General features: G+C 35.9%; 1 protein-coding gene and 1 non-coding gene across 3 annotated transcripts; one reads left to right on the forward strand and one right to left on the reverse strand.

The window, feature by feature from the left end:
• Positions 1-4,460: 4,460 nt before the first annotated feature.
• On the reverse strand, positions 4,461-119,099 carry PUX1 (plant UBX domain-containing protein 1). Of its 2 annotated transcripts, XM_089800052.1 has the most exons (8): positions 118,828-119,099; positions 75,751-75,813; positions 73,389-73,485; positions 35,495-35,563; positions 35,190-35,257; positions 34,795-34,924; positions 20,355-20,459; positions 4,461-4,875 (listed from the first exon to the last, which is right to left on the reverse strand). In XM_089800052.1, exons 1-8 carry the CDS (start codon positions 118,837-118,839, stop codon positions 4,691-4,693), a joined length of 729 nt encoding a protein of 242 aa, XP_089656178.1. In that variant the 5' UTR covers positions 118,840-119,099; the 3' UTR covers positions 4,461-4,690. The 2 variants fall into 2 exon arrangements, with proteins under 2 accessions (XP_089656178.1, XP_089656180.1); XM_089800054.1 differs by lacking the exon at positions 75,751-75,813.
• Positions 18,672-18,743, forward strand: TRNAD-GUC (transfer RNA aspartic acid (anticodon GUC)). The gene has a single exon. It is a non-coding gene; the product is annotated as a tRNA-Asp (tRNA).
• Positions 119,100-144,179: the final 25,080 nt, after the last annotated feature.

A 144,179-nucleotide genomic window follows, 5' to 3' on the forward strand; every position in this document is an offset into this window, starting at 1 on the left:
TTTGATTGTGTTGTTTATTGTGCAGGACTTATATCCCTAGCAGTGGCACGTGGAGTCAATGGTTTGGTCGTTCATACCTAGCTAATGTCATCCTTGTATGGACAATATATCATGTTTAATTAAAATAATAAAGCCTCTAATTAATTGGTAAATCCAAATTCATAGTGCATTTGTGATTAGACCGAGGAGCGTGTATGTGCACCTTTAGGAATCAACAATGGTCGTGGAAGTTATTAAAATATTGCGATTTAATTATTTAAGAAAAAATTATACTTGATTTAAATTTTATATTAACAACAAACTTGTCGTTGAATTCTATTTAATTGGAGCTCCCTTATTTATCTAGGTTGAAAAGGGGTTTAATTTATTTATGCTATTCTTGTCCTTTTTATGTCACTTTGTTTAAAAGTGCATATATGGCCAAAAAGTAAAATAATACTCACGTCTCGCATTTGAATTAAGAATTTTGGAGCAAACTCTCCAAACCCTTTGTGAGCAATTTAGAGATTTGTCCGTTGTGAAAGCTATGCTCGTGGGATCGATGCAAAAGGAGGCTCATAGGATTCAAAGCGAAAAACTCTTCCTTTATTGAGCATTTCATCGCTATTGGCGTCTTCATTATTTTTTGGTGCTTGTTTCTATTTTAACCCAATTGGTTGTGAGGTACAATCTTTCTATTTTAATAGTTTTGGCTCATTTTTGTTTTAAGGATGAGAACTAGTGTTCCCCTTCATTTTCATAAGTTATAATTTGGCCTAGTTCAAGAAGAATGAGTAATTAGGGCTCTTTATATGTTTTAATTTGGAGTTTGTACTAGTATGTTGGTTGTTTATACCTAGGAACTTGGAATTTTCTTTTTATTTGATTTTTTAAATGTCTTATCCCCATTTGTGAAAAAGGTTTTGATTTCGTCAATTTTTGACAACCTTCATTTTTGGATGATTTTTGCATTGCCTTGTTTTGGGTGTTGCCTAGTTTTCATGGGTATTTCTTGGCACTATTTTTTGTGGTGAATTTGAAATTAATGCTAGGTTTCCAATCTGACCATGGTTTTACTTTGTTTGTAGTGAGATTCGTGTTGAATTTATACTCCTGACAATATGCTCAATTGAGTGAATTTTTACACTTGGTGTTTCTTGTTTCTCCATCCAACCCTTGTTTAGCATTGATTTAGTGTTGATGGTTGTGCCCACATATGAACATGTGTGCATGAAAATGATGGGATCTTGCGAGACCCAAACTCCCAAATTTAGGACAGTTGAGCATTTAGTCATTTGGGTTTGGGTTAGGAAAATGCATTGCCTACAGGTGCTCATCTCTTGCGTACTCCAACTTGGAAGGGTTTTAAGAAAATGATAATCAATTAATAACTTAGATAATAAAACCAACAATTATAAGATAAGTGTCAAGCCTCCTCAGGGAGCGTGTTATCACACTAGGTGATGGATCTCCTAAAGGAGCGTGTTACCACACCAAGTAGTGGGCCTCCCAAGGCAAGCATGAACCATGCCACATATAGATTGGGATTTTTGATGCCAAGCGACTACACCTCACTAGAGTCCCTACATAGTTATCCCACAAAGTGTCTGACCAGGACCTATTGTATTGCATTGTTTCATTATCTTGGTTTCACTCTCTTGTTCTGTGTCGCATAAGTGTTAGCCTTGGATGATTGTACTTTGTGTTTGGGGTCGAATTACTATCTCCATCAATACGACGGGAGAGGGCCTACGGGTTCCACGTGGTTGGGAGGCATAGCTACCCATACCGTGATTGGGGACTGGCGAACAAAGTTGGTCTTCTTCTAGTTATGTTCAAAGCTTTATGCTTCACTGGCATTTTATGTGGTTTTCGGAGTATGTTTCTTTGTGATTTATGTTCTTTGATATCATGTTTAGAGATAGCATCTTATGGTTCCTCATTGCAATGTTGCTTATGTTCATGTTTTTCTTATGATGGTATGGTTTAGATGGATAGGGAAGACCTGCTCGACCAAACGATAGGCATTTTTTGATATGTTCTAAAAGGTGATTTGGCCACCCTTTTGAGAGTTCTTGCTCACGATACCTTGACCACTCAATTTGGGATGTATAAAGTATATCATTTAAGTATAAGTGGCATACTCTTATACTTAAGATATATTTTACATATACGACGATTCATTTAAGATTGGTTCCAACCCTCTAGGAGTTAAGATAAAGATTTCAAGTTTTCTAAAGTTGATAGAATTTCAGACTTACCCAAATTTTAGGGTTCAGCATTTGTCTTTTAGCATTGTGTACAATGGATGAGTGGTTGTAACCTTGAGCCCTTGTCTTCTCCATGATTGTTTGAGGGTCTCTGCTTACTATTCTTGATTATGCTATGGTTAATTGGAAATGGACATGTAGGTTAAACCATGCTAGGAACTCTTACTTTGGGCTTTAAAAAAACATCTTGTTTGGGATTGATAGTTCAAATTCCCCTCTTGGGATCAATGGACATTATCCGAGTCTCCTTTGAGTATTCTCATGATTCATGTGATCTAAGATTCTGAGTTGGTAAGTAATAACGCTTGGAGACCTTTGGTGTTTGGTTTGTGTTAGTCTTTCGTTGCTTTCTGGTGTAAGTTGTTGCATCTTACTTTTATTATATAAAAAATAGCCTTTGTTTATCCTTGTTCCAAAGATCTCTAGGCAGGGCATTACATGCAAAAGTAACATCTTCGCCAATAGTCTAGGAGCCATCAGAGGACTCCAAGAGGGAGACATCAACACGAACAGTCAAATGGTTGGAACAAGCAGCCTCCCACCAAGTAGCAACAAAGGGCACAATCCAAAGCCAAGTGACCCGTAGCAAAGCAACACCGATAATTGAGAGGGACGTCCTCATAGTCCAGCCCTTGTATTCACGGTCAGTCCCCAACCACGAGCACTATGTCACCAAGGGTGGCTGAGACAAGTCCAAGTCAGCCAAAATACAAGTGAAAGTAACAAGGCCCAAGGATAATAACAAGCCCATCCAACACGTAGGAAAACAATTTAATGTGAGTTTTCAAAATCATGAATGTAAAGAATATTCACATCCCATACAATTGCTTAGTCATACATCTACAAATGTAACAAATCCCAAAAAGTTGATCATAGCTAGAATTCATTTCATAAGACATGAAACAAGCATCACTACTTTTTCATAAATTATCATGGTGGCAGTTTCTTTTCTCAACCTATGGATCTCATATTTTAGTATTAGCAGCAATAGGATACTAAAGAGTCTAAAGAGGTGAAGAATGTGTAATTTCTATCTGATCAACCATCAGACATCTCATTTACGTATCCCACAATCAAAAACAATCATTGTTCTAGCATGTAAAATAAAACAATCAAGGCATTCATCCGGTGCAATACATATGCAATTCATCTCTGTTCATCTGACCACCCAAGGGAGTTCCCAACAGCCTCATAGCAAGACATCTCCAAAAAGCGCATTATGTTGATTATTGTAATTAGATCAAATAATTTTACTTTGTATATTATAGATTTATTGACCTATATCAATAATATATTATCTGTAATCTATAAGCCATATAAATTTTAATTGAAGTAATATATTATAATATACTTAAATTTATTGATTAAAAACAAAGACTTGCATAATTAGAACTTCAGAAAAGGTATATGCATGAAAGTATGTACTGTACACACATCAATTAGAGCTCATAACACATGTAATACACAAATGTTTTCTTACATATTGTAGACTAAGGCAAGACTGATAGTTATATCCATATTTGCAAGTTGTAATCATAAATTCCTTTCTATTCTGACAAATTTATCAAGGTCGTCGCTTATATGCTTAACAAAGCAAGTGCTATTAAAGCACCAATGCCATTTCACTATATGTGACAATTAATACCTCACCAATGCTCCCTTTATTGCACAACATATATATAACTAGCATTAGCAGTCAGTTATTTTAACTTACAAAACTTCCCTCCAAAAGAAACGATTTTGGCATTGTCCATAGAGTTTGTGCTAGCAATTTGAAAATCCTACATAATTCCCTTATGGAATACTTAGCCACAAGCCCACAACCAATATATTGTAGATTAATTACATATGGCAATTCCAGGAAAAAGGGCCCCAACTGTTACAGAGCATATAATGCTGAATCACTATAAAAAACAATGTGGTAAACTTCCTACTTACGTCCACAATAATTTGGACTTGTGACTGACATACCACTCACCATGTGCAGAAAACATTTTGTGCACGGTTGCAGAGCAGCTGCTAAATTGACCAACTTGTCCAAGCAATGCCTATGTTCAATTCTCACATCACCCTTGTGGATGCTGAGCATAATGCAGCATCAATATCCCAAGTTCCCAACTAATAAAGAACTATTAAATTGATTTTGTCAATTTCTAATAGAGTATTTCATACAATTGGCAACCACGTCCACCTTGGTTTAAAAATATGAGATTAATATCAAGAAACTAATTATTTTATTTAAAAGTTTAAAACATGCCTTCTCATATAAGAAAAATAAATTCATGGCATGACAAATATTTGGAGTCCTTGTGCTGTATAACTTAAATATTTTGTTCTATCTAGAACTGTCTGGTCTATACATTATAATTATACAAGTCAAAAGAAATTTGTCAAATTTTTTTTTATTGCAAAATACTAATAGAATAAAGAGTTTCATTAAGCTACATTCTCAACCACTTTGGCTTTACAGCTTTTTTATCAGCAGGCTTGTTATCCAAAACTTGTGCTGGAGGCTCCACGGGCAGGGAAGGCTCAGCTGGTTTTTTTTCTTCCTTTTGTCCACTGAACAAATGCAGATCACACAAAGCTGCAATATCATCACGGAGAAATGGGCCCTTGTCCTCCTCTGCCAGTTGCATAATGAAAGCTTCATCAGTATTTCACAATTAATTAAATATTAGAGTTGGCAAACATGGAAAAGTGTTTGTTGATGTGTAATCATTTAAATTAATTAGACCATATAAGGAAATCACATCTAGAAGATTATCATACATAATAGTAGTTTCCTATGCAAGACACAATTCCTCTGTTTTATTCCCCAATTAAAGCAATACCCTTCTGCGACCATTAGGAGAAAAATAATAATAATAAATAGTTGAGTCTGTTGCAACCAACAATAGCTGTAAACAACTTGTCAATAGCAATGTATCCGACTTTTAATTAAAGTCTGCCAATTTCAAAGATGATTTGTTGCAATTTGACTTCTCCCAGTGAACAAAGCAAACTACTGAGCTCATGATTTATGTGATGATCTCACTGCATATAATACTAGCTGTGCTGATGATGTCATAGCTCGCAGACTCGGACACGAGCTTGGACTCGATAGCCAAAAAAATTGATTCTGACTCAAGACAGCACAAGCTTGGCAAGAGACTTTGCATAACATTGGCACAAAAACCCCCATAATTACTCCAAAAGATACAGAAGAAACTAATGAATTTAGAGAATATAAAAGTTTAATTTGACGATCAATCTGTCATTATTCAAACACTACATGTCATATGAACCTCAAACTCCAAAGATTTGAAATTTCATAGTTTCTAAGATAAGAAAAACAATACTCTGTAATTCAACAAAATTATATATAATAAATGTATTCCAGAAATGTTAATGTTTACCTATGATGATATGTCAGAATGAGAAAACAACCACATACTGGTGTAAATTTTTCATGAATTGAGCTAAAAGGTAAGTCGGTATCAAACGATGATCAATATTTTCTTCAAAAGTGTCTTTCTTTTCCGCCATTGCAACCAATTCTGATCATTTGATCAAATTTGAATACTTAAAATTCTCTTCTCAAATCGTAAAAGTGACCCAAAAAAGTTGTGATTTCACTATAAAAAATAGGGCTGTTTGTTTAAACATCAAACAAAGTAGTCAGAGAGCCTTCTACCAATGAATGATACAACCAAATAATCATAAGGAGCACGTCAACCAAGCCAAGAACTGCAGATATAACAAATTTTTTTATTCTCTCAACACAAGATCCACAAAAGCTGTGAACTAAGATAAGAAGAACCTTATTTGAATCCTTAAAACATTGCCCACCTTACTAAATTAGAGTATATCCTCCTCTACAAAGGTCTGGCATAACTGTCAATGTTAAAGGTCCACAAATATTTATAGTAGGTCAATGTGACTCGAGAGCAACAAGTAAGAAATGTTGAAGAGTCTGAGCAGTTAAAATAGAAAAGTAAAACAAAGACTAGACATAGAGATAACCAATCAAGTAGATCCTAGATCAAATAATTAAATAATAAAACATCAAGATGAATCTCTAGATCCTGAAGTGGCATCTCCAGTTGGCAAAAAAGCACAATAGTGTCTCCTGTGCATGGAGACATTTCTTCAAGTCTCATAATGATCACATCCTCCTTCCTGCAAAAGGAACCCCCTATAAAAAGCACACAACAGAAAAAAGTGTAGAGATGACATTGTGGGAGTATCAGATCCCAAGGATTTGAATTTTAACAAAGAAATGCAGGGTGTCCAGCACAAAGTAAACACCACTTACATTTCTGTTTTTAGAATAGATGATATTAGTTATTCTACTTTCTATTCAAAATGGTTTTAAAAAATGCATAGTTATTCTACTTTCTATTCAAAATGGTTTTAAAAAATGCATAGAAATGCATTTCTATGCAATAAAATGTCAGGTGCGCCCCACAGGATAATGATCTATAGTCTCACTTCTCTCCTCATTTTTTGGACTGCAATTACCCATATTTTGATCCATAGCTAAAGCTTAAAGAATATTTTTTTACAGTGCCTGGCCTTTTTAGCTTGTAAATTTTCATTGTTTAATAGTTTTAGCCTTTAGGTATGCTTATGAATAAATTTAACTTGCTAACCCTTAATACCAATGTGTGTGTCTTGACATTTGTTTTTATTTTATAAATATGATTGCATAGATTTCGAATTAGCCTTACATGGGAGCATGTCCCCGAGGTTTTGATCCATCGAAATATTTAGGATGGTCTGTGGATGGAGGATTAAGATAAAAAAATCTGCTTCCTGCCATTTCCTTCCCCTCTCTCTTGTAAAGTTAATAAGAAAATGTAGGATATTCTACAGAAAAATTAAATGTAACAAGCTTCGTGGCTCGCCTATGAATTTTTAATAGAGCAGTAATCATTATCAAAGGATTTTTCCTCCAAATGCATTAAAATCATCAAAAACACTTCAGATACTTAAGGCAATATTTAATTTATTATCAACATTACCATCCACAGCTACCCTAACACTTGGCCATGGTTCATTTTATTATTCAAATCCTGATTTATGTCACCAACTTTTCCATTCCAACCAAAAAATTGCTCTATTTATTTAACTTATGTTTCTTTTATTTTTGTATCTCAATATTCAGAAATTAGGTCGATATATTTTAAATAGCTGCCCCTCAGCCATGCCCCTACATTGTCAAAATTCAAAAATTACTTTTCCCATTCTAGAAGAGGCCCAGACTTGGGAAGAAAGAAGATAACACCAATTCTTAAGATAAGGAGGCTAGACATCAAATTCAACCATACAATGTCAACGGTCAGCTAACATATAGCACAAAGCATGATAATATTTAGAATTACAATGCATGCAAATTTAACAGTTTCTAAATTAGGTACCCAAATCTCAAGACCATATACAATGCTAGGTTCAATGTTTGCATTAGAGAGATGCACCTTCAAAGGAATATCCTAGAAATATATTTGAAAAAATCTAAGTTGCCCATTCAGATTTTGGTACGGATGCGGGTTCGAGATTCGAGTTCGAAATTCGTCCAAATATTTTTTGGGTTGGGTTTGGATTCGTTTTGGGTTTTTCCATGCCAAAACGTATTGTTTTTAAAAAAAATGTGTGAGTGTGTATGCAACAACAAATAAGTCCATACACCACTCTGCTAATAGTAAAGCAACATAGGAAAATACACCACCATATCTATGTTTCAATATTATAGGATATTAATTGCACCATTTAGCCATACATACAACATCATACACTTGCTCGATCGCATGCATGGGACATATTTCCACATCAAGGGATGGTTTGAGAATGAAAGAAATCATCAAAAGATAAGTGTAGTTATCTGATTTTTTTATTATTGGTTAGAGGATTTCTAACCAAGCTAGATTTTATGCCCTAGATTCAAAGCATATATCATAGTCTTTTTAAAGGAATTCCTCTATAATCGTCAATTTAGACTTCACCAATTGTCAATTTGGATTTCCTATATAAGCAAGTTTTCATTTTCACTCGCAAATGCATAAATGACATATAAACCATATTGTTGGCCTTTTTAGTGGTCACTTTTAGGGTTGGGAGGATCGAATAGACCAAATTAGGCAAAAAAAACTTTTAAAAAGTAAAAACAATTTGATTTGAGACGAAATTCAGCTCGGGTTCGGCTGCTGGGCAGCAAATTCTTCAAATTCGCTCCGAATTCTGCCCAGATTCCTCTGACAGAGTTTGCAGAAAATCTGTGGCTCTCTAGGAGAATTTGGGGAGAATCTGACAAGGACCAGACTTTGGACAGAATTGAATCAGACTTTGAGGGTTGCTGGAGAGAATTTGGTAACATCGGAAAAAATTAACACTCCAAAACAAAAATGGAGGCATTATGTTTACTAATTCATTATTACAGAGCAAAAATCAGGTTTGCCAAACTGAACCACTAGGCAGTTGGATTGCCACTGTAGAAAATGGAAACTTCGGGAGATAGAATCTAAAATTGAAGACCATAGTTTTAGTTTCATTAAGGTTAAATTATATTAGAGAAAGGTTTCAAAAGAAAGAAAGAGCAACCAATACTACACCACAATTCACACAGAGAAATAGATAGCAAGAAGTGGAACAGAAATCAAGATTTTATGTCTAATAAAATAGTCTTCAGCCTGGATGTTTTCTCCACAAAATTCTCCAAGTCAGGTATATAGAACCTAAAGAAAGCATGTAAAAGATGGTACCCATATTTTAATCCAATTGTGCTTCAAAAAATGTCAGAGGCAGTTCAAGATGCCTTCATTTGTCTTACAAAACCCAAAAAATAGTGCATAGAAAGAAGGACTTGAACCTTCAAAATAACAGAACCAAAACTTGCTTCCTTACAGCTTCGCCACGCCCCTTGATTGTTTTACTTTAATTAATTAATAAAGAAACAAGTATAAACATTCATTGTTTCACTCTCTATCAGAATATATAAAATATTATATAAATAAATTATCCCTTCCAACTCAAAGACGCAAAGTCTAATCATGCAAAAAACAATCAATTGATTGTCCAAATACTTTTGGACCTTTACATCATTATTTTTCATCAAAGAAAGCCTTAACCATAGGTGCTTGGTTTGATTTCTTTCCGTAAACAAGTAAACTATTGCATACAAAAATAGATAATAACCAAGCAAAATAGTAAACATAAAACATATCTAAGGATAAATTCTCGAGTCTTAATTAGCTGAAACTTTTGCATAGAAAGTACCTCCAGGGCTTAGAAACGATCATGAATGATATGATCAATAATTGTTTATAACTTGTCATTTGCAATACAACACAAAGGAGAGTAGTGTGTGAAGTGAAACCTCTCTACAAATCAAAAGGGGAAGAACCTTAAGATTAAACTAAACCTAAAACTAGCCCTAGACTGAAACTATAAACAAGATATACAAAGATACACACTCTAGAAGAATTCACTTAGTGCATCTGTATATGGAAACTAGGATACATACATTGGACTCTTAATAGCTGTACCTTGCAAATGAAATATCAAGGATAAAAAAAGAAAACACTCAAGGACCCTATCTGATGGTAAACAAGGAGGAATTTTGCTACACACCTTGCTATGTTTATCCAAGATGGACTAAATATCAACATTGTAGGGCCTCCCTTCCTTGGATGGATCTGTATCTGTAATTAAGAACTCTTCTACCCAAGCTACTTCTTCTCTATAAAAAGCCCTCTCCATCCTCTTACCTAACAAGCATGGGACAAACTTGTAAAATTTGAAGTAGAAGTCTCAAATTCTCAATGATTCAGTTCATCCCATGAAGAGGAAACATCGCCAACTACAATTGAAGAGCATTTATTACAACTCATCAACACAAATAATTTGTAAAAAGTCACACTTGTCGACCCTCTTTAAGACTCAAGACCAAATTTCATACCATGATGGTGCAACTCAAAGCAATTACCAACAAATTATGAATTTAAAATTGAAATCATCAAATTGCATGGCCAAGTTAACCTCCAATTCCTCAAGTAGTGAATAATGATGATGCCTTTTAGTGTCGTATCCCCCCAGATGCATTCTTCTTTGTCTCCTCATGTGTATGTTTAATATCTGGTGGTCCTAGGAGGATAACCACTCCCCTCATAAAGTGAAATCTGATCATTAGCAGGCTGAAAACCATATTCCCATTCAAGTTTTGAATCTCATCACCAAGTGCAACACTACAACTAGAAATTGGTGTCCCATCATCCAACTAAAAAAAACGGTAAATTGTCACATTTCATATCATCACCCATCCCAAGCAATGTGTTGTCAGCAATCATCACAAATCGATTCTTCCAATCATGTTTACACAACAACATGAACTGATACTAAAATCAGAACTTCCATACCTATTAGTAACTCAATAGATGTCCTAAATCACATGTACCTGTACCTCTCTATTATGAAGATGCTCAACAACATAATATGGATAAACAATCTGGGAAGAATTTTCTCAAAATCAGCTGCAAGCAATGATAAAAAGCGATTTTGTTTCAATATCATCATTAAATTCATCAATGCCATCTTTCATGTATGCATTGCGCTCAAAAATCAGAACATCGTCACAGTCAAAATGAAGTTTATCTTGTGTAGAATCTACATTGCACTAAATCAGACCACATGTGTCACCTTCAGAAATTAATGCCTTTACCCTCCTTAGTGCAGTTACCTATGTGAGTGAATCACTCCTCAACTCACTAGCATTGATGTCTTCAAAAACATACTTCTCCAAAGGTTGTACCAAACCTATATCCTAAGTCACAAGGTCCGAATTCAAATTCGAGTTCGTTGATCATAAAATTAGGATGAACTTCACAGCAAGGGTAAAAATTTGGGAAAATCCTGACATTAAATTAGACTTATATAAATTTATTTATTTTCAAAATATAACTAATATATCTACAAAATTGTCAAAATGGTTTGGCATTGCTAAATAATTAAACTAAATATCTCAATATTATTTTAGAATAAAATAATTTGATTACAAATAACAATATTATATCAAATATCATAAAATTCAGATGAAGTTCGGAAAGGGAAAAAATCGCTGAAATTCGAACTTCATGGATGAAATTCGGCGTATCGTGTGACTTAACTTGTATCTATCTGGACATCGTCACTGGAAATATCTAAAGTTTTAACTGTAACCCAAGGTTTCTGTTTAATCTTTCCCTTAATAGACAAACTTATCAACAGTAACTTTATATGTGTCCAATGAGCCTTTGTAAAACTTTGTCACATGGTCTTTATGCATTGAGACACTATATATATTGGAATTGATCTGCTCTGAGACTCGTTTCATTTTCATGTTTATCATTATTTCTTGCAACAGAAGAAAACTTTTTATTTTCTTGCAGTCTCTTTTTTAATATGGATTTTAACTGCTCTACATGCTCACACAAGTACTTTAAAATTTCGCAACTCTCTATAATTTTGAAAACTCTCACTTTGTCTTTGATAATTGTGCTTCAATTCTTCTTCTTGTTTCTCTTCAAAACTCTTTATCTTCTTACTAAACTCTTCTAGATGGCAAGATACACTGCTATGATACCACTGTAATATGTGGACCTATTTTTCCGTTATTTTTGTTTCTTTTGTGCTTGTTTTGCAATGGTTTTGAAATGATAAACAAAGTCAGGTAATAAAGTAACTTGAAGCAAATGAAAAACCCAAAAAATAGACAAAACTCAGAAATATATGAAGCTGACAATCCTAGATTTTATTTAAATACATTTTTTTCTACAAACTAGAGCAACCATTGAAATTTTAATAATCAGATCTTATATCAGCAAATAAATATCAGAACCACAGTCTATTGATTGCAAGCAAACTGTTTGATAAAATTACTGAGAGTAACAATCGGTCAAAAATTATCAGATTAAAGAGGGATCTTACAGTTAGATAGAGACACTTTGCAAACAAAAAGGAAGAACATTCCATCTGCACACTGAAACACAAATCAGAACTTAGTGCTCCAACCTTCATGACAACTGTCTGACAAAATTCTTGTGAGCTGAAAGGGTGAAATTTTTCTTAGAACCGGGGCAACATATTACATGTGCACTGTTTTTGTCGAGGCAGTCCACGTTTCATTCCTTCACCACCACAGGAATTTCTCAGTGTGATCCTTTTCAAATCTGTTTTGGCTGACAGGTTTGAGGGCAACAAGCTGTATAAAAAGAGCTAAGATTTCAGTTGGTGAGTAAACATGACACTTGTGGCCAGGTATATGTGATGTAAGTGCAAATCTGTTGAGACAGTTTGTTGGCTTAACTTTTTGTAGTTACTGTGTCCATGACTTGCAAAAACTGTGACTTAAGGCAATGTCTTATGATTTCTCTCCTCTCTCCGCAATAGGGGAGGTTTGCTTCTTACAACAGGTTGCTTCGACAAGAACTTAACTGAAATTACAAAAAGGGCAGTTCTCTTAATCAATTCCTCTTTTTTACAGGAATGATTTGCAAACAACTACAACATTCAAACTTGAGAAAAAGTGTCTATTACTATGATAATATCGATGGCTCAGGGGTTGACGTAAGAACACCAAAGACACCAATCTATTTTATATAGGTGGAGTAATTGCAAAAACCCAAACTTTCCTGCACTTATCCCGAATGAAGATTTAATAATCTGAACAAACAAAAAGGCACGAGGTCTCCGACTGAGTATTCATTAATTTTAACAAAAGTAATTATAATTGAAGCACAAAATCTTTCAGTTCTAAGTATTTGTAGCCACTATCAACTATAACAATTTGTTCTTCTATACCACCAAGTCTCAAAGCGCTCAAATTGAATGATACCTCCAAACGCAATATGCAACTCAAAGTCTGCAAGATTGACTTCAAATCTCTCTTGAACAAAGTATAAAACTCACAATCAATATTCAAAAAATGTCATCACATAACACCTTGAATCAACACAAAGTTTCAAAGCAAGTTGTCTCTTTTATTGAAAGCAATTTAATCAACATCTAAGCACAAAGTCTTAAGAGTGCATACACAAACTGGCAGAGTTTTCTTGTGTTGCCTAAGGATAAAAATTACAATGAGCATAGATTAGTAGTTAAGAGAGAAAAGTGGGAGAAACCCAACAAACATTGACCTATTCGCTAACTGTAGGTCATAACTAACTCGACCTGCAATTGGATTATCTGCAATTACTTTACAGGTAAAAGTCCCCTATAACTACAACATGTTTCCCAATTACATGTAAGTTGTCGATTACAAAATGCATGAAGAAAATGGACTCATTGTCTGACAAGACATGACTTCTACTAAATCATCATTTGTCAGTCTTCATGCTGCAACAGGGTGCTCCACGATTGATGTGTTCAAATTTGGTGAAAGCATCTCAAACTAAATTGTGAATCCGCATCCTTGAATGTTTTGTTTCATAATGGTTGTTACTAGGAGAGCATCGTTGTTTCTTTCCATCTTTGTCTTGAAAGCATTCTATGCTCTCATAATTTCAGCACATTTTCCCCTCCTTTAATTACCAAAAAAATCCATAACACAATCTTTCAAGCTAGATATTTGCAAATCTAGAAGAGTTATGCTTATAAGATATGATGGAAGGCGTTGAGAAACAAAAAGGTGGAAAAAGTAAATGAAATCAGCTTTTTGAATGGGAGGAAAGTTGAAAACGAGGTTTTTTCAGAGGATTGGAAGTGAATGGAATGTAAGTGTTTGCTACGGCAATGAGATGCACAAGCATATATATACAAATGGGAAGAAATTTTACTTACCATTGGGGTTTTTATATTCTCAGTACTAGTCATTTGGAAGGAGCTTGCTGCCTGCAAACGGGTTTCTTAAGTCCACTTGCAGAATGGAGACTTTAAATGTGCTTGGAAAACACTTGCAAGTGGACTTTTTAGTTTCAATTACAAGTACGGAATAAACATAACTCATTCTTCGCAAACAAGCTCACAGACGGGGTTTTTAATTCCGTTTGCAAGTGGGAAAAATATGCATTCATGAAGTTCTTTATTGAGGGGCAGATCTTTGCATTATGAATTGAAATTAAAAAAGAGGTCTTGAAAATTTGAAGAAAATCCCCCAAATCTTGATGATTTCAGATCTAGGAAAAGATCTCCAAATTGCAACTATGTGGGAAAATAATCTTGACCAAATCGTCACAAAAATGAATGGAATTCTCAATCCTCCATGAATCCTTGACAAATGGCCATGAATGAAAGAAGAAATGCTTGAGAATAGCACTCCAAAGACTGATTCAAACTTGCAAAACATTGTTTTTTCTTGGGAATGCAAGCCACAATGTAATGAATGTCAAAAATGGCACCTATTGGTAGAAGCACACTGTTTTTAGTGATGAAAACAAGCTGCAAATCATATGTATTAGTCTTGAATGGCCTTCTATACTGGAAACTAGGAATGCTTTTTAAATGAATAGCGACAGGTTTATGCCCTAGACAGGCTTTACAGAAGACGCTCCAAACTGAGAATGCTTGTGAATGAATAGCAACAGGTTTTCAACAAGAGTTTGCATGCCAAAACAGTGATTGCAAGCTTCATAATGTGACATGGAATTACTGTTATATTAAATGGGCTTTAACATCTTGAACACAACCATATAAATGCCAAGGAAGGCAGCAAAAGGCTTTTAATAGCCACATGCAAATCAAAAATGCCCCTTTGATAATGATGATGGACTTTTGTATGTCGCCACTTTTTCTCTTATATGGTCATCAATAGGGTTTTGCATCGATTTAGCATGTCAAAAATATGTTAAAAGTGCAGGGGAAGACTTTTATAATGTGTTTACAAGTCCTTTTGAACATATACAGGGATTTTAGAAAGCGCAATGAGAATATAAATCACCCCATACCTTTCTAAAGTCGATTATGGGCTTTATATGAGCCTTCGCAACTCATTTGAAAATTTGAAACACATGTAAATCCTTCAAAACTCATCGCCTTGCCTTTGGGCAAGCTTTCGGATTCAAAATGCAAATTCATTGTGTTAAAATGAAAATCTAGTTTAAACACTAAAGATGTGCTTTTGGAACACCACTACAAATAAAACATGCTTCCATTTAGCACAAATATAGCACTTGCAAATAAGGTTAAAAAGCCCACTAGACAAGTATAACTTTAATTAAAAACATTCTTTTGTTCTAAACATACGTTTCTCATGATTATTTACAAGCATTTCAACTTCAAAAATAAGGCATGTAATGAATCTTTAAAATCCCACCTGTGCAAAACAATTTCATTTAAGTTCACATATTCCCTTACGAATATGTAATGGAATCTTAATTAAATTTTGCAAGCAAATGACACCCAGGAGCACATGTAATGACTAACAAAAAGTCCATTTTGCATGACTTAAGAGAGAACTCGGTCGACATTTTATTCCCCATCACAAGATTTTAAACAAAAAAAGAAGACTTGCAATTAGACCTAAAAAAACCCCACCTGCAGGTTAATTCCTCGTTATTTCTTGATGTATAGCTTGTTTACCGCATAGATTAATTGATTAATGCATACAGACAAAGAACAAGAACAGCGACACTCCTTTTATTATTCGCATATGCCAAGAGATTACATACAGAGCATGAGATAAGATAAAATGATTTACAATGATCCTAGACAGGGTATAAATACTTCCCGCCAAACCTTCCCGAAGGGGTCCGTCGGCTACATAACAATCCTAATCTACCCGTCGGCTACAAAATACAAAATCTCTGACAGCATAACCAAGTCGGCTACAAAATGCAAAATCTACCGACGACATCATCCCCCCCAAAAAGAAAAGTTGTCTCCTGACGACTAACAAAATAGGAGACAACCCACATACAACAAAACAAAAAATACTAGAGAGCAAGTGGTGCCCCTGAAGAATGTTGTTGCTGACGCAACTCATAGACCTGATCTATCCTGATGCGCAAATCCTTCTGCATCTGTGTATTAACCTCTACGGCCTCCTTTAGAAGAAGTGCCGCATCCATAGCCTGTGTCTTTGCTAATTGCAACTCATGTTCAGCTGCTTCCTTATCCCGCAATAGTGCAGCCCGCTCAGCTGCCCACGTTGCCTATTGGCTGGCCAAGTCTGCATTTACCTTTTCCCTAGCTGCCTCCTCTGTTGCTAGAGACCACTCCGCTATGACCCTGTTCGCCTCCACACGCCTATGAGCATAGTAGACTTCCTTGTACAGTCCTACTATCTCGTGCACTAGCTTCTGCATAGAAGTATTGCACGGACCCAACTCCAGCTCGATAGCCCAATCTGCCAACATCTCCAGTGTCTCAACTGTTGGCCATCCTCTGTCCTCAAAACATGAACGGAACCGTTACGAACAAATCCCCCTAATATAAGCTTGAACCAAATGCCACTCTCTCTGCCAAGTCATAGCATGCAATGCCACATTGTGTCCCTTCTTTAGCGCAACCTTCATAGCCCTGAGGTAGTCCCGCACCTGTCCTTATCCAACCCATAATCCTCCTTCGCCACACACTCCATCGTCCATTTCTCATCACTATTTTTTGCCTTGTCTGCGGTGGCCATGCCTACATTCGATGCGGCCTCCTCTGCTCTCGGCGCATCCTCGGCCTGTGGCACTCCCACCTCCTGAGGCTCTGCTACTGTAGCTGATACCCCTAGATGCCTCAGGGACTGAACAGATGGACCAACCTCGGCAGGGATGAGTCGAAACTGCTGTCTGAGGAAAGCGCTCGCTCTATCCATCACCTTCGGCTGCTTTGACTATGCGGGCTCCAAGCTCTCCTCCTGCTGTGTTGGCTGGGCTGACTGGACTGGCTCGGTGTCTGCTAACAAGGAGGACAAAATAGTGACCACTGCATCATAATCAATCACATCCAACCGAACCTGGGGCTTAGGGTCTGGCGCTGGCAACTCCACCCCCTGTGAGACTGGCTCTGCTGGTGTAACTGGAACAACATCCGCCACGGCCATGGAGAAAGCAACACCTAGAGTGGTCGCCGGTGCAACAACATTTGTCATCAGTGGGACACCCTCAGCCACTGCCCGTGGGACATCTACTACTGTTGATGGGGTCATCACGACCGGTGCATAATGCTAACCAAAGGAGGAATGTGTGAAGTGGGGGCGGACAAGTGCGCTGAAGTTGACAGCTACGGCGGAGTGAAAAATGTGGGCTCACTATCTGCTGGTTTGCTGTCAACTTCCGCGAAAGTACTCTCTTCCTCATACTCAGCCCCGCTGCTCTCCGAAGTCTCCTCCCACCCGCTGTCGGTGTCCCCGTGAGCCTACAATCCCTAAAATACCTTCTTCTGCCCCGCTGCTGTCCCATCTGTGTCCAAATGTCTCCAATAAAATATCAGAGGCTCTCCCTATGCCAACTTTCCCCGAGGTGGTGCCTCAAAATCATCCATTGGTATCTGATTAACCGCTACCTCTAGAAACAAGCCAAATGCATGGTAAGGAATAAAGAATGTGTGGTGCTTCAGTGTCATGAACTCCTCCATCCTAACGACAGGAACTGTAGCCCAATCATACACCGTGCCGTTCATGATGCCATTCATGAATACAATCTGTGGCAATGCCATATCCGAAGCCCGAGTTGCCCCTGTCAGCTTGCTCTTGATGACATCCATAATGCACCTCCAGTGGCCCTCCTGAATAAGACCTCACCGAAGCCCTCTGCATTTGGACCCTTTTATCACTGACTCCATCTCCTCAAGCATAAGATCGCGGCCCACTAATCGTATCCAATGTTCTTTCCGTTCCTGAGAGAGCTTATGGTTCTTGATTTCCACCTTCTTACCTCTAGGGCCAAGGATGCCGAAAACCCTAGTGAAATCCCTAGGTTTAAAAGAAACCGTCATTCGATGCTTTTTGTACAAGAATGTGTTGGTTCTACTATTTCGATTATATGCTTCTATCATAGTTCGCAAAACTGATTCAAACAATCGGATGGAAAAAATTGGAAGCTGGATGGCCCAATGCACCTGTGCTCATATCAAAATCTGCTTAATTACCTCTGAGTCCGGAGTCTCCTGCCACCATTTCCGGCATTCGCTGCCATTGATAGTGGTGAGTATTCCCGCCTGTCACGCAGGTGACCCAGGTTCGATCTCCGGCAATGGCGCCAAATGTTTACCGCATAGATTAATTGATTAATGCATACAAACAAAGAACAAGAACAGCAACACTCCTTTTATTATTAGCATATGCCAAGAGATTACATACAGAGCATAAGATAAGATAAGATGATTTACAATGATCCCAGACGGGGTATAAATACTTCCCGCCGAACCTTCCCAAAGGAGTCCGTCAGCTACATAACAATCCTAATCTACCCGTTAGCTACAAAATACAAAATCTCCAACGGCATAACCAAGTTGGCTACAAAATTGCAAAATCTACCGACGAAAGTCGTCATAGTATAGTGGTGAGTATTCTCGCCTGTCACGCGGGTGACCCGGGTTCGATCCCCGGTAACGGCACCAAATAATTACCGCATAGATTAATTGATTAATGCATACAGACAAAAAACAAGAACAGCGACACTCTTTTTGTTATTCGCATATGCCAAGAGATTACATATAGAGCATAAGATAAGATGATTTACAATGATCCCAGACGGGGTATAAATACTTCCCGCCGAACCTTCCCGAAGGGGTCTGTTGACTACATTACAATCCTAATCTACCCGTCGGCTACAAAATACAAAATCTCGGACGGCATAACCAAGTCGGCTACAAAATGCAAAATCTACCAATGACATAGCTCTGATTTAGGCCTAAGATATTTGTGTTCAACAGTAGATTTGGCTTAACTTTATCAATCCTAACTTTGATAATAGACTTAAAATTCCAGACAAATTGATATAAGAATTGTTTTCCGACAAGAATAGAAAATAAGGCACCTTCTAAAGGAAACTATGAATTTCTATACAGCAATAAAAGAAGCAATAAGAATTAACAGCTACTTACATACAAATACGGCCAATAAATAAAGTGGTAGCAGCAAGAGAATACTAAATGTAAGGAATTGGCAGTGATAAAAATGAAAATGTATTCTTCTGAAACACACAAGAGAAAACATTGTCAGAACCATATGGGACCACAATAAAGAAACAAGGCTACAAATTGGATAAAGGCTCATGGGATTATATAAAGAATAGGAGATCCTTTCAGGATACACTTAAGTCTGATATCTTTGCTGGTGACTGCCATAGTGGCTTACAAAACTAATGGCAAATGACAATGGCACAACCTAGAAACTGATTTCTAATACACAAGAATAGAGTTGATGTAACAGATGATACAAAGGAAACCTCTCTCTCTCTCTCTCTCTCTCTCTCTCTCTCTCTCTCTCTCACACACACACACACACACACATACACAATTAGAATTACCCTAGGCAGTTTAAATAGATAATTTAAATTAATATTTATGCAACTATGGATGAAAATTAATTAATATACTAAATGTGAAAATGTCACACTATGTCAAGACCATGACACACTAGAGAAAACTTTGTCAAAATTAGATGTGGCCACAATAAAGAAACAAGGCTAATAACCCTAGGCAGTTTAAATAGAAAATTAAAATTAATATCTATGCAATGAAATACAACTACGGATGCTAATTAATTAATATACAAAATGTGAAAATGCACTGTTGTCAAGACCATGACAAACTCAGGCAAACATTGTCATAATCAGATGGGGGCACAATAAAGAAACAAGGCTACAAATTGGATAGAGGCTTATGGGTTTATATAGAGAATGGGAGGCCCTGTAGTCTAAAGAGGACCAATGTACTGAATTGTCAGGATACACTGTTATCTTTGTTGGTGATTGTCAAAGTCTCTTACAAAAGTAACAGCAAATAACAATGGAACAATCTAGAAACTGATCTATAATACACAAGAATAGAGTTGATGTAAACTGGTGGTACAAAGGGTCTCTATATCTAGATTCTATACATTGAAATACAGCCATGGATGCTAAGCAATATACAAAATATGTAAACATAGCCACAACATGCCTTGATGAGAAACAACTTCTATGAAAACAAGTCATGTTCGGCAATGGAAACACACAAAACTACCTTCTGGTGTGTCATATTGAAAACGCACGAGTGCACGAGGTACAAGATTAGCAGAATAGAAATCCTTTGTCAAATCACTGATTCTTTTCTTTGGAGGGGTGGTGTCTACACAAAAGACGCAATGATTAGCATTCAGAATGCTAATTTAAAAATTTGATAAGAAACAATTTCAAAGTAAAGAAAAGGCAGCTTTAGTGGAGATTTTATAATATATTGATGATTTAGTCCTAAATAAAGATATTCAGGTCTATGAGATATTGAAGTGTTTCACATAAATATCTTAAAATGGCACTAGCACTATACTATGACATTTCAGATGCAAATCAAAACAACTACTGAAAGGAAATAATGATAATGCTTGAAACAATTACCATTTCCTTGATAAACTTTTCTAAGAGAAGCTATACTAACATAATTTGAAATGCAATGGAAAGTAAATAATGGCTCTCTTAAATATGACACAAGATCTACACTAGGAAACTCTTTCAAGAAAAATCCATCAAAATAGCACCACTCACTACTTAACAAATAATGATCTCTGCTCATTCAAGAGGTAAGAAAAAATTATTCAGTAAATTACAAGCATTGAGGAAGAAGCACAAATAGAGAGCAGAGAAAGTTGGTGTCCCGCTCTGGATGGGTTTATAAAGCTAAGTTTTGATGAAGCCTCCAAAGGCTTCCTGAGTAAAGCTGGACAGAGGCTTCTCCTCACGGATGCCCAAGATCATTTTTTATGTGGGGGGATCATTGTTGTTTGGCTTGATAACTGACAATGAAGCAATGTGGGAGACATTGACTGTTGGAATAGTTATTGCAATAGATCATCAACACAACAAAGTGATGGTAGGACATTCCTTGTTAGTTACAGATGTCCTCCTAAAAGGAAACCTTTAGAAACTTGTACTTTGAACAGTGTGCAGAAGACTTCAAAGCCTGAAGAATATTTTTTCATATATTAGCTTCAATCATTGCTACTGAGTGGCGAATGGAGGTGCAGATTATCTGCCCAATATTAGCTGGGATAAAGACTCAATCACAACAATTATGCCTCTCATGTTGGCTCGAGGCATTTCTTTTGATTGACAATGCAGGATATTATTGCCACATTAATCTCATAGGTTGTTAGGTTGAAAGTATGCAGCATGTGAAGGTGTTGCAAACATGCCAAAAAGGTTTCGCATAGTAGATTGGTGTAGGTTTTCATGGTGGCTATGGAGCCCATGGAAATAAGTCCAGTGCTTGAAATTTTATTTTTTTGTATTTCATGGGGAATTCATTCTTTGGAAATGTGGCTCTGCACATTAGTTTCTCTAGTTGTGGATATTGGAGGGATTTAATTTTCAATAGTAATGGCGACCAATACAGCCAATGCCAATTGCAAAGGTATCAGTTATGATGATTCAGTCTTGGCCCATCACCTCAATCACATATTTCAATGCAAATATAATGTTGACTTAGGGCTTGTCCAAAAAATCTTTGGTCAAAATTGCTAATTGGCGCAAAATAAAATGAACATGGTTTTGCACAGATAATGTCACCTATTTGATTTTTACATCAGTGATTGAAAGGCTGGGATGAGTACATCACAAATGTTTTTACCAGTAAATTATGGTGATATGGAAATGGTCAGACTTGTAGCAGTGTGAAGATACAAGATAGGTTCGAAGGAAGAAGGAATTTGGGTTGGCTCGACCAAAGTCTGTGAATTCTGTAGATAATATTCCACATAGATTTCACGAGTTGGATGCCCTCCAAAGGGAGAAGGTCGAGGGCCCATTTCTACAATACAAGGAAGCTCCTGATTGTTGTTCAAGTTACACATAGGAATGGCTTGACAAAATAGAATAGACATCATTCACTCAAATTTTTTTGTGGCTCATGCTTACTTTCATGCATGTCACAGGAAGGATATTTGATTTGGCCTCCAATTCCCACATATACCACAGCAAACACAAGTTGTAGTACAACTGGGTGTCTTCCTTGGTCTATCTAGCATGGCAGCTTCGGTCTTTTCATGCTTGCATGTGAGAAGCTAGAGGCCAGATCTGCAAAATGGGACATGGTTTGACTCTAAAATTTTGTTCTATGTTTATGTTCTTGAGTTGTTTATGCTAGCTTTTATATATCTTGATGCAAGGCCATAGTTTATGCAACAGAAATTATGTAATCTGTGCTACTTACAGTTTAAGCATATAATCAGTTTCTAGTGTTTCCATCTGCTTAACATGCTTTATATATCTTTGAAGGGTAACCCTGGCTAGGTTATCTATTAAAAATTAAATAATAATCGCAATACAATAAGAATTCTCATGTGCTAGTCCTTTAATGTTTAGATGTCCTCCCTAGCAAGCCTATTACTCTAGGACTTCCTTGTTTAATTACACCATACCTGTAAACCTTTCTTATATTTTTTATGTCCTGAACTTGTATTTACAGGCACAAAGATCATAAGAAATCACTAAAGAGTTTTACAATACAATGAGTACAAAAACTTGGGCCATGACACTTCAAATTCTGCTACACGAGCCCACCCCACAAATATGACTCTTAGTGTTGCATATGTGATTCCTTATGCCACACGCATGCCTCTTCATGTTCCATACAAGGGTTCACATGCCCCACGAAGGAATCCTCATATTCCGTAGCTAGGACACCACTAGAAATGATTATGGGCAACACATATCAAACATGAGATACATGCAAAGTACACAGAACAAACCTAATATTCTCCTGCTTGTTGAGTACTTTGTATGGGGGTAATGCATACAAAAATCAGATATTAAAGAAAGTCATCCGTTAGATTTCCTAGACCAGAAAATTTTCTTAGTACTCACTGGTTTTGCCATGTATGAAATCAAATTTTCACTGCATGAGCAAAGCCTAGTCTGGTAAACACCAAGGCAGCATTGTTCATGTCCTCAATCCTCAAAACTTTCCAATTTGAAATTCTTCTAGGAAACTGATTTGTAGCCAAGAAGTTTTGTTCAGGCAAGAAACTTATTTTTTCAGCCTCAAGAACCATGCAACTATTGCATCCATCCCTTATGAATCTTGCATCCAGCTAACTAGAGCCCCAATACAGAACCCTCTATAGGGCCAACACACTTGCTGTTCTAATTGTCTTGCAACCATCTTTGTAGAAGACTAATATTGCGCCACATCATCCATCTTACTCACAAAATCAGACTTGTTACTAGACCTAGGACATATAAAACTCTGAGGAAGGACTTAGTTCTTTAACTTTAAACATCATTTGGGCATACTGCAGCCAATGATCTTATCAATCAAACTATCATCAACAAATCATATTATAAAAAGCACTGCTCCTGAGGAATTAAATGATAAAAAGAGCCTACATAAATCAACCGATAATTTGTGGCATGTATGGGTACTTGAAGATTCCGAGTAAACATCTCCAACTAATCCAATGAGGGAATTTATATTTGTGGAAGAGGTAGCACTTGCCTTTATGAAGTCTCCCTAAAGTTAGCTTACATTTTTAGATGTCCAAATCTACCACAATTCCAATATTTTTTTATAGTATCTTCCAAGAGATTCAGACTTTGATTGTTTCTCTTCTATCTTATACTAACATTCCTTGAGAGAACAAGTATTATTTGTAAAACCCTCAAGAATCTTGTTTTATTTCTTCTAATAACAAGGCTGCAACTACATCATCTTTTAGCTTAATCCAAGAACATAGCAAAGTAACACATTTGTATTCTTCATACATCTTACTGTAGAAATTTGCAATGTCAAACAACAATGTGTTGATTAAGTTAAATTGAAAAACTTTACAAATGTAGACAAAGTTGGCAGAAGTTAATGACTAACTAATGTTGTTGAACAGTTGTGACTGAAGATATTTTAATTGTTATTAAAGATGGCGGTCAGATTCTGACAAAGATGACAACAGTAGTTGAAGATATGTTTATGCATTTAGACCCACAATAGAAATTCGAGAGCAGACAAAAATAGTATATTATTTTTTACACTCTTTTCCAGCTGCGTAAGATCTGTACTATCCCTGATTTAGTAGTTCCAGTAGTTTGGTGATGTCAATTCATCGTCACAACCCTCGTTTGAGGGCCTCTATTGGAGTTACTTGGTATTGATAGTAAGTCACATGGGTAGAGTTTCTATTTTTGCCGGTGCAATTGTGGCACCCCAAGTCCAGGCTCCATGAGTACTTTGATCGGGCTTCATTAATGAGTTGCATATTGCAAGTTATTTATTAAGTTTAAATTAATGAATAACTTAATAAGTCTTTTATTCTAATTTGATGGTGTAATGGTGAAGCTTATTAGTGAAAGGTGCGGTGTTTATGTATGGGAGAAGCTTTGAGCTTTAATATGTTATTAGAGGACTCCTCATCATGGATCGAACATCTTATTATGTTTGTTTATTTTCTTGAATTTGATGAACATGAGTTTTCCATGAACTTTGAGAAAATCTGAATATTCCTCTGATTTGATTTAACTTTGATTTGGCTCAAATTGCCAATGAATTGTGTGTTGTTTCTCCGATCGATAATCTGCAACCGATCCTTGTCTGGGTGGTAATTAGCTGAGGAATATTTATTATCTTGTCTGCAAACTGGAAGAAAAGGGTACAATCTCAGCTGGTGTGTTTACTTCTGCCATTTCTAGCAGTGCTGGAGCATATATTTGGGTGTAACTGTGGTCTGCAATCCATATTTCATGCCCTGCATTCTTCTTTATAGAGAAGCGTTGGGGTTTATAGGCAGCGTTTGATTCTAGTATTAAAGTTAGGAGTTGGAGGAGCTGTTATTGGCATGGGGTGCATTTCAGTATTTTTCATGGTTGTTCATCACCAAACTTGCAACGTCAATCTTCTAATATTTGTTTCTCCAATTAAGTTAAGTTTGCATATATGTTAATGCATTGTAAATATTAGCAATTTGAAATAATAGCAATAAGCTTGGAGTGAAATGTTGTCTATTTCTTGCATTCAACTTCAGCATCCATCTATTTAAAAATTTCAAAAAACGTATATATTCAAAAAGCAAAAAAAATTGCAAAACTACAAAAAGAAAATATAATTCTTCAGCATAACTACAGAGTGAGCCAGCAGGGCTGTTTACAGTGGTATCAGAGTGGTTTCCTGCCACCCTGCAGGGAACTGGGCTTATTATGGCGCATCGATTATTCCTAGAATTCATTACACTCGCAAGGGTAGGACTTCACCACCAAGTGAGGGTGATTAGGATATGCAGTTTGGTACTATAGGTGGCAAACATGTTGGAGATTCTGGTGGTTCAGGTAATTTCAGGGATGTTGGTACAAGTTCTGACAATTGATATGGTGGCTAGGGAGACACTAAGAGATCTTGCACATGGCAACCACCATGTTTTTATGTTCTACAGTAGTTATCTGAGACCTTGCAGCACATTTCTTTCCCAAGAGGAGATATGAGGGATAGGGGTCTCACAGGTCTAGAATCGATGACAAGGTTGAACATATAGGTACATATGATAACCTACATTTCTAAGACCTAAGTTGCATGTGGCAAGTACTTCGACTGAGGCTGCACCATTTGCTAATAATGTGGTGGCCCATTATGTTGAGTGGGATTGTTTACCATAGGCAATTAAAGAGAATTTGAATTTTGATAGATTCCTGACACAAAACAGAGTGTAATGTTCCCAATCCCGTAGTAGAGGTCACTAAGTTCATACGGAGCTCAAAGATGTCGTACGGTGTGACGGAGCTCAAAATTTTGCATTTAAGAAATAATGTTGAGAATTAGATAAAAGACTGGCAATGTATGAATAAAATGAAGACTGGAAAGAATGTGCAAGATTTCAGGCACATATCAATTTGGCAAGAGCCTAGAATAATAAATTGTGAGCAGCTGGGCGCACAGAGAGATTGCAATACACTAATCATAACAGGATGGATATGACTGATATTGCAAATAGAAATTTAATTGATATTTCTACAGAACCAGCCCAGGAATTACAAGAAGACAGTGAAGCTGCTGGAGATCATGAAATGTTTGCAACCAATGAACTTCCCAAGAGTATTGTAACACCACAAAATGTGCATGATTCCGAGGGAGGTGTGGATTTCACTACTGGCAACAAGCAGATGGTCCTGAGACTGCCTATGTGAAAAATACTGTCAGTGTTTTGGATGAAGACAATGTTTATCCAAAAGCTGCTGCTCCTCTTACAGATGCTGCACACCAAAAAGGAGAAATGAATTCCCACTCGGCAATAAGAACCAGGAAGGATAGCAAACACGTCATCTAGGGAGTTCTTTCAAACAAAAATAAAACATATCGTATTCATGCTTATCACCGTAGGAGGACACAATTACTAAAGGTGGAAGACAGAACTATATGAAGGGAAACGATGATATATATCAGTGTTTGGAAGAAGTTTGTTTGCCGCTGGTGTCGTTGGATCACAATTGGGCACCCACAAAATACTATCTGCATACGCATATGAGGAACGGAGTCATGATGGGTTAATTTCAAGCGACAACGAACAGGCAGTGATGGTTAAAATTTGAAGTGGTGACGTCTAAGGATGAAGGCCCGATAAAATTTAATTAAAGGCAATGTTTTGGAAATTCGCAGCAGAACTGTGACGGAAGGCTGTGAAGATTGGCAACAATATCTCCTACGTGATGCCATTGGATGATGACGCTGCCATCTGAAGTTTGTGTGGAAGTTTTTCAAACTCTTCTTATATCTCCTCTTTGCCTTCAGCATTGAAATTGGACATGGTCTGAACTAAATAAAGACCAGAACTCGCCCATGAACCATAAGCACGCCAAATTTATACGGGAGACTATATTTCGCGTTTGCCAGAGATTATACCTTGGCGAGAATAATTTAGGAAGCCGTATTTAACACGCACGCCCCAGAGAAGCCAATTATCATTGATAATTCAGAAATTAAAACCTTCAATGGTTTTATTATTAATGATCAACTATTAAGTGGCGCTAGAATATAATTTTTAAAATATATATATAAAGATGTCCGATGAGTGAATATAATAATTTGTAAAGGAATGTGATTAATAATGGTAGCCCTTAAAACTAAGGAGAGGTGTATTTTATTTTTGAAAAGAAACAACTTTTTGGTTTAAAAGGTCACATTCCTTTAGTATTAGAGATATAAAAGGTGTATCATTTGAACAATAAAAAAGATTCAAGAAGACACATTCGACATTCAGATATTAAGAAGAAGCATTTTTATATTCATATATTTTTGTAAGGAGGAATAAGGGCTAAATATGGCTTCATAATGTAAATTATATTATTTTATTTTTAAATAAAATAAAATGTCTTTTGTTTATTTTTATGGCGTGGAGATTTAAAACTACAGGCGAATCGTCCTTCATAATTATATTTTAGAATTCTATATATAATTTTGATATAAGATAAGTAGACATGGTCAATTAGCATTTTAGATTCGATCATCATAGATGTCGTGAAATATTAAATTGTTTCTGCATCTATGTCTAGTTTGTCTCCCAGCCAGAGGAGTTAAAATTCAATCTGGACTAATTTAAGATTGCATTATAATTGATCTGTCGCATCTAGATTATTAAAATTGTTGGCAGTATAAGTGCATTGAACATTATAAAGTTGTATGTAAAAATTCTCTGAAGATGACTCTATCGCCCTGATGAACAAAGGCACTGGTCTTTTTATTGAAGTCAGCAAATCAATATATTCCTTCTGCAAGCATCAATTCCATTATTTACAAAATTTATACAAAACATTTAATTATCAAATATTCAGCATTCATTTTTAGTTTCATTGAGTTCGAGGACCTTGCTAGTCGAAGAAATCTAAGTTTAAATTCGCTATAGAAAACCTTGAAATCGGACAATCAGCATTTGAGGTAAAGTTTAACCCGCCTGGGTGTAGCGGAGCCCAAAGTGCAGGGGAATCTAAGAGATTTCCGTTCGTTGGCCAAAATTTGATTGAGAGATCCTATCGGAGAAGTGGCAGGCTCTTGGATTTCTAATCTGCAGTTTTGGGAACCAACACGGTGGAGGCAAGGATGTTAGACGTGCAAACTAGAGTAGGGGAAGGCATACAAGCTAGAGAAGAGATTTGTGTACAAACTGGAGGAGAGGTTGGTGTACAGATTGAAAGGAGAGGTTGGCGTACAGATTAGAGAGGATAGGCATACAAGCTGGAGAAGAGGATGGAACGGACTGGAGGAGAGGTAGGCATATGGACTAGAAGTTGTGTGATTCCCACCTGCAAGTTGTTTGGTTCCTATCAGGAAGTTGCCTAGTTCCTGTCAGGAAGTTGCCGACTAACCACCAACGTTCCCCTTCGAGATTCGTGACACGGCTTAATCACCTCCTATGTTCTATAAGTCTAGTGGTTGTACTGGGCATTAACAGGCCAATCTTTTGGTGGAACGGCAACCCTAGCTTGTAACAAGTGGTATCAAAGCTTGGTCACGGGTTCGAATCTCCTCAGATAACGCTGAGGGGGGGATTGTTGGACTAACCGCCAACGTTCCCCTTCGAGATTCGTGACATGGCTTAACCACCTAGTGGTTGTATCGGGAATTAACAGGTCGCTCTTTTGGTGCAACGGCAAACCTAGCTTGTAACAACCTAGTTCTTTTATCTGACGTGGAGGTAGTTTGTGTGGGGTATTTGCATCGTAGGGATCATATCAATATGGAGTTAATATCCCCCAATAATGAACCAAAAAAGACATCTAATTGCCAACACATAGATGTACACCATATAGTAGATACATGAGCGAGTCACAATTTATAGAGAGAATATAATTGCAAACAATGATGGTACTTAGATTTGCCTAAACTATTACAGAGAACAAAATAGAGAGAGGGAATCCCACCAAAACCGTGATAGCCAAGTAGGGAAGGACTTGCACTTCCAAAATGATGGACAGTATTGAAATCCAACAAGAATTTGCAGCACAAAGAAATAATCCAAATCGCACACCTACAACAACTAATCTAAGGGACATATATACCTGTCAAAGGAGAACTCTTGAGGGAGAAACATGGAAAACACCTAGGCCTAAGGAAAACTAAAAATGGGCCCAAGATATTCATAAATCAATCAGGACTCCAAACAAAGTTATTATTTTATTTTATTTAATAATAGGGATATTACAATCCTCCCATCCCAAAAATTGCTTGCCCTCAAGCAATTGCAAATCTGATTTTGGAAAATCTTTTGTAATCAGCTTCTTCAATTTGGAGTTAGGCACCAAGTGGATCTTATTGTTGTAGTAAATGATATCATCAATCACTTTGTATCTTTCATCCTGTATAAAGCCATCCATCAAGTGACATTGAAAAGTGTACTTGGAGTGATCAATTAACAAGACCCACCAGTCATCCAAGGAATGGGGTAAAGAGTTGACTATCACATTTTTAGTTGTCTTGCCAATGTCAAAGTTACATTCCGAGATCATATTTTGTTTAAAAATCGCCCACATCTTCTTCATTGTGACTTCCCCCGGTCCTTTATTTGACATTCCCCTTAGCAGCACCTTCTTGTCATCTGTCTCAAATGAAAAGTTCATCCTCTTGAAGCTTTGGATATACCAATCAAGGGTCTCCATCCACAGGATGCCCAATATGATGGCCAGTGTCAACCAAATCTATGATAAAGAAGTCATCTGTCAAGGTATACTTGCCCATGGTAATGTTGAGTCATGGAATCATATGAGAGCAGGGAAACAAGGTCCCTCCGACAACTTTAACCTCAAATCCTCCATGCTCTACTGCGTGCAAGGCCTTGCTAGCGACCAATGATGAATTGATGAAATTAAGGGTAGTGCCACTATCAATCATTATTGTGACACATTTTCCATGTAGTGTGCCATAGACGCTAAAAATATTACTTACAATTGTCGTAGTGAATTGGCAATAAAATCCCCTCTTTATACGAGTGCATTTATTCTCTCTACCTAATTAGTTTCTTTACCAGGTATTGTGGATACTAGATCTTCCTCATCATCAAGTAACATCTCAATGTAATGATTCTTCCCTTTCCCAAGATAGTGGTGACCCAATCCCCACAACTCTTTGTAAGTGAAACAAAGAGTTCTCCTTTGAAGCCTCTTGGCATGAGTCTTCATCCAGGGGAGGCTTTTTCTAAATCAACTCCTTGTCTTTGTCTTCCTATGAGAAAGGTGTTGGAGTAGCTATGTAGGGGTCTTGGAAGAAGATGCGGCCATGTCACACATTTTCTTAGTAGCTTTGTTGAGCATGCACGGGTTGAACCCTTTGATCCAACCTCTCAAGGGTTCCCTCAAATCATCCATAAAGACAATATAGTTGTAAACAATGATGGTACTCGAATTTGCTAGATCCAAGTAAAGTATTAAGGAAAACAGAATAGGGTGAGGGAATCCCACCAAAACTGTGATAGGCAAGTAGGGAAGGTCTTGCACTTCCAAAATGGCGAACAATACTAAACTCCAACAGGAACTTGCAATACAAAGAAATAATCCAAATTGCAAACCTACAACTAATTCGACAGACATATATACTCGTCAAAGGAAAACTCTTGAGGAGAAACAATGTGTCAACACATGACATGACAAACGCCTACGCCTAAGGAAAACTAAAAATGGACCCGAGATATGGTAATATCAATCGGGACCCCAAATAAAGTTATTATTTTATTTTATTTAATGACGGAGATATTACAGAGAGCACACTAAAGGTAGGCTTGGACCTAACATGAGATAGAGTGACTTGAAGCAGGCAACCAACAAGACCTTTACTCACTTTGATGGCAGTAGGAAGGTTACAACGAGAGCATGGGTACATAAGCTCAACACTTTCTTTCTTTGTATCCCATGACTAAAGAGGACGCCATTTTCTTTGTTATGTTTCATTTGGATGGGATAGCCCATGCCTGGTGATACTGTGGGTTAGTATCATTGCACTATGATCAAATTGTATCCTACTAGGAGTTCGTTGATAAACTCATAGAGAGATTTGACAAGAAGGATCCTAAGACTTATTTCCATGAGTTGGCACAATTGAGACAAATTGGAGGTCTTAAGGCATTCATCAACAAGTTTCAGCACTTATTTGTGATGGTGTATGAAATTTTAGAGAGAAAGGTGATGCTATTTGTTGAAGGACTAGTTGAGCCTCAAAGAGGGTTGGTTAAGTCCCTAGATCCACCTACCTTGCAAGAAGCTATGAAAAAAGACAAAGAACTTGGAGAAGTCTACCCCACAAAAGCAAGTTTGTTTCCAAACCTTTCACTTCATCATATGACAATAAGGGAGCTCCTAAGAACAATAAATCTGATTCTAAGAGACCTATGGCAGCCCATTCAGATCAGGAGACACTTAATGATCTACGAGGGAGACTTTGGTTTTCTCGTAGGGGTCCTTCTGATGAAAAATATGATTGTCCTTTAAAGCCTAAGGGTAAAAAGAGGATGATAGAGTGGTTTTATAATGATGAGTAGAGTTCTGATTTTTCAGAACAGCTAATGGTGCTGAAGTTATTGATGATTATAATCTTAATGTAGTATAACTTTCTACCATAAGAAAGGAAGGACCATATAGGCTACAACATCTCTTGGCAGGGCTCGAGTCATTGCTATTCTTGATACAGGTGACACTCACTATTTTATTGATTCATGATTAGTGTTCAAGAGGGGTATTCAGACAAAAGAGTTTGAAGGCATTATAGTACAGGTGGTTGATGGTTACACTCTTAAGTGTAACAGGATGAATACTGAACTTCCCATGAAGCTAAATAACTATGCAATTAAGGCAGATTTTTATCTTGTTAACATGGAAGGTACTGATGCTGTTCTTAGTATGAGCTGGTTACACACCATAAAGGAGATTTATCTCAGCACCAAGAAGATGGAGATGAGGTTCATTAAGGATGGTCAAACTTGCATCCTTAAGGCTATCACGAATAGCAATATGAAGCTAGTTTCTTTAAGACATATTCAATGTCTCATGGATCATGAAATTATTGACTGGGCAGCAGAGTGTAGGATGTTACCTACACTTGATGGGACAAATAAAAGAGTCTCCCATTCTACTATACAACAGCTTAGAACTAAACACTCTAAAATGTTTAGTGATTTACTGCTAGGCAGGCCACCTAATAGAGGCATAGAGCACATCACTGAGTTAGAAGAGGGCACTAACCCCGTTATGATTGCTCCTTACTGACACCCTAAGCTCATGAATGATGAGATAGAGAAGATTATTCAGGAGTTGCTCGCTATGGGACATATTAGGCCCAGTAAATCCCCTTTTGCTTCATCATTTGTTTTAGTGAAGAAAAAGGATGGTCACTCGGGATATGCATTGATTACCAGATGTTGAGCAAAAGGACTATTAAGCACTGGTATCCCATTCCACGCATTGATGAGTTGATTGATGAGCTACTAGGGGTTTGCTACTTCTCCAAGATTGATTTAAGGTTCAGGTATCACCCAATCAAAGTCAAAGAGCATGACGTGGAAAGGACAGCATTCACATGTCAATGTGGTCACTTTGAGTTCTTAGTCATACCTTTCAATTTGACTAATGCCCCAGCAATATTTCAGTCTACTATGAACAGAGTCTTCCACAGCTAACTGAGGAGATTTGTAATAGTTTTCTTTGATGACATACTTGTATATAGTAAGACATGGGATGATTATGTGGCTGTCATACCTTCTTACAAAATATGCAAGACTGAACCATTGTCAAGATATTAACAAAATTTAAATGATAAATAAAGTTTGCTATGACACTTTATCTCAGTCGACCTATTTGGGAAGGAAAGCATGTGTAAGCCAAAAAAGACCTTTCAATTTGACTAATGCCCCAGCGATATTTCAGTCTACTATGAACAAAGTCTTCCACAGTTAACAGGGGAGATTTTTACTAGTTTTCTTTGATGACATTCTTGTATATACTAAGACATGGGATGATCATGTGGCCCTCATACCATAATACAAAATACAAACTATGCAAGACATTGAACAATTGTCAGGATAATAAGAAAATTTAAATGACAAATAAAGTTTTCTATGCCACTTTATCTCAGTCAACCTATTTGGCGAGGAAAGCATTTGCAAAAAAGAGCCTATCCATTAAATTATTTATTTCCTCTTTGCAATCGATGGGCATTATGATTGATTCAAAGCAAGAATTTATTGAATAATTTTCTTATTTTTCCCTTTGAAGCTTCTCCTAGTATGTTTATATACAAAAGCCTGGATAACATAGATTGCAATGAGATGTTATCCTAGATTTATGTTGTAGACGTTTAATTCAAAGTAACTAGTTCTCTTGCTATGTTGTAGCAGTGAGAGTTTGACGAATTTGTGATACAGAAGCTCCATATCTAACTTTGACAAACATTTGTCTTCTATACTTTGAAAGATCTTTGTATGCTTCAAAGTTACTGCTACTTTTGAATCTCATGCTTCATTTGTTGTTGTTATTCGGGTTGTTTTCTATGTTCAAAGTTCAAGTCGATCTAACTATCTGTCAATCTTTGTATTTATGAAGTGGAGTGCATGTGTTTAACCCAAGACATAGTTTAGCTACATAAAGAAGAAAAAACCTCATGGTGAGATCTCAGAACTTTACAAATCTTGTGCTCCAACCTCCAAGATCAAAAGGATGGGAAAACTGAGCTTTCAAGTTGTTTTGCTTTCATGTGAAACCTCGAGGATAAATTGTATAGAGTACATAAGTAGTGCGGCTATTTATTGGTTTAGATTTTAGGAGTAAATTAATTCAAGAAATATCCCCATGAATTTGAAATGAGGCTTTCCTCACATACTGTCCCAAATTAAGTCATCCTGAAGAGAACACAGACACACTCATTGAGTGGAATAACATGAGCAAACCCAAATTTGCTGGCGCTTTATGTAAACATGAGTTATGTAAACATTGTCTCTAAACTGGCAAATATATTGCTTTCTGCACCTTATGGAAAGGTCATCAAGAATACCCACATGTTATTGCTTATACATAGATATAGGAGCATGAAAAGGACATCAAGAGTACTGCTTTAAAATTTATCCCAAAGAGTTTTATAATCTGCACCTAATACTTTTCTTTGAGTTGCAGACATTTCCTCTGGATGTTTTTTCCCTGGTTTGCTTGTATTCAGTACAGCCCACATCTGTGCTGAGCTATTGTATATGCTCAAGTATTGGATGGTTACTCTTTCATTTCTGACCTCACCTTTTTGAATTATTTTCTGTATAAATTGTTCGTTAAAACCTAACATGAGAGATGCTTATCAATCCAAACAAATTGTTTAATACAAGAAAGATTTTATCACAATAAAAATTTATCATAAAAATGTAGTAAACATGTAACCACTTTTAATAAACTTCAAATAGAAAATAATAACCAACTGCACATAGTGCAAATCATTTTTTCCATGAAGGAGTCAAAAGGCAAAAAGAACTCACAGATATAAAATGGTAACTCCGGTCGTGCAACCACCTTTTTCAATAAATCTATCAATGATGAAATGGTTTCTGATGGCTCAAAATCAGCCTCTATTATATAATTGTCGGGAAATTGAACCCTTATTACTGCCTGTTTCACAGGCAAGGGTTCAAACAACAGGTTAATATGAAGAATAAGTGGCAAAACAATTCAGAGCATAGATGTAATTAAAAAAATCTCAAACATGTAGGGAATAATTTTCATGCTTCAACCATCAGAAGACTTTCAAAAAACTACTAGACTGAATGAAAAAAAGCCTAATGTGAGCTAAGATAATTGGAAGTTAATCCTTCCATCTTATCAAATCATATGCTTATTTCTTGTGTTAATTTTATGTTAAGGAATCACACCCTACCTTACTAAAATTTGGCCTGCGAGCAGCCTTTTCCGCATCTCGCAACTTTTTTGTCTTCAAAGTGTTATCTGTTACACTGACAATCATTTAGCTTAAAAAGAAAAAGCATCTATCTCATAGAAATTACATGTATGTTGGCTTTCAAGCAGTACTTTTCTAAACTGCAGAAACCAACAGAAAGAACATACTAACCATCTCTTAATCATGCATGAAATCACAAAAATCTTGGCAGTTTCAAAATAATAGAAAATTTGAATTCAAGCAAACCGTGAACTCAAGAGAATGTGAACCAACTAAAGACTCACCTTCTTTCTTGGTTGCCATCAAACGAAAATAGTCCTCATTAGTTAACTCATAAAATTCATCTGGCTCGTCTGCAAGAAAGGCTTGTAAGTATTTCAAGGACATGATTTGAACAAAACAACAATTGGTCTATGCATGAATTGATATGGGATGTAAAACAGATATTCAGATATTTTCTAGGAAATGGCATTACTAAAGGATGAAGAGACATTATGTTTCGTGAAGATAGGTAACTACAAAGGAATGTGTGTGAGTTTAGTCAAATTTACGGTTGCTATTAGTGATTACATATATGCCTTTGCCTTCAACAGGGTGTGATAAGCACCCTTGCTCTGATCTTATTTTGATTGTTTGTTATGGATATAATTAAATGTTTATGATATTGAAGTACATTCAACAGTGCCACAACTAGAGATTAAGGACCAAAATGATGATAGAATCAGCTACATAACAAATTCCACAACCAAACAATATCTTGTTCCACCCACCTTGATAAGTTTTGCACATTACATAGAAATATGATCATTCAAATGAAGCATTACTTATAGTCTGATCATACAAACATACCCTTTAATCATAACCCCAACTTCTGATAATGCAATACAGATCTGAGCTATTGATACCCTATGAGCTTTCCCAGATTGAATACACAATGGCGTCCAACACCGAACTCAATTTCTTCACTCCAATGATCGAGGAAAACACCAAGATGCCCCTATTATTCTCTGCCATAGTGACACCTCTCTGTGTTGACAGCAAGAATGCTCTCCAACAATATATTTATAACTGTAGAATCAATGGTGGCAGCCAGTGAAAGAATAGACAGCTTCAGCTATAATGCAGACCCAGCTATGAATAACCTTTAGCAGCAGTGGAAATCAAGCAATTAACTCCACTGGAACTCAACTATGCCACTATGAATGACACCCACCTCAACCCTTGTCTGTGAACTGTCATGAACAGCAGATAGCCTGCAAATGGCAATGAACAGCATATTGACTGCAAAATGCAATGAACATCATATAGACTGCAATTTCAGTCTTCAACCCACTGCTCATACCCTCCTCTGTGTCATCCAAGCATAGATATGGTCTTCTTATGCACAAATAATATTCTTTGAGAGTCGCAAACAGATTAATCTCCAGACTGTCATGCAATAGCATAGAGATTGTTAGCTATGAGTGTTTTTGTCCTTAAAAGCTCTTGTAATAAACTACCTAAAGAGCTCACAATGACTCCAAGTTCTCCAGCCAAAATAGCATTTAGCTATAAGGGTTTTTGTCATGAAAAGCCCTTGAAACAAACTCTCCAAAGACCTTACAATATCTCTAAATAACATACCAAATGAGCTCCAGAAGTTTTCTTTTATAACATTCTCAAGAGGTTCCACTATCTTTACCAATCCATGTGGGATTGAATAAATCACCTTTTTAGTCTCTGAAAAATTATGCTCTGTTGTTCTTAATTGTGTTACTAACTACGTTATTATCGGAAGACATGTAGAAGCAATTTTCCAGTACCCTTTGAGGCACCAAAATTCTAAAGAAGCAATTCCATTATTTGTTCCTAAATAACTAATCATTGAGATTGAAAACATCCTGCTTCTAAATAATCTTTATTCTTCAAGCCCTATCGAATTTGTGCATGATATCCCTGTGGTGTTAGTATCTGACCATCGAGTCAATTAGAGTAGTCAGGGTGGATGCTATAATAGACAACCACCTATATCTGGATAACATTTTCTTTTAGATGAGATTTAACCAAAATCACCTTTGGTATTCTTCGCACTGATGATACAAATGTTCAAAAACTCTAAATCCCCATTTAATGCACGACCCCCTCATCCACGTAGTTAAATAACAGTATTGCTGCTGAACATCCTGAAGTGTAATTCTGAGAAAACCTGAAGCCCCGCACCCTAAAGTATCTAAAATAAAAAATGACAAAATCAACAATAAACAGAGATTAAATGCAGGTTTCTCCTTCACAGCAGTTGAAAACAAACACTAAGCATCTTTATTTGACACTAAAATTTCTGGAAAGCAGCTAGAGGGAACCTCCACTAAGGATCACCCAAATCTTGATTCCCTTCCACAATCTTATGACAGAGCACAGACTGTACCTATGTTAGCTGAACAAGTTTTCAGCCAGATTCAGGGATTCAAACTTGGACATTTGCTGAGAACAAAAATTAAAGTGAGCAATAAGAGGCAGATGATAGAAAAAATTGTTTCCAAGTTGCATACCAGAAATTCTCCAACAAGTAAAGTTCATGATTCAGACATGTTAGTGAGGTTTTCACACCATTGCCACAGTGCAAATAGGCACCTCTTTTCGCCTAAGCAGTAGAGTAGATCTCTTATTAGTCTTAGTTTGGTGGTAGCATCAAGGTCTTAAAGTTCATAGGCTAACTTTGACCAATCTATAGGTGTGAGTCTCGTCCGTTGGGAGTCGTGACAATTGAGTTTCAGATTTCACCCTTGAGAATGAAAGCCGATTAAAACCAAATCTTATAACAGAAATCTGAGCAAGGAAGATAAGTTTGAGTTGGAAAAAGAGAAGTTAAGTTGTAAGCCTCAAGTTCGCAGTACAAGTGTAAGAATGAAGAAAATAGGTCACGAGTGATAGACAAATTGTAAATGAAAAGATCAAGTTGAAAGCAAAAGACACTTAGAAAACCTTGACTCTTAATTAAGTCCAAGAGAAGGTCCAAATTGCAACCTCTCTTGGAGTTAAAGAAGCCCAAGAGAAGGTCGGATTCTGACCTGCTGTGGGGCTCCATATCTTAGCCCTTCTTTCACTTTGATAATCCACCAGCACTTGCTTGCTATTCAAACATGAGCAAGTCAGGAACTTATACCAAGGCATGATACAAGTTTGGGGGTAAAACAAAAAACCCATTAAGAATTAGAGAGAAGAATTTAAAACCAGCTTGCTAATTTATTGATGAGAATTAGATGGACAGATTAAGTGAAATCAAATTAGAATATGGAATCCAACTTGGGTGAGCCCAAGAGAAGGTCTGATTCCGAACTCTCTTGGGACTCTTTGTCAAGTCCCTTCCACACTTTGTCCAAAACTTGGATCCAAATGCTGCTAAGTGTAATAATGCAAAGGAAAAGCCATATCAAGGAATTGAAACGTGAATACCTTAGCCCTTCTTTCTTGCACTTTGATAATCCACCAGCACTTGCTATTCAAACATGAGCAAGTCGGTAACTTATGCCAAGGCATGATACAAGTTTGGTGGTGAAACAAAAAAGTTAAAAACCCATCAAGTATTAGAGAGAATAAATTTAAACCAGCTTGCTAATGACACAATTTAGGAAAATGGTCAATTTGTTGATAAGATTTTGATGGACAGATTAAGTGAAAACGGATTAACATAAGGAAAGTTTCAACAACACTAAGTCAACTTTCTGTGAGTGACCAACTTGGGTGGGCCCAAAAGAAGGTCCGATTCTGAACTCTCTTGGGCCTCTTTGTCAAGTCCGATGATGCATTGTGACCATCATTCTCTCATCTCCGCAATCTTGAGAGTCATTGAATAGAGTAACTAAAGAAAGAAACTCACAGTGAGCCTCTCAAGCCTCTGCTAACTCGATAATGAACAGGATCACATCGTGATCCAAAGCAATGACAAAAGATTTCCATATGCACATTTGCAGCTCCTTAAAAATAAAATAGTTTCAAAACTTCCACCAAATTCCATTTAGAAATTCTATGTTATTCCCTCCTGACCACTTTGCATGCTAAATTTCTCAGACAGAAATGGTGAACAGGTCACCTCAAAATGCAATCTACATTTGGACTAGCATGGACTGCATTCCAACCCTGTGTGAGAACGTCTCGACATCCTTCTCCATCGCATCACTTAGCCTCGGAATTGCCATAAGAAAACGTTGTGGGTTTTTTTATGGCACTCGTATGTCCAATGACGAAGAATGCCACAAATAGCTTCTTGATACCCCTCACAAAAATAACACACATGATTTTGACTTGCGAGTGGAGAATGGACACCTCTTGAATCAACTTGACATAGTGACGGGTTCAAATCCTTTCCTCTCCTCTTGAGTCTGATCCAAATGGGCTTGACAGTTCTGGGCTTAATGCTGACAATAAACAATGAGTAACAATCTGAAACAGATACACAGACTAAAGAAGGATTATCTTATTGCTGTTAATAAACTTGGCTCTATTACCATGCTGGTTTTAGTTCAGAAAACAAAGATAAACAGCAATAAGGAATTGTTGAAACAGAAAACATGAACACCAAAAATACCCTGAGAAAAACCCTTCTAGAGTGGAGGGAAAAACCCAGCCACACAACAGAATAATCATTTTGTTGATCATTAAAATTCAAGTGTGCAATGCCCATCGCTTGTTGCAATATATATAACTTAAAGAGACTCTTCACATTCCAATCGAAACAGAAAACATGAACACCAAAAATACCCTAGGAAAAACCCAGCCACACAACAGAATAATCTTTTTGTTGATCATTAAGATTCAAGTGTGCAATGCCCATCGCTTGGTGCAATATATATAACTTAAAGAGAGACTCTTCACATTCCAACCAAAGGTCTCTTCAATTTCTCAAAACGTGACTCTTTATTACAATTACAACTCTTCGTATTTCCATGCCTTAATGCATGTTACCTGACACGTCTTTATTTAATATTACAATTTATCATAAACTTCCTTTTCAGCTGCAGGGGACCATAACGGAATTAACGCCCATAGATAAAGATTTCTATCACAGCTATAAAATCCAACATGGTTCAGGGTAAGCAGTTCTTGGATGATTTGAATAAGGGGAAAATGTGTTATGCTTTGATTCCTAGGAAACCTGAGTTGGGAATAGTTGAAGGAAACTCAAGGAGATTGGATACACTAACAAAGTATGAAGACATCATTTCAGATGATGTGCCTAATGGACAACCACCTGTTAGAAGTACTAGTCATTGCATGGACCTAATTCTTGAAGGAATTTTACCTAACAAAACACCTCACTGAATGACACTAGCGGAGAATGAAGAATTGAATAAACAAGTGCAAGAATTATTAAGGAAAGGTCTGATTAGAGAAAGTTTGTGTACTTGGGCAATGATTTTAGTATTAACACCTAAAGAGAATGGAGAATGGAAATGTGTGCTAAGTCTAGAGCAATCAACAAGATGATGGTGAAGTATATTTTTTCTCTGTTGGTAATGGATGACATCATGGATTGTTTGAGTGTATCGAAGTACTTTACAAAGATTGATTTGAAGAGTAGTTATCATCAGATTGAATTAGAGAAGGTGATGAATGGAATACAACATTCAAGATAAATGAAGGATTGTATGAGTGACCAGTTATGCCTTTGGGTCTAACTAATGCACCTAGTACTTTCATGAGAGTAATGAATGAGGTATTAAAGGAATTCTTCAGTAAATTTGTGAGTGTTTATCTAAATGATATTCTGATTTTTCGTAATGTAAAAGAGGATCATTTGTTGCACCTAAGGCATGTATTGCAGAGTTTACGGGAGGAAAAGTTGTTTATTAATATTAAGAAATGTAGTTTCATGAAAGAAGAGATAATATCTTTGGTTTGTGATTTTAGCAAATGGTTTGTAAATGGATCCTGATTTTAGCAAATGGTTTGTAAATGGATCCTGAAAAATTGAAAGCAATTATTGATTGGCCTACACTAGTAAGTGTAGGAGAAGTTAGATCATTTCATGGATTAGCTAGTTTTTACATCAAGTTAATTACAAATTTCAATTCAGTTTACAGCCCTATGAATGAAACAATGAGATAGAAAGGAATTCAAATGAACAGATGGAGTACAAAAGAGTTTTGAGTTGGTGAAGCAAAAAGTGACAAACAACCAATGTCCACCTTATCAGATTTCAAAATTTGAGTAGTCAAGTCAATTAGAAATGAAATGGATTAAATTCTTGCAAAGTTATAAGTTTGTGTTGAAACATATGAGTAGATATTCAAACAAGGTAGCTGATGCATTGAGTAGAAGAAGGAATTTGTTGACAGAGATGGGGCGTGGAAGTGCTTAGATTTTGAAGAATTGAAGAGTTTGTATTAAGCAGACCTTAAATTTGCAAAACCATAGAAAGCTTGTAAGGAACCTCTTGTGGCTAACCAAACCAAGTGGCTAGATTATTTCATACAAGCTGATATGTTGTTCAAGGGAATTCAATTGTACATACCTAGAAGTTCAATGAGGGGGAATCTGATTAAGAAAAAGCATAGAAGACTATCTGAACACTTGTTGATAAAACAGTAAGTTTGGTAAGTGAAAGGTATTATTGGCCTCAAATTTATAAGGATGTACCTAAGTTTGTTCAAGGTTGCAAAGTTTGTCTAGCTAAAGGTAGTAGTCAGAATGTGGGTTTGTAAACATCTTTACCTATGCCTAGAAAACCTTGGGAGGACAATAGAAGGGATTTTGTTTGGAGGTTGTCTAAGACATTAAGACATAATGATTTTATATTCCTGTGGTGGTAGATAGATTTTCTAAAATGTTGCATTTAATAACTTGTAAAGATTTCAGATGCAATGCATGTAGCTGAATTTTTTTTCAGGGGAACTGTGAGATTTCATGGGTTTCCAAGGAGAATAGTTTTGAACAGAGGCAGTGAGTTATTGGCTATTTATGGAGGGAACTCTGGACAAAAATGAAAACAGACTTGAAGTTTAGTTCTACTTTTCATCCACTAATTGAAGCACGAGATTGTCATGGGCATGAATCCTAAGGAATTTGTAGAATTAAGGGATCTTAGTCATGAAGAGAGGAGTGGTGAAGCAAGGGAATCTGCTATATGAAGTCATTACATAAGGAGGTTAAAAATCATTTGCAGTAGATGAATCATAAATATAAGGAGAAGGCAGATAGGAAAATGAGACATAATAATTATCAAGTGGGAGATGAAGTTATGGTTCATTTGAAGAAAGGACGATTTCCTTATTTAACCTATAGCAAGTTTAGGATGAGAAAGTTTGGACCATCTAAGATCTTGAGGAAATTTGACTCAAGAATGCTTATGAAGTTAAATTACCAGAACATATGGGCATATCTATTATGATAATAGATAATCGTCTATTATTAGTTAATGGTAATCTATTGTAAATATCTAGTTAGCTTTAGTTAGTTGTAGCTTTTTTAACTTTCTCTGCTAGAATAGAATGTTTCTATTCTTTACGATCTTTTCCTAAGGGAACATCATTTTATTATTTTGTATATATTGACCTTTCGGTCTCTGTTAATAATAAGCAAATATTTTCCAATTACTTCGTAATATAGTATCAAATTGTTGATGTTTGTACCATCAATCAGATGTCATATGAGTTGACATTCAAGAAACCATTATTTACTGTTAAATCCCAATTTTTGCCCTAAAATTTTAAACCAATTATAGCTGTTGAACCAAATTATTTCTTCATGTTCATGTGAAATGAAATTAGTTAATTATAGCCGCCGTTGTTATAACATGTTAGTTATAGCCGTTGCTTATTCCTTCATGATCATGTGAAATTGAATCAGTTAATTATAGTCGTTGTATCGATTTAATTATCATATGAAAGTGAGTTAGTTAATTATAGCCATTGTATCAATTTATTCATGATCATGTGAAATTCAGTCAATTAATTATAGCCGTTGTACATACATAATGAACAAGTTAGTAAATTTGTCATTGATGAAATTCCTAATGGTTACTTGATGATTTTTAATTAGCAATTTATAAATCTTGAATTAAGGTCTTCGCGAGAATGTTGTTCTAAATGATTGCAGGATGAAGACTGAAGAGAGAGGGGAAGCATTGCAAAATGTGGTCATCGGAAGGGGATGGTTGAATGGTCCAATCATTAGAATCGACAAGTTTGACCTAAAAACCATCTTGGCAAGGTTACTAGGACTTGCCAACATAGTTCATGGTGGAACCGCATGAGCTACAAGTAGAACATCATAATAAATAATATAAAATAAACGTCAATTCTTACCTTTAAAGAATTATCAAAGATAATTATTATTTTACTTTCTCAAATATGATTAAAAATAAATAATAATAAGATGGCACCATTACATTATAAAATTAATAATCCAATGGTGTCGCCCTATCAATACGTACATTTAAGCATAGTTAAAAATAAATAAAAACAATAATAAAATAATATTTTTTCTTTTTAAAAGAAACCTTTCATCTTCTTTCTTTTTCCTCATTTCTTTCTTTTCTTTTAGGTCAATTTGAGAGAACTCGAAATGAATCTTGTAACTGTAGGTAGCCGTAGAGACAGGCTCCTCTATAATATGAATCTCTTTAGTCATCTGTCATTAGTCCTTTCTTTATTTTTCTTCTTCTCTCTTTCGGCTTCTACAACTTTTGGAAATCGAGTTCTTTCTGAACCATCACTGTGTTGTCTGAACCTCATCCTGATTATATTTTGAATTCCAATTCGAATCCATATCATTCACTGCGAATTGCAGAGCAAGACTAGCGGGTTACATCAAGCACAGACCCATCTCATTATTTGGAGAGCCACGTAAGATATTGTCAACTCATATAACCATTTCTTTTCCTATATATGTTAAGAATGTAGGATATAATCCGTGAGTCAGCAGTATTGAAAATGTTCTTCTTGGCATTAGTAAGTGGTAATAAAAACCCGTTGCATATAAGTCTGTCGCTTACCATTATGAAGTCTGTTGTTTCCTATTATCAAGTCTACCGTAATCATTCTTTTAAAAAGGTTATTCGATTTACTTGCAGTCTGTCATAGTCAGAGGAGAAATGTTTTTTTTTTTTTCTATAAACATACATTGCATAATATAAGTTTGATGATCTTTCTTTATCCATGTACATATCCGAATATGAATACTCTAAATCACTTAAGTTCAATGACTAGAAGATTGTCATCCTATTGGATATTAATCACAACTTGATATAAATTCAAGCAACTGATATTGAGCAACTAATCACAGTACACTAAGGAATTCACCTTGCTAAAATACCAAAATATGGTGAAGAAGGTGTAAAATATCATGAGAAATTAATCTGAAGGCGCCAAGGAATGACCGGCTTGATGGCCTGAAATTGGTGAGGAGGTGTGGAGGTAACTGCAAAAACAAAAATGATATCAAAATTAAAAATGAATAATAAAATAAATAATGCATTAGCTCATGCATGTTCCACTCATGAAGTTGTCAAGCTGAGTGGTGGAGATTGAGTTGTAAACCCACATTTGAAATCCTTGGCCAGGGTGGAATTAGGCAGATTTGCCAAAACAAGTGATCTATGTTGTTGTCCAGACGCTTCAGTTATTTTGTCGAATAACTGTTGGGACCTCAACCCACCTGGATACTGTGATAGCTAGATTAGTGAACATCCCAAGCTCGACCTCAGGGTAGGGAGGCCATTCTATTAATTAGAACATGTGGGGATAAGTAATGGTCCGCAGTTGAGAGGTTAAGCCTATGTAAATGCTTCTCCTCTCGCCAATGCCAGGGCTTGGACAACGAATAAAAGAAGTCTCACAATTTTCATCGTATGTTCTTTTCACCTTAAATGTATGGTATTTTACTTCAATTTGAAAGTTATTTACCTGACAAGTAGTTTCTTATTAAGATAGTTAAATGATCATTTAAGTATCTCCAATATATTGTCATTTCTTTTCATAGAGTATTTGCTATTTAAATTTCGGGAATGGAATATTAGAATTTGTTAAATGAATACATCTAATATTTTCTTCTGCTGGTTAAGTTAGTCACTTGATAACATCTCATTTTGTATTCTTGATATTTCAATTGATAATAGATTTCTTTTCAGTTTAAAAATAGTTATTGGAAATCTTAGTCATGTGAATAGAGATAGAAATCAGTTAGTTTAAACTAAAAATTGGTTAGTGAAAAAACGTATGTTACATTTACATTGAGGTGATATGTTATTCATATTGTGTATGAATCTTTTTTATCCTCTCTAAGCTAAGAGGGAGTGTTAATATTTGATAGCTTTAGTTGGATAAACTATAGGGCAAATATATATATATATTAAATATATGAGATATTTATTTGTCATTATATTAATTACATTCTAATAAATAGACATGTCTATCCATGCTTTATCCTATATTAGAGAAATGGCTGCCATTTGGAAAACACACACCAAACATTATGGCAGTGTTATTACATTTGCAGCAAATCTGGAAAACCTTAAAAACCTTAACATGATACCAAAGACAAGTTGCAAATGTAAGAGAGAATGAGGAGATATTCGACATATAAAAGCAATTAAACAAAAGATGGCAGCGATATACAATGGTCTGATGTGATTGAAAGTCACATGTACAAAAGCGTTCATTAAAAGGCACCTGCGGGAAAGATTGTCGATATTGGGTGAAGATTTTCCTAGATCAATATACGAAAGTTGAATCAGGGATATGTAAGTACAATCTGTCTAGTCTATATGAGTCTGAGTAAATTAGACAGGGGACCATTCCTTCAAATTACTTGGCTTGCATGCTTGAGATGTCTATTGTTGTGGATGAATCTTGGATGCCAGTCTCTATTCTCGTTGATTTATCTCCTTGGCCCAATTGGATGCTGAAAAGTGTTGTGCTAAGTTGAGATGTCAATGTTGTTATTGGAGAGAGGCTTGCATGGGAGGTTGTTTCCTGCATGGAAAAGGATCCGCTGCCATGTTGATTGAAGGGCAGAGAGGAATAACATTAGGGGACTAAATCTGATATAGAATCTTGGTTCAAGGAAGCCCTAAACAAATTAAGATGATGTCATCAATGTCATTGATTCCTTAATTTTGGAATGAATGTCGATACAGATATTATAATTTCCTACGCAGGGGTGTGCCTGTTGATACACATAGTAGAGTAAATCTTGCTCACTAAGAGGCAGGGGGATCAAACAATACATTATCACCGCAAATAAATATTTGGCATGAATATTGTCAATACATCCTATATATGGCTTGAATATTTCTTTAGTGTTGACCTGGCTTGAAACGATTTGGACAGGACTTGCAACCCTAGTCAGAAGGTCACCAAACTGAGAAAATTAGAATCTCCCTCCACAATCTCGTTACATTGTTTGGTGGGCTCACGATGGGGTCTTCTCACTACTCTTTACTTTCGAGTAGACTTCACATGTTCAAAGCGATGCATACTGTGGATCCCATGCAACCATACTTTGCACAGAGGGTGCATAAGGAAGATTAGAAGGTCTTGGCACAGTTCATTGGTGGCCATGCAAAAGATGAATCCGCACAATCCCTATGTGGCCACGTAGAAGGTGGATCCATCAAGGAAATCACAGCTCGCACTTAGGTTCGTATATAAGAAGGAATTAAAAGGAAGTATGGATCAAACTTAAACAAGTATTGACCACTTCCATATAGTAATCAACCAACTTCTAAGGGATTTAGTCTAAGCATAAAGACCATGACTATACAAGGTAAAATGAGGTATGCAAAATTATTATTTGAAAGTAGCTTTACTTTATGAAAAGGTTAAGTGTATATATATATATATATATATATATATATATATATATATATATATATATATATATATATATATATATAAATATATATATATATAGCTTTAATAAATTGATCGCATTAAATTTTTGTGGTAATATTATATTAAAAATATAAAGATATATACATAGAGAATGTATATATGCATATATGTTCAATGTGAATATATATATATATAAACAAGATATGTTTCATGATTAAACATTATTTTTAGTTATATTATATGAGATAGTATAGCTGGAAAAATATATGGGGATTATATAAATATATAAAGTAATAATATGTGAAGCCATAGATTAAAGATATATACTTCGTATATTGAATACATGCATATATGCATTCAATATTCAAAGTATATAGTTAAATTACATCTTTATCTATGTTATTGAAATGATTTTATGTCATTATGCAAACTATTTATTATTGTAGTCTCTCTCTCTCTCTCTCTCTCTCTCTCTCTCTCTCTCTCTCTCTCTTATTTCTATAAAACCCATGTGCCTTGATCTTTTCCTCCGAGAATGTTCTTGCAATGAAAAGAGGGAGATTGAGATTTAGAGGGAGCTTGACATTTTATTATGAGTAACCTTGAAAGAAAGGAAGCGAGACAGAGGATGTGATTTGGTCATTTTTTGGTGATCTTGTTCTTATTTGATTCAGAGGGATTAAACCATGAAAATGATATGAGATCGGAATACAAGAAACAAGTTAAAAGGACGCAGGTCCTATGAGCATAAGAAGCATCAGGTCCCACACATGTATTTAAGGTGGAACGAAGGATGAAAATTGATTCATGCGTTATATTTCCTATATGGGCTCACCTTATAAATCAAAATATTAGAAACACAAGGACAAAAGCATATGGAATTCAGATTCAAAGGGAGTCTCTTCAGAGGTCTAAATGTCGATTAACTCGAGCTTCAGAGGGAGCAGATGGGTTCAGTCATCTTGTGACATCTCAATCATAGTGATTGAGAGGAGTTTCACTATTGAAGGTGAAACACTTATGAGGTAAACTTGATTTAATTAATTTAATTGATTATTATACTAATGATATAATTTTAATGCCTTATGGGCCCTGTGTAAATCATGAGGAAGTGGTGACTTAAAAATGATTATCACTTGTATTTGTTGATGTTATTGAAAGATGAAAATCTTACAATAACTTATTCTTCTATCATGATAGACATCGTATGATGGCTGAAGAGGATCACTATAGATTATGAATGTTCCTATAGTAAGTGCACATTGCCTTTGAACAATTTTGATTTATGGTGAATATCATGAGGCTTGATATTCTTGGTCAAACCATATCTCTGATATCATATGAGATGATATCTAAAACTAGGTATTGTTGGTTCCCAAAACCGCAGATTGGAATCCTACGAGCCTTGCCCGCTCGATGTTGGGATATCCAATTGGTTAAGGCCAACTTGACGAAACTGAACAACACGGTCCGAGTTCCCTACACTTTAGGCTCTGCAAAACTGAGGCGGGTGTACCTAATCCTGGATGAAACACTTAGATCCAAGACACTTAAAACAGATCAATTAGAACGAGAATGCAATAAAAGTTTTCCAAATGGCAAGAAATATAGGAAAACTTTAAACTTGCAATAGATTAATGCAATAGATGAATATATCATTTCTTCAATGGAAAGAAATGAAACATTTGCCAGCATATGGATTATGGATCAGGAGTAAAAGACCAGTGCCTACGGGCAATCAGAGTCAACATTATCAGTTGAAACCAGTGTAACGGGACTCGCCGAGTCAACCTCGAACTCGGCGAGTCAGAGGCAGAGTCCACCTTTCTGAGGCAGACTGCCTCCTGACTCGAACTCTGCCAAGTCCTGTCCGAGTCCACTCTAAGTCGGCGAGTCCCGATGCCATGACTCTTGCCAGCGGGTAACAAGTAAAAAGGCAAAAAAAACATAAAATGCTTTGTTTAATTGGATTTTTTTGGTTTGTATAACATGTTATTGACCTAAAAAGGTCATTCCACCATTTGCTTGTGCTCACAAGAGAGAGGAAAGAGTTAGAGAAGAATATTGGAGTTTTGAGAGAGAAATCAACAAACCGGTTTGCTCTCCCGTATTGATTGCTAATGGTTTGTGCATCTTTCTAGCTTGCATTAAAGCATTGAGAGGAACTTGAGGGAGCATTTGGAAGAGGTTTCTAGAAACTTGCATTTCCATTGTTTGTGCAAATTTGAAGAGGTAAGCTACAAGTTGTTGTTGCATTTCTTTGTGTTATTTTATACTATGTTTTAAACTTTTACATTCATATTTTCTAAGTATTTTCACTTCTCATTTTGTTTAAATTTGTTTGGTCTCTACTCTCTACTACTAGTCTACTATTTTTTTACTTCTCATTTTGTTTACATTCATATTGCAGCAGGCTGACAGCGAACAGTAACTTATTGAAATTTGATATAATGTCTCAACAACAAGGTGAGGGAAGTGGAAATAGGCCTCCATTTAACCCTAATGCAAACTCAAGTGCAATAGCAAGGGATAGGGCTTGGAAACATGCCATCCCGGGGCACAAAAAGGGAGTTGTTACATGTTGGCATTGTGGTCTGGTATATAATGGGGGAAGAATAAATAGATTGAAGTATCACTTAGCACATATACCTAGACATGATACTTAAAAATGCAAAGATGTACCCCAAGATGTTATGCGAGACATCCAAACTCTTCTAGAGGAAAAAATGGAGCAAAAAGAATTGAAAAAGAAGCAACATGAAGAAATGGCACAACTAGCCGGAGCCCAACAGGGGTCTTCTAGTTTTCGCTCTCCATTATCCACTGCTCCACCTACGGATACCACTGCTTCTACGAGTGTGAGCATTGGGCCTCGCATTCGTAAGCAAAAATCGACACTTGATTCTATGTTTGCTCCACGCACAGCTCCAGGTTCACAGCCATCGCTTGAGGGCATGGGTTGTAACAAGGATAAACATAATTATGTAAAATTGGCACTTGGGGACTTTTTCATCTACAACAACATTTCATTCAATGCAGCAACGTAATTATTTATGTAAATTTAAATTTAAGTCTTCTCTTGCTTTCAAAGTTACAAGTTTCAACTTTCAACTTTCAGCTTTCAATAATATGTTTATTTTGTTTATTTTAATTTGTATTTTGTTTTCAAATTTATTCATAATATACTAATTTGTTTAACTTTAAATTTTATTCTATTTGTTTTAGGTCCCCTTATTGGCAAATTGGAATCAATGCTGTTGCTGTTTGTGGTCCGAGGTTCAAAGCCCTTAGTGCTGAAGAGCTAGGAGGCCCTATTTTGAACCAAAGGGTGGCTGATGTACAAGTTGAAATCACGGAGCAGCGTGGGGTGTGGAAGAAAAAAGGTTGCACCATCATGACTGATGGTTGGACTAATAGGAGTAGAGCACTCCTCAACTTTCTTGTTTCTTCATCTGGTAAATTGTAATTGTACTTAGAGTCTTAGACATTAAAAATTTAGAAGTAGAACTTGTACTTAAGTGATTAAGTTTATAAATTTTGAATTTATAAATTATGATTCGTCATTAATCATTATACTAATTTGTTTCTTTTTCTTTAGGTGCCACGGTTTTTTTGAAATCCATTGATGCCTCGGGAAAAACAAAGAATGCTGAATATCTTTGTGGAATAATGGATGAAGTGATAAAGGATGTAAGTGAGGAGAATGTGATGCAAATAGTTACTGATAATGCAACAAATTATGTTGCTGCAGGAAAGCTTCTTATGGAGAGACACCCTCACCTATTTTGGACCCCTTGTGTCGCTCATTGCATTGACCTCATGTTAGAGGATCTTGGTAAACTCCCTTGGATCAAAAGAGTTATAGAGCGAGGAAGGAGTGTATGCAAATTCATATATAATCATACATGGGTCCTCAACCTCATGAGAAAACACAATGAGCAAAGGGAGTTGTCTCGTCCAGGGGTCACTAGATTTGCAACCAACTTCCTCACATTGAAATCCTTGCTTGATTCAAAGGGAGGTTTGAGACGTATGTTTGTTAGTGAAAGTGGCTTGCATCCTCATATGCAAAGACCACTGCAGGGATTGCTGCAACTGATCATATTTTTGACGAGCCCTCTTTTTGGACACCTATTGCTAATATTGTGACGGTAATTTTCCTTTTTGTCCTCATTTCAACTTTATTTTGTTTATGAAATTATGTTATAAATTATTGTTCATTTTTTAAAGAAAAAACTTAAAGCTGATTATTTTTTTTCCAACTTTCATAATGATTGCAGTTTGTAAAGCCGCTTATTGTTCTCCTACGAACAACTGATGGAGAGAAGCCCTCAATGGGCTACATTTATGAGGGCATGGATAGGGTGAAGGAGGCCATTCACACTTTTTTTGCAGGGAATCGAGATAGGTATGGGCCTATATGGGATGTCATTGATAGACGATGGCACAATCTACTTCACAAGCCTATACATGCAGCGGCCTACTTCCTTGATCCAGCATACCAGTTCAGCCCACATTTCAAGGCTAATGATGAGGTGTGGAGTGGCCTCTACGATGTTATAGAGAGAATGTCACCTAATTCAGCAGTTAGCACAGATATAGTCCGTGAGATTGAGCTATTTAAGAAAGCTCAAGGGGACTTATTTGCACGAGAGTTGTGCAAAAGAAATAGGACAGCATTGTTGCCTAGTAAACACTAAAAATCTTTGATTCTACATCCTAATTTCTAATAGTAATTCTATTACAATCTTAATTTGATAAATTCAAAGCTATTGATATGATTCAAAAATTTCTTGTTTCAGATGCATGGTGGGAGATGTTTGGCACAAAGGTGCCAAATTTACAGAGGATTGCGATTCGCATCTTGAGCCAACCATCTAGTGCATCAGGATGCGAACGTAATTGGAGTCTTTTTAAGCACATACACTCAAAGAAGCACAATAGGTTGGCAGTGCAAAAATTAAATGATCTTGTCTTTGTTCACTACAACCTTCGCCTTCGCCATAGACAGATCCTTGGCACCGATACAACTCCAATTGTATTAGAGAATGTTGATCCTCATGCAGAGTGGAACACAGAGGTGGATGATCCTATCTTCAGTGATGAAGATGTGGAGTGGGTAGATCAGGTGGATCGAGAGGCTGAGGCAGTAGCAATGGTAGTTGAGGAGGCTAGAGCACGAGGACACAGAGTGGACCCTGAGGCTAGGAGTGATGGATCCCAAGCTGATGACGAGGATTATGTGCGTGAGGAGGATGATGATGATGAGGATGAGGAGGAGGTTCAGGGTCAGCCTCAGACATAGGCAGAGAGGATGGCTCTAGAGTCTTCCATGACTTATCTTAGGTGCACTCATAGGAGGACATAGAGGATGGCTCTAGTTGTTATTTCGATAAATGTTTTGAACCTTTGAATTTGATACCATGGATTTTGTAATCCATAAATGTTGTAGACATTTGAGTCTTTGATATTGGAGTGACACTATGTTTATTACTTTATAGTTTATAACTTTATATTGTGGTTATTCAGTTTTTTTCTTTCAAAAATTCGCTTTTATACTTATCTGATCTATGCAAAATTGTGTATGTGTATTAAGTAAGTTCTATTTATATCAATTATTGTGTATTTGATGTTAATTGACTAAAAGATGCAAGAAACAATCTTAAAATCCTTAAAAATCTTTGGATTTCATGAGTTTTTCAATTTTCCGAGTCCTTGCCGAGTCCGGTCGTCAAGTCCGAGTCCAAGTCGGATTTTGACCTTTCTGAGTCAGAGGCGAGTCCGAGTCTCGTAACACTGGTTGAAACGTACAACTTTATAAAGTTCAATATATTAAACTATAAACAATTTTAATAATTCAAATGTGACAGATCAATTATATAAACGCAATTTAAATTAGTCTAAAATGAACCTTAACTCCTGCGGAGACAAATTAGACATAAATACGAAAACAACAAAATATTTCACAATATTTACGTTTATCAAAATTAAAGTGCAATAATGATCCAGTCCACTTATCCAAATATTAAAGTATTTATAGAAAGTAATAAAAAACACTTATAAAGGACACAACTTAATAATAATTAAAACTCTAACGCAAAAAAAATTAAATAAATACTTCTTACAAATTGTGCCGGAAATAAAAATTATACGTAGAGAGTCTAGAGACACTCCTCATGGATGATCAATCTACTACAAATTTTCAATCCTGGACTCGCATATAAATTTGCTCGATAATCCAAAACCCAGAAGCTTTGTTCAATTGCTCATTTCTCCGCCAAATAAATAATATAATATATCATTGTACATAGGATAGATAAAAAATTTAAAAAATAAGAATGAATATATTGTCTATATCCTCCTTTGTTTTTTACATCTATATTTATAGGGCAACAAGGGGTATCATTAACCATCACAGCCTTTTGCAACAAATAACCGATCATGTAATTTTAACATAATTATGATTTAATAATGATCGGTTTTTTCATGCTTTCCACTTACTATATGATAGCCAATTCAAATTTAATAATTGTTAAAGAAACCAAATCACTAAAGCTCATATCTGCGTAGGCTTTACTGCACGTTGTAGCTTCTTCCGGATGATGACAGGTATACTTCTGGGCACTTGAGTGCGGGAATACACAGACAAGGTGACTTGCGCCAAGCTCTTCTTTGTCACTCGAGGCCTCCTGCCCACGCAAATAATCCTGCACCAAAAAAACCAGAAGTTTAATCAGATATAAAATAATCAAAACTACATCCCTTCTCCTTGCGTTTTCCTTTCTTTCGACTTCATTCCAAACAATATCAAGGTGCAGGTATTTTGATGTCATGAATGACAATGAATCGCAATGGTGGAAGCTTTCTTTACGCGGGTCTTTCTCCATCACGTGAAGCTTCATCATTTTATGTCCACGTAGATTCTTCCTCCAAGCGTGTACTCCTTGTCTGGGTTGATTGATATGCGGATACATCTCTCATTAGGTACTGGACTTTTGACACCTTGAATAACAGTAACCTTCAGCGTGGTTTGCACAACAATTTTTATGATGCCTTCTCCTTCCGCACAGGCTTCACTCCGTTCCAACACTCTCTGTAATTTGATTTTCTTTCTCCCACGTGCTCCTCAGATATCATTCAGACTTTGTCTAGATGTTGCCGAACGCATATGTCTAGACCTTTGAAGTTTATCAGACCTTCCTGTATGTCTATATCCAACTTCTTTGGTGTTCTCTGAGTGTGATTATAACCCATTGTCTTCCGTTTTGTGACTACAGACACCACTGCATCATTTTGTAGAGGCTGGACATAAAGCATTTGATTTGTTTCTCGACATTTTAGTTATTTCTGCAGATTCATTGCTTTATTTTGAGACCACTTCACTGACCATATCACATTGAACTTAGTCCTTGAGACTGTAAAGCACACTCAATTGCAGATACCTGATGCTTTTAATCTCTTCGAAATGCTTGATATTACTAAAGTATTTATTTCCCCTTTCTAATATCCTTTTAATACTGTTGCTCTTATTTCATTAACTGATGCTTGCATATCTTTAGTATTCAAAACTCTATATCATAGCTTCAAGAAGGGGCCTTACTGAGGATTCATAGACCAGTATATACAACTGTACCTACTAGCATTGATGGCAGATGCTTCAATTTGAAATATTTCACTTGGCACAATTGACTGATACAGCCAATTCCTTGGCAAATTCTGCCCAATCATTATCTGATGTTTCTTTATGACACAAAATATCATGCTGCAGTAATGCTTCAACTCATCATTGATGGACACGTATACTGCTCCATGATTAAGCCCAAGTATGTTAATTAGAATTCACTGCAAGGATATATGAAATCAGTAATATTTGGCTATTAAACTATCTATGTCAAGCGAGGCCTGCATACAAACATAAATATCTGAATCCCCTTTTTCTCGAGATTCATATTTGTTCATTCTTCATGATAAAAAATGGAGACTATAATTTTGGTCTCCATCAGGTATCACTTGTTAAGTGATTCCTTGTATAACGAGTTAGGTGATATGTAAAACTATCACTTGTTAAGTGATTCCTCGTATCATGAGTTAGGTGATATGTAAAAATGGGTATCATGTGTTAGGTGATTCCTCATATCACGAGTTAGGTGATATGTAAAACTAGTTATTATATGTTATATGATACTTCATATCTTGTGTTATGTAATCACAAGATACGTAATATGATTATACCGTTTGTCTTCCCTAGCTAAGAGGGAGTGTTGATGTTTGTAGCATTGATCAGATGTTAAATGAGTTGACATTCTAGAAACCATTATTTACGTTGAGGTAATACGTTATTCATATTGTGTATGAATCTTGTTTATCCTCTCTAAGCTAAGAGGGATTGTTAAAATTTGATAGCTTTAGTTGGATAAACTATAGGGCAAATATATTTTCTATATGTGTGTGTGTAAGAAATATTATATATATATATATATATATATATATATATATATTTGAGATATTTATTTGCCATTATATTAATTACATTCTAATGAATAGACATGTCCCGTGAAGAGACATGTCTATCCATAGTTTATCCTATATTAGAGAGATGGTTGCCATTTGGAAATCACATACCAAATATTATGGTAGTGCTATTACATTTGTAGCAGATCTGGAAAAACCTTAACACAGAGCCAATGCTTCAAAAAAAATTCAAAATTTTCATAATTTCTCTTGAAATTATCTGCTCTCAATTTTTGAAATTATTTCTAATTACGGTATAGGGTTTCCAGACCTTTGAGAAACTCCTCTAATCTCACCTAGTTCTTGGCTAGGGTTTGAGAATCTGAAAATCGCAAATTTGTAGGTCATTTTTTCTACAACTCGTATTGGCAAATGACGACTAGATATTTTTTGCAAAACAATTCGGGATTTCCTTTGGTCGTCTGCAAATCGCGACTGGATGTTGTTGCAAAGCAAAACGAGATTTTTGTTAGTCGTTTGCAAATCGCAACCTAAAACTCGCGAGCCTAGTCTGGTCAGATGAGATTTGGTGACATTTTTGCTTGGTGACATTTTGTCTCTACCCTTTGCAATTCCACACATGCAACTAGCTACCTCTAATCAAGGTGTGATCACAGAGCTCACGCCCAAGCAGAGTTGTTTCTCCTTGTCTTTGATCACTGCTCGTGCCTCCAAACACTCTTTGTGGTGTCGTTTTTGCTCCCCTTAGCCATTGACAACCTCAGACTAGTTGTGTGTGACCACAAATTGGGCATCTTTCTGCCTCCAAAACACCATTTTTCTACAAATTCAACCATTAATGGCTGCCAACTATGGTTTTCTTTGAAACCCTAATTTTTTAGCTTGAGAAAATATTTTGATTTCAAATTCTTGGTGGGTTTTTCAAGAGCTCAACTAGGTTGTCGTCCAACTTTTCTAGGTGCCTCGATTTTCATGCCTCAATTTTCGAGCAAGCGGATCCAGAGGACGACACCATATTCCTTTTGAGTTTTTCAAGCCCTCTTTTGGATCACTCTACAAAGTTTTTGGGTCTTCTATATTTTGCCTCGAAGAACGTGCCTTCACAGATTTTCATGTCTTTTCATTGAAAAAAATGCTATGGCATCTCTGACAAACATTCTGCTTGAGCACAACTCCAAATTCAATGGTCGAAATTATGGCACTTGGAAGCAATGAATCATCACAATTTTTGAATATTGAAACACCGATCAACTTGTTCTGGGTGTTATGAAGCGTCCGACTACTTGTCCTGATCAAGATACATGGGATCTGAATAATCGAGATGCAGTGATGCTTCTCAAATTATCCATGGCTGATAATTATCTTTCTCAAATTCCATCCGACAAGACAACTGCCAAGATCAGGACACATCTCAAAGGTCTTCATTAGACTTCTAACAAAAGCAGAGCTTTCTTTCCGAAGAACACTCTATTTTCTATTGTCATGGATGAGCGTGATGGAACTCTAAAATTTTGGCAAATTTACAATCCCAGATATCATGCCAAAGGGAAAATCTTTAGATCTTACCCACTACTTATATTCAAAAAGTATGCTTCAAAGCATTAAAAGTCATCAGCAGGGCAGTTATAAGTGGTTCACAGAGAATTAAAGAAAGAACAAAAAGACAAACAACAACAATCCATTAATGGCAAGAAGGATAATACAATGGTTTGAGAGATAGTGCAGTTGGAACAAATTGATCATGTACAATAAACATATTTATATAAACATAGAAAGATTGGATTCCAAATTACAAAAATCAGTGACAGTTAGATGAAGATTAAACAGAATACCTCATAAAGCAACTCCAATATGGAAGACTAATACAATGCAAGCAGAAAGGGATAATGATAGTGAGCAAACGCCACTAATTAGCAGTAATCAATAGATATGCTTATACAATGATTATTCATATATTGCTTGATATGTTTCAGGAAGAGCTTGCAAATATAAGAACATGATATAGTGATCAAAATGGGAACTTATTGTGTTGTTAAGAACAGTTTAGTTCTCCAGAGACTCCTAATTCAAAAAAATTAAGTAGCAGTAGTATAAATGGTATCTTAGCATCCATAGCTGACAGTTATATAGCAACACATATTTCTGCTACCTACAGAATGCTTCTCCTAATCCAGAAACGAATGTAAATCTGACACATAATAGGTGGTAAATGATGCACATATGGAGGTTACCAGATACAGTTCTATATTGAAGCAAAAGAAGGAAGATTGTCCCAAGTATAGACTGCTGTATGCATCCCTCATTTTATAAGGAGATATTGCTCAATTTGAGACCTTTATGAGTATGCTCCACAGTGAAATAATATTCAGACATTTTATCAGACAGGTTGGACGCAATTATCATGTAGTCATCTTTGCACATATGTAATTGGTACACAACCAAACTGGCTGAGGATTTTTAACTTCAGAGAATAAATATTAATTACTATGAAGATGTCTGGTGTGATTATAGTGGTTATAATGTTTCTGAGTATGGAATCATGCCTGAATTAGGATTAATTATTACCACCATAGTGATAAAGGATGAGTGCTTCGATCAGGATGGTAAAGATATATATATCCCACTCACAGTACCAAGTGTGGAAGAATTTTTAAGTGCACAGGTGCCATTAGAAGATACAGATGTGGGATCTTCAGTGTCACAAGTCATGTTACAGGCAGAATCGGAAGTTCTGAATTATTTAGAGGCAATCTATTATTATTTCAAACCTTGAGAGCCGTCTAAGCATAAAATTTGTATTGTTGTTGTCATTCATCTCATATCTAACAATAATGTGTTCCTCCGCAGGTCTGAAGATGCTCGCAGAAGAAAAATCTATGTAGAAGCAGAATTTGGAATTCATGGCAAAAACCAGATATGAAGTGAAGTATTGATGTTTGTAGATGGAAAATGCCAAAGCCCCGATAACAAAGGTTAAAGATTCTTTTGTGAAAACAAGGAGTTGCAACAATATCAAAGAGGTCAATTTGCCCATTTAGAGAAGCGTTGTGTTATAAATCGCAAGATGAAGGATTTCTTGCGGACCTGGAGTATGGAATATTGCGAGCATGTTATGATCGTTCCTTAATCCAAATCTTGATCAACGTTTATGCGTTCCAATAACTGGAGAGATTTGAAGGCCACCTATATCATTGCCCGTGAAATTTTTTTCATTTCAGATTATATGAAAATGGTCATGTAGTGTTGGCTTTAATCCCTTAGAATAATACCAAATCATAAATTAAAAGCTCATGCTATATAAACAAGTATTTAGTTATTTGTTTTGAAGCGGTGTGTCATTTGGAAATAACCATGTGACCCATCATTCTCTATAAATAGGAGATTGAAAGCAAATGAAGACATATAATTCATACATATACAAATTTTTACATACCCAAGTCATATATGCTCTATGATATATTTTATTCTTTCATTGGTAAAGAAATGAAGTTTTGAACTATGCTTTTGAATTCCAGACTATTGAATAAATATATTCATATGCAATTCTAGAGTCAAACTGTATCGGATGGATCATCCATAAGGAGTGTCTCTAGTACAATTTTATTTCTGGCATGATCAGTAAGAAATATTTATTTTATTTTATTTGCATGAAGCTTTAGAGTTAAAATATTATATAGTTTCGTCCTTTATAATTATTATTTTTTATTTTATAAATAATTTATATGATAGATAAGTGGATAGGATCGATTGTAGCATTTTAAAATCAAAAGATATTGAGAAATATTTAATTGTTTCCGAATCTATGCCTAGTTTGTCTCCCTACCACAGGAGTTAAAATACATTCTAGACTATTTTAAAATTGTGTCCATATATTTGATCTATCACATCTTGATTACTAAATTGTTTATAATTGATGTGCGTAGAATTTTATAAAGTTGTACGTTTTAAACTTATAATACTGACTCTATCGCCCTTAACACTGGTCTTTATATTTTTAATAATTCACACTCCATACGCTGGCATTCATTTGTTGCAATCATCTGTAATAATTACTTTTATTTAAAACATTCATATATTCATTTTTTATTATTAATTCATTATTTGCAAGTTTAAAGTTTTCTATAATTCTTGTTAGGAAAACTTTCATCGCATTCGCATTCGCATTCTAATCAATCTGCTATAAGCATCTTGGGCTTAAGTGTTTTGTTCAGGAATAGGTACACCCGCCTTGGTTTTGCAAAGCCAAAAGCGCAAAGGATTTAGATCACAACGATTAGTCCCGTCAAGTTGGCCATAACCGGTTGGATATCCTAGCATTGAATTGGCAAGACTCGTAGGATTCCAATCTGCGGTTTTGGGAACCAACAAAGTGCACCTCGCTCCAAGCCCACCTGAATTAGATTCAGAAAATCTGTGATCAATTACTTGCCATTGGTCGCAAGATGGAGGAAGAGGATATTGTGGTTATCACTCTTCGGAGTTTACCAAATTCCCATGAGCATTTTATCAAGACTCTCGACATCACATCTTTTGGTGTTGATTTGATGTTCACTGATCTCTACACACTTCTGCTTCAGCAAGACCAGTGGAAACAACAGTTCGGTAGCAGGTCCACCTCCACCTCCACAAAGCAAGCCTTTGCTACAAAATCCTTTAAAAAAGATAAAGGCAAGTTTCAGCAGCCATCTCAGCAAAAGTCTTATGCTCCAGCATCAAATGGTTCCCAAAAGAAGAACATTCAATGCAACTACTGCCACAAGTTTGGACACATGAAGGTTGAATGTCGAAAACGCTTAGCTACAAAATCTAAGCAAACAAGTTCGCAGCCCAAAGTGAACAGTGCAGAGCACACCGAGCAAACAGAGCCTACCTTTTATGCCTTCATGGCTAAAAGACTTGTAGATCATGTGAAGTCATCTGCCTGGTACATTGATTAAGGTACCTCTCATCATTTCACTCACCGCAGAGACTGGTTTACTAACTACCAGCCTTATTTAGACACTGTTATTTTTGGTGGCAAAGAAGAATATACGATTATCGGCAAAGGAAACATTCAAATTCAGTCTGTTGGGAGGAATCTCATTTTCCTTGATGTGTACTACATTCTAAGGATGGAACTAAATCTACTCTCCGTCAGTCAATTGCTGCAACATTCTTCACACTTGGATGTCACTTTCAGTTCACATCAATGCAACATCACTGATCGGGCGACTCAGTCTACTGTTGCAATGGGTTTTGAGAATTATGGTCTTTTTAGACTTACTGATTCTGGTGATTCTCGGGACTTAGCTATGGCTACTCGGCGGTCTTCTACTAGCACACTTTGGCATCAGCGATATGGGCACTTAAATGTGCATTATCTCTCATAGCTTGCTCGGGATGAGCTTGTTCTTGGATTGCCAGAGATTCAGACTCAACAGCTTGGAGCTTGTGATGCATGTCAAGCTAGGAAGCAACATCACACACCTTTCACCAGTGGCGATTCATGGCGAGCTTCTCAAGTACTTCAACTTGTTCATGTCGATATCTGCAACCCTATGGCCACTCCTTTTGTTCTTGGGTCCAAGTATTTTCTATTGTTTGTTGATGAATTCAATAGAAAAATGTGGGTGTATTTCCTTGAAAAGAAATCAGATGCATTTCCTGTATTTCAGAAGTTTAAACCTTTAGTTGAAAAAGAGTCTGAGAATTCTATTATTACTCTTAGATCAGACAATGGGGGGGAATTTTGTTCTACTACTTTCTCTAGCTTCTTCGATACACATAGCATCAAACGCCAGCCAACCATACCCCATACGCCACAACTAAATAGTGTAGTTGAACCTCAAAATCGGACAATCACCAAGATGGCTCGATCTATGCTTGAACACAAACAAGTTTCGAAAAAGTTTTAAGCAGAAGCAATTAACACTGCAGTTTATCTGTTGAATTGGTCACCCATAGTGGCAATCAAAGGTAAAACTCTAGAAGAGGCCTGGTCAAGTCGCAACCCCAGAATCAGTCACCTAAAGGTTTTTGGCTCCCTTGCTTTTGTTTAGATCCCTGATGCATCACGCACCAAGCTGGATGCCAAGAGTTAGAAACTCGTGCTTGCTGGATACAGCAGTCTTCACAAAGCCTACCGCCCGATCGATGTTGAAACATCTCGTCTCATCTATAGTCATGATGTAGTCTTTGATGAGCAGCGAGGACCATTCATGCTTGTTTCACTTGTTACAAATCCAGTAGACCAGCCTATGAAGGCTCATGATTTGGGAGTCAGGCTTCCATTAGGTCCATCTGATGGGAGGGCTTCAATAGCTCCTGCAGCTCCAGTTATACCAGTGCTACCTATACAAACACCTCCAACTTCTCTTGCAGGATCACGTCACTTTGTCGATGCTTCACCTGAGTTTGATCCAAATTCTTCTGATGAGGAACCTGATCATCACGCATCTCTTGATTCTAATGTTGGTCATTCTCCTCTCCAGCCTAAGTGGTGGGCTAAGACACTTGCTGATCTTTGTGATGTGAGCTCATTGATGGGAGAACTGTTCGAAAAAAGAGCAAACCTACAGAGTCTGTTAACTTTGCTCTCATGGCCAACATTCACAATATGTTTGAACCTCAAACATATCCCAAGGCTAAAGGAATTCCAGAGTGGGAACAGGCCATGACATCTGAACACCAAAGCCTATTGAAGAACAACACCTTGGTCCTTTCTAATCTTTCACTAGGGAAGAAACCCATTGGCTGCAAATGGGTTTACAAAATCATTAAACAAATCAGATGGTAGTTTGGATAAGTACAAAGCTTGTTTAGTTGTGAAGGGCTTCTCTCAGTGTCAAGGCATTGATTATGAGGAGACCTTTTCTCCTACTTCAAAGATGAGCACCATCAGATTAGTTCTAGCTATGGCAACACAATTTGGCTGGAAGGTCCGTCAGATGGATGTCAAGAGTGCCTTCTTGAATGGTGATCTCCATGAAGAGGTCTACATGACACAACCTCTTGGTTTTAGGGTTGCTAGTAAAGATCATTAGGTTCTCAGATTGGTAAAAGCTCTCTATGGCTTGAAGAAGGCCCCTCACGCATGGTACATAAAAATTGATAAGTACCTCAATGATCAAGGCTTCAAGAGGAGTTCTTCAGACTTAAATCTATACATCAAGACTATTGATGGTGACATCATCCTTCTGGTTATTTATGTGGATGATTTGATCCTCACTGGCAGTTCGGCATCTTTGATTTAGGGAATCAAACAAAATTTATGCCAGTCTTTTGATATGACTGACCTTGCGCTCATGCATTATTGCCTAGGTGTTGAGGTTTGGCAACAGTCTTCAGGCATATTCATCTCTCAATCCAAATATGCTAAGGCCCTATTAGACAAATTTCGTATGCAAGATTGCAAGCCTACATCTACCACCTATGGAGAAAGATCTCAAGTTATCCATAAAGTCTGATTTTCCTTTCATTGATGATATTACATACAAGCAACTAGTAAGTAGCAGCATCTAGCTCTCTACTTCTAGGCCAGATATCAACTTCACACTCAGTTATATTTCATGCTTTATGAGAGCTCCTAAGGCTGGTCATTGGATGACAGCAAAGCCCGTGCTTCGTTATGTGAAGGGCACTTCAGATTATGGACTTTTGAACTCTCGGAGTTCTAATTCTAAACTGAGTGGGTTCATAGGTTCTGATTGGGCAGGCTCTGTTAATGATGAAAAGACAACTTCTGGATATGTGTTCAATTTGGGATCCGGTGCAGTCACATGTACCAATAAGAAGTAGCAAGCAGTTTCTCTCTCCTCTTCAGAGGTTGAATACAGAGGGACTCTCAAGGCAGGATGTGAAGTTGTTTGGCTTGGTCGGATGCTTGGGGATATGCAGATGTCACCAGCAGGACCGACTACTCTATTTGTTGTGTTATCAAGTTAGCCCGAAATCCAGTCTTCCATGAACGAACCAAGCATGTGGATGTTCACTATCACTACATACGTCAGCTAGTTGAAGACGGGACGATAGCCTTGTAGTATGTTCCTACCATAGACCAGACTGGAGACATTCTCACCAAGCCTCTTGGTCTTGATAAGTTTGTCAAATTCAAAGGACAGCTTGGTTTTCTAGTTAGATTGACCATTAAGGGAGGGTATTACGATAATAGATAATCGTCTATTATTAGTTAATAGTAATCTATTGTAAATATCTAGTTAGCTTTAGTTAGCTGTAGCTTTTTTAGCTCTCTCTGCTAGAATAGAATGTTTCTATTATTTATGATTGTTTCCTAAGGAAACATCATTTTATTCTTTTGTATATATTGACCTTTCTGTCTTTGTTAATAATAAGCAAATATTTTCCAATTACTTTGTAATAATATCAAACATACTCAATGTTACAGATTTGTATGAGTATCATGAACTTGATGTCAATTTAGAGGATGGATCAAATGTGGAGCAGCAATATCCTAAAAAGTCAATGGAAAAGAAAGAAAGGAGTGTGAACCAGAGGTAAGGAATATATGGAGAATTTGGTGAAATGGAAGAACAAAATAGTTGAGGATTCTTCATGGATTTCTCAGCTTCAGTTGGATTGTTCTGATTCTTCTCAAGTATCAAAGTGACAGACTCACTTTTCAATAACCCTAGGCATCTAATGCAAGAGCATCTTGGGTTCTTAGTAATCTTGCATCAACCAAAAACTTTACGTTCCAATTTGTTCTTAGTTTGCCAATTTCATATAGTCAGTGTGATCAATCAGATGACCCATCAATTATGTGAGTTTCATCTTCAGCAGCTGGCTACTTATTTAGGACCTAGATGTGGATCGTTTCCCAGGACTACAGCTCATTTGGTCAAGTATTGCTCGCATTATGTCGGATTCTCATCACATTACTGTGTTCTTGCCAGTTTCTCAACCTTTTCATGAATTCTGATCTTGCGATGGAAATCTCTGATCTGTGATGATCAATGGTGCATATTTCTATGTTCTTGGATCACGTGTGGACCTGAACCCTCAACTATGAGCTCTGAAACGGTCTATGTAAAGATTTCTATTTGACTTAGGATCTGACCTATTTGTGATAGCATGTTCCCTGTTCTTGGGGAATGTAATTCATTTCAGTCAACGGATGTGTCATGTGGCCTATATATTGTGTTGTAATTGATCTCATAAAACAGTAGTGCTATGATAAATGATAAATGAAGGCATGTTACAAACTGATTGTAATTGAATTTCCAGTTGAATAAAAGCTGATTTGTGCTTGTTATCTCATCTTCCTTGTTATTTCAGTTGTGTTTACTCTCGCTGCATGCATGAATGGATACAGATCTCTTTGATGTCCCTCCATTGGTGACTGTACCATAAATAATGTTCACAACTCAGCTATCAAACATATTTTTTCATAAGTAAATTAATGATAAATACATGTGATGGGATTGAGATCTAAGGCAACGTGAAGTAGCAAAGGTGATGCCTGTAATACATCAGATGTGCTAGAAATACTGTAGACAATTAGCACTCAAAAAAATTTCAAGAGTAGTCACATATAGGAAAAATGTCACAAAAAAATGCCGCTGATTTACCAACTAGTTTACTGTTTAAAACTCATCTTCTGTTGTGGCAACTGAAGAGAAGATGTCTAAAGCCAACCAGAAAATCAGGTCAGCAAGCCTTTAAAAAGTATTCTTTGCTGTATTTTCTGTGCAGATTGTAGTTTTTTTGCATCAACATTTCGGATCACACTCTGTGATTCATCATCAAAATGAGAGAGCTACAGGACAAATATGGTAAGATTGCAGACCTAGTGTGGATAACAAGGAGGAAGGAAAGGGGGCTGGGTGTGTTGGTTCCCAAAACCACAAATTGGAAATCCAAGAGCCTGCCACTTCTTCGAAAGGATTTCACAATCAGTTTTGGCCAATGAACAGGAATACTTCTCGATTCCCCTGCACTTCAGGCTCTACTACACCCAGACGGGTAAACCTTCACCTCAAACACTAACCGTTTGGTTCAAGGCTTTTCTATAGCGAATTTAAACTTTTGGAGTTCTCCGGCTGGCAAGGTCCTCGAACTCAATTAAAATGAAAATTGGATGCTGAATAATGGATAATGGTTGGATGTTTTCTATAATTGAATAATAATTAATTTGATGCTTGTAGGAAGGAAGTTCCAGATTTTCTGACTTCAATAATAAAAAGACCAATGCTTCTGCTCATCCGAGCAATAGAGTCAACTTCAGTGGATGTTCATGTACAACTTTATAATGTTCCACGCACTTGAACTGCCAACAACTAAATAATCAAGATGCAACAGATCAAATATTAATGCAACCTTAAATTAGTCCTGACTAAACTTTAACTCCTCTGGTAGGGAGAAAAACTGGACACAGATATAGAAACAACTTAATATTCACAAATCTGTGATGATCAAATTTAAAATGCTAAATGACCATGTCCACTTATCCGACATTTAAATTGTATATAGATTCCAAACAATAATTACAAAGGACAATTCATTTGTAGTTTATATCTCCATGCCTTCAATAATAATAAACAAAGAACATTTTATTTTATTATTAAAATAAAATAATAGAATTTATATTACAAAATCATATTAAACTCCTTATCCCTCCGTACAAGTAATATAAAATAATTTCTCCTGTAAATGAATCTAAATGTTTTCGAATATGTCTTATTACAAATAACTTGTCCCTTATTTATATCTTAGATATAAGGACACGTGACTTTTAAATATGAAAGGGTGTTCCCCTTTTAATGATAAACAATACTTTCTATTCAATTATAATCCCACCTCTTCATTTTCTTTTAAAATAATCATTGCGTAATCTTTAATCAAAGACCCTTAATAAGTTAAATTGCATATATCATTGACAGATATTTTATGCCTTTTATTTTTGGGAGCATATGGAAGGCTATAGTTTAAATTTTAATATTTCAACAACGCTACTATACAAGTAATACGGTCAGTTCCGTCTGCCTGTCACGCATGAGACTTCTGGAAATCCTTCCTAGTGTATCAATGACATACATATTGGTGAATACAAACTCTATATGTACTCATTTTTCCTTAAATTTTGTTCGACTATTCCATTTGATAGCATTTATGTCTATTTTGTTGACGCCTTACCTTGACCTTTTCATTCTTTGATTCTGGCATCTCTTCCTTCAAACTCTTTGCTTCTACAGGCATGATCTGACAAGATTTGTTCAACACCATCCATCGTTTTGTGCTAATGAAATTGCTCCTCTAATTTTTGGATATGAAACAGATATCCCGTAACTGTGCTTCTAGTGCAGTTGATCAATATCGAAAGTGTATATGAAGTTTATGTTTTATTGCAAAATCAATATTCCTCTAAACTACTCTACACGTTTCTTGCGGTACATTGAGTGTTGTTAATCCTTTTACTTGTTGGGCTCCATTCTCTCACACAAACATGTTACAGTTGGCATAACCATATGTATGGTATTTAGACGGGCCTTCCATTCACTGGTGATGTATCTAGTGAGGCTTATTTTTGGTGTGCTCTACTCATTTTATTTGTTCACGCTAATATTCTGAATCTCAATCTTGTGAAGTTTTCGATGTCCCTTACGAATTTGAAGATTCATGGTGAAGATGTGTATTGGATTCCAACATCATCGTAATCTTTTATTTTTTAAAAATATCTTTCACTATGTATTGTTGATAGCTTGATGATAATAAAGTCTAGGTTGTTGATACTGGTGGGTTCTTGAGCATTAAACAGGGTATGAACAACATGGAGAAGATTCAGAATTAACATAAGTAGCTAGGGTAAAGTTGAACGTCCTTCAATGTGTTGCTGCTTAGTTATGGCCCCTCAATATATCAAATCCTTGATGATTTATGGCCTTTGCTGTAGACAGTATGCCATCTATATCACCTCTGATCAATGCCAAACTAGAAGCCCAATCTGGAGTTTGTGGATGACTGTAAAATTTTTTGGGTGAGCTCATGGTATTTGCAACGCTACAGACTTGTGATTTTTAATGATTGGAACCACTTCTGCTTTGTCGTCAACCATCCCAAGCACCACTTTCCTGTTTAAACATCTCTTTCTACTACCAGTTCTTGAGACTATGTTCTATACTTGGTATTCATGTTTTGCTTTATCAGATTTGTACATTCTTCCATAAATTGGTTTGAATCTACGGGTCACTGTACACCTAGCATAGGCAAATCATTGAAACATGTAAATATAATATTATTTGTGGGATAAAAAGGTCAGATAAGGTGCCTAAATGGAGGCCCAAATTCGCCAAAAATTTTAGGCTCCATCAGTAGCTCTCGTTGGGGACATATGCTCCTTGCAAGCATAATGAGATTCCAGCTATCTATGGAGGAGCAGACCGAGCATCCATGCTTAGCATGATGCAAGGTGAAATTGGGTGGCCCCCGGCCCCCCAAAAATGAACATAGATTCTTCCCTCTATCAAACACTTGAATTTGATCATGTAACACCTTGGATCTCCTAATCATGATATCATATTGTTCTTTAGTAGAATCGGATCCATTAGAAAATTTAGAAAACAACTATCATCTGACATATGCCTTTCTTTCATCTCCTTGGTTTTTTGTCCATCTTCCAAATCTGCATTAGGTTAATCATCCTTATAGACAATACATATTGGCTTTCCCTCATGAACATGGTCTTTTCTGAATGGAAGATCTTTTAAGTAACAACATTGAGCCATTGTACAAGCATCTTCTTGGACGTTTATCTCCACACGATCTACCTCATCACCGTGCTCAAGAAATTGTTTCTCCTTATAAACAAGTTTTGAAAATAACTCAAATTTAGGAACTTCTTTATGATCAGCTAGGACACATGGAAAATTTTTACAAACTGTTCTTCACTCTATCTTCCTTATCATGCTTTGCTGATTCCATCTTATTTTCACATATTTGATGCAAACCCTGCTCATAGGATGAATTAAAAGAAGTCTCATCTTCAAATCTATCATCAAGCCTTCTATCTTCATCATAGTGCTGATGGATTTGATTGCACAAGAACTCCTCTCCAAACAATAGACTTGAGAATATAGTGAATTCAGATGTATCTTCTATTACTTCATCTTTGAACAATGGGTTCAAGAATATAGAAAATTCAGCTATACTATCATGAGAGCTTTCATTCGGATCAGCAAATGTGTCATCAACAAGACTAATGTCTTCATCAACATTATCTTCTAAAATTTTCTCTTGTTCATACACCATATGCGGTTCTACTTCATCCTCACTTTATGATTCCTCAGAATGATCATCTCTTTCATCCAATACCTCTTGAGAATGCACTAATCCATCGCCTTTCTCACCATGGTGATTCGAGAAAAGATCTAAGCCATTTTTCTCAACATACTTCTGATATTCCAGATCTAACAAGGCTGAAATCTCCTCCACACCAAGAGAATCCTCTTCCCCATTTCCATTTTCTTCACAATCTAATTCCTTACTAGTCTCATCATGATCAAATTCTTCTTCAAACTGTCCACGAATTTCTTCTCCATTTAATTCTGAAATATCATTAGACTCATATGTTACTTCAGTCTCCCATTCATTTTCCTTTGCCACTAGTTCATTATCCGTTAGTTTGAGAAAGTTAAGAAATTGATGATCATACAAGAGACCTAATTCCTGCATCCTATAGAGAAGATTAGATGATGCAAGTCTATATTCTAAAGGTATTTCTTGATAAGCATTAACCATCCTCATGAAGAATTGTGTTGTAGATTCATCTTCTTACTTTTAAGGCATGATGTCTAAAGGTACCTCCTAAAAAAATATCCACCATCCTTATAAACAAATGTGTCGATGTCTCACCTTCATATCTTTCTAGATTGAAAAAGGCATTAAGTGGGTGTATGTCTACATCCTTCATGGTGTAACATAGATCCGCTTCCTGATCATAGTACATATTCTCCATAGTACACGGTCAAATCACTTCCTTCTGAGTCTTCTCCCTCAACAAAGTTACCAACTGAACCTTTAATGAATAGAGTCGCCACCTCTTTCGAGGAATGTATTAATTTGTTGATCTTTCGGGTTCTTACTTCCAGCAGAGTACGTTTCCAATCAAACTGATAAAACTACCTTCTAATTCTGGTCTTAAGAAATCTAAAACTTTGGGTAACTGCACAACACTTGTTGTGAGCAACTCTCCCCAATAGAGTCGCCAATCTGTTGGCTCCGAAAACCGCAGATTGGAAATCCAAGAGCCTGCTACTTCTTCGATAGGATTCCGCAATCAGTTTTGGCCAACAAATGGGAATACTTCTCGATTCCCTTGCACTTCAAGCTCCGCTACACCTAGGGGGATAAACCTTCACCTCAAACGCTGACCATCTAGTTCAAGGCTTTTCTATAGCGAATTTAAACTTCTAGAGTTCTCCGACTAGCAAGTTCCTCGAACTCAATTAAAATGAAAACTGGATGCTGGATAATGGTTGAAAGTTTTGTATAATTGAATAATAATTAATTTGATGCTTGTAGTAAGGAAGTTACAAATTTTCAGACTTCAATAATAAAAAGACCAGTGCCTCTTCTCATCCGGGCAATAGAGTCAACTTCAATGGATTTTCATGTACAACTTCATAATGTTCCATGCACTTGAACTGCCAACAACTAAATAATCAAGATGCGATAGATCAAATATTTATGCAACCTTAAATTAGTCCAAACTGAACTTTAACTCCTCTGGTAGGGAGACAAAATGGACACAGATACAGAAACAACTTAATATTCACAATATCTGTGATAATCAAATTTAAAATGCTAAATGACCATGTCCACTTATCCAACATTTAAATTGTATACAGATTCCAAAAAATAATTACAAAGGACGATTCATCTGTAGTTTAAATCTCCACGCCTTTAATAATAATAAACAAAGAGCATTTTATTTTATTAATAAAATAAAATAAAGGAATTTATATTACAAAATCAAATTTTACTCATTATCCCTTCATACAAGTAATATGAAATAATTTCCCCTGAATATGAATCTGAATGTTTTCGAATATGTCTTATTACAAATAACTTGTCCCTTATTTATATCTTAGATATAAGGAGATGTGACTTTTAAATATGAAAGGGTGTTCCCCTTATAATAATAAACAATACTTTTTATTCAATTTTAATCCCACCTCTTCATTTTCTTTTAAAATAATCATTGTGTAATCTTTAATCAAAGACCCTTAATACGTTAAATTGCATATATCATTGACAGATAGTTTATGCCTTTTATTTTTGGGAGCATATGGAAGGCTATAGTTCAAATTTTAATATTTCAACAACGCTACTATACAAGTAATACAGTCAGTTCCGTCTGCTTGGCACACACGATAACTTCTAGAAATCCTTCCTGGTGTATCAATGACATACGTATTTAGTGAATACAAACTCTGTAGGCACTCATTTTTCCTTAAATTTTGTTCAACTATTCTATTCGATAGCATTTATGTCTATTTTGTTGACGCCATACCTTGACCTTTTCATTCTTTGATTCCTGCATCTCTTCCTTCAAACTCTTTGCTTCTGCAGGCATGATCTGACAAGATTTGTTCAACACCATCCATAGTTTTGTGCTAATGAAATTGCTCCTCTGATTTTTCGATATGAAATAGATATCCTGTAACTGTGCTTCTAGCGCAGTTGATCAATATCGAAAGTGTATATGAAGTTTATGTTTTATTGCAAAATCAATATTCCTCTAAACTACTCTGCACGTTTCTTGCGGCACATTGAGTGGCATTAATCCTTTTACTTGTCGGGCTCCATTCTCTCATGCAAACATGTTACAGTTGGCATAACCGTATGTATGGTATCTAAACGGGCCTTCCATTCACCGGTGATGTATCTAGTGAGGCTTATTTCTGGTGTGCTCTATTCATTGTATTTGTTCACTCTAATATTCTGAATCTTAATCTTGTGAAGTTTTCAATGTCCCTTGTGAGTTTGGAGATTCATGGTGAAGATGTGTATTGGATTCCAACATCATCGTAATCTTTTATTTTTTCAAATATCGTTCACTGTGTATTGTTGATAGCTTGATGATAAATGAAGTCCAGGTTGTTGATACTGGTGGGTTCTTGAGAATTAAACAGGGTATGAACAACATGGAGAAGATTCAGAATTAACATAAGTAGCTAGGGTAAAGTTGAACGTCCTTCAATGTGTTGCTGCTTAGTTATGGCCCCTCAATATATCAAATCCTTGATGATTTATGGCCTCTGCTGTAGTCAATATGCCATCTATATCACCTCTGATCAGTGCCAAACTAGAAGCCCAATCTGGAGTTTGTGGATAATCGTAGAGTTTTCTGGGTGAGCTCATGGTATTTGCAGCGCTACAGACCTGTGATTTTTAATGATTGGAACCACTTCTGCTTTTTCGTCAACCATCCCAAGCACCAATTTTCTGATCAAACATCTCTTTCTACTGCCAGTTCTTGAGACTATGTTCTATACTTGCTGTTCAACTTTTGCTTTATCAGATCTGTACATTCTTCCATAAATTGGTTTGAATCTGTGGGTCACTGTACACCTAGCATAGGGATATCATTGAAACATGTAAATATAATATTATTTGTGGGATAAAAAGGTCAGATAAGGTGCCTAAATGGAGGCCCAAATTTGCCAAAAATTTTAGGCTCCATCAGGTTGCACAACAATCGAGAAGAGTTTGAGGTACAACAATAAGGTAATTGACTCAGATAATAAGAGCATTGTACAAGTAAAAATATACTTGTCCAAGATCTTCTCTTAGCTTTAGCAGTAGGAGTCTCTAGAGCAGTAGTTCTATAGAGCAAGAAGACACAACATCAAAAATGCCCATGCCATAAGTATCCAAGGCTGCACCTATATATTTCCAAGCCAACTCTTACGTCTGATTTTCATCCTATTTCTTGAGGATTGTTGAAAGAGTTAATGGCCAATTCTAGAAGGGTAATAGGTTTAGAAAATATTTGGACATCTTTTAGACAATAATAATTGAATAAGAAAAGGAATATGTTTCACATGAATAAATTAATACAAAGTGATGAAAGTAGACTTAATTACATTTATAAATATCTTGTTTACTGTTCAGTCTCTCCAGTGTCTCCATGGGTTGCCTCAGCTAATACAAATAACGAAGATATCCTTGTTTCTATATCATACATCTCACTTATTATCATGCTCTTTTGTTCTGAAAAATGTTTCTGGAAAGTGAAATGTTTTGTATACAGTTTAAATTGCCCTTTGCATAAAATAGCTGTTTTGTTGATTTATTATTGAAATTTGACAACAATGGACTAGGTAAGAGACAGAACCAAGAGCCCCCATGGGTTTCTTTTTGTCTTTTACCACTGATACTGAAACCGTAAAATATTGTATAAAATAGTACACAATTCAATTCAAAAGCACTCTTACACCACCTTTCATAAATTAGATCAACAAATCTGTGGGGAATGGTACCCAGAAGTTTTAGTGATTGTCTTTCGTGGAGAGCCCCACACAGTTTCACTCATTCACAAATGGTGTTATTATAAAGATTAATAACAAAAATCCAACTTTGATTCAATATCCATTCCAGCAATGTCGGAATCCAGAAAGTGTTCATTATTACACCTATCAGGTACTAGAGCAATAAGAGTTGATTGAAACAATTAGTGTTATCTAATATCTGCAAAACAATTATGCCCCCAACCATAAAATGCATTGATTTATTCATAATTCAAGTTATACATGACAGATAAGAGGCAAGGCATTGTGATCTAAAGACTTGAAATATAAAACTTGGATTCTCAATACCATGACTGAATGAACCATTCTACAACTAAGCAGGCAGAAAAGATAAGAAAATTGTACATATTACTAGAAGAAGAGTTGCGTACCAGGAATGTGTTTTGGGCCATTCCAATTTCCAGCCACTGGACTAACAAAAACATGTACTTCTCGCCCCAGCTGCCCAGCCACTGATGAAAGCTTATCCTGAAAAGCATAATTGACAAAGATATCTCACTGCTCTTGAAAGCATTCCTCTAACTTAACCAAAATATCCTGAAAAGCAGAATTGACAAAGATACCTCACTACTCTTGAAAGCATTCCTCTAACTTAACCAAACTCATATCAAAAAGTGAAGAACATCAACATAAGGATTAGGGTTCACATGACTGTGAAAACACAATTTGGCTTTTTTGAATCATAAAAGGCAAATTGTTAGAAACATATTTTGCAATATGAAAGTCAGTTTGGCAAGACAAGTGATAGCAAAAAAGGCACCCGAAAACCTACAGGAAAAATGCTCACAGCTATATGAATGGATGCTGTGACACATTGGAGAAGCCCTAACATAACACATTAAATTAAAATAATGAAGAATCGACTCTTAACAAACATTTAAATGTTGACGAAAAAAGTAAAGCATATGCTATGCATCCAACCACAACTGTTGAACTCTTATTTGCATAGATATGTATCTTCTAATTAAATGATGACCAAAACACTACATGTATTGCCTAAAGGAAAAGTTGGCAAGAGTTATCTTCAATTAGAAAGGTTCTCTTCAAACAGAGGAGCTAATTGTAAATGGGACCCTTCTACTAGTTGTATGATCTATATTTACATGCATATCTTGCTACTTTGATTCTTCATTATTTGGGATTATTGATTCTAGTATGCAAATCCTACAGTCCAGTTTTACTTGTCAATATCATTTTTCTGCCCTATTAGGTTTATCTATATACATTTCCAGATCATGATGTCACAAGATTTGAATACTTTAACAAGAATTTCAATAAATTTAAGCTACAAAATAAAAATGGCTTATGAAAATTCAAGCAAAATTTTGAAGATCAACACATAAACCAGTATTTATCGATGTAATATCTCAACTGTAAAAGCAGTTCAAGGCTATGAAGATGCATTGCCCTAAGAATTCACTTCTCACTAAATCCAATTTCTTTGATCATTGTAATTACCATGTTCTGTTTTTGTCAGACTTGCCAGAAACTCCTTTGTACCTCCTTGGCTGCACGTATCCCCGTATCCAATTTGGAAACGTATCCAATACTACCCGGATACACATTAAATATTGTACCCATGTCTGTCTAAAAAAACTTGATTTTCCAACTGTGCCAAATACTATAGGATTTGATTTTCTAAAAGATTTGACGTAAATCTTCCCAAATTAAATATTAAAAAAACTTTATTAATGCAATTTTTTTTTTTAAATGGTATAAACAAAAGCTGCACCAAATGAGAAAGACAAATAAAATGTTCTTCTATTTCAGCAACCCATTTTTTGGGTTATCTTCTAATGCAACTCTACTACGTTTATGTATTGTGAAGTGTTAAATTAACTTACAAATACTTATGTAGCATTTATGTGTCAATATTGCTTTTGAAGTAATGAAAATCTCCTGTAATAACTTAGAAAACTGTGTTTAATATATGTGTATGTATTATTTATTAATGTCGTGTCCAGCCGTATCCATATTGGGGTGTTAAAAATTGGTTGTATCCGTACCCAATACCGAATCCATATTTGTGTCCGTATCCCTATCCATGCAACTTTGGTTTTTGTTCTTGTGACCTGATATTTAGATGGCAATTAAGGTCTATACAAATGTCATTAACACAAATTACATCATGTATCAGATGTGTACTGAAGGCTATTACTGAGGTGTGTATAAATATGCCAGTAACAGAAGTTACAACAGATGTATACCAAAGGATATTGATCAGGTGTGTATAATATGTCAATAACATAAGTTGCATCAGATGTGTACCACGGGATTTAACGAGGTCTGTACAAATATGTCAGTAACACAAGTCAGATTATGTATCAGATGTGTACCAAATGGAATATTATAAAAACCAGAATAATCTTCTATGGATCTATAGGTGCCTCATTATAAAGCATAAGAGCTCGTTTAAGAGAGTTATCTTTCCTATAATTAAAATCAACCTCTTCCAACACTCAATACTTATTAAATTAAATTATAACATTTATTTGGTTAGTGTGATGGGCCAACTACTGCCTTGGTTATCTGAACATAAATTTGTCTGCAGTGCATATCTCTCCACTGTGGAAAAAGTAAACTCAGGATTATCCTGAATAAACCCAGAGGGATAATATTATATTAAGATATTATTATACTATTTATGAACCAAGCATCATAATCATCGACCTATAAAATACAGGTTCATATTTCAATGACCAAGAATATACTCAAAACGATCCACTCAGGCACCTTGAGTAGATCTTTGTCCACATCTAATCTTCTTCTTTTAGCACATTTATACTCAGCTCCAACCTGCAAAGAAACATGTAGAGGGTTGAATCATCACATGCCTATGTTTTCCATGCATTTTTTTAGAATGTGAATTAATCAGAAGCAAACCTTTGTGATGGAAACTAAGTAATTGTATTATGAGGCAAACAGTCTAATGGCATATGGTTTCTGGCTGAAATATGACAGAAAACCCAAAATAAAAAGGCATCTGAGGCACAAAACTAAACAATCAATAGAAGTCACCTATATGAGGTGCTGTTACAATATATTAATCAACTAAAATAAATCTAATTGAAAAGATTTTTCAGAGACCTAAACAGCCAGGGCTAGAACACGAGATGCATGGATAAATAAGGTTGAGACAAATCTAGGGGCTTACATTTAAAATATATTACCTAGGGCCCTAATGGCATTCAATTTACTAATTTGTATAGAATTAATAGGGCACTTAATGTTCTAGACTCATTGGGGAAGACAAGGTTGTTAGTAAGACAAACTGAGCTACACAATAAAGTAATCAAATGAAAAAGAACTTAATTTTTGTTGGCTTAAGGCTTCCAGCTTTAAGTACTTTTTAGAGAACAAAAAAAAATCAGGTGACTGGTTACACTGCCTTTGTCAATCAAGGACTTCGGATTCTGTTTTTAAAGACTAATTACACAGAAATATTACAACAAATTCTCAGGGCATTTAAAACACTTTTTCCATTCTCAAAGGATACACTCGGAAGCACTTCCCTCGTGTCCCTAGTTGCTGAAGCCAGCATTGCTTATACACAATATTCTTCTCTTACCCATTAATGGAAGGCCTTTCTCTTCCAAACAGAGAATAGCTGCTGAGTTTAATTATTTTACTTTTCATGATATATCTCATTTCCTATCAATGACTAAGAATAATATGAAGAACATAAATAGCACAGTTGCTATAATTTTCTAACCCCTAGAGCCAAAGATAGGAGCTCAAATATCACAAATTAATGGAGGTTTTGGTTCTTAACGAGACTGAAAAATTGAAAATAGATTGACAGAATTATTTAGGCATAGAATATGTAATTAATTGAGTACTTTTGGACTTCAAGTATTTTTGCAAAAATGTATTGCATGCATGTGCACCAAACCCGAATCCAACTGCACACATAGATGTATATATGTGTACATATATATTGATGTGTATAAATGTGTTTGTTTGTGAATATAAAGTTTCTTTAAAAAAGTCTAAACTATGCGGGTGTGGTGTGGGTGTATCATTATGAAGTCAAAAAAAGGGAACAAAGATGAACCCTGTTTCATCAGTTTGTGGGGATTAGGCCTCAGAGTTAATTGTGGGGTTTTTTTAAATGTGAGTTATTAAACTTCACTATGTTTAGTAGTTGCCAATATATTGGGTCCTGTATAAGGTAGTCTTGGCAAGCACTTTATTAATCATCAAAAAGATTCAACATTATTGACAGAACAATTAACTTCTTCTGGCATATATTTTGCATCCCTGGTTCAAGTTCCACCGATAAATATATCATGGTTTATTGCTAAACAGATACATCTCATATTTGAACCAATATCTATAAAATAATTCAACAAGCTCCACAATTTCTTTCAGAAGATACTAATTTGTTGAAGCCAAACTTGACGGCAAGGATATAGCAGAATACAATATTTCTTTGTTTCTCCAAAAAGAAATTCAAAACCACAAACACCCTATCTTCTGTTACTCATGAAATGTCGCAGGCTGGCAGGGTACACAGCTCTCATACCACTATAATCTCCTTAGCTGGATATTTTATCCATTTTTTCTCAAATTGCAATATAGGAATTTTTTACAATAGATTTGCATGCAAAGATTCCCAACTTATTCAGAAAATACCAATAACAAGCTGAAAATATATATATATAATAAAAAGAATATTGCTTTACAATCCCTCAGCAAAACAATGCAATATCCAATCTTTAAAACAAAACAGTCAGATTGGTAATCAGAAAATAAAGATTTAAGCACAAGTGAGATACTTGTGTGATATCTCCAATAGACAATGGGTTTTCATCCACTGCCTCCGAGCTCAAAGGTTTTTGTCCTCAAACTAGTTGAAAACTAAAGCTTTCTAAAACTCTCCAAGAGAGAAGAAATCCACTTCCAATAACATAAATCAAGTCTCCTGCAAATGAGCCCTCCTTTCAAGTACAACCTAGTGACTCTTCACAATCCTTTCTTTGTTTCGTTATTTTATTTTCTTAAATATTTTTTTTTCTCCACAAAAGAAAATAAAGTGGCATTTGATAATATGAACTCATGTATTAAATTCACTTTATTAATAAACCATTCAAACCTTCAGACATTAAAATCACTGATCGGATGGATGGAAAGGTCTCAACGAGACACACCTATTCAAACTAAAATGCCAAGGTTGTTGAGCATGCTGACTTGCTATAAATAGTAAGTATCTGGGAACCCCACTAAAACAACCCTGATAGGCCAGAAACTGAAATTGCCTAGGCCAAAACTCAAGTTGATCCCTGAGAAAACCCAGTTAGCCCACTGGTCCAAAGCAAAACGGGCTAACAACACATCAAAATTTACTGGCCTACAAAAGGGGACATGATATTGGCATTCTTGTGATGAACCCTATTACAATTATATTATTTTGATCATGTAAATATAACTGTTAATGTGGATAGTTATTTATACTTGTGTTCAATGATGATCTAATATGCATAGTGGCTCTACGAGCATTTGATTTTTTCTCATTATTGTCGTAAAATGCTAGTTAAATGCATATAGATTAAATGAGGATATTATTATAATGTTCTAAATAATGATAAAACATGAAAGGGGTGATATCTTAACATTTGAATACATAAGTATGATTAAATTGTAAGAATGCAACTTCAATAGTTTCAGTTTCTAAAGTATTTGTATCTATATTTCTGTTATTTTATATATGAAGAACTACATTTGATGTGTATTTTATAGTGATGACAAGTACCAAACATCAACTCCACCATGCTTCAACAGTCTGAAATAGTCACATTGATCATTCATGATATTTAACAATATATCACTCCTAGTTTGGAGGATGTATCTTTGATTACATATTTTATACCTCTGGTTACCATGTAGGTGAAGTCCAGATTACCCTTGCATAAATTGTGGAAGACCAGAAAAGAATTTGTACGTAGTAAAATTATTTGTTATTGCCGTGGTTAAGTTATTTAAATTAAAATGTTGTTTTATATGGTGATTTTATATTTAGCGGCATACATGTCGTATGTATACTCCATTTGTTTGGAATTAAATAAATTAAATGTTAGGAGCTTTAAAACTGATTTGGCAATTTGATTTAATTGATTTTAGGTCGGTTTTTTTTTTTTAACCAAAATGACTTTCTGGAAAGTTTCTACATTTGAATCTGAGTTCTTGAGTTTGAACTTTTGGATAATACTGAAGAGCTTTGGCTTTCAATTCCAATGAAACCTGAGAACAGAAACCTTCAAGATTAATCAATGGATTGGACAGAACCAAATTCATCTTTGGAGATGGATTCACAATGGAGTATACTACTGGGTAAAATTGTGAAGTTTTTATCTGAAGACACACTTAAAGCAATAGAGGTATTTTATATCTATTTGGTGCTTGTAATGGTTCATCTGTCTGAAGCACTATTCATATTTAATTTCAGACCTCTATTTCAGCCTGATATTTTATGTTATTCAATATAATCTGTTGGGCAAAATGAAATCAATTTGCATGAATAGTGTTTGTTTAAATTCCTATGCAACATTTGTTAAATTTGGAGCAAATAACCTAGGGGGATATTACAGTGGTATCAAAGTTGGTTCTCTTGCCAACTTGTGAGGTTTTATGAGTGAAAAAAGTGCAGCTTTTTCAATTTTAAAGTTAACCAGAGTTTGGATATGGTTTACCTTTGTCATGAATATAAATTAGCAAGTCCTGGTTTTGTATCTTATAAATCACTGACAGAAGGATATTATTTACCATAAGGGAAATTGAGTAATGGTCGATATTTCATAAGTGGCAGATATATAGATTGGGTGTGTTGAATCACTCAACATTAATATTTATTATTCCTTAAAAACTTACAGCTACCATATACTGCGAGATGTTGGAGCAAACTATTATAAATGAGTGGCAAATATTTTTGAAATTCATTGGAGGCTATTCTTGACGCAGGAAATATTTGATTATTGTCCTAAAAAGACTATAGTAGAAGGTTAATTATTTTAAATTAAGGGTGAAGTGCCACTATTATTATTGAGGCGGATTATTATTATGGGCAGACTACTCTAAAGTTTGGCAAGAAATATTTGTGAGTGATTTATCAAGCCTTTATGTGCCACAGAAAAGAGTATATAATATATTCCTTGAAGAGAACCCTCAGAGAACATTAGAAACTAACACAAATATTAGTGGGTACTTTGAGAGTATTGGTTGAGCACCAGCCACAAGAAATATCAAAACCAGCAAGCCTATGAAGACGAACAGTTTTCATATTTATCACAATGGACTTGTACATAGGTTTGTTTGATCTATCCTTTATATTCCTATGCCCTTTTGGTTGAGATATGGAGTTTCTCTATAGCACATAGATGAATACAATAAATTGCTTCACAGGCTCCCAATGAAAAACTGGTTATGCATCTTCCAGTAGCAAATGTTTCCTTTTCTATGAAATAGTGATATCGTAAAAGATATTTGGTATCCTAGAATATGAAAAAATCAACAGCCCAAGCTATGGTAGATGCAATGGACAAACAACAGTTTATAAATCTGGTGTGCAACTTTGTCATGAGGAGAATCTCTTACAAGTATGTTAGCACAAGGCTGAGACATTGGGCAAAATTTCATATTGCAGGGAGGATACTTAGATTACGGCAGGCAAGCAATAGTTTAAATGAATATTGTTTCAAGGTTTTGTGCACCACATTACTTAGGTTGGGTACAAATGCTTTTGGGCTTAATTGTGAAGAATGTCTATAACAAGTTGCAGAGTCCTTGATCAATGTAGAATAGAAAAAAACAATTGAAGGAAGAAGTCACTGTGTCAAGCCGCATTGAATAAAACGACAAAAAATATCGCATGAATGAGAAATTAAAGAGAATCATGTAACTGGTGACTGGGTTTTCGCCAAATCTAATTTACCATGTGCTTAGAATATTCCATGCAACATGTGAGTTGTTAAAAATTAAAACTACCCAAATCTATTAAAGAGGTCAGGATTTCTCATTATCTGATTACAGTCCGCAATTGGAAAATACTTGGTCTTCTTTTTAATATTTCAGGAGGGTCTATATTTCCGGAGGGTCTCAATGTTTTTTCAAGAGAATTGGAGTGCGTGGATAATGGAAAGCACAGTATTCATGTTTTGAATTTGAATGAATGCTTATTCAATTGCAAATCCACAGCAAACAATTTGGAAGAAATCTGTTTGACACAGTGTCTCCCTACTAAACTAAGATCTTCAAAAATTGTATAAGAACAGAGCAGAGGCAGGACCTTACAGTGTAAGCAGCTACAACAGAACTGATTTTTATTGTTCATTTCCTCCTAATATGAATATATGAAATTGAGAAACCTTATATGAGCATCAAGATGAAGTGGGCTTGAATGAGCCTACTACAGAAACAGTTGACAACTATTTGGCACAATGTTTGGTAAATGAATCAATTGGCAAGTTTTTAAAAAAATTGAAAGTAAATTAGGGGTGGTTCACTACATATATTCTGGGAAAATCTTCTGTTTGGCAGAATTACCTTAAGACGGAGCACAAAAGTTAGTGCACAACAGGGGCAGCTGGTAATCTTCAGCTGGTATTAGTTTGGGCAAAAATAAAGTGAAGTCAATGGAAGATCAGAAAAGTGATCTCTTTTCAAAAAAATCAGTGATACATTCAACGGTGATTGGCTAAGGGACTCACAGAAAGAAAAAGAAATAGGGAATTAGCTCTATGTAACTGGATTACAAATGAGGTCTGTGAAATCTACTGGTGTTCTCTCGAAACTAGAGGAACTAGAATCATACTTGTCCAATGTAGACCGGGCAGATTGGAGGCTTTTCAATTAGGTTTTACAACCCTCAATGCTCGCTTTGGTCCAGCACAGGTTATTGGAACATCCATGAAAAGATCAGACTTGCAGTTGCTTCATGTCTCAGTAAAGTTATATGAATAACAACTCGTATTACAATCTATAATGATGACATTTTGAAGATGGTTCTACCACTGAATGTGGAGAGCCTAAATATTTTACATGATTGCAAAGCCCCTACTTTTAATATGAGGGCTAGAACTTTAGAAATTATGGCAAGAACTACATCATTTATCATTACATTGGATCTCAAATGTAAAAAAATGATTCTTCAAATGTTTCAATGCTTCTAAACTGAAACCAGGAAGCATCATCCAGGCAAGGTGAGGGCTTGTAGGCAAAATATTATGCCCTCAATTTTAGATGAGGATGATGATATATGCAATCAGTCTTGTTGGCCATTCGGAGGAAGCAACAATTTGTATCACCCATTGCTTATGGGTTCTCCAAAAGGTTGGTTGATCATAAAATTAAAAAGTTCCAAGAGCACACAACTGAAAATGAACCAATATCAATGGGCCTACAGGTTGCAGAGTGTCCTTAAAAAAGGAAGAACCATAAGACGAACAAGCAGATCTATTTCAAATGTCAGGAGACTTGGACAGCAGAACACGTTTGTGGAATTATTAAGAAAGAAGGTAAGTGATGATGAGGGAAAAGTTGCAAATGAAAAAAGTTCCACGAATCGTGATGAACAAGATAAAACTACAGCTTTGCATACATCTCTTATTGAGCATTAGAAAAGCTCAACTTATTGGATGAATCCATGTATGATCATAACAATGTCACATTAAAGCTTTATGAAGAGTGTATGTCATCATCTAGTGAGATAGTTGAATTTTTCATTATGTTTCCACAGTTGATAACCAATCAGAGAAAATAATACGTGATAGCCCATGTACCTTAAATGAATTTGAACAAAATCCTTTATCATTGCAAGATTTTAAGGATAGATTATTGGTCTCAGAGGAGAGAGCTGTGCAAGTATTAACAAGGGCAAATGAATCTCACAAGTACATTGAGGATCTTACTTGAAAAACTCAAAAGGGAGTTGCAAGTTGGGTCACTAGTAATCAATTGCAAACAATCAACGAAGCTTTTGAAAAGATGAAATCAGATTACTTGCAACTACTAAGGGATAAGGATCTTGCTATCATGTTTGCAAAAGACAAGGAAAAAGAGGTGGATAAGCTTTGTCTACGACTGAGCAAAAACTCATTACTCATTATACAAGGCTGAAAACCAGACTTTGATAGTAGCCACTGAAAGATCCCTAATAGATGCCCTTGCTGATCTGCTGTAGTTTTTAAATTAATAAACTATATTTTCCTGTGATTTCTTTGATGGTCTTTGAGAATAGACAAAAGTTGCAGAAGGTTTTGTTTTTGTTTTGTGTTTTTTGATAGTTTTCACAATAGTAATGAATAATGAACAATAAACATGAGAGGAGACTGAAAATAAATAAGAACATAGAGCCAAATCAGAATTGCTATAAATTGTACCAAGCAGATTTCTAATTTATAAAGCCAAATAATAAACCCAATGCAGTTCCAAGGAGCTTACATCCAACAATGATGCCAAACTGCTGCAAATGGCAGCCGTAAGACTGCAAGGAATCATGTCCCAACTGAAAGAATCAATTTGTAACGCTGAAACCATAAATCTGCAACCTGAATCCACAATAAAGAATGGTGTACTCTATCCCTGATAGCAACGCACACTGTCTGAAGAATCCAATGCCAATAACTGCTGAGGGCTACGTCCCAACCAATCCAGAACCTGGGGTTTGCGTCCCAAATGAAGAATTGCTCTCTCAGAGCCAATTCACAAAACCAAGTTTTTCAATATGCAAAAGATAATAAGAAACTAGGTCTCCATCTCCTTATATCCCCTTCCAATTGTAAATTGAACCCTAAAGGGAAATTAAACTTTGCCCTTTAAATAAAATATAATAAAATAACATTTTCCCAATTAAAGTCGTCTATGCTATAGGAAAAACATTACTTTATTAAAATTTCATAGCTGAAGGCACCAAAAAGTCTACAGATAGTAAAAATCATGTATAATAATTCGAGACCTTTCCAAGGAGCTATAACACATACGTGTACCTGATCAACTGAAGCCAAAATCCCCTTATTACTCCAAAATGGTTATATTATTAACATTATTTTAATTTATTTAATCACCAACTTAAGAAATATTTAAATATATTAAAATATTTTCCAAATGGTCCCAAAAGGCCCAAAATGACCAATCAAACATGAATCTGACCTTGTCACCTGTCTGTGACTGATGCCGGACAACATTGGTCAACTGGCAGTCCATCCCTAAAATCTAGGGATGCTCCTAAAAAGTAGGAGACAGCCCCAATCAAACAAAATTGAGTCCCAATGACTCCCCTACTGTGTGCACCTCTGAGAGAACTGTCACTGAACTGGGAGTTCCTCCTAAAAAATAGGAGATGCACTCTAAGTCTCCAAAACGTTCGCCGAGGTCTCCAAATGCCTCCTAGACCACTCCTAGTCAATCCTTACAAATTAGGAATCCCTTCTAAATTGTAGGAAACTATTGTCTACTGCTCCAAACTACTTGGGAAGCTCATGCATGACTCTTAAAGCCCCTGGGTTGGTTCCCTCTATGCTCTGCTGGCCTATGGGAACCAGATAATAGACCAACCTTGCTAGAAATGTTGTCACTAAGGAAGGGCAGAAATTGGGGACATGACAGCCACTCACAAGGAAGATGGACCTAATTATAAAACTAAGGAAATGTTAGATAGTTTGTTGAAGCAATCAATACCCTTTGTGAAAATGAAAGTAAGCATAATGTTTTCACCATTCTCGATCAAATGAGACACATTATGGTAATGAAGATCAGAAAGACTGACAAGGAGATAAACTCAAGAATTTTGAGGACCAATGTTTCTACGATGCTCCAATATGAAGCCATGAAATAGTTTCTATAACAGATTCTAGGGGTAGATTTCATAGTTTCAACCATGGGACAAAAAATGATCAATTATCTTCCAAGGTTTTAGAAGATGTGGTGTATGAGGAGATTCTCAAACAAAACAAAGATAATGAGGAAAATGTAAGTTCAAACAATAATAAGTTAATTGGTTTAAATGATTACAAGAACATGGATATGCTCTACGCAAGGAAGCACCACTTGTTTCAAGAATTCATTGTTATGGATGAAGTTATAAGTATGAATTTATTTCCTTCAATGGTCTTTTAGTGAATCTAGGAATTGATGGAACGATAAGAATGAGTGCTAAATATAGTTATTCTCAAATTTGGAAATGTTGACAAGCTTTTACCAACGGATGACTGAAAATGTATTCTTAAAGAGGTTAAAAATAAAATTATCAGTTTTAATAATGTTGATACCATTTGTTGCAGAAGGTCTGAAAGCTTGTTTTATGTGATAATAGGCTTCTAGATGTGGTTGTCGTCGGTAAATATTGTGTAGCCGACAGGATGTATGTAGTCGGTAAATATTGTGTAGCCGACGGGTTGATATCGTCAATAAGTGTTATATAGCCGACGGGCCCCTTCGGGAAGGTTCTTGTTATGTAGCCGACGGGCCCCTTCGGGAAGGTTCTTCGAAAAGTATATATACACCCTTCGGGATCATTGTAAGAATCATCATAAGCATTATGTAATCTCTTTGGCATATGCGAATAATAAAAGGAGTATTGCTGTTACATGTTCTTGTTCATTGTCTAAATGCATTAATCTATCACAAAACTCCATGGGACACCTTTTTTGTCGTTTTCTTCCGATTCCACACTCTTTTTGGCAACTGCTTATGTTTTACTACCTATTTCTATCTTTCCCTTCCCTTTGGCACCATGCATTACTCATTTTGAATTGTTTCAATCTGTCATCTTTTTTTTTTTTTTAGAAAACCTCCTGTCACCCTTCTTCTGCATCTACCGGTGTATTACAACCTTCTTCTCCCTCTCCGGTTCCTACCGTTGACGTACGATTTCCCTTTTCTCATACGGGTTTCTATCTTGCTCCCTCTCGTCACTCCTTCCTTTGTCTGCTTCGTACTTACAGTGTCCAATAGATAAATTGTAATTGTCATACGGAAATCTCTGCTTACTCTGCTAGGTGATATCTCTGTACTGTGTCTACCAGGATAAGTCACACTTCCATACGATGGATATCCAGAGATATATATCTTGACTACAAGGTTCGTATAGTCATAAAGCTATTAGAAGAAGCCGTATAGTGGTACCTTCATAAAATCGCATCAATTATCCCTTCAAAACATCGTCGTACAGATGCATCAATAGGAACTCGTACGATGCTACCTTAATATTCTAAACTCTGTTTAAAAATCCGTACGGTGAAGGGGAAAAATAATATACAGCTTATAAAACATCACAGCAATTATTACTACCTTGTCTGTATGGGTATGAGGATCTGTTTTTTTTTAGAAGGTCATACAGCGTTTGGATAGAAGGGGAGCCATATGGTGACTGTGCCATACGGTTCCTTTCAGCTTAACTTAAGCCACCGTACGGTGACTTTATTAAATTTCTTCTTTCTTTTTTTTAACAGCAGTACTCCTTTTATTATTCGCATATGCCAAAGAGATTACATAATGCTTATGATGATTCTTACAATGATCTCAAAGGGTGTATATATACTTTCCGAAGAACCTTTTCGAAAGGGTCCGTCAGCTATATAACAATTACCGAAGGACCTGTCGGCTACATAACAAGAACCTTCCCGAAGGGGCCCGTCGACTACGTAACACTTACCGATAGCATCAACCCGTCAACTACACAATATTTACTGACAACATACATCTTGTCAGCTACACAATATTTACCAATGACAGTGGCTTGACATTTGTAAAGCACCAAAAGCATGATGGGCATGAGTCCAGTAGATGTGAGCACTAATTTTTTCATAAGGTGATATTTATCAGCTTGATTACATTGTTAGCAATGCACATCGTTTCTATTTCAGCCCACAAGTTGATGAGTTGAATATGTTTATTATGACGAATAAGAAGAAATTGAATGATTAGTATAATGAAGGTTCTACTTCATCATGGCATGAGATGTACTCTCCTTCAGCAAGAGGATTTTCAGCTTAGAGAATTTTTAGTTTGCATTTTCAGATGACAGTTATGATGGGATACAGAGATGTAAAACTCTGAAACTTTAGGAGCAAAGAAGTGATAGTTCTTCAAACTAGCCTTGGGATCCAAGGATCTTAACGATGAATGAGTTGCATCTAACTAGATTGTGTGAGGCAAGTTTTGATCGAGTTCAGTTGCTCCAAAATGTGCAATGGAACTATTTGCATATTTATATAGAATCTTGGTATTGATATGTAGATTCATGATTGCTTGAGGAAAACAATCTCTAAGGAGGGAGGACTTTAATATACCTTTTTGGGGACATTAGAAGTCAATCAAATAATTAAGTTTTGAAGTTGTCAAATCATATCAAATTAAATGACAATAAAGTATTGAAATGACTTTATTTGAGCTTACTGAAACTTAACAGTCATTTTAATTTGAAAAAGTGGAATAAGAAAGAGACAAAGGAAAGGAATTTCAAGAGACAAACAAGGAGAAAATGTCACATGGGTTGGTTCCCAAAACCGCAGATTAGAATCCTACGAGCCTTGCCTGCTCAATGCTGGGATATCTAATCAGTTGTGGCCAACTTGACAAGATCAATCAATTCGATCTGGATCCTCTGCGCTTTTTGGCTCTGCAAAACCAAGGCCAATGCACCTGATTCTAGATAATAAACTTGGATCCAAGACGTTTATAGCAGAAAGATTCAATGCAAAAACAGTTTCCCAAAATGGCAAGAGGTTAAGGAAACTTCTAGATTGCTAATAGTGAGTATTAATCTTCGAAATTACAATTAGTTTAACAAACTTGTGAATGCTGAAATAAGATCAAAAGTGAATTATTAAAAAAAATAGATATCAAACCCTTTAAAGGAAAGAGATTAGATTTTTGCCAGCATATATAAAGAGAATTATGAGCGAGTTATTGATCAATGCTGAAATTTAAAAGGGCAATAAAAGTAAAAACTATACGTTTTCACATATAACTCTATGGTATCATGTATATTAAATCTATAAACAATTCAATTATCAAGATGCGCCAAATTACTTTGTATTTATGCGTATTTGAACCAATCTATGATGTTTTAACCCTTATAGAGACAAAATAGATACAAATAAGGAAACAATCACAATATTCCACAATATTTGTATTTATCAAGTTTAAATAGCAACGAACAATTTGATCCACTTATCCTAATAACAAATTATTAATAGAAAATAAAGATGAACACAAAGGACGAACTATATAGTAGTTTAACTCTAAAGCAAATAAAAATTCTTACTGATTATATTGTAGAAAAAATCGTATGGAAGACACTCAGATGCTGATGCTCCACTCAACACAATTTTATCTCACACAATATCGAAATGTATGCCCAATAATTCAATATCCAAGAGCTTGGTTCAAACTTCAATCTCTTCCGAGGAAGGAGTTTAAATAGCACATATGCTTCAGAATATGCAGAGAGTTTTGGTATATATCAACGGTGTCTTTATTTTGTTTTACATCATATATTTATAAACTATCAAAAGGTGTCGGTTGCCTTTTCTAGACGTCGCCTCTTTTCACAATAAATAACTAATCGGCTTTGCTAATTCAATAATATTTCATATCAACAATTGATAATCTATTTGTTGCATTTGATAATTTGTTATGAGTATGACAACAGCAAGTTTGGTCATAATCCCGTGAGCTTTGGGATGCTTCTAAAATGTTATCTGCGAAACACATGAATACCTTCACCGCTCTAAACATGATTTTGTATACACGGCTGCTCACGTTCCTTCCACGATGATGATCGTTTCTGGTTCTTCTACTCGTGTATATCTCCATACCTACGCAAAATATAGACTATTATCATATACAAACGGAAACATGAATTCTTGGTTCCCATCTCCTTTATCTTTATGCAAGATGGCAGAAGTAGATATTCAATGTCTTCAGCCGACCATCGGTCTACAACAACTACTCTATATTTGGCATGCCAATGATTCATGCGTGAGTCACAGTTATGAAGATTAATAATCCTGCACCCGTGAAAATGCAACAATTCTAACTCCCTTTTATTCATACTCGCAACCTTTATTCAAGGGCCTTCGATAATCAACAATATTATTGTGTGTGTCTACATTCATTTATCGAGCCTTAATCTTCCTTTGGATTTATCAGATGCTAAGTGTTGTGAAGTTGCCATGAAGCCCAGATAAGCTTTTTCTAGCGTGGATCCTCATATCTGTAAGAGACACCAAAAAAGACTTCATTAGATTATACAAGAATGATTAGTAACATATATCCTTCGGTCGTGAAGCCCTATGAGACAATAGGTGATAAAGCTCTCAATATTGTGAATTCTGTTCTGAATGGCACTCCTCGCGATGATGATATGCTTCAGGACACTCCCAGAACAGGGTGCTTGATTTTCTCCAGACTTGTGATAGAACATCGCTAGATATATAACGAAAACAAGAACATGGCCCATGATTCCCTTTCTTCATCACTTCTCATCATAAAAGGATGCGGCAGAGATATTTAGTGTACTAGAATACTCATGATCTTCGACCTGAACACACATCTTTATGCCCAGAAAGCAATCTAGTATGCTCTCAATGATATATCTGTGACTGTATCCTTTGATAATTCCGCCAAATAATTTCATATACTTGACAAGGAGCCATGGGCTGACATACTGATGTTCTTCAAATTGTTATTCTTTATTTTTGATCATCAAACTTCTGTATATCTGCAAAGGATGACTTACAGTAGTCACTTAGTTATATCGCACAGTAGCAAATGTGTTGCAGATAGGAATGTGTGATTTCCATTGTTTCAGGTACATTGGATTTCAAAGATGGCCAACAGCATCAAGGTGCACTCCTTTTAAAAATACTATAGAATGCTTATACCCTGACATGATCAGTTCAATGATTGCTAGCTTTTGTTTTCAAATAAACATCCTTTACATGCTGACATTGCACAATCCCTACTTTATCTATGCCACTAATGTCGCACCAAAATTTCAAATCTTGCACAAATGGAGCCTAGAATTTCGGGCTCCATCAACATGGGTGTGCTATTTAAGGAACATTGAGAAGTTCATTTTGATCATGTTTGGTTTATGTTTGATAATTGTTTTCTCTTGGACAATACCGAGAAGCTTGGGCTCTGATGCAACATGAGGACAGAAAACTTCATTCTCAGTGGATTGGATGGAAACCCAATTCATCTTTGGAGAAAGATTCACAGCAGTGCTCACAGCTGGGTAAAATTGTGAAGAATTTATCTGAAGACAAACATGCAGCAATAGAGGTATTTTGTACTATTTGATAACTAAGATTGTAATGATTCATCTATTTGAAGGCAATACTCATATTTAATTTTAGACCTCTATCATGATCTAGTATTAGATGATTTTCAATACTACTGGATAAAAGGAAATCAGTTTGCATGAATAGTGTTTCCTTAGATTCTTGCACAACATTTGTTAAATTTGGAGTAAATATCCTAGGGGGTATTACAGCTTCTAATGGGTGAAAGAGGTAAGCTTTTATTTTATTTGCAATAATATTCTGGTGTCAATGCATAGGCAACATTCCTGAGATTCTTTTCTGATTATGATATTCAAGATTTAATTATAGATAAGTTTGTAGAGTCTGTGAATGCAAGAGGTTTAAGTATGATGCTTTTTGTCATTAATTTACGAAAGGCTCATAGTTGGTGGTACCTCCATGGCCAAGGCTTCCAATTGTAGTCCCTCACAACGAAATTTATTTGTAAATTTATAATTTTTATAGGTTTTGTTTTCATAACATCACTAATAATTTTATAGATTTAATAGTTTAGTTTTAAATATTTACTTTGACTTGTCTTCATAGGTTGCTAGTTCATCTACATCAGAAAGAAATTGAAGAACGTATTCTTTCAGCCACTAAGTAAAGTGCAATAGATTGCAATCAAAAAGAGTGAAAACAGAGTATGTGTGCATTCCAACATGCATCTCCTTCCACAATCAGAATAAATACAAAGAAAGGGAATCAAAAATTTGGCATCTAAATGCAAAGCATACGCACTCGGATATTTCCACTCTCATCTAGCAATTGCTGCATTTGAAGACTTGAACAGCAAGAACATTATTGGTGGAGCTGATCCCATTGCTCTTGGCACTATTTGTGAATCAAGTAGTGTCATTGATGATGATGACTATTATTATGATTATGATTATGATGGTGATCCATTAGATGATTAAAACATAGTTTGCAAACTCTTTGAGCACTCTCTATTTCTTTTGTTGAGCAAGTACTCAAAAGTTTAACTCTTGTGTTTTTATAGACAGAAAAAACCATGGTAAAAATGCCTATGCAAGTAAAATGCTGGTTAAAATGTGTTTTTTGCATGCTGTTTTTCTATAAACGATGCATTTTTATTTAATTCATTTAGTAATTATATTTTAGAACAAAAAAGTATTTCTTTAAAGGATTTTTAATTTTAATTCTTTTTAAGTTACCAAGTTTTTGACAAGTTTTCTCTGAATTTTGGGCTTGTCGAGTACTCTCTGAGTCTGAGCCTACAAACTATGGATTGAAACATAGTCTAAAGTTCCAATAGTTAAAAGTTGAAACAATGTTACTTGAACTTGATATTATCATTTTAATATTTTGTTGTTAACAATTACATCCCAATTTTTGACCTAATTTAAAATATAGCCATTGAGGTTCACATGAAGTCAGTTGACATTTAATTTGGTTATAATCCTATGAAATGATAAGATGGTTAGTCGTTATAATTTCAAAATGAAGATAACAAGCTAGTTGATCATTTGTCACAAATTCATGGAATTGAGAAGATGGTTAACCTAAAATAATTGGAAGATTATCTTATTAAAATAATCAAAAGATTATCTTGTGTATTGAATAAATTAAAGAATTACAACGAGCTCACAAGCTCATATGTACAAAACGTATATACAGAAAATAGAAACTATCTACATACAATAGATAGAGCATTATCAGAAATATTCTAATAGCCTCCTTGAATTTTACAAATTTATCAAAACCGAGAGACTTGGTGAAGATATCAGCAAACAGCTCTAAGGTGCGAACATATAACAATTGAATAGAGTTGTCTTTAACTAGCTAACGAATGTAATGCCAATGTGTTTCGAAATGCTTGGTTTGGTCATGGAAGATCGGATTCTTTGCCAATTTGAGTACTCCCTGACTATCACAGAATATAGGAGTTAGTCTTGATTGAGGAACATGCATATCTGCAAGCATCCGCTGAAGCCAAACTGCCTCACAAGCTGCCTTAACTGCTTCCCGATACTCCACTTCAGTTGAAGACAGGGCCACCACCTATTGCTTCTGACTAGTCCATGTCACAACTACAAATCCTAAATTAAACACATATCCGGCAGTAGACTTACGATCATCAACAAACTCGGCCCAATCTGAATCTGTGTAGCCACATAGTGTAGAGTTAGACTTCTGAGTGTATAGAAGACCATAATCAAGAGTACCACTTGTAATCACCTAAAAATTGGTCATCTAGACTATTACCCCCCTTCTCAACATTTTGGCTAAATTAATTTAATCATTTACCTAGACCAAATTGCTAATAATCAATTTATTTGATTATAACCTATAGTTTGACTATGCTATCCTAAATTCATTATTTGATTAAAAGAACATGTCCCCTTTTAATTAAATAAAAGACCCCATTCTTCTAACCCACTTAAAGTGCACACATAAAGTCCTCTTTCTATTTTGCAATTAAAAGAAAAGGCTTTGTGACTTTTGTCTTATATGACAAGTCAACTTATATTCTATTGGTTGACTTGTGTGTGCACATGGATCGCTCCTCTTTTCAAATTCCACCGTTGATCATCCACCATCTTCATCGTGATCTCTACCGTCCGTATGACTTTAAAAGGGAGAGAGCTTTCCCCCTCAAAGGATCCATCTTTTGAGTATTGTTATGCTGCAGGTTTTCTAACAGGTTTCTTTGGAGCTTTGTGGAGAACTTCTATTTTTTGTCTACATTCTCCCATACCATAGCATTTTAACTTAGATTCATGTTGCATGTTAGTTTAGCTTCTATTTTGCAATAATCTATCTCACATAACTTAATATTTGGATTGTAACACTCTCATACATGTTTTAGCGTAGCTGCATTTTGCATTCTCATCTTAGCTTAGTTTCCATACTTGCATTGCATTCTTGAAGAACTCCTTGAGACATTTGCATTCTTGCATCTTGTCTTTGGAACCTCCCATTGCATGGTTTCCTAGCAAGAAGTGTATCTCTAAGGCTCGGCTGAGAGCCTTCAAACTTGAAACATACCTTCTTGCACTTCGTGGATAGGGAACTCTAAGCCGGCATTTGAACATTCCGAACTCATGGAATCGTTTGGATAGAAGGGTTTAGAATGGGACACTTTCGAGTGTACATTTTTGGCGCCCACCGTGGGGCAGAACATTTAAGTTTTGCTCTTCTTTTCACTGCATTTTCGCATTTTTACATTTTGTCCACAAGTTTTTTTTTTTTCTTACAGTCGCAGTTTCCAAGCGACATTTTTCCAATTTCATACGACAATTCACATAACTGTTGTGCGATACTTTTTTGAAAGCAGTGTCGCACGGCTATACTGTACTCTGTCGCCCCAGTATAGTAAGCTCTATCGCCCGGCTTAAGAAGAATTATCACGTAAGAGAAAATTGTCGCACGTGTATTCTGAGAAGTATCGTGCGACAATCTTCCAGCATAAACTATCACCTGGCTAGAATTTGTTGTTTGTTTGGGTGATTTTGTTAGTTTTTCAGTTGTTGTTTGCTGGTTTTTGGGTTTTTTATAGGTCTGTGACTATCTGACAGAGGTTCATTTAATAGATTTCCCTTTTGTTTTTTGTGATGCTAACAGGTTGTGGTTGCAGGTTGCCATTTTGAAAATTGAAACGTTGCTTAAAAGAACACATGTCAAAGCTTCAAATGCAAAAGGGCTACTAATGGTTGTTTGCAGGGCTGCCCAACGCATAAAAACCCCAAATTGTTTGTTTACTTTTATTCAATGTGTGGCTTATACTAGTTGTTTATCTTTCATAGGCACATTAAAACTTGCAATTGGGGTCCTTTGGCAATAGGAGAGTATGCTCTTCACCCTTGTAGTGAATCAAAAATCCGGACTTGTCTTTGGATTTTCGAAAACAAGGGGTAATTGAGACTTCTTGGCATGCTTGGTGGAAACAATCGAGATAGGAGAGTATGCTCTTCACCCTTGAGGTGAATCAGAAATCCGGACTCTTGAGAGTAGATCCATTTTGTGATAGTTAGGATCCTTTAGCGGGCCTGCTCTCGGACAACCTGAGAGGAACGACCCAAGTGGGGACAAGCAAATTACCCGACTCTTCCAACCCACCATAAACTCAAGGCTATCAAGGACACAAAACCTTGGTAGACATAGTGTTTGTCTTTGCCTTGTGTGATCGCTTATGGGATTTCAACCATAGGGAGATCACTAGGCAAGAATGCTTAAGGTGCTCTTGTGGTCGCGAGATCGGTTACTCATCACAAGGTGAGGTGTCCCGTAATTGGGAGCAAGCGGAACACTATGAACGTAAGCCCTATCTAAACACCCTACGTTAGTAACTACCCTTTTTAGCCGCTCAACTTCTTGGTGCAAGGATCGATCCTAGTGGACTACCCGGATCACCCCAAGATTTTACACTCACCATATGTGTTCCCTTAGTTGTGCTTATGGCACTTCTATGACAAAGCCAATATCTCTTGTAGGTAACCACTTGGTGTGAGGCGAAGGAGCATCAAGCGTGGGCCAAGTTGTTGAGTAATGAACCATGACATTAAGGTAGATTGCTTGGCTACTGTTTTCAGATGTGTTGACCCGTATTAACGTTCTCGCAACATAAACATTTCGGTAATATTGGTAGGAAGGCTGTTCTAATATCACAAGTGCGTGTTGACAAGGTTGTTGTTACCCTTGATCAACTGTTTGAAGACATGTCAAAACACTTACTGTTTGCAAACCTTGCTGATAACTGAAACGTACACTGTCTAATTTGAAAAACCACCTGACTGTCGAGACTAAAACACAAAATTTGGAGTCAAAATTGGTCTTTTGTACACACAAACTAGCATTTTATCACCTGGTCTCTGAAGAAATATCGCGCGATAGAATTTTTTCCAAAATTGTATCGCCCTAATGTTGTGAGTTATATCGCCTTTGTATACTATGTTCTATCGCACTAACTTGTGCGAACTGTCGCCTTCAAGAAAAGTGTCGCCCTCATGTTTCAAACTGTATCGTACGACATTTTATGCTGTCCTACTATCACCTAGTCTCTGAGAAAGTGTCGCCTGGAACTATTTGATGCCAAAACAGGGTCTGTGTTTTGATTTTCTAATCTAGGGTCTCGTCACTTCCATCTCCTAAGTCCTGGTCATACATCTGTATGTTAGGAAGCTATCCTAAGTCGAAAAGATGAGTTTAGTCCGTCAAATGTAAGTCTTAAAACATCCCTAATGAATCACTTGTCAAATCCGGTTACCTCTCTTCTAGCTATTCGCTATTGAGCTTCTTGCTCGCCTGCTCCGCTTGAGTCACCAGTGCTGTAAATTCTTGAGTGTTGTTTGACAAGCCATCTAATATACTTTGACAAGTGACTAATCTTGGTTGTGATAGCTTCAAATCCGACATGCTTCTCTTATCCTATTAAGCAAAGACAAATCCTTACATGCCGATCACAAGCAGACATCAAGGTGGTGACGGTAATCATAACCCTTTCGTTTTTAGGCAATTGGAGACACCACCTAAGCCTCCTCACAAACAACTTTTTGTGGAAGATCCCGAGTCTACCCAAACACAAACAGCTAACGTTAGGCATAATCCGCTTTATAGTTTTGAAAATCCATTTGGTACACCTAAGGATACAAGTGGTATAGTCACTATGGTGCACCTTGATGAAATTAAATGTCGCTTAGAAGAACAAGCACATGAAACTCAAAAGACATTGGAGGCTATATACACTATGGAAAGAGAAAACCAACAAGTCGACACTGACAATCAGGCACACTATGAAGGACATAAAAGAACTTGTCCTCAAAATCCTTTTGAGAACAATGATGGCAATCACACGCCACCAAGGACTCCTAGAGTTGCCGCTGGCGCATGTCCTTCACCACCTAAACCATCCCATCATGATAGTGATGAAGAAGTAACTAGCAAAGATGTGATCAAATTTCAACAAGATGGCTTCGCCCAAAAACTAATGCTTAGAGCTTTAGAGGAAAATGGAGACCAATACTTCCGATACATGGCAGCTAGGGGATGGAAACTCCCTCAAGGTTTTGATGTTGAGCATATAATTCCAAAACGAGAGCCCACTGAGGCTGAAATCTTAAGGGAAGAAATACATGAACTAAGGAAACAATTTGCACAACTGCAAACTTCAAAAGAGCCACCTAAGACATCATGTGTTGAATCAATTTGCGCTCTTCCATTTGATAAGAGTCTTTACATGCTACCATTTCCTAAAGATATAGAGGTCCCTAAATATGACAAATACGATGGAAATGGTGATCCTCACGATCATGTGAGACATTTCTATGCTCTTAGCATGGATTTTATGCATGAAGACACCTTTCTTATGAGGTTATTTCCTAGGAGTCTAAGAGGACAAGCTATGGAATGGTTTACAAAATTGAGTCCTCTTAAAACATTTGACGAACTTGCACAACGCTTTATCCAGCAATATTCATACAACATTCAACACCCTGTGACTGTGCTAGACTTATGCAACATCAAACAAAAACCGGGAGAACCTTTTGCAATGTACCTTCAACGATGGAGATCTTTATACTCTCGGTATCCTCGGCAAGTGCCTGAGGCTGAAAAAATTGACATTTTTGTCAATACGCTTGTACCCGAGTTATACTTTGATCTAAGAAAACAGTTATTCACATCCTTCAACGCCATGGTGGAGAGTGCATATCGCATTGAGGATGTTGCTATCAAAAGAGGTGACATTATTATAAACAAAGACAAAAGTAACAATGGGAATGGTAAAGACAAACAAAAACCTTGGAATAAGAACAAGTATGTTGTCAACGATGGAGTAGTGGACACTCCTAAGACCAAGGAACCTGCGTTTAACCTTTCTAGCGCCATCTATGCTGCGAAACAACAAGAAAGTTCGAAACCACAAACATTTGACAAGAGCTCTAAGTTTACCAAGAAACGATGTGTTTACACGCCTATGGTTGAGCCTTATGAGGTGGTTCTGAAAACTTTGATTGCAAACAAACTCGTTACTTTACCGGACAACTCTCGTCCTTATGATCCACCTGTCAGACCTCCATGGTGGAGAGAAGACCACACTTGCAGTTATCATCGAAGCAAGGGTCATAACACTGAAAATTGTTTTAAGCTCAAAGACGTAATTCAAGATCTCATTGAGGAAGGAAAAGTTGTCACAGATGGCCTCATTAAAAATGCTGACCACAAAGCTTTTAAACAACCCTTGCCAGAATACGAGAAGGGTGAAACCTCAAAAGCTGTCAAAAAGAATCATGACGCCAAAATCAGTTATGCTTACGCTAACATTGATAATGTTATAGGCATGCTTGAGCCCATTGAATTCATATGTATGGCAAGCTCCAACAATGACAATTGGCCAAATTATGACGCTGAAGATGAACGACCAAAAGTGGTCTTAAGGACACGATCCACTCCTTAAGACCATACTGATACTAAACCCAAGGTGGTACTCCGAGTGGCTGAATCTTCATCTTCTCAGAGTGAACCACTTAACGCTGTTACTAGGGGGCAATTTAAGGTTGTCCTAAAAGTTGCTCATGACCCTAAAAATGCTTCATCATCTAAGCAACCAATTACTTCCAAGATCTCCAACTATGATCTTGTTAGCCAACTACAACGCACACAAGCACAAATCTCCATTTTCGAATTGCTAGAGTTATCTCCTTTGCACAAGGATATCCTTGAGAAAGCTTTACGTTCTGCCAACGTTCCCACAGATATTGATGTGGAACAATTCCAAGCTATGGTGAACCACATCTCCTCGCCTCACTATCTCACCTTTTTCTGAAGAAGATGACCGAGCTCTCAGTCATCCCCATAACCTTGCTCTCCACGTCTAAGTTCAAATCTTCCGTACTCACATCCGCCGAGTCCTGATAGACAATGGTGCAGGGTTAAATATTATCTCATTCAATGTGATACAACAGTTGGGCATGTCAGAATTTGCCATTGACCCTAGGCGAAAGATCACCATAAAAGCCTATGATGAGGTTGAACGCCCTTCTAAGGGTTTAATTGTGCTACCAATTCGAGTTGGTCCAATGGAAAAAGATGTTGTCTTCCAGGTCCTAGATATACCTCTCGCATATAACTTGTTGTTGGCACGACCGTGGATTCACGACATGCAAGCGGTGCCCTCTACGTACCATCAATACATCAAGTTCCCATTCAATGGTACTGAGATAGTTGTCCCCGGTGACAACTCGATGTCCATTAACACATTGTCCGCTGCTGAAATGCTGGTCCCACACAACCGCTCTTCTCATGAGCTAGCACCATCTTTCACAGAGTGTGAACAAAAACTAAAAATGATGAGCCTTGGTATGGGCGAGTACACTTTGGACTATATTGCTGCCTTACCAGTTTCCTCTCGGTCCTATGGAAAACCAACTACTGCAAAGAAGCCTTCCGCTTCCACTATGACACTTTTTGGCACTTTTGTGCAATCATCAATACCTCTAGAAGCAGAAAAGGAAGAACAGGCCATTAAGGACTGGATCTACAGAGAAGAGGAAGACGAGGAAGTTACAGTGACTACTCCTATTTCTCCTAAAAGATATGGAAAAGGCTATAAATTTCTAACAAAAATGGGCTATCAAGGCCATGGGTTCTTAACTGGTCATAAAAATGCTCTAGTTGAACCTTTAAGTCACACTCAAGGTCGTGATACTCGAGACACTACTGGTCTAGGCTTTGGGCTAGACAATGATATACCAACATGTGATCGAAGATTGCTCACGTCTAGCGAATCAAAGAGTGATGACGCTCCCATAATTGCGACCACTTCACAAGACGAAGACTTTGTCACTCTCACTTCCCTCCTTTGGGGAGAAGAAATATTGACTACTAATAATAATGAGGAAGCTTCTACCTCCCAACAACAAGAACAAGAAGAATCTACTCCTAAGGACACGAATAGAGGACGAATTAGACAGAATATTGCTCGTCTCAAAGCTAGAGATCAGAGTACAGATTCTCATGAGTATGAGTGGGAAAGTCTCTCGGATGCATCTTGCGAGCTAGGGGTGGATGTAATTCATGCCTATACAACCCAACCAAATGTGGTCGAATGGTCTAGTATAGGGTCGGATGAGTTTGACTCACAACATGTCTCAATGGATCACGCTAGTTCCTCTAGGTCTATTCCTGAGCTGGACTCCTTTACGACATTCTCTATAGGCTCGACTTCACAAGTCACCAAAGATAACTCCTTCCATATCAATCACATTGAAACTTCCGCCTCACTCTTGCTAATTCACCCGGATCTCATAGATTGGTCTCTCCAAAATCAAAGACCTGAAATACAATCTTTCCAAAATGACTATGAGATCGCTTGTTACCTAAATGCCATTGAACCCATCACTTCTTCCACCAGCGAACCCGTAGTTAACATGACGGAATCAGATATCAAGTACCTCAGTCAAAAAATTAAAAGAAAAAATAAGCAGTCAGATGGCGAAAACCATAGTGGCAGTGTCTGATCCTTAAAAAAGTAAAAATAAAGGTGTATCTAATGGTGAAAACCTCCCTGAGGCACTTGCGGATGAGGTACTTGGTAGTCTGCCAAGCTATTTCCAGGATAGATCTTCAGTTCTCATTGAACCTACGCAGCCTATCAACTTGGGTACAGAAGAATGTCCTAAGATTATTCATGTAGCTCAGTCCTTGTGAAACGAAGAAAAGACACAGTTTGCTCAATTCTTTCAAGACAAGAAGGTCAACTTCACATGGACATACTCTGATATGCCAGGGCTTGATACAGATCTCATCATGCATCACTTATCAATCTCACCAGATGTCAAGCCTATCAAACAGAAGTTGAGAAAAATGCATCCACATGTGGCCCTTCTGGTCAAGACAAAGTTGGAAAAACTCTTAAGTGCAAACTTCATTAGGGCCATTGATTATGCGGAGTGGATTTCCAACATTGTACCTATCTCTAAGCATGACAAATCCATACGAGTTTGTACTGATTTCAGAGATCTCAACAAAGCATGCCCCAAGGATGACTTTCCACTACCAAACATCGATATGATAGTGGACATGACTGCGGGTTATGAGATGTACTCGCTCATGGATGGATTTTCTGGGTATAACCAAATCAAGATAGCTCTAGCAGACCAAGAAAAGACAGCTTTTACATGTGCATGGGGTACCTTTTGCTGGAATGTCATGCCTTTTGGACTTAAAAATGTTGGCACTACATATCAAAGAGCAATGACAACCATCTTTCACGATATGATGCATAAAAACATGGAAGACTATGTTGATGACACACTGGCTAAATCTAAAAAATGAGACACACATCTCGAAGACCTTAGTCTGATATTGGACCATATGGAACAATTTCAACTTAGGCTAAATCCAAAAAAATGTGCCTTTGGTGTCACTTCTGGGAAATTGCTAGGGTATATCATTTCAACAAAAGGCATTGAGGTTGATCATGAAAAAGTCCAAGCTATTATGGATATGCCTCCACCAAAGAATATCAGTCAACTTAGAAGTCTGCAAGGACGTCTACAATCCATAAGAAGATTTATCTCTCAATTGGCTGATAAGGCTCAAGCTTTCAATAAAAATCTGCATAAAGGATCTACCCATATTTGGAACAGTGACTGTCAACAGAGTTTAGATCAAATCAAAGGCTACTTGGCAAAACCTCTAGTTTTGATGCCACCCATTTTGGGAAAACCTTTGATTCTGTATATTTCAGCTACGAATTCTTCTCTAGGAGCACTCTTAGCCCAAAGTGATGAGACGGGTAAAGAAAGAGCCATATACTATATCAGTCGAACTTTGATAGCTTATGAAATAAACTATACAAGTATAGAGAAGGCATGCCTTGCTGTAGTATTTGCCTCTCAAAAGCTCCGACATTATATGTTGGCGCATACAGTTCACTTGATTGCTAAGATAGATCCTTTGAAATATTTGTTAAGTAAAGCCGCACTTACTGGTCGTCTTGCTAAATGGATGATGATTCTTTCTGAATTTGACATTCAGTATGTCAAACGTAAGGCAATCAAAGGACAGGCCATAGCTGACCAGTTGGCTGACTTTCCACTTGAAGATACAACACCTATGCAAATTGAGTTTCCAGATGCCTCAATCATGTATATTACTGAGAGGACATGGAAGATGTTTTTTGATGGGTCTCATACTCAGAATGGAGCTGGAGCGGGTGTTTTGTTTGTTTCCCCTCACGGTTATACGATCCCAAAGTCCTACAAACTCCTATTCCCATGTACAAACAACATTGCAGAATATGAAGCATTAACAAATGGGATCAAAATGGCTCTTGAATGGAGAATAACTGAATTGCATATCTATGGGGACTCTCAACTTGTTATAAACCAAGTGAACAATAACTATCAAACAAAAGATGACAAGTTGATCCCTTATAAGAAGTTGATAGATGCTCTAAGGAACTATTTCACTTTTGTGACATTCCAGCAAATTCCTAGAGCAAAAAACAAGGCTATCGATGCTATGGCTACTCTAGCATCTATCCTTCAACTACAAGAAGATGAATCGCGATTTGAGTTCCTGGTGGAGGAACTACGTCATCCAGCCTATGATTTCTTCAGACAACCAAGTGATCTACACTGTTGTAGGTCACGATTCCTCCCGCTACGCGACTATCTTCTCCTACCTGCGTGATCAGGTTATTCCCGAAACCCTCACGCGCAACGAAAAACGCCAACTCCTCCACAATGCTTCACATTACACCTTGGTCTCTAGTGACTTGTATAGGAGGGGTCTAGACGGAACATTGCTTAGGTGTTTAGAGCTAGAAGAGTCTGAGAAGGCACTTGCCAAAGTCCACGATGGCATTTGCGGGGCACATTCTAATGGCCTTGCACTTGCCCGAAAACTACTTAGGACAGGTTATTACTGGCCCACCATGCAAGTTGATGCTGTGCGCTATGCGAAGTCCTGTCGGAAATGTCAACTCCATGGCAACTCGATACATGCTCTCGGGCGAGAGTTAATCCCTTCTGTGACATATTGGCCATTTCAGCAATGGGCCTTTGACTTGGTAGGAAAGATTCATCCAAGCTCATCCAGCGGTCATAAATTCATCATCACAACAACGCAAAATTTCACTAAATGGGTTGAAGTCGTACCATTATCTGCTGATACAGGCAAACATGTTGCCCTATTTATACTGAATCACATCATTTGCCAATATGGTATCCCATCCTCTATTGTTACGGATAATGGAGGGCAGTTCAAGAATAAGGAATTAAAGCAGCTGTGCAAAAAGTTTTGAATTAAGCAACACTAGTCCTCTATTTACTATCCTCAAGGGAATGGTCAAGCAAAGGCTTCCAATAAAACATTGCTGACAATCTTACATCGCATAGTTCATAAGTCTGGGAGAGATTGGCACCTACAAATAAATCCAGCACTTTGGGCCTACAGAACTACCATTCGTACTCCTACAGGGGCCACGCCCTTTTCTCTAGTCTATGGCTCTGAGGCTGTCCTCCCATTAGAAGTCGAGATCCCCTCCTTGCGAGTCTCCTTACATGGGTTGATAACTGATGAGGACCATAGAGCTATGCTAGTACAGGAATTAGAGACTCTTGATGAACGTCGTAAGGCTGCTTTTGATCACATGAGAGCTTATCAGAAGCGCATGTCTACTCAGTATAACAAGAAAGTTCACCCTTGTGAGTTTCAAGTAGGTGAACTCGTGCTTAGAGAGAATCCAAAAAATCAGCAACATCGAGAGCAAAAAGGGAAATTTGAACCTGAATAGTTGGGTCCTTACATTATCACAGCAGCATTCGGGTTTGGTGCTTATCAATTGTCTACTCCTAAAGGGGAAGAGCTTGCAGAGCCTATCAACATCCTACATCTGAAGAAGTTCTATGCTTAGAGGCTTGCTGCTCAATTATCTTGAATATATCTATGATCCTGAAAAAATCCTAAAAATTAGAAAATCTCCTAAAAAAATGATCATCTTAGTGAAAACTTAGCAATAGGCACTTTGATGTATCACCAAAAAAAAATAAAAAATAAAAAATACAAAAAAAATTGAAAACTAGTCCTGAAAAAATCTGTCAAGTGGTGAAAACCTTGAAACAGGCGCTACTCGAAACCCTTGCAGCTATGTCTATCAGTCTCAATCATCCATTTCACTACACATTTCCTGGCTTGGAATTGTTTCTTGTCCTCGTCTCAAGGGCATAGCTACTTAGCCTATTGAGGTATTCTTGTGCATTAGGGTTTCTTTAACAACTCACAAAACAGTGTTTCTCAACACTTCCCCCACCTTGACATCAAGTGTTTTTCAACACTTTTCAGATAGTTTACCTACGGTCTCCAATGTCGCGATATTTCTCACTATCAGAATCAAGTCTTGAAGAAATGGCCAAGTGACTTACACACACGCACTTTAACACTTAAACGACTGAGCTATGCTGATCTTTATCTACTTTGTGTGCTGTCTATGACGATTTCTTTATGTTCCATCCCTAATTATCTTTCAAGGATGTCATTGACTAAAAGACTGGGGGCATGGGGCACGTTTTCTTGATTTCTGCTTGTGGGTATACTTTATTTGTCCATAGTGTTTTAAGCATTCATGCTTGTCCTATTTGACACTTTGACTTATAAACGTATCATCCTTGACTGTCTTTGCAAGACCGCACTCGGGGGCTATCCTGGCACTTATGCCTTGATACAAGTGTAATCTTGCTAAATTAAACTTAGGGAATCTAATCGCATAGTTATCTTGACTTACATGTCTCTGATGCTTAGATTGGATTTCCACATACCTATCTGATATCGATCATATTTGTATCCTCATAGTTATACTAGTGATGGTTGTATGATCTCATGATGTCCCTAACAAACGCTCAATGATGAAATTAAGAGTCTAAATGTTATGTGCTTCTTGCTGGTAAAACACTTTGCATATTAACTTGCATTTTAGGTCCATTTTTTTTGTCTAGTCTTGCATTCCTGCGTGTGGAGAGAGCTCTCTCTTCATCCTTTTGCAAACATTTCGGCTAACTGTTTTCACTTTCTTGTTTGCTTTCTTTATCTTTCATCTTCTTGAGCTTTCATTTCATCTCTATCTTGCTATCCTATCATCATAAGGGGTTAATCTAAACATCACATTCAATTTATCCAAGTGTCACATGTTTTCAGAAACATAAAGTCTACATCATACACATAAGAGCTAAAAACATCGCACATAAGAGAGATACATGAGCATAACTATCCAAGCAAACGCATACATGGGCAAGAAACTGAAAGTGAAACATCACATGAAAACCAAAATGCTAAAACATCCATTTGAGATAAGTACAACAAAAATGCCAAATCAAAATCCAGCATCTCATATATATATATATATATATATATATATATATATATATATATATATATATATATATATATATATATATATATATATATATATATATATATATCAATGTGTCACAGTACATATACAAAATGAGATCCAAAATCTAGATATCCGTCTCCAAAAATACACGCTATACACTCAAAATGTCAAAACTATCAGTCTATGACTGACTGGCACCATCTGCAGTAGGAGGAGGTGGTGGCCCTGGTGGTGGAGCCTGTCTCCTATCTGGCGGCTATATCGTACCCTCTGATCTGCCTGCTCGCTTTGAGTAATCGAGAAGTCCTTGCTCTGGTGGCACCACACTCTTATAGGCGGCATAATAATAAGCAGCGTGTGTACCATGATGTGTTGCCTCTCGCCTGGCAGGGTCTCACTCCCTCTGGAGCTCATCCACCCGTGCTCGCTCATCTATCAACTGCTGGTCTCGCACTACGATGGCTACCCAAGCTGTTTGCAACTCTGCCTCCAGAGCACGGATCCTCGCATCCTGGTCATCACCTCCCCGTGCTGGCTGCTCTACCCGCACCCGCTCCGCCCCCGCTGGCTGCTCTGCCCACACCTGCTCCGCCCCCGCTGGCTGCTCTGCCTACACCTCCTCCTCCTCCTCCTCCTCCATCTCCCTCGCGGCCTGTGCCCGCATCCTCCTCATCCCTACTCGGGATCCCTCTCCCACCTCCATCCATCTCCCGCCTCCGCCCCCTCCGTGTCCACCTCCCACAGGTAGTGCATCAAGCTCTGTAAATCGTGGGAATGGGTGCCTCTGCCTCTCATAAAGGTATACCGGATCTGCCCCCGCATCTGCCACATCTGGGTGGTAATCCCAGGGAGTCGCCACTAGAGTTGATGTATCTCGTACCGCCGTCTGATAGTCCAGCATCGGTAACCATCCTAGGGCCTCATCAACGCGCATTTGAGCGTAGGTGGTCGTCTCCACCAATATCCCTTGTTGCTTCACAAACTGCTACCATACTCGACTAATCACGAACCACTCTACTATATATGTGCTCCAACCCATCAATGGCCTGCTATATCGCATATAGTCTAGCTCCCATGAATCTAACCACCGCTGACACTGTTGGTACGGCCGCCACGTGAACGTCGTCAACTCATCAAATACCCGTCGATAATAGGTCACATCCCCACTATGTCTCTATGGGATAAAACCTCTATAACAAAAAATGTAAGGCTGGCTCCACTCTCATGGCTGCACCCATGGTCGAATCACCGCAATATGCTCCCAAGCCCAAATCTGTGCCAGCACTATTCCACAGGCCCAAGGACCACCATAATGGTATACTATCTCATGGAGCTCATGATACATATCAGCTAGGATCGCCGGCCCCCATGCCATCCTGCGCGGTCGAGCAATCAAATCCGCCACCAGTCTGCCCCATCCCAGTGGGAAGCCCTTCTAGCTCCTGTCGGTCACCAAGGCCTGAGCAATCAATGAACATAGCAAACTCGGTAGAGGGTAGCCAGCACCATAATCATCAATCAGTCGCTCCCAGCTCAGATGACGGTCTAGGATGGTCACGTCCTGGAACATCTACTGCATAGATGCTCGCCCCTCTGTCGTGGTCTAATCATAGTACACCTGTGACATATCACCAAACTTGACATTAGTATCGTTGGCATCAACATCAACTTGCTAAAAACATGATCAATCAATCAGACAAACTTACCAGCTCGCCATGGCATGGCACTCGCAAGATGCGATACACGTCCTCCAGTGTAATAGACGCCTCTCCAGTCAGTAAATGAAAGGTGTTATGCTCACTGTGCTACCGCTCGGCCAGCACAGTCAACAATCCATGGTTTGCCCGTATATGGGGCATCCGTATGACCCATCGCAAACCCATAGCAGATATGGCGACCTGCTCAGCATCACTCAAAAGGTCTACCACACGCAGCCCCACCACCTTGGGGGCTCTGATATGTAATGCCGGGAATACCTCCTGTCAACACAAAAAAATGCAAACATCAATAACATATCGAAAACATGATCCTAATGCACAAAACTCATAAAAACATGCCAAAATGCATCTGTGCGATCATTTTTTCCATTGAGGGTGATACAATTTGCTGAAACAGTATCGTACAATACTTCTATTAAAGTTATGCGACACAATTCTATCGTGCGACATTTCGCACTGGCTCGTGCGTCCCATACGATAGAACCTAAAACAGTCGTGCAACACTTTATTTGAAAAATTCGATCATGCAACATTTTACAAAGCAGTCGTGCGATACTTTTTAAGTATCGCACGATATTTTGCGAAAAACCCTTCGTTCGTGTGAAAAAACACCAAAAAAGCTCAAAAACATGACAAAAAAGTGGTTACTTACCAACGCCCCATACTGCTCTAGCCGGTTGTGCAACTGGCTGCGCTCGAAACGGTGTCGGTGAAGCGGAATTTTCGCCAAAGCCATCGTCGCCTCTCAACCACTCAAAAGCTCTCCACAAGGCACAAAAGACAAATGATTTTTGAAAATGACAATTGGGCCCCTTTTATAGCTTCCGACCTCATTTTGACCTAATTTTCAAACATCTCGGAATTGCACAAAAATTGCACCCCTGGCTAATTTCGACGTCCGGGATCCATTTTTGGGATTGAAATCGAAATCCGAGTTCATCTTGATGGTCAAAATTGCATTTTAAAATTCCACCTTCTAAGCAATTAGCTAACCCTTTGAGGTCTAATCTTCGAATCATCGCTGGGGCATCTTCATTTCTTCATGTCTTCATCATTTCTATGCTTCATATCTACTTCTATTCACCTTTTCACGTCTAAATCCTCTTTCTACTCGATTTGACCTAATTTTTATAATTTATCTTTCGCGGTCAACTTTGGTCAAACTGGGGCATTCTATCAGTTTCTTATAGTCACTCTTTGGTTCTAATCATTCATCTATCATCCCGGACATTGCTATATCTTGATTTATTCATATCTAGCTCATTTCTGCATTCCCGTTACTCATTTCGATTTCGATCCCGAGGGGGCAGAAATAGTCTATCAATACTTGCTACAGCTATCTACTTCTTAGGAGCATTTGTTTGATCTTTTCACTTGCTCTTGATCTATCTGCTTTGCTAGGTGTTAGTATTCTTCTTGAATTTTGACATCATCTCTATCCTAGTGTTTAGTACTACCGCTATCAGACTATACATTCAGGATTTGCTATCTCTTTCTGCATTTGGTTTTTCGGAATCAGATATCTATTTCTATTGTTGCCTACTTGGCTTCTGTTTTCTTTGACGTAATGTGTTCCCATATCAATCACACATTAGTCAAAGAAGGGCAAATGTAATCACCTAAAAATTGTCATCTAGACTATTAGCCCCCTTCTCAACATTTTGGCTAAATTAATTTAATCATTTACCTAGACCAAATTGCTAATAATCAATTTATTTGATTATAACCTATAGTTTGACTATGCTATCCTAAGTTCATTATTTGATTAAAAGAACATGTCCCCTTTTAATTAAATAAAAGACCCCATTCTTCTAACCCACTTAAAGTGCACACATAAAGTCCTTTTTCTATTTTGCAATTAAAAGAAAAGGCTTTGTGACTTTTGTCTTATATGACAAGTCAACTTATATTCTATTGGTTGACTTGTGCATGCACATGGATCACTCCTCTTTTCAAATTCCACCGTTGATCATCCACCATCTTCATCTTGATCTCTACCGTCTGTACGACTTTAAAAGAGAGAGAGCTTTCCCCCTCAAAGGATCCATCTTTTGAGTATTGTTATGCTGCAGGTTTTCTAACAGGTTTCTTTGGAGCTTTGTGGAGAACTTCTATTTTTTGTCTACATTCTCCCATACCATAGCATTTTAACTTAGATTCATGTTGCATGTTAGTTTAGCTTCTATTTTGCAATAATCTATCTCACATAACTTAATATTTGGATTGTGACACTCTCATACATGTTTTAGCGTAGCTGCATTTTGCATTCTCATCTTAGCTTAGTTTCCATACTTGCATTGCATTCTTGAGGAACTCCTTGAGACATTTGCATTCTTGCATCTTGTCTTTGGAACCTCCCATTGCATGGTTTACTAGCAAGAAGTGTATCTCTAAGGCTCGGCTGAGCGCCTTCAAACTTGAAATATACCTTCTTGCATTCCGTGGATAGGGAGCTCTAAGCCGGCATTCGAACATTCCGAACTCATGGAATCGTTTGGATAGAAGGGTTTAGAGTGGGACACTTTCGAGTGTACACCACTCACATAGTGCAGGACATGCTTTGCAGCTGTCCAATGATTAGTCTTGGGTGCTATCATAAAGCGAGAGACATAGCTTACAGCAAAACTGATGTCAGGTCTAGTGGCACTAAGAAAAATGAGACTACCCACTAGTTGTCTAAACAAGGATTCATCTACAACAGCGGATAATTTGGGCCCAGGTTCCATAGGAGTGAGAGCATGTATGCAATCCTGCATTCTGAACCTATCCAGAAGACTTCTAGCATACTTGGACTGAGGAAGAAAAATATTGTGTTCAATCTACCAAACCTCAATTCCGAGACAATAGTGCAAGAGTCCCAAATCTGTCATATCAAAAGTGTTGCACAAATCTTCAGAATACTTCTAACATACTTGGACTGAGAAAGAGAGATATTGTGTTCAGTCTGCCAAACCTCAACTTTGAGACAATAGTGCAAGAGTCCCAAATCTGTCATATCAAAAGTGTTGCACAAATCCTATTTGATTTCCGCAATCAAATGTGATGAACTTCCAGTGATGATAATTGTTGCCATTAAACTGTTGACTATTTTCCAGCATCAGGTTGGTCAAGGATGCCATTTGCACAAAGTTCGAGGCAATGTTTAGGCTAACCCAAAAAAATGACAAGTACCTAGAAGAATCAAAGAGTGACCCAAAAGAGAGATCGGAAAACCCAAAAGGAATATGTTGTCGATTTTTGGATCCACTGGCTCAAAAATCGAGGCACCAAGAAAAATGGACGACAACCCAGTTGAGCTCTCAAAAAACCCACCAAGAATTTACAATAAAAAATATTTCAACACCAAAAAATTAGGGTTTCAAGCAATACCCTAGTCAGTGGCTTGGAAGGTCGATTTTGCAGAAAAAATGGAGGTTGCCAGCAAAAAATTGTCTGATGGTGTTCGGAATAGAAGCGTTTCTTATTGGAACTCTGTTTGCTCCCTCAAAACGCTGGTTGTGACCTCTGCAGAACGCAAAAAACGTCGAAGTGCGGCTCTGGTTTTGGTGTATTTTTTTTTATTTTCAACTCGCCCGCGATTTGCAGAGGAGACGAGTCCAAGATGCGGTTGTCTGCAGATGGAGGGGAGCAATCACAGGATTTGTAGGTCACAAGTCTGAAAGAAAACGCCACACAAGGAATCCGCAAATTTTTTTTTTAAAAAGCCCAAAAAAATAAAATCCACGATTTTGAAAAACACCCAAATAAAATCCACGATTTTGCCAAGAACCTTAGACAAATTGACCACGATTTGTAGAATACGAGCCGAGGTAAAACACGAGATTTTATGTCCGAATAGAAACCCTAGCTTGGTTGTTTATGAAAGATTAGAAATAATTTTGAAAAAAATTTAACAAATAATTTCAATAGAAATTACAAATTTTTCGAAAAAATTTGAAGTATTAGCTCTGATACCATAAAATAATTAAAAGATTATCTTATTAAAATAATCGAAAGATTATCTTGTCTATTGAATAAATTAATGAATTACAACAAGCTCACAAGCTCATATATAGAAAACGGATATACAGAAAATAGAAACTATCTACATACAATAGATAGAGCATTATTAAAAATATTCTAATATAACCGTTATGATTAATTATGATTAAATAATTTATTATGATAATATAATTTAACTATGGGGAATTTCCTTACAAGAAACATGTCGAAGGGGTGGAAGCATTGTCAGAAAAGAATTAGGCACAGGAGCATCACCATCGCTGGGCAGATGGGTTGAGGGCCTAGCGACTTGAAACAGGATACATCTGTGGGACCCGCATGAGCTATTTAAATAAATAAATTGAGAAAAATAAATAATTGAGATAAAATATAAAACGTACCTCTAAGGATTTAATATGATCTTTCACCTTATTATTATAATAGATATATCTATATATGTACATATAGAAATGAGATGGCACAATTATATTACAATAATTTAATAAAGTTATGTCACCCCATTAATATTTATATGTACATATATAAATATAAGATTATAATAATAACATTCAAATTATAATCTTCCAACTTTATTCTTTTCTTTTTAATATTATTTGCTTTTAACTGATCAAAACACTCGGCATGATAAATTGGCAATAATCAAACTTTAATCTTTCCAACTTCTCTTCCAACCTTTGTATTTTCTTTCCTTCTCTTTTTCCAATTGATTTAATGCTTGGAATTCGAATGGAAAAATGATCTTTTTGAAACTGATAGTAGCTGAGGAGTCATGGCTAGCTTTTAAAGGAAGTTGTAAACCAACCCATTCGGCATCTCTCCTTTTTATTATCTGTTGCGTCTCCATTTGCAAGCCGAGTTTGAATCTTTCTCAGCCAAAAATGTTCTTCCAAATTACCTTGTTCTTCCTTACTCTGCCAACGATTGAAAACTGCATCAAGTTTCAACCAGTGGGTGAGCAATCAGCCAACAGGAGTTTCGGCCTAGGGACGAGAGGAGCCACATCTAAGCCCAATCGCAGGTCACCAATAATATATACTTTCGCATTTCATAATTCCTTCATTCTTTAAGAATATATCCGATTGCAATCGGCAATACCTGTTAGGGCTGAAAGAAATATAATATATGCATTCGTATTTCTTAGTTTCTTCCTTCTTTGTTTGTTGTCGGCTACATATTGTTAGAGCTAAGAATAATGCAAAATATGTTTTCATATTCATAACTTCTTCCTTTCCTTAATTGAATGTCTGACTGTAGTCAGCTATGCATATAGACTGAGATTAATTCACAACCATGCTGCTGGTCTCTTACATTTACATAGAGGTCTTTGAAGATCTATATGATTAAACACCATTTATGAATTCAAATGATAACTGTTGATACTTAAATGATTGTATGAATTGACAACAATAGCCATGCTATCATAATTTTCCGACAAGATTAGAATACTTATAGATCTCTAACACCTAGGATTCACCGACAAAGATGCCATGAAATGGTGAAGAGGTGTAAATGATAACAGAATGCTCATAATCTTACAAACACTAAGGAATTCACCGACAAAGAAGCCATGAAATGGTGAAGAGGTGGAATGAATTTGCAAGAACATAGAAGAGAAATCAAATATGATTAAGTTAATTAATTAAACAATAAATTCTGCAATCCTTAAGAATATCCTTTTCAAATCATAAATTGTGATAAGCTAGAACATTTATGTTATTTATGAATTGTTGGAAATCAATAGACAGAGCCGATTGCTCTGAGATCCAAACACCTAGGATTCACCGGCTATATAGCCATGGAAAGGGTGAAGAGGTGAGATGGAGTCTACAATGACTTAGAAAATAAAAGTCAAACATGATACATTAAATCTAGATTAATATCATTTAATAGCTCATGCATGATCCTGTTAATGTAACTCCTGTTGTCGAGTCTAGTGGTGTGGTTAGATACCAGGATGCTCAATAGATGACAAATGATCCAAGTCCAATCCCAAGTAGGGAGGGCCTTTCTCGTTGGAGATTGTGTGGGGAATAAGTTTTGGTCCGAAGTTGGGTGGTAAAGCCCCTGACAATGTTTCACCTCTCCCCAAGTTGTCGGACGTACAACAAACAAAGATAAGCTATACATTCAATTGTTGTCGGAAACAGGTATTGTTATTTTTATGATGCATATGCAAGAAGGTAAGATTAATTGAGTTATTTCATCATTACAGTTATTTTACACCTAGATGCGAGAGATAGATTTATGGATTGTTTTTCATTCATATGAATATCGAATATGAGCATGGTTTATAATCTTGAGTTATTGCCATAGATAAGCAATTGAAAGAAAAGGAATGATACAGTGGTATCTGAAACCCTAAATGATATAATAGTATCTGAAAACCTAAATGATACAGTGGTATCTGAAGCCCTAATTGATTCAGTGGTATCAGGAGCCCTAATTGATTCAATAGTATTTGAAGCCCTAATTGATATAGTGGTATCTGAAGTCCTAAATGATCCAATGGTAATCGATGCCCTAATTGATACAGTGGTATGTGATGCCCTAATTTTATATAGTGGTGTTTAATGGTAGTTGTTATATGATTTTGTTATAGTGGTATTTGTGAACTAATCTGCGTGATTGTAAAAGCCTTCTTACAATGATTAATCGGTTCAAATTTCACAGTATATGGATTTTAATTTCTACAGTAAATTTATTAATGGTATTTTAAGTTCTTAATTAAGAAATTTTGTCTAACTGATTTTAACGGTAAATCTCATTCAAATGAACATGACTGATATAACTGTCTTCCTATGAAAATGAAGTAATAATTGTATTCCTTTAAGTATGTTAGTTGTTAATTAAGACCCAGGAAAACTAGTTGTTACATTAACCTTGAAGTATATGATGCTATGTCATCATGCTACAATTACATGTTTATAGTGTTTTTGGTTTTTATATGATATTATGTGACATGAATTTTATCAAGTTTCCACAATACATTTTAACAGCATGATTTGTTTCTGGATTCAATTGTGTATATTATGTGACATTCTAATTTTAACACATGCTTCTCAGCTAGACATATATATACAGTGTACACACACATGTTTTTGTAATAACAAACCCAAACCAACCCAAACCCAATTTCAAAATTTTGTCGTACTAACAAATTGGTTCTTCAAACCTATATCTGAACCAGCAACTTAGAAAGTATAAAGTTCTAATAGTTGAAAGGTGAAACAATGGTGCTTGAACTTGATATTATCATTTTAATATTTTGTTGTTGAACTTGAAAGTATACAATGCTATGATCATGATGCTATAATTACAAGTTTATAGTATTTTTGGTTTTTATATGATACTATGTGACATCCTAATCTTCATTCATGTTTCTAGGTTGCACAAATTTCTATATATATACATGTTTTTGTTCTAACGAACCCAAGCAAACTCAAACCCCATTTCAAGATTATGGTGTACTGACGAATAGGTTTGTCAAACCTATAGATAAACCCAAATCTGATCTGGCAACTTAGAAATTATGTGATGTCATTAACATGGGAACTAATGGGTTTTCCCATAATAGCAAGATCCCATGATTGAATTTTTGGTGTTTTTGGTGGTCCATCAATGGCAATGGACTCCAAAATTATCTTTTTAGCCAGGAATGATGCTTGGTGAAAATAAAAAGTTGATGATTGTTGTAAGTTTGTACAATGTGGAGTATCACTTTTATTTGTGGAATTTTCATTGACATTCATTGAGATCCAAACTCTAGTATAGAGATTGATTGAGTGTGTTTGTGCATGATTGAACATTTGTCTTTTTAAGGTTGATTCTTTTGTGCTAATATGTTTATATGAGTTATTATGTTGCTATTATGTTGTAGAAAGTTATTTGAGATCACTTTGGGATTTGTGTTCTTGGCTATGATGCCAAGTGAATGAGCCACAATCATGGCTCGAATGTGATATTATGGCTATAGTGTAAACCAATGTTGTCAAAACTCTTGTCTGCATTGAGGTATTCCAACATTGTTGACATGAGCTTAGTGCTAGGTCTTAAGGTGAGTGTGAGGAGTGGCTCCAAACGTGTCCCAACCCATAAGAGGGCACGCAAGAAATCATGTTCGAGGAGTTTCCTAAATAAGTGAAAACATGACAATAAACATAGGATTAATTGCTTAATGTGATAATTGAGCCTTGATCATGCCTTGAGCAATATCATGAAGCTAAGGACGAATAGGGAAGACATGCCTACGCATGTAATGCACAAATTAACCTTGAGAGAATATGCTCACACATGAATTGCCAAATCTTGTAGATCGTCATTCCAATCTGTAGGAGAGAATCATAGTTTTGTACGCTGCATCTCTAAGAGAACATAAGCTGACACTCATTCATTTGCAATCTAGCACCAAATACCTTGTAGATGTTAGTAAGGGTCTTGTTCATATTTCCAGTCAGTACAACATGTGAGATCCAAAAAATCTTCTTTGAGCATTTTGTACTAATAAAGTTGTATCTTCTTTGATAATAAAGCTCTTCATACTGATAATCTCAAGACCATTGGACTTCATGCACCTTCATTCATCATGGAGTTTTGCAGCATTTCCAACAATTTGTCATTTGGTGTAGCTTGTAGATTCCTCAATTAGGTAAAGGCAATAGATAGCCATAGGTTCCTAATTTCAATCAAACTTACAAGGGAATGGATCAGGTAACCTTTGTGGATGGATCCAATTCCCTAGGCCATACCTCTTTAGGCGAGAACCTGATTGAAGAGAAGAAAAGGAACAAAGGTCACTATATCGACCTACCCTGTCAAATCACCTGTAAGGCTGGAAACGATACACCAACACAAGTGGGAGGAAAAGTATTTTGAGATAGAGAAAGGCAAGGGTAAGAAGAGAAAGGTAGCCCCTAGGACAAGAAAAAAAGTGACCGAGGCCCAAGCACAACCAACTGCCCAAGAAGTAGAAGCCCAACAAATGTTGCAGTAATCTCAGCAAGAGTAACAACAGGAACCACCAAAACATGAATCAATTCCACCACCCCGAGCCTTAGAAGAAGAAGCCTCCCTGTCGATGACCAAAAGAGCCTAAACATAGACGATGGTGGTACGTGTGAAGAGAAGGAGACTAAAGAGGAAGAGCACTCCCTCTCCACAGGTGCTAGAAACTATCCCAAAGGTGGAAAATGAGGAAGAAGGGGAACAAATTAACTTTATCCCTTTGAATAAAAGAATTCACTTGGCTATTGGGCCAAAGAAGAGAGAAGAAGGAGATCAACTCAAACACCTCCATCTATAACTAGGGAGCTTATCCAGGTTGAAACCTTAGAAGATGAACAACAAAAATTGATAGTGGAAATGGAAGGTGAGAACCTCTCAGATTTTGATTTTATGCTCGTAGGCACCAAGATGGTAGGGGAGAAAATAAGGGACACTCCCAGGAATGAGTCATTAGGAGAAAATAAGGGACACTACTCAATCGGGTAAAGGCAATAGATAGCCATCTGTAGCCAATGGTTGTTGTTCGTCTAGAGGGGAGTATGATAGTGATCCTATAACTTGCATATGTGCTTGAACCGTCCATTCAACAAAACACTTCCAATCAAACCAAAATCGCCATTCACATTAGCCTGGGTATTTGCAATAGCAATCAAGTATCAAGTTGCTTTTAACATTCCTTACAATTGCTATATAAGGGGTATTAATACATTGTTGTCAAGCTTAAAAAATAGGCACTACATCATAAGACCACGTCATTCATCAGTACATGACATTCAAACTATGGAATCAATGCTTTCCCAAGAGTCGCAACCTTCATCTACACAATGCACATTTCACTTTAGGGGAGGAGTTAGGGAAATGGATAGGCCCAGTAGTAAGCTTTTAATTCTTTCAACTGCCTCTAATGTTCTTCATTATGATGTTGTTATTCAATCATTTCATTATCTTCCCCTTTTAGAGTTCTTCTAATATTGGCACTTACTAAGAGTAGAGCATGTGCTCACATCATCAATGTCATTTGTCGAACAATTCACCTAACCATAACACACAACATCAAACAATTTTCTCCAATATGTTGAGCGAATGTTCATAACCTTTTGAGAAGTTTTTACCCAACTATCAAGGCATGAAAACAAACCGCCCATGATCGCCATTTGAGATATTTGGCAGCTCTAACATTGGCATGCTTACTGGTTAGTTTGGATTCAAAGGATTGATCTCGTCTCCTCTACTTGTAGTTGTGCCTCTTCAACCGGCTTGGTTATGCATGTAACTCATTGGATCTAGTTCGAGCTCTTGTAGCAAATAGAGGAATGTGGGATTTCATTCTAGTTGAGTAGTTGAATGTCTCGAAACACTTGGAAGTGTGCTAAGTCTTCCACTTGTGCACAATCGTGAAGCGATTGTTATGTTTATCTTATTATTGTATGAAATGTTACCGTAGGCCCATGTTTATGCAAATGTTTCAGAAAAAAATGTTTTCATACATGTTTTCACCTTAGTTCTGAGGGTTACTATGCAGGGCATTACAAATCTTGTTTGTTTTCTAAACCTGTAATGCTAGCTTTAGGCAAATGCCTCAGGCCCTAGGGCGCACCATTCCTCTGCAGTTGCAGATTTTATTATTGACTTCAAAAATCTTGTTTGTTATCCATTATAGCTGAGCACACATTCAGCTTGTAACTCTAAAATTTCATTTAAAATAAAGATTATCACCTCCTTCAAATGGCAACCACTGCTCTTAGTGAGCTTTGGCATTAATTGGCCTTGGTTATATTCTATTCCAGATGCATTCAAAAGTCTTTTTAATAAATTTGCAAAGACGTAAAGAAGAAATAACAAAACAACAGGAACCTCAATGACAAGTGAGACCAAACTGGAAAATTCCATATGGGTAATACCACACACACATTTCTTCAAAAAGAAAAAACTATGAACCATACACACTGAAAGGTTACCAGCAAAGAAATATTCAAGAATTTGATACAACTTCATAAGTTTTTAATAACTTAATACAATCACCTGTTAACAAATGCGAGAATCCTTGCACCACTAAGCAATGCCAGGGATTTTGAAGAAAAGCATATGAAATAGAACCTTTATATTCTTTGCAGATTTGAATTCAAACATGAAGCAAAAATTATATTAAAAATTTATAAGCCAGTTTGTGTAGGATTTGAATAGAAGAACTTCATTGGAAAGTCACAAGAAGTAATTTAATTATTATAATTCATAAATTGTAATTCCATCCAAATTCAATGACGTGATCATATTGTACCACAATCAACTACTATGAAAATGGCCAGATCTCCCATGTAAACCCAGGCACTTCCTCTCTCATTCAAAACTTCAAGTTCCAAATGCCAAGTAAGCTGAATTGCTTGCAAGAGACCGAAAAAGCACAAACCTGACTTTGCACAAACTCGAATAGCAGAGTGAAAAGGAGTGGAACCCTATAAAAACTCAACTATGGAGATAAAATAGGATGATGATGACAATCCTCATGAAAACTGAACTCTTCATCCAATTTTTTAAAATACGAATACGTAAATATCTGTCAGGCTGTAGTGGGAAGGTAAAATGAGACACTAATCACAATGACGGCCTAGGTTCCAAACTGAGCAGGTATTACCCTCGCACCATATGATGTCAAAGTTAATACCACAAGGCAGAGTCGGCTTCTGACAAATGCTTGTTCAGAAAGCCATGGTGGATTACTTTATTACAGCTCCATATGTAAAAGAAGAACATCTTTAAAATCTTTCTACAAAAAGTTAAAACGAACTGTACCGTATTCAGGAATAGACTCTGAAGTATAATATAACCTCATCTTTCTTCCACAAAATCAACGCAATGGGAGGGCATCTTTCTCCGCATAATTTAGACCAATTTACCCCACAAGAAATGCAAATCTCGAATCATATCACGGTCTGCATCTACACACATTTAATGCAAGGGGCTATCGAACAAAAAAAACAACCAATCGCTTATCATCCCCCAAGTTAGGAGATTAAAAAACATCAAAATATAAAGGTCCTAGGGATCATTTGAAAGAGTTGATTGATCAGACTTCGAGAAAGAATGAAAACAGGAAAAAATACGTGAGAACACTGTATCAAACCCAATTGTAGAAAATTTTATAAACAAGTAATTAACCCGCCCTCTTGTCAACGCAATCAAATAGCATTCTAGATAAACTAAAACTTGGACCATTAGCTTGAGGGAATGAATTTGATGGACTAACACAGCCCCAAGTACGTAAACCAAGTCCAGTAAAATATGTAATCCAATCATTGGGGGGTTATACCTGAATTCATATAGGCAAAAACAAATTAATGTGATGCTGGAATCACTTGATTAAAATTTCAATCATCGGGCTTTACATGTCTCCTGCCTATGATAATTAAGGAGAAGTTCCGAAATTGTGTACCTGTGCATCCATGCTTGCAGCTTATGTGCGTCTTGCTACTCCAATTCAATTCGGGTGCAATTGAGGAAGAAAGTTTGTTTGTGTTTGCTTCAACTGCAATTTTATTACAAGTATGATTCAGATGTTTGTACAGCCGGAGTGAAGAGGACCGAAGGGTTCACAGTCGACAGGGATAACAGTAAGCAGTTCAACTTGTCCAACGAATTTTTCAAAATACTGCGCTTTTGCAGTTCGAAATTACATAAAGAAGGCCGTAACGAATAATGCAGTCTGAATAAGCAAGCAAGTATAGATTGCTTAAATACATACTTCAGTTTTTGCTTCACAACTATTTTATTGTATTTATTATCTATAAACTTAAGTTAAAAATATGTAATTTCTCAAAAAAAAAATCTTATTTGTTTTATCATTTTCTTAATCTTAAGTAAATCTGTATAAGAAAATTCAAACTGTGTGTATTACCAAATTATTTTGTATTTGAAGTAGGCTATTGTATTTGAGGAACACTAATAATACTATTGTATTATTATAATCACTTTTACTTAAATTATGATTAATTATTTATTTGAACCAATTACATTTGAATATTTTTATTTTCAAGATCTATTTTTTATTTTTCTAATATAAACATATATTGAGATTTTTTCTAAAATCTATAAAATTATTTTACCTTTTAATTTGATTGGCCATACCTTTGGGATCTTATAGGGATGGATTTCCATGAAGTAATATTTTAGTAAGGATATATGAAAATATGAAATAGATAAAACATATTTTAATATTTTTTCAATTTAAATAAAAATCAATAAAAAACTCTAAATGCTAACATTACAATAAATTAGAAATTATTTTAATAATAAATATTATATATTAAAAACTATTTTATTTCTAAAATATTTAAATATAAAATAATTTTCATAGATAGAATGATTAATTTTTAAAATTATAGAATGAATATTAGAAATTTTGATATCTAAAAAATTTCAAAATTTTAATTAAACTATATTAAACATTATCATTACAACCAATAAATTGGTTGTCTTGTAATTATCAATTATTAGGTTTAATGTAATACTATATCTAATTAAACTATAATCTAATTCAAGGAAATTAGAAATCATGAAGATAATATAAACTATTCTAACTATATTTATATGTTATTTATAGATTTGATCTATTAATAAAAATATAATAACAATATGTATTAATATATCAAAAAAATGCAAAAATACATTTTATTATATTATTTAATAATATAAAGAAATAATAATGTACATAAATAAAAGGGGTGTACCCCAATTTTAGATTTGCAAAGGGCAACCCTTATTTATTTCTTTATTATATCTTTATATCTTTTTTCTTCATTCCATGTTGCATACTCACTTTCTCATCTGGCCTTATATAAGTATGCCCTCAATAATTAAGGTCTTAGGAAGGCATTCCTTCCTTTACATCTTGGGTGATATAGTTAGATATGAAGATGCTTTTGATTTTTCGAATTGAAAACACATGTAACTTATCTTGCCCCATCGATTCTCAATTTAGCTTTTCTATTAAAAAGTTTCATCCTTCTTTCTGCATTCTTGAAAGACACTTCATTCTTTCTGCATTCTTGAAAGACACTTCATTCTCATAGTTAAACGTTAGTCCTCAATCCAATGTATTCTATTATCTATTAAACTTATCCATTTTTTGAGATATTTGTGTTATTATATCGTTGGTTTACTAGAAAATGTGTTCATATACTTTGATCAAGCATTTTTTAAAGTAATGATCTAACATATGAGTTAGTTTTTGATGCTAATGTTAGATTGGGTATTAGGTTTCTAATTGATTATGAATGAAAAGGGGCGTTGGTGTAGTGTTTTATATAATTGACTGTATGGTTGAACTTATCAGATCAAAGAGTTTAACCCATTTTCAGTACATGTGATTAGACATCTTGAAAAGACTATACCAACATTTCTCTCAGGAAAGTGTGTTCTTATGGGAAGCTGAGAGTATTGTTGGAAATATAAGAGGAGTAACTGAGAGGGGAGGGGAGAATAAGTTACTACAAAAGAAAATCCCAAATCCCTTAGATGTCAATATAAAATAAACTCTAAAAATTGGACTTTGTTGAAGCTCGGTACACCCACAGAAAATGTTGTAACTTGGTAAACATTGAAAATACTCGGCAAATACTTGACATGGAAATCTTAAGATGTTATCTATGATTATTTATTACTTTAACTTAGTTGTAAACACATAAGAGAAATAGCATGAACACATTTGACACCAAGATTTAACATTGAAACCCAATTTGGGAAAAACCACCAATTACAACTAGTTATTGATTTTCACTCTTTTGAAGTGAGCCCTGTTAGGAGACAACCTTGTTAAAGATTACAAAGCACACTGTTAGGTGTGACCCTATTAGAGGATTTAATCACCCTGTTTGGAGTGGCCTTGTTAAAGGTCTTCGAAAAATTCAATAGAAATGCACCTTGTTAGAGGATTTACAAATAGTTATTAAGCCAACTCTATTAAGAGATTCTGATCACTACTATAATGGTTAGAGAGTAACAATGAGATGACCTGATTTATGATGCAACTGAATTGTTGATTACATATCTCAATTATGGCTTGTATTCTTGATCCTTCTTGATCGAATATATCTTTTTAGCTTCATAAGGATATTTTTCTTTATCCTTCTAATTCACTTCCTCTTAGCATCATTAAATATTCAATTATCATCAATGCATTCACACTTTCTAAATCTCAACTTGACCTTATATTTATATCTTTCATATTGTCAAGTCGGTTAGAATATAACTTAGAATAATTAATATTCATTTCCTCAGTTGGTTAGAACCAACAGATAATTCAATTGAATTTAATATGCCAAAACAAAAAAATCTTTTGTTAGTTGACCTTGCTCGATAGATACTAACTCAGAAACAATTTTCCTATGTTAATCAAGTGAACTCAGTCAACTCTGCATATGCAGTGCCTCTCCCATTTGACTTATGTAAGTCATCATGATAGATGCAACCTTGTTGATCTCTCCTTGAGAAGGGATTGTATTTGGAACCATGAGTGGTCTACACCCTTGAGGTGATTGGATTTATGTTACTATATCAATTGCTTTGAATATGTTTATGGTTGATTTATGAGATTATGATGTGATTTATGATTCACCGAGGTTTGTGCCAATGGTTACCAAGATTGATGTGGTATCATGATGTTGTTATGTGATTACCCTGAGATGTGTGTAGAGATTGCACTATGTACTATTACCCTACTACATTTGACTAGGTTCTTGTAGCGGTGGTTAGTCATGTTTATGACTATGTTCACTTATGTGTTTTAAATGCTTTTTCATGTTGTTTAATCAACCATTATTAAATGCTTAAATAATTACAAATGGATTGTTCATGTTGGATTCTTTGGTTATGTGTTGTGGATATTTACCTTGTTATATTTTGATCTGAGAGATATTTGTTACTCATGTTATGTTTTACATTTGAGATGACCTGAGTGTTGGATGTTATGCTTTGATTTTAGTATCATAGATGTTAGACTACTATGTTGTTCAGTTGATCATATTGCATGATGATGCCATTTTGAGATAACAGTGTGTGTTATGATGATATATGGTTATTTGGTATATGGATGTATCTCTAATTATGTTATGTGATGGATTTAATGCTATGGTTATTTACTTCATTCATGCATTGTTATGCTTTATGCAAACATGAGTGATGCAAATAGATTATTTAGGTATAATTAAAAAAATGGTTAAATTAGGTAATTTTTTGCAATTATTGCTACGACTATGTTGTTATATGCAATTGCACTTGATCGCATTGTTTAGTGTGCAAAATTTATATCCCTGGCAGTAGTGCATGGAGTTAGTGATTCAGCCATTTATAGTTTACCAATGTCATCCCTGTATGGTCAACATATCCTTATTTAAATGTTTAAATTAATCATTTCAATGATTATTAAATCCAAACTCATTTGCATTATGTGATTAGATCAGTGAGTGTGTCTATGCATTTAGAGGTTTGCATTGTCACGAAAGTTGTTAAGAAAATTTTTGGGTTTTTGGGTTTTGGGCTTTATTTAATTGATTTTTAATTTCTAGCAGCTTTGCCATGGATGAATTTCTATTTCTGGGAATACTATATTTTCGTTTGGGTCGATTCAAGGTTTAACTAGTTGGCTGGTTATTTGTCCTAATCATTTATTCACTTGAAAAGTGAATAAATATCCAAAAAGGAATTTAATTCCTCACTTATCACTTTTGAATTAGAAAGTTTGAAAGTAAAATCCAAAATCCTCTTCATGAGGATTTATTATTTTTTTCGTTGTGGGAGCTCTAGGCGTAGGATCGTTGCGAGGTTGGTCTCGTTGGATCCAGCTCAAGAAGACCTTTAATTATCGTAATTTTCAACTACTTCTATGGGGATTTTATTTTATGGTTCAGATTCCCATTTTTCCCTTTTGGCTGTGAGGTAGGGCTTTCCTGTTTTATATTTTCTACTCTATTTCAGCTTCTATTTTTGGTAGTCATTTATTAGGAGGATGAGAACTAGTGTTCCCCTCCATTTCTGTTTGTTGGTTCTACCTAGTTGGTCAGGTATGCACATTTTTCCAATTTTCGGGATGGGGGTTTGGGGTTTTGCACCGTTATGCTGATCATTTTTGTATACGGTGTCCAAACCCTAATTTTATTGGATTTTTGGGGTTTTTGTGCCCAAAGGCCAAATGGTTTTTAATTTTGAAGTTGTCCAATTTTTGGGGTTTTTACCTCATTTTGCATGCTGCCCTATTTTCTAAGGTTTTCTTGGCATGATGTTCGTCGTGGACTTGGATTATCTTTAGGATGTTAGTCGACCATTGTTGCACTTTTATGTTTGCATTAGGATGTGTGCCACATTTGTACTTTTGACTGTGTTCGGTTGAGTGATTTTATACCTAGTGTTATGGTTTCTTTTGGACCTTTCTTATTGTATCATGGATACTAGGATTTGCGTAGAATCCATACTCCCAGATCGAGGCCGATTGAGTGAGTTCATGATGTTTGGTCTTGTTATGACCATTGGGATTTGTGTAGAATCCGTCCTCCCAAGTTGTTCTAGATTGAGTGATATTTTGATTGTGTTCTTATCCATTCCTTGTGTTACGATCTTTGTGATGGTGGTGCGCCACACATGAGTACGTGTGTGTATATTTGTCAGGTGACTTGCGAGGCCCAATCTTCCATGGTACTTCTAGAAGTTATGAACATTGGGGTTGGGTTGGGAATATGTGCATGCCTACAGGCACTCATCATTGGATGAGCATGGGTAGGGTAGGGTAGCATATGGAGGGGGCTTCTACCTTGCAACCTGGTGATCATTGTGCCCAGAGGGTTGGCGAAGGAAATTTTAATTAAGTGATAACTAAATGAAAATATTGGGAGGTAATAAATATTTAAGATAATTAAAACTAGACTCTGTGCCTTTTATTAGGGAGAGTAGATGCCAATACTAGCTTGGGCTTTTTGATGTCAAGTGATTCTCCATGATGTCATCCCCTACTTAGTAGCTCATTGAGTGTTTGACCAGGACCTGTAGTTTATACATTGTCTATGTCTTGGTTTTAGTCATCATGTTGTCTAGTGTATGTGTTAGCCATGGACGTTTGCTTGTGTGTGTTTGTGGTTGGATCATGATCTCCATTAGCATGGCAGGAGTGGACTTACAGATGCCACATGGTTGGGAGGTGTACCTACCTATACCACTACTAGGGACCAGTGTACAAATATGGTCTTTTGTCCTAGTGCGACAGTTGTTGGATGTTTTCACTTGATACTTTAGGTTTCAGAGTATGCTTTCATGTTTGGATGATGCTAGTTTATTTGGCACATTCCTATATTATGATGTTTAACATATGATTAGATTATGTGTATTGTTTTGTTGGTTTATCTATTGCATATTGGTTTAGCATGTTAGATTTCCTATTCGTATGATGTTTAGCATATGATAGATGATGAGTTTGATTTGTAGGATTATCTTATGCTTTACTTCTAGCATGTTAGATTTCTTTATTCTTATGTTGTGGCACATTTTAGTAATGACGTCCTCATAAGATAACACTGACGATTTGGTTGGTAGTTTGGGATGTTACGTGTGAGGGATGGCTAGAATCCACGATGGTCTTATGATGTTATTAACGGTTGGGAGGAATCGCGTACTAAGTTTGGTTGTATTGTTCTTTGTGATGTTATTTTTGTTCATTGTGATGTTATTTCTATTAAGTGTGATGTTATTTTTGAACACTATGATGTTTCCTTCTGTACTTTCCCTTCACTAATTGTTAGATGGTTAGAATGTGTTTCCATCTTTCAGTATTGTGCTCCAGTGTTCGTTCTTAAATCTATGTGGATCTGGTACTCCCCAGTGTGGATGTTCTGAACTATGTTTGCCTCTTTTGTTTGTCCTTAAGAGTTTTTCTTGTTTTCTTGGGCAACCATGTGTCAGCATGGGGTGATACAATAATGTGTCACACATTCATTAGATTTTTGTCATGCGATACTAGAAAGTATTGCACCCTCATTGAAGAAGTATCATATGATACTAGTAAAGTATCACACGTCCTTGAGAGAAGTATCACCTAAACTCTAAAAGTGTCGCACCCCTTCTTGAGAAAGGTCACTCGATATTGGAAAGTATTGCCTAGTGCTGATTTAAAGTATCGCCTGGTAATTGCAAAAACTTGTCTGGGCGGATAGTGGGCACTTTCCTGTTTGACCCAAAAAAATTGGGAAGTGTTTGAGCTACCCTCTTAGGTGATCTTCAATCCTTTGGCATTACATTTTGAATTCTAGATGTTTTGATTCAAATTTGATTGTGTGTCTTTCGTAGTTTGTCGTTCTATTTGGTTGTGGTGTTTGGAGATTTTTTGGTTGCTCGGATTGTTGGTGAAGTCTTCCATTGTGATCTTTGTGATCCTTGTATGATGTTGTCATGTGCATTCATACTTGTAAAAAAGAAATATCTTGGCTTGTATTGAATCCTTGTTCTAAGGATCTTCGGGCGGGGCATTACATCTAGTATCAAAGCTAGGTTCAAACATTGGGATCTCTGGGTATATGTTGCCTATATGGTTGATGTTGTGTTGTGTGAGTGTGAGTGTGAGTGTCTTGGTGAGAGCTCATGACCTTTGTTGCTTCGATATCTATTTGGGATGGACTTGCTTGTTTAGTAGATGTGACTAGAGCACTATTGGGAGAAGGAAGTGAGTCTTGCCTTGTCTTGTAGATGGAATCTATGTGTCTTGTTTGGTTGGTTGCATCTGTGACCCTTTTTGAATGGAGCCACTTTTTGATGTCCATGTGTTGGCTTTGAGTTCCTTCTTTTGTTTCTCCTTATGGAGAAAGGTGCATTGTTTCCCTATTTTCTCATATTTGTAAGTAAATAAATGAATCGTATTTGTGATTCTATGTTATGTCAATATAGTAATGAAATGGTTCCTTTCATTGAGAAATGAGTGTTTATTGTGAATCATTGCAAACAAGTAGGTTTTACATTATATCCTCCGGTTGATTACTTAAGTCCCCAATCTGATTGATTCATAACCTTATGGAAATTTGTATAAAATTGATGGATATCTAAATGTTGCATTGCATGGAAATTATTGTAGTCTGCATATGCATGGGGTTATTGATGCTGTATTGATTGATTTGTGTGAGTGTGTTCTCTAACACTGCTAGGATGATGCATTCCTTAGCATTCTGTGGTGGTTATCCCTCTTATGTGATTGTTCTCAATCATCACATGTAATGTGATTTTATTGATGCCTTAATTTATTTGGTTGGAGGTATTTTCCTCATGTGGTTGGGCTAGCATTGGTTTTCAGTATTTTCATCTCTTAGAATAGTCATCAAATTTTATCTTTCGCTCTCTTTGTGATAGTTGTCACATTTGACTTATTGTTGAAACATACACTTTTTGATATTTGACAATTCCCCATTTGGGCTTTTTGTTTTGGTTCATGATGACTATTCTGAATGTGTTTTAACTGTTCCCCAGTTGTGTGTTGTGACTCTACCATGTTCATCTTGAACCTTTGGTAGTACGTAGAAGGGATAATATCATAAAGAACATACTAGTGTGGTTTTCATAAATGTAAAGTTGTTAATGTAATTGGATGGTTTAAATTATGGTTAAACATAATGTTTTCTAGAAAGAAATTTGAAAAGATATGTACTTGTTTTATGGTAAGTGACTCTTGAACCCTTGCTTTAAAAACCTTTCAATTTCATTGTGCTTTAGTGCTTGTGTTATGTTTAATTAATGAAATTATGAAAGAGAAGTAATGATGGTTTCAATGTGTGAATAACCTTTCTTTTCATGTCTTTCGTCGATTTGGGTATGTGTAATCTTTGTTTGTTTAGGAAGTTTCATCCATTACTTGTCTTGGTAACTAAGACGATCTAAGTTGCCTATGATGTTTTATCTTGAGTGGTGATTAAAACTCTTAGGTATTAGGGCTCTCTAATATCCATCATGTTTTAGGCCTTATTGATATCTTTCCAACACTTTTTCAATGGAATCAATCGGAGTTCGAACATGAAAGTTATGGCCTCCAAAGTGAAGGCAATTTTTGTGCTGATTTGAAATTTCGCGCGAGAAGCTGCTGATCATGCTTATCACCTAGCTCATTGCACTTTCTCGCTTGGTTTGATGAGAAAATTTGTGTGAGACTATGCTAATGCAAAATTTTGGCTAGGGAACAACAAGCAACTCGTTTGCACTTCTAAAGGTGTAGATCGATGTTTTGAGTACCCTATATTGAGTATAGGTCAATTCAATCATGACATATCACATTTATGGTCATTGAAGAAGTTTAACCCTTCATGTTATTCTTAGGGAGGTGTTAACAAATCTTCATAATCTACTAGGTGATTTTTGGGATTTGTGCTTGGGTTTGTGTGTTTCCTATAGCACGAACCCACCCTTGTTTGGTGAAGTGTGGTTTGTGAGCATTCCTTGTTTGAGGTGGGTGTTGCCTTGTCGTTTGAGAGTGACTCAGTCTTTTGATCAGTCTTGATCTTGAGAGAGACTCCCTCTCAGTCTTAATACTCTATAGTTCTTTCTCCTAAAGTTTATATCTTCACGAGGATTGTCTCAGTCAGGATTCTCTTTGACTGTTGACTTGAGGTTGGAGATTGAGTTTAGTGGTAGGTTGGGTGTGGTTTTCCCAACATGTTGCTGGAGGGACACGATATCATTTGACACATGTTACCATCTTATGATTTGGTATGCAGATATTACATGATTTGTCCTCTATTGAAATTCTTTGCAACTTGGTGGAAAGGTGATGATATCTTGTCTAGTTGGGTTGTGTAACCTGAGTTTCCTAGTGTTAGTTAAGCTTTTGTACCATAGAGGCTATGTGTTACTATGCTTAGTGGTTAGTTTTTGTGAGTATCCTTTTGAAGTGTGTAATTTTGTTAGTAAACCATCATCCTCTTTGTTCAAAGGGTAAGTTTACGTGGATTCAAGGATGCTCATGTGTGACATGATAGTATTCTTGGGAATTTTGGGATGGTTATTCCCCATGATTCCAACTCTTGTGGGAAGTGCGTAGTGTTTTGAACTAGTTTTGTGGTCAAGTAGTAGGTGCATGTCATAGTTGGGCACCTGTTGACAAGGTAGAGTGGGTTTTTCGTTACCTTGTATTGTTGACTTTATGGCTAGGTAGGTTTTCCTAAAGCATATGATGCTCCTTGTTGGAGGACCTTGTGTTCGTGTGACACCTCTTCTCTTGTGGTTAAAATATTTGGAGGTTGATGTGCTGGTTTGAGAATGTTGGAGTGATTTACTTGTGAAGATGTTGTTGAGTCATTCCTATTGCTCAATTTTCATTTCATTCTTGGTGTGTTTGGTTTTTATTCTTGGATTGCAGGCTTTCAGGTGTAAGCCTAGTCTTTGGGGGGGATGATGTAATACCTCTCCCATTTGACTTATGTAAGTCATCCCGATGGATGCAACCTTGTTGATCTCTACTTGAGAAGGGATCATGATTGGGACCATAAGTGATCTACATCCTTGAAGTGATTCATTTTATGTTACTGTATCAGTTGCTTTGATTATGTTTATCGCTGATTTATGAGATTATGATGTGATTTATGGTTCACTAAGGTTTGTGCCAGTGGCTACCAGGATTGATGTGGTATCATGATTTTGTTCTGTGATTACCCTAAGGTGTGTGTGGAGATTGCACTATGTACTATTACCCTACTACATTGGACTAGGTTCCTATAGCATTAGTTAGTCATGTTTATGACTATATTTGCTTATGTGTTTTAAGTGCCTTTTCATGTTGTTTAATCAACCATTGTTAAATGCTTAAATAATTACAAATGGATTGTCCATGTTGGATTCCTTGGTTATGTGCTTTAGATATTTATCTTGTTATATTTTGATCTAAGAGATATTTGTTTTTTATTAATTAAAACAAGTTTTATAGGGATCCTAAAACCCAAATGTTTTACATAATACCAGAAATATAAATAAAAAGTAAAGCCCAGCTAGTATGCATCTGCTTATAAGAAGCCAGCACCAAAAGACAGGCCCATGACCAAGATGTAAAAACCAGTAACTCTACATAAAGGCATAACAAAAAATGAAAACTAATACTATTAGTTCTCCCTATCTAGAACCTACAGAGTCCCTACAGCTTCATTGGCCTTTCAGTTGTCTGCGTCTGCTTGATCCTAGTTCTGATCATCCCCTGGTCCCTTGGTCTCTTTCTTTTCTTCCTCAATTTTCCCACAGTCCATATTGTCTTTATCTTCTTTTTCCCTGCCAAAGCCAACTTCCTTCAGAGATTCACCCAAACTATTGATTTTTTTATTCAGGGTGTTCAAGGTTGCAAGAGAATCCAAGAGATATTTGTTACTCATGTTATGTTTTACATTTGAGATGACCTGAGGGTCGGATGTTATTCTTTGATTTTAGTATCATAGATGTTAGACTACTACGTTCTTTAGTTGATCATATTGCATGATGATACCATTTTGAGATGATAGTGTTTGTTATGATGATATATGGTTATCCAGTATTTGGACATATCTTTGATTATGTTATGTGATGGATTTAATGCTATGGTTATTTACTTCATTCCTATGTTGTTATGCTTTATGGAAATGTGAGTGATGTAAATAGATTATTTAGGTATAATTGAATAAATGGTTAAATGAGGTTATTTATTGCAATTATTGTTTCGGCTATGTTGTTATATGAAATTGCACTTGATCGCATTGTTTAGTGTGTAGGATTTATATCCCTCACAGTGGCACATGGAGTTAGTGCTTTAGCCATTCATATTTTACAATGTCATCCTTGTATGGTTGACATATTCCTTATTTAAATGTTTAAATTAATCATTTTGGTGATTATTAAATCCGAAATTATTTGCATTATGTGATTAGACTAGTGAACATGTATGTGCATTTAGAGTTTCACATTGTTGTGAAAGTTGTTAAGGAAATTTCAGTGTTTTTGGGTTTTTAGGCTTTATTTAATTGATTTTTAATTTTTGGTAGCTTTGCTATAGATGAATTCTTATTACTAGGAATAGCCTATTTTTGTTTAGGTCGATTCAAGGTTTAACTAGGTTGGCTGGTTATTTGCCCTAATCGATTATTCACTTGAAAAGTGAATAAATATCCAAAAAGGAATTTAATTCCTCACTTCTCACTTTTGAATTAGAAAGTTTGAGAGTAAGACCCAAAATCCTCTTCATGAGGATTTACTATTTTGTTCATTGTGGGAACTATGGGTGTGAGATCATCACAAGGTTGGTCTCATTGGATCCAGCTCAGGGAGACCTTGAATTGTTGTAATTTTTAGCTACTTCTGTGGGGTTTTTATTTTATGGTTCAGATTCCTATTTGGCCCCTTTGGCTTTAAGGTAGGGCTTTCCTATTTTATTGTTTCTACTCCGTTTCAACTTCTATTTTTGGTAGTCATTTGTTAGGAGGTTGAGAAATAGTGTTCCCCTTTATTTCTATTCATTGGTTTTGCGTGGTTGGTCAGGTACAAACATTTTTCCAATTTTCAAGATGGGGGTTTGGAGTTTCGTACCGTTATGCTGGTTGTTTTTGCATATAGTGTCCAAACCCAAAATTTATTAGATTTTTGGGGTTTTTGTGCCCAAAGTCCAAATGGGTTTAAATTTTGAAGTTGTCAAATTTTTGAGATTTTTACCTTGTTTTGCATACTGCCCTCTTTTCTCGAGTTTTCTTGGCATGATGTTGGTCGTGGACTTGGACTATCTATAAGATGTCAATTAGACCATTGTTGCACTTTTTTTTTGCATTAGGATGCATGTCGCATATGTACTTTTGACTCTGTGTTTGGTTTAGTGATTTTATACCTAGTGTTATGGTTTCTTTTGGACCTTTGTTATTGTATCGTGGACACTAGGATTCATGTAGAATCCATGCTCTCGAATTGAGGCCGATTGAGTGAGTTCATGATGTTTGGTCTTGTTATGATCATTGGGATTCATGTAGAATCCATCCTCTCGAGTTGTTTTTAGTTGAGTGATATTTTGCTTGTGTTCTCATCTAGTCCTTATGTTATGATCTTCGTGATGGTGGTGCGCCACACACGAGTATGTGCATGCACATTTGTTGGGTGAATTGTGAGGCCTGATCGTCTGTGGTACTTCCAAAAGTTATGATCATTGGGTTTGGGTTGGGAATATGCATGCCTATAGACATTCATTATTGGATGATTATGGGTAGGGTAGGGTAGCATATGGAGGGGCTTCTACCTTGTAGTCTAGTGATCATTGTGCCGAGAGGGTTGGTGAAGGAAGTTATAATTAAGTGATAACTAAATGAGAATGTTGGGAGGTAATAAATATTTAAGATAAAAAAAACTAAATTATGCACCTTCCATTGGGGAGAGCAACTACTAATACTAGCTTGGGCTTGTTGATGCCAAGCGACTCTCCATGATGTCAGCCCCTACTTAGTAGCCCATTAAGTGTCTGAACAGGAACTGTAGTTTATGTATTGTCTATGTCTTGGCTTCAGTCATCATACTGTCTGGTGTGTGTGTTAGCCATGGACATTTGCTTGTGTGTGTTTATGGTTGGATTATTATCTCCATCAGCACAACAGGAGTGGACCTATGAGTGCCATGTTGTTGGGAGGTGTAGGTACCTATACCATTACTAGGGATTGGTATACAAAGATAGTCTTTTGTCCTAATGCGACCACTACTAGATGTTTTCAGTTGATACTTTGAGTTCTAGAGTATGCTTTCTTGTGATTTATGCTTGCATTGGAATGCTTGGATATCATGTTTAAATGATGCTAATTTATTTGGCACATTTCTATATTACGATGTTTAGCATATGATTAGATGATGTGTATTGTTTTGTTGGTTTATCTACTGCATATTGGTTTAGCAGGTTAGATTTCCTATTCGTATGATGTTTAGCATATGATAGATGATGAGTTTGATTTGTAGGATTATCTTATGCTTTACTTCTAGCATGTTAGATTTCTTTATTCTTATGTTGTGGCACATTTTAGTAGCGACATCCTCATAAGATAACACTAATGATTTGGTTGGTAGTTTGGGATGTTCCATGCAGGGGATGGCTAGGATCCACAATGGTCTTATGATGTTATTAATTGTTGGGAGGAACCACATACTTAGTTTAGTTGTATTGTTCTTTGTGATGTTATTTCTATTAAGTGCGATGTTGTTTTCATACAATATGATGTTTCCTTTTGTACTTTCCCTTTACTGATTGTTAGATGGTTAGAGTGTATTTTCGTCTTTCACTATTGTGCTCGAGTATTCGTTTCTCGATCTATGTGGATCTAGTACTCCCTGGTGTGGAGGTTTTGAACTTTGTTTGCTTCTTTAATTTTTCCTTAGGAGTTTCTCTTATTTTCTTGGGTGACCATGTGTCAACATGGGGCGATACAATAATGTGTCACATGTCCATTAGAGTTCTATAGTGCAATATTGGAAAGTATTGCACCCCTTAGGATGAAATGTTGTGTGATACTAGAAAGTATCATACCCTCATTGGAGAAGTGTTGTACGATACTAGTAAATTATCACATGCCCTTAAGAGAAGTGTCACGTAAACCCTGAAAGTGTCGCACCTTTTCTTAAGAAAGGTTGCACAATACTTGAAAGTATCACCCAATGCTGATTTAAAGTTTCGCCTGGTAATTGCAAAAATCTATCTGGGCGGACAAATTTCACTTTTTGGTTTGACCCAAAAATTTGGGAAGTGTTTCAGCTACCCTCTTAGGTGATCTTCAATCCTTTGGCATTACATTTTGAATTATGGATGTTTTGATTTGAATTCAATTGTGTGTCTTTTGTAGTTTTTCATTCTGTTTGGTGGTAGCGTTTGGAGATTCATTTGTTGTTTGGATTGTTGGTGAAGTCTTTTGTTGTGATATTTGTGATCCCTATATGATGTTGTCATGTGCATTCATACTTGTAAAAAAATTTATCTTGGCTTGTATCAAATCCTTGTTTCAAGGATCTCTGGGCGGGGCATTACAACATATTGACAAAGTTCTTTTTGTAATTGAATGAGCTTGGTTAACATTGGTTCCATCTGACATTCCCTTCATTAACCAAGTGATCTTAGTTAGCACTCAACTTTTGCAAGCCTTTCCTTTGGCACCTAAGTGAACTCGATAGATACTATCTTCTGAACTAGGCAAACTTTGGAATGCTTGGCAAACACAAAAAATTGTCTTTAATGCCTGAGTGAGCTCGACATACACTAACTGCTAATGACATGAGATTTTGTGTAACATCAAAGACAATACATAATTAATCAAATGTATTCAAGAATCTCCCTCTTTGGCATTGATGGCAACACAACATGTCATACCACACTAAAAAAATTAGAGCAAGAATAAAGTAAGGAATTATCCTTAGTTTCATTTTGATTCTCATCCATGAGAACTCCCTCTATGAATGTGAACTTTTTCTGTCTACAATTTCTCCCTCTGTCAGAAAACTTCTATTCACTACAACTAAAACTCTGCCTTTGATAGTAGACCAAGTTCATTCTCCCTCTTTGACATCTCTTTCTCTTTACAAAATTTCTATGAGATATGACAACAAACTTCTCCCTCTTTGACATCTGATGCCAAAGATAATAATCAGTGACTATTAATGTACCTCAAGTACTAATTCATTTGCAATATGGCATTGTCAATATTGTACCAACTGAATGATCTTCAACATGTGCTAGTTGATGCATTACTAAACTTTATTTAGTGAGCTTTAGATAGGGGAATGACCCCTAGCTTACCTCTTAGATACAAAAATGCATCCTTAGGTAATGGCTTCATGAATATGTCTACACTTTGTTCTTTAGTATTTGCAAATTTCAATATGACTTCTTTGTCTTGTACCAATTCTCTCAAGAAATGATATTTTATAGCAATGTGTTTTGTTTTGGTATGCATCACTGGATTCATTGATATATTGATTGCATTGATGTTATCACAGTATATGACTACTGGATCCTTGATCTCTATCTTCATACTTGTCAATAGTTATTTGAATCAAACAATATTAGAACAATTGACTGCTACTACAACATATTATGCCTCTGTTGTGGACTAAGAGATACAATTCTATTTCTTGCTTGTCCAAGACACTAGTCTTTTACCAAGAAAGAATGCTCCACCACTGGTGCTTTTTCTGTCATCAGTACTTCCTACCCAATCAACATCTGTGATACTTTTAAGTCCAAATTGCCTCCTATTTTGTACCATAAACCATATTCTTCAATACCTTTAAGATATTTCATGATTCTTTTGATTTCCATGTTGTGATTTTCTTTGGGATTTGCTGAGCATCTTGTTGCCATATTGACTAGTAATGCAATATTAGGTCTTCTGTGCACTACATACTCCAATTTTCTAATTATTAATCTGTATGTGGTCTGATCTACCTCTTTGGAATCATCATTTTTGGAAAGTTTATGTCCAGTAGACATAGGGGTTCCAACTGACCTTGAGTCTTCAATTCCAAATTTCTTTAGCATCTCCTTGATGTATTTAGATTGAGTAATGTAGCTACCATCTTTCTTCTACTAGATTTGTAATCCAAAAAATAATTTTATCTCTCCAAACATAGACATCTCAAATTCTTTACTCATTTCTTCTGAAAATGCCTTGCACAAGTCATCATTTCTTGTGAATAAAGTATCATCAACAAATATTTCTACCAACACAATCTTCTTATCCGGTCCTTCTTTGATATACAGACTATTGTTATCATTTGTTCTTTGAAAACCAATATGTACCAAGTAGTTATGGAGTCTTTTATACCAAGCTTTGGGAGCTTGCTTGAGACCATATAATGCTTTGTGTAATTTGCAGATCATGTCTCTTTTGATAGGATCTACAAAACCTTTAGGTTGCTCGATGTTGACTTCCTCGTCAAGAATACAAATTTTACATCCATTTTATAAACTTTAAATCCTCTATGAGTTGTACATACTAGTAAAGTTCTAACACCTTCTATTCTTGTAATAGGAGCAAAAGTTTCACCATAATCAATATGTTCTTCTCGAGAATAGCCTTTATGTACCAATCTTGCTTTGCTTCTAGAAGCTTTTCCATCTTCATGTAGCTTATTTTTGAATACCTATTTTGTGCCAATTACATTTGTATCCTTGGGTCTAGGAACAAGAGTCCAAGTTTTGTTCTTCTTTATTTGTTCTATTTCTTCATTCATTGCTTCAATCCAACTTTCATTATCCAAAACATCTTTAACATTTATAGGTTCAAATTCAGCAAGTAAACATGTACCTTTCAATTTGTTTCTTATCATTGTTCCATCTGATTTGTCTCCAATGATCTAATCAAGTGCATGATTCCTTCTAACATATCTTGCTAACACAAGTTCTTTGGATTTGGAGTGTGTTTTAGTGATTTCATCATGAACTTCAGTATTAAGCTTGGGTCCCACTGATTGTGACTTGGGTCCATCAAACTTTTTTTGCTCTTGTGGGATCTTGGTAGCTTCTGACTGCAACTCCGATCCTTCAGACTGTGACTCAGGTTGCACTGTCTGCAACTCGGTAGCTATTGGAGATTTTGGGGACTTGGGAGATGAAGCCTCCTTTATTCTAGATGGATTTGGTAGGTTATTAGTTTTGTAGTAAACAAATATTTTTTAATCCTCTGGCTCTTTGTTGCTCTCTTCTTCACTCTTTTCTGCAAACTCATCAATTCTCACAAGTGCACTTTCTATGATTTTATGAGTAGACAAATTTAAACATTTGTATGTTTTACTTCTGCGTGAGTATCCTAGGAATATGCCTTCATTACCTTTGAAATAAAATTTACATTTCCTAGATTCCTTCAAGATACAACATTTGATAACAAATATTTTCAAGTAAATTGGGTAAAAGCACAAACCTGTGTCACCTTTTATAAAGGAGAAGTGATATCAGAATTTAAAGTCTTCAACTTTAACGAAATAAAAGTGGCATTTGTGCTTAGAATTTGAAGATGATGTAAACTAATGAAATGTGTAAAATTGGATGAATTTTATGTCTATAATTTTTTTTTATAAAATTGAGTGAAAATTTTATGTATTTTTGAATTTTTAAAGTGTATTTTAAATTTTTTTTAAAATACTAAAAATATAGAGTTTTTTTCCCGTCAAACAAATATATGCAAATGTTCATATTTTGGTTTGATTTTGGAATATGTTAGAGTTAACATGTATACCTGGTGCACCGAAAAAGAAAAATTAAAATTCGGCTAATATTTTTGAAGTTATAACTGGTCAAAGTCAAAGTTATAAAAAATAGATAGTTTTTTTCTCTCGTCAAACTTTTTCCATCAAATCTACATATTTTTTTTTAAAAATTAATTTTGTAACATGATTTACTATTTTTTTCTTATTTTTGAATAGACATCTTCCTGAATCTTAAGATACCTACTTGTAATATTTTCAAATTATAACATATTATTCATAATCAAAACTTTAAAAAAATTATACAATCATAATCATGACTCCGAGAACTACAAAAGTATATTTTTAGTTTTAAAAAATACTTCAATTTAGTAGGTCAAATTGGCCTTCAAAGTGAGATGTTTACAGAAGTTCTGATTTTTGCTTGTTTGGCTGCCACATAGGCTACCACACAGACTGTTTCAGCCGTAACCGTTTCGGCCGAAACTCCTGGCGGCTTGAGAAACCACTAGCAATTAGTGTGACTTTTTGATATAAAAAAATATTGTTTTCTCTTTTTAAAAAAATTAAATATACAGGGATAGCGAAAATTGGAAGAAGATTTGCAAAAAATAATTAATTTTAAAGCAATTTTCAACAATTGTTTTGCGGATTTAATCAATATTGCAAAGGATCAAATATTTTGAAGGTGCTTTTTTTCTCTTCTAATTATTTTTATTTTTATGTATTATATATTGAACCATTAGCTGATATTTAGTGAAATCTAAATTTTATTTTATTTTATTTTTCTATAGATTGAAATATTCAATGGGTAGTAAAAGGAAAAGATCAAGGAAATATGATTGAAAAATAGATGACAAAATGAAAGGTCATACAAAACATGCTCAAAACCAACCTACTGAAATTCCTGAACATGATGAGATTCATGAAGAAAATGAAAGTAATGAAGAGGAATAAATTGGCAGTTCTATTGATAGAGACAAATTAGAAAGCATACAAAATTTGATGGATTTGGATGAAGAACTACTTTTTAACCAAATTCCATCTAAAGATATGATAAATGATAACACTATCAAAAAGCATTGTCAAAACATGTGGGATGAATATTTCAAGGATAAAAGTATATTTGGATAGGCACAATTATTTGTCAAGTTATTTAGGAGAAGAGATATGAGACTTGTTTTAGAGTTGTTGGGTGTTGATAACAGGAAAAACCATGCTCATAATATTAATAAAACAATAGTTGAAAATTTGCAAAATGCTTATAACAAAATTGACAACACAACTCGAGGAGGTGATTTGAGTAATGCACGTAGAGCATTGATGACTACTATATCTAGTAGAAAATTGACACATAGAAAAAAGGTACGTGCAATTTTTGATGTACTACATATATCTAGAAGAACTGTCTAGAGATACATCAAGAGGAGAAATATGCTAGATGATAACATTGAGAATAACTGGGTGAATATTTGTAGAGTTCCTCGAAAAGACAGGATTTCTGAAGAAGTAAAAAGATAAGTTATTGAATTTTGGACCACACATTCTCGTGTTTCTTCCAACAGGCGTGATACTATACAAATTAAAGATCAAGAAACAGGGGCCAAAATTGAACATCCAAAACATTTCATAGATATAACTCAAAGTGAACTTTTTGAAGCATTCAAACAAGAATTTTCAAATGTCAAAATATGTCAAAGAATGTTTGAGAGTTTATGTCCTTCCTTTGTATGCATAAATAAGATGCGAGAAACTTGTTGTTGTAGAAATCATGTTGAATTTGGTCTACACTTGTAATCATTTAAAAAAGTTATGGCAATACTTGATCCTAATTTGGTCATCCCTAGCAGTACAACACAATTTGTGAGGTCCATATTATGTGATAAATTAGAAGATTCAGATGAATTCAAAGTACAATGTATCAAAAATCAGTGTGAAGTTTGTGCAAATTTACACAAATTTTTTGAAATTATGCAAGTTGAGAATATTAATGAATCCACACCAGTTTCATGGATGAGATATGAATATGAGACATACCAAAATAATAGAGGGGATGAATCCATAAAAATTGTATTGAAGGAGAGTGAATTGCATTATGATGAGTTCATGGCCAAGTTTCGTCCATTGATATATCCACATATCCAACATTGTCATGGTGCACGATGGCAAGCTAAACACTTTCGTGATTCCAAAAATTGTTTTCCACCTGGTTGTATACTTTCAATTGTAGATTTTTCTGAGAATTATACATTTGCACCTCATACAGAGCTTCAAAGCCAATATTATCATTTTAAACAAGTTGCAATATTTGTGCAAGTGACCTATAGACATGCACAATTTGAGGTGGATCAGATAGAAAGATTGGATGAAAATGAATGCATCATCATCAAAGAGGTTCATTTCTATATTAGTGATGATAAAGTTCATGACAAGAGTTATGTGGCTCATTGTTTTGCAATATTCTCTGAAGATCTCAGAAATCGTGGAATAAATGTTTCAGAGCACTGGATTTGGTCTGATGGATGTGCAGGTTAGTATACACAAAATAGTTACACATTTATTTAACTTTATTTTAACTTGTATTTATTTGGACATGTCTATTTCTATTTAATATATGTACTTGGATAATTGTAGATACTTATCATGTTTCACGTTCACAAGACAATTCAAATCTGCAAAAGCATTTAATTGGTTAGCAATGCAACATGCTAGAACCAATGTTAAGTTTTTATGGAATTTCTTTGAAAGTGGACACGGAAAAGGGGAGCATGATGGAGCAGGAGCATGTATAAAACATGCACTTCGACAACATGAACTTGCAGGTAAATATATGCATTTTTTAAATGTACATGTTTAATACTCTAATAGCATATATTTTAAATTTTATATATACATGCATATTTTATGTACATACAGGGAATAGGATAGAGAGCGCAAATCAAATTGTTGAATGGTGCAAAGTTCATTTTGCTACTCGAGATACCGAATACAATAAGTGTTACTTTTGGGAGGTGAAAGGTGAACTAAGTTATATTTATTTTTAATGTCTTTTTCAAATCAAGTTGAGTTTTTAATTAAATATTTATTTTGAAATATGACAATTAGTTTTTGTATTTGTAACAGATATAGATCGATCTAATCCATACAATTGTCAAACGATTTCTGAAATTAGAAGTTTACATCAAGTGATGACTACAGGAAACCATAAACCTCCAGTACTTAAAGTAAGAAAGAAAACATGTTTTTGTGATGACTGCATTAAGGACAATGTAGTGAGTGCATGTGAAAATATTGAGAATGGATATGTTTCACATTGGGATTTGAAGGAGATAGTTAGAAAGCCTCCTTTTGAAGATGTTGACATTGACATTGACATTCATGATCATGTATTTTCAGCTGATTATGAGCGCATTTCTGATTTAGTTGTGGCAAGTTTGTGTGCATATATACATATATATAAATTAATATACATGTATATTTTTTTTAAAATTAATTTATATTTATCTTTTTATATACATGCAGGAGATATTTTTGCAGTTCAAGCCTTACTAGATAATGCAGAAAATGTGGACTATTATCTTTTAAAATGCACAAAAGCAAAACACAAGTTGCTAGAAGGAACTATAGATACTGATGAACAGTCATATCCAATTGGATCAGTTGTTATTGAAGGAACATATTATCAAAAAACAAGGGTAATTGGTAGTGGTATTGAATTTATTGAATACAAGCCTGGAGAAAAGGTTTTACACTACAGTAATCATGTTATAGCAACCAAATTACAATTTGAAGCAGTATAAAGAAAAGGATGTCGTGGAAATCAAAAGTGGAAATTGCCTATTGAAGAATATGAAAAACTTCTAGAGATAATAAAAAGTAGAGAGGATCTTAACAATACATTGTTTGTGGAGCTCTAGTTTACCTATGTACTTATTGTGGAGCTCTAGTTGAGTTATGCCTGTATAGCTCTTATACTTTCATATTTAATATTGAGAGGATATTTGTTTTATAAATTTTTGTACATTGGATCATTTATCTTGCATATGCAAAATTAGACATGTATTGTTATTTTTATTTAAATTCGACATGGATATGTCATTTAAGACCAGGTCTCTTAGGACCTCCCCTTAAGACAACCTTTTTAGTATTTGTATGTATTTGTATGTACATATAATCTTTATATGTTCTTATATGATACATTCTTTATGTTTGTATATAATCGTTATGTTCTTACATGTATATGTTATATGAACTATGTTACATATTACATGTACATTATATTTTATTAATTAAATGTTGTTAATTATAGTTAATTAAGAATGTATGTCATTAAATACAATTAATTAAGTCATTAAATAGAGTTAATTATTAAGACATTAAATATAATTAGATTAAATATAATTAATTTAAAGGTTAAATATAGTTAATTAAGGCATGTCATTAAATAGAGTTAATTAAGTCATTAAATAGAGTTAATTATTAAGACATTAAATATAATTAGATTAAATATAGTTAGTTATAGTTAATTAGGTTAAATATAGTTAATTATAGTTAATTAAGGCATGTCATTAAATAGAGTTAATTAAGTCATTAAATAGAGTTAATTAGTAAGACATTAAATATAATTAGATTAAATATAGTTAATAGGATTAAATATAGTTAGTTATAGTTAAATAGGTTAAATATAGTTAATTATAGTTAATTAAGGCATGTCATTAAATATAGTTAATACATGATCTACATTAAATATAATTAGACTAAATATAGTTAATTATATAGTTAATTAAGACATGTCATTAAATATAAGTTATATTGTTATGTACATCGACCATTAAAATTATATAGTTAATTACACTTAGATTAAGGCGTTAAGATGAATAACTATACATATACATGTAAACTTGAATATTGAAAATATGAATAACATATAGAAACATGTGCATAACACATACATAAGTCACATAAAAGATGAAGACATCAAAAGATCAATAAAATAGACGTCTACAATATAAGATCAATAACATACATGTGCATATATCTGGAGAATATAATGTACCCATATCAAATGTATAAAAATAGATCATGTAGATCAAATGTCTGGAAATAACATATATAAAACATCAAAATCTCCATATAAACATGTATCTGGACATAACATATAAAACATCATTTAGTGTCCATGATATAAACACGTATCTAGAAATAACATATAAAACATCAAAGTGTCCATTTAAACTATGTATCTGAAAATAACATATAAGACATCAAAGTGTCTGGATATAAAATGTATGCATATGGAAATAACATATAAAACATCAAACTGTCCATATAAATATGTATCTAGACATAACATGTGTGTAATAAAATAAAAGGCCACATATGATCTAATCAGCTACATCCCCCCTCCTGATCCTAGGCCTTGTCCCCAAAAGGGTCTATCAGCTGCATCTGAACCCTGTGTCAAATGATAACAAGTGAACCATTTAATTATGTGTATAGACAAATTATATGAAGATCTACATGAATATAAATCAAATATATATATATATATATATATATTGTAACATACCTAGGACTCACGACGTGTAGGATCTGTCAGTGTTTGCAGATCAACAAAACGTAACATACTATCACTCAAACCCTATAACACATACAGAAACACACACATATACATTAATTTAAACATATAGACATATTATTTACTATAATAAAAATAAATCTAAACATATAGAGATATTTACCGTAGCATTATGTAATGCTCTGTCGATTTGACTGATATCTGAATCATGTAATGAAAAAATAGTATCAGCATCCAAGTCAATAGTGTAGCCCTGATTTGAAAGCATGGAAGTAAATAGACCAGGTTGTATGGTGCCACTGAGATCCTGAGTAGGGGGGGGGGGGGGGGGGGGGGGGGGGGGGTGCTGTAGGGTCCTGAGTAGCTGGGGCTGGTGCTGTAGTTGGGCCTGTGTAGCAGTAAGAGTAGTAGAAGGTGCAGGAATGTCCTCTTGCCTCTATGAATCCTCTGGGATTGCTGTACGTGACAAAATATGTCTAATCTGAGAGCTCATGTCACGAAGTGGAATCCCTGAGAGTGTAGATAATGCTCGATATGCATCTAAAAGATTAGATGCTAAATATGATGCCAAACGATGCAATGCATCCACCTCTAAGACTGCAAAAATGTCTACAAGAGAAGGTATGTCTGCAACTCCATAATCATCATCAACAGGTGTGCTAGATGATGCAGCTGTGGGAGTGGTACCTCAAGATCATAGCATATATCGACTACATTGATCAGAAGAAATCTCGTGTAACTGTGTGGCAACAGTGGCGATGCTCAAAAAAATTTGTGTCCTAATTGTGTCATCAGGAACACTCTCACCTGCAGTAGCCATCTATGGACCTCTCGGCATAACCAAAAGGTTTGGACCCACCATTGTCTGTTTGTTAATGGGCGCAAGAGTGTCCACGGGTCTAAATCTGTCAGAAAGTCTCCCCTGATCCTGCCCAACATGCCCTGGATAATTTGTATAGTCAACATCATAGTGTAAATGAAATTCTGCAAACAATTGTTTGCAAAAATATAGGGGGAACTCATCCTTTTGTGGCCATCTATGATGAGTAGCCAACCAATGACGATACATCAATGGTGCAACGAGTGGATCAGTACACTTCATCACAGAGTAGCCTCTGACTCTATGACGATCTGCATAAGATGGAAACATGGTTTTCACCATGCCGGTGGAAACCTCAGTGTCAATCTGTGTGTACTTCACAGTGCCAGTGACACTGTGAGATAAAGAAGAATAAAATGTCTCAATGCTCATATCATCAAAAGGGTTGTATGATTCAACTGTCTGAATCATACAAAATAACTCCTCTCGCATCGCTATGACCTTCTCCCTATTAGGGAGGGTGGTAGAAGAGGAAAGCGAGGTATCCAAAACCTGCATAGCACGAGATAATCTCGCCACTGTATCTCTAAATAACTGTTGTCTATCATGGGTGGAGGTCGATCTACGTGCTGTACCAGACTCAACACTCTGACCCCCACCACGAACACTAGCATCACCTGAGGATGCAGGAGCACGATCCCCAGAACCAAATGCCATAATGTATATGTGAAAATAAACATGAGAATATGAATGTGAAGCTACAATCTGAGTGATAAATATCTAGAGATCTGCACATGCATATATATACAAATATAAAAATACAAGTATATTTAAATTAAAATAATTAAAAGTTAAATTTAATTTGAAACACATGTACATATAAATACACAACATTAAATGTATGGTGCTAAATGAACAATCATGTAACATACACATGTATTTTAAAACAAATTATCTTAGAGACCATATCTAATGTACATTGTAATGTGCTCATGCAAATGTGAAAAATAAATATTCGTACATGTACATGTATATGCAATAAAAATAAAATAAAATTTCTTGATTAAATGATAACTAAGTGTACACATGTACATACATGCAATAAAAAAACATAATTCTTGACTAAAATCTAAATTTTGATGTAAATGCTTTGATGATTATGGGGAGTGTAGATGAGAGTTAGGACATAGGGATAGAAAAATTT

This window comes from Cupressus sempervirens, chromosome 9 (assembly GCF_028749045.1).
Source record: "Cupressus sempervirens isolate cs-2001-9-10 chromosome 9, ASM2874904v1, whole genome shotgun sequence".
Lineage (NCBI taxonomy): Eukaryota > Viridiplantae > Streptophyta > Pinopsida > Cupressales > Cupressaceae > Cupressus > Cupressus sempervirens.

Excerpts from the sequence above, each read along its gene's own strand:
- PUX1 (XM_089800052.1), bottom strand. Across the intron at positions 34,925-35,189 it reads GCAGGCCAAATTTTAGTAAG|GCAGTAATAAGGGTTCAATT; the intron begins GTAGGGTGTGAT and ends CCTGTGAAACAG. Across the intron at positions 20,460-34,794 it reads GGAGTTACCATTTTATATCT|ACACCACCCCTCCAAAGAAA; the intron begins GTGAGTTCTTTT and ends TCTTTTGTGTAG.